At 49.3% G+C, this 144,179-nt stretch overlaps 2 protein-coding genes and 1 pseudogene across 3 annotated transcripts; 1 reads left to right on the forward strand and 2 right to left on the reverse strand.

The window, feature by feature from the left end:
- Window positions 1-11,408: 11,408 nt before the first annotated feature.
- On the reverse strand, window positions 11,409-64,572 carry LOC147119269 (uncharacterized; annotated as a pseudogene).
- Window positions 64,573-85,876: 21,304 nt separating this feature from the next.
- On the reverse strand, window positions 85,877-128,311 carry LOC147119270 (uncharacterized). Its single transcript, XM_085984061.1, has 3 exons — window positions 125,716-128,311; window positions 124,354-124,357; window positions 85,877-90,802 (listed from the first exon to the last, which is right to left on the reverse strand). The coding sequence occupies exons 1-3, from the start codon at window positions 126,429-126,431 to the stop codon at window positions 90,023-90,025; spliced, it is 1,500 nt and encodes a 499-aa protein (XP_085840187.1). The 5' UTR covers window positions 126,432-128,311; the 3' UTR covers window positions 85,877-90,022.
- Window positions 128,312-128,488: 177 nt separating this feature from the next.
- On the forward strand, window positions 128,489-136,707 carry LOC147119271 (uncharacterized). 2 transcript variants are annotated; one of them, XM_085984934.1, is made up of 2 exons: window positions 128,489-128,700; window positions 131,691-136,707. In XM_085984934.1, exon 2 carries the CDS (start codon window positions 134,942-134,944, stop codon window positions 136,490-136,492), a length of 1,551 nt encoding a protein of 516 aa, XP_085841060.1. In that variant the 5' UTR covers window positions 128,489-128,700; window positions 131,691-134,941; the 3' UTR covers window positions 136,493-136,707. The 2 variants fall into 2 exon arrangements, with proteins under 2 accessions (XP_085841060.1, XP_085841058.1); XM_085984932.1 differs by having other exon boundaries at window positions 128,491-129,013.
- The last annotated feature ends 7,472 nt before the right edge of the window (window positions 136,708-144,179 follow it).

Raw genomic sequence — 144,179 nt, forward strand, 5'->3', positions numbered from 1 at the left:
TTACCTGGTTCCCCTCCAAGGAGGACACTCGCCCTCTTTACCTGGTTCCCCTCCAAGGAGGACACTCGCCCTCTTTATCTGGTTCCTCTCCAAGGACGACACTCGCCCTCTTTACCTGGTTCCCCTCCAAGGAGGACACTTGCCCTCTTTACCTGGTTCCCCTCCAAGGAGGACACTCGCCCTCTTTACCTGGTTCCCCTCCAAGGAGGACACTCACCCTCTTTACCTGGTTCCCCTCCAAGGAGGACACTCGCCCTCTTTACCTGGATCCCCTCCAAGGAGGACACTCGCCCTCTTTACCTGGTTCCCCTCCAAGGAGGACGCTCACCCTCTTTACCTGGTTCCCCTCCAAGGAGGACACTCGCCCACTTTACCTGGTTCCCCTCCAAGGAGGACACTCGCCCTCTTTACCTGGTTCCCCTCCAAGGAGGACACTCGCCCTCTTTACCTGGTTCCCCTCCAAGGAGGACACTCACCCTCTTTACCTGGTTCCCCTCCAAGGAGGACACTCGCCCTCTTTACCTGGATCCCCTCCAAGGAGGACACTCGCCCTCTTTACCTGGTTCCCCTCCAAGGAGGACACTCACCCTCTTTACCTGGTTCCCCTCCAAGGAGGACACTCGCCCACTTTACCTGGTTCCCCTCCAAGGAGGACACTCGCCGTCTTTACCTGGTTCCCCTCCAAGGAGGACAGTCGCCCTCTTTACCTGGTTCCCCTCCAAGGAGGACACTCGCCCACTTTACCTGGTTCCCCTCCAAGGAGGACACTCGCCCACTTTACCTGGTTCCCCTCCAAGGAGGACACTCGCCCTCTTTACCTGGTTCCCCTCCAAGGAGGACACTCGCCCTCTTTACCTGGTTCCCCTCCAAGGAGGACACTCGCCCTCTTTGCCTGGTTCCCCTCCAAGGAGGACACTCGCCCTCTTTGCCTGGTTCCCCTCCAAGGAGGACACTCGCCCTCTTTGCCTGGTTCCCCTCCATGGAGGACACTCGCCGTCTTTACCTGGTTCCCCTCCAAGGACACTCGCCCTCTTTACCTGGTTCCCCTCCAAGGAGGACACTCGCCCTCTTTGCCTGGTTCCCCTCCAAGGAGGACACTCGCCCTCTTTGCCTGGTTCCCCTCCATGGAGGACACTCGCCCTCTTTACCTGGTTCCTCTCCAAGGAGGACACTCGCCCTCTTTGCCTGGTTCCCCTCCAAGGAGGACACTCGCCCTCTTTACTGGTTCCCCTCCAAGGAGGACACTCGCCCTCTTTACCTGTTTGCCCTCCAAGGAGGACACTCGCCCTCTTTACCTGGTTCCCCTCCAAGGAGGACACTCGACCTCTTTGCATGGTTCCCCTCCAAGGAGGACACACGTCTTCTTTGCCTGGTTCCCCTCCAAGGAGGACACTCGCCCTCTTTGCATGGTTCCCGTCCAAGGAGGACACTCTCCCTCTTTACCTGGTTCCCCTCCAAGGAGGACACTCGCCCTCTTTACTGGTTCCCCTCCAAGGAGGACACTCGCCCTTTTTACCTGGCTCCCCTCCATGGAGGACACTCGCCCTCTTTACTGGTTCCCCTCCAAGGAGGACACACGTCTTCTTTGCCTGGTTCACCTCCAAGGAGGACAGTCGCCCACTTTACCTGGTTCCCATCCAAGGAGGACACTCACCCTGTTTACCTGGTTGCCCTCCATGGAGCACACTCGCCCTCTTTACTGGTTCCCCTCCAAGGAGGACACTCGCCCTCTTTACCTGGTTCCCCTCCAAGGAGGACACTCTCCCTCTTTACCTGGTTCCTCTCCAAGGAGGACACTCGCGCTCTTTACCTGGTTCCCCTCCAAGGAGGACACTCACCCTGTTTACCTGGTTCCCCTCCATGGAGCACACTCGCCCTCTTTACCTGGTTCCCCTCCAAGGAGGACACTCTCCCTCTTTACCTGGTTCCCCTCCAAGGAGGACACACGCCCTCTTTGCCTGGTTCCCCTCCAAGGAGGACACTCGCCCTCTTTGCCTGGTTCCCCTCCAAGGAGGACACTCGCCCTCTTTACCTGGTTCCTCTCCAAGGAGGACACTCGCCCTCTTTACCTGGTTCCCCTCCAAGGAGGACACTCTCCCTCTTTACCTGGTTCCCCTCCAAGGAGAACACACGCCCTCTTTGCCTGGTTCCCCTCCAAGGAGGACACTCGCCCTCTTTGCCTGGTTCCCCTCCAAGGAGGACACTCGCCCTCTTTACCTGGTTCCTCTCCAAGGAGGACACTCGCCCTCTTTACCTGGTTCCCCTCCAAGGAGGACACTCTCCCTCTTTCCCTGGTTCCCCTCCAAGGAGGACACTCGCCCTCTTTGCCTGTTTCCCCTCCAAGGAGGACACTCGCCCTCTTTACCTGGTTCCTCTCCAAGGAGGACACTCTCCCTCTTTACCTGGTTCCCCTCCAAGGAGGACACACGCCCTCTTTACCTCGTTCCCTTCTAAGGAGGACACTCGCCCTCTTTACCTGGTTCCCCTCCAAGGAGGACACTCGCCCTCTTTACCTGGTTCCTCTCCAAGGAGGACACTTGCGCTCTTTACCTGGTTCCCCTCCAAGGAGGACACTCACCCTGTTTACCTGGTTCCCCTCCATGGAGCACACTCGCCCTCTTTACCTGGTTCCCCTCCAAGGAGGACACTCTCCCTCTTTACCTGGTTCCCCTCCAAGGAGGACACACGCCCTCTTTGCCTGGTTCCCCTCCAAGGAGGACACTCGCCCTCTTTACCTGGTTCCCCTCCCAGGAGGACACTCGCCCTTTTTACCGGTTCCCCTCCAAGGAGGACACTCGCCCTCTTTACCTGGTTCCCCTCCAAGGAGGACACTCGCCCTCTTTGCCTGGTTCCCCTCCAAGGAGGACACTCGCCCTCTTTGCCTGGTTCCCCTCCATGGAGGACACTCGCCCTCTTTACCTGGTTCCTCTCCAAGGAGGACACTCGCCCTCTTTGCCTGGTTCCCCTCCAAGGAGGACACTCGCCCTCTTTACTGGTTCCCCTCCAAGGAGGACACTCACCCTCTTTACCTGGTTGCCCTCCAAGGAGGACACTCGCCCTCTTTACCTGGTTCCCCTCCAAGGAGGACACTCGACCTCTTTGCATGGTTCCCCTCCAAGGAGGACACACGTCTTCTTTGCCTGGTTCCCCTCCAAGGAGGACACTCGCCCTCTTTGCATGGTTCCCGTCCAAGGAGGACACTCTCCCTCTTTACCTGGTTCCCCTCCAAGGAGGACACTCGCCCTCTTTACTGGTTCCCCTCCAAGGAGGACACTCGCCCTTTTTACCTGGCTCCCCTCCATGGAGGACACTCGCCCTCTTTACTGGTTCCCCTCCAAGGAGGACACACGTCTTCTTTGCCTGGTTCACCTCCAAGGAGGACAGTCGCCCACTTTACCTGGTTCCCATCCAAGGAGGACACTCACCCTGTTTACCTGGTTGCCCTCCATGGAGCACACTCGCCCTCTTTACTGGTTCCCCTCCAAGGAGGACACTCGCCCTCTTTACCTGGTTCCCCTCCAAGGAGGACACTCTCCCTCTTTACCTGGTTCCTCTCCAAGGAGGACACTCTCGCTCTTTACCTGGTTCCCCTCCAAGGAGGACACTCACCCTGTTTACCTGGTTCCCCTCCATGGAGCACACTCGCCCTCTTTACCTGGTTCCCCTCCAAGGAGGACACTCTCCCTCTTTACCTGGTTCCCCTCCAAGGAGGACACACGCCCTCTTTGCCTGGTTCCCCTCCAAGGAGGACACTCGCCCTCTTTGCCTGGTTCCCCTCCAAGGAGGACACTCGCCCTCTTTACCTGGTTCCTCTCCAAGGAGGACACTCGCCCTCTTTACCTGGTTCCCCTCCAAGGAGGACACTCTCCCTCTTTACCTGGTTCCCCTCCAAGGAGGACACACGCCCTCTTTGCCTGGTTCCCCTCCAAGGAGGACACTCGCCCTCTTTGCCTGGTTCCCCTCCAAGGAGGACACTCGCCCTCTTTACCTGGTTCCTCTCCAAGGAGGACACTCGCCCTCTTTACCTGGTTCCCCTCCAAGGAGGACACTCTCCCTCTTTACCTGGTTCCCCTCCAAGGAGGACACTCACCCTCTTTGCCTGTTTCCCCTCCAAGGAGGACACTCGCCCTCTTTACCTGGTTCCTCTCCAAGGAGGACACTCTCCCTCTTTACCTGGTTCCCCTCCAAGGAGGACACACGCCCTCTTTACCTCGTTCCCTTCTAAGGAGGACACTCGCCCTCTTTACCTGGTTCCCCTCCAAGGAGGACACTCGCCCTCTTTACCTGGTTCCTCTCCAAGGAGCACACTCGCCCTCTTTACCTGGTTCCCCTCCAAGGAGGACACTCTCCCTCTTTACCTGGTTCCCCTCCAAGGAGGACACACGCCCTCTTTGCCTGGTTCCCCTCCAAGGAGGACACTCGCCCTCTTTACCTGGTTCCCCTCCCAGGAGGACACTCGCCCTTTTTACCGGTTCCCCTCCAAGGAGGGCACTCGCTCTCTTTACCTGGTTCCCCTCCAAGGAGGACACTCGCCTTTTTTACCTGGTTCCCCTCCCAGGAGGACACTCGCCCTTTTTGCCTGGTTCCCCTCCAAGGAGGACTCTCACCTCAGTCCGTCTCCACCACTCACACTGCACATGCTCAGAGCACAGTCCAGTGATGAGCCGGCGCACTAGGATCGGGTTGTCATTGATGGGGCCCATTCTGCCGCGTCACAAATTCCGGGTAAAGAATTGAAACCCTGAATTGGTGAAGAGAAAATTAATTTATTTGTTAGCCGATTAAGATTGGGCCATTTCTCACCACCTGTACGAGTGACTCTAAGTTGCCCCAGTGACAGCAGACGGGAGCAAAACCCATTAAGGCAAGTGCCCCAGTGCCCCACAGATATTAAACAAACAATAACCGGTTACTTGGGTTTATAAACAGAGGAATAGAATGTAAAAACAAAGAGATGATGCTGGAACTTCATAAATCACAGGTTAGGCCTCAGCTGTAGTGTTGTGGACAATTCTGGGCCCCACACTTGAGGAAAGGTGTAAAGGCCTTAGAAAGGGCCCAGAGGAGGTTTACCAGGATGTTACCCGGGATGAGGGACTTCAGTTATGAGGAGAGGTTGGAAAAGTTCAGACTGTCCTCCTTGGAACAGAGAAGGTTCAGAGGTGACTTAATAGAGGTTTTCAAGATGGTGAGAGATTTAGACAGAATAAATAGGGAAAGAAACATTCCCTCTGGTGAGTGGGAATGGTAGCGTAGTGGTAATGTCACTGGGCTAGTAATCCAGTAGGCCTGGACTAATGATCCAATGAAACGTGAGTTCAAATCCCACCACGGCAGCTGGGGAATTTAAATTCAGTTAATTAAATAAATCTGGAATAAAAAGTTATTATCAATAATGTTAACCATGAAACTATCGGATTGTTGTAAAAATCCATCTGGTTCATTAATGTCCTTTAGAGAAGGAAATCTGCTGTCCTCACCTATATGTGGTTGACTCTTAACTACACTCTGAAATGACCTAGCAAGTCACTCAGTTGTAACTAACCGCTATGAAACAAAATAACAAGAATAAAACCGGACGGACCACCCAGCATCGACCTTGGCACCGGCTATGGACATGGCAACGGCACGCCCAACCCAGTCAACCCTGCCAAGTCCTCCTCACCAACATCTGGGGACTTGTGCCAAAATTGGGAGAGCTGTCCCACAGACTAGTCGAGCAACAACCTGACATAATCAGAATCAACCTATCAGCCAAACTCCTCCATCACCACCCCTGGGTATGTGCACTGGCAGGTGGTGGTATACAGGCGGGAAGGAGTGGCCTTGGGAGTTGTCAACATTGACTCTGGACCCCATGAAGTCTCATGGTTTCAGGCCAAGCATGGGCAAGGAAACCTACCGCCCTCCCTCAGCTGATGAACCATGTTGAACACCACTTGGAAGAATGTACTCTGGGTGTGGGACTTCAATGTCCATCACCAAGAGTGGCTCGGTAGTACCACTACTGGCCTAGTCCTGAAGGACATAACTGCCAGTCTGGTGTTCCATGCCGCGGCAGGTGATGAGTGAACCAACACGAGGGGAAAAACCTACTTGACGTCGTCCTCACCAATCTGCCATTGGTAGCAGTGACTACCGCACAGTCACTGTGGAGATGAAGTCCTGTCTTCTCACTGAGGACACCCTCCTGCATGTTGTGTGGCACTACCACCGTGCTAAATGGGATAGATCTAGCAGCTCAAAACTGGGCATCCATGAGGTGCTGTGGGCCATCAGCAGCAGCAGAATTGTATTCCGCCACAATCTGTAACCTCATGGCCTGGCATAACCATCACCACCAACCCTGGTTCAACAATGAGTGTACAGGAGCAGCACCAGGCGTACCTAAAAATGAGGTGCCAAACTGGGGAAGCTGCAACACAGGACGACATGCATGCTTAAAAAGCGGAAGCAGCATGCTATAGACAGAGCTAAGCAATCCCACAATTAACAGATCAGATCAAAGCTCTGCAATCCTGCCACATCCAGTCGTGAATGGTGGTGGACCATTAAACAACTAACGGGAGGAGGAGGCTCCATGAATATCCCCATCCTCAATGATGGTGGAGCCCAGCACGTGAGTGCAAAAGACAAGGCTGAAGCGTTTGCAACCAACTTCAGCCAGAAGTGCCGAGTGGATGATCCATATCAGCCTACTCCTGTGGTCCCCACCATCACAGAAGCCAGTCTTCAGCCAATTCGATTCACTCCACGTGATACCAAGAAACGGCTGAGCGCACTGGATACAGCAAAGGCTATGGGCCCCGACAACATCCCGGCTATCGTGCTGAAGACTTGTGCTCCAGAACTAGCCCCACCTCTAGCTAAACTGTTCCAGTACAGCTACAACACTGGCATCTATCCGACAATGTGGAAAACTGCCCAGGTATGTCCTGTCCACAAAAAGCAGAACAAATCCAATCCGGCCAATCAGTCTACTCTCAATCATCAGCAAAGTGATGGAAAGTGTCATCGACAGTGCTATCAAGCGGCACTTACCAATAACCTGCTCACTGATGCCCAGTTTGAGTTCCGCCAAGACCACTCGGCTCCCGACCTCATTAGAGCCTTGGTCCAAACATGGACAAAGGAGTTGAATTCCAGAGGTGAGGTGAGAGGGACTGCCCTTGACATCAAGGCAGCATTTGACCGAGTGTGGCATCAAGGAGCCCCAGCAAATCTGAAGTCAATGGGAATCAGGGGGAAACCGCTCCACTGGCTGGAGTCATACCTAGCACAAAGCAAGATGGTTGTGGTGGTTGAAGGTCAATCATCACAGCTCCAGGACATCATTTCAGGAGTTCCTCGGGGCAGTGTCCTGGGCCCAACCATCTTCAGCTGCTTCATCAATGGCCTTCCCTTCAACATAAGGTCAGAAATGGGGATGTTCGCTGATGACTGCACAGTGTTCAGTGCCATTCACAACTCCTCAGATAATAAAGCAGTCCAGACCCGCATGCAACAAGGCCTGGACGATGTTCAGGCTTGGGCTGATAAGTGGCAGGTAATATTCGCGCCACAGAAGTGCCAGGCAATGATTATCTCCAACAAGCGAGAGTCTAACCACCTCCCCTTGACATTCAATGGCATTACCATCGCCAAATCCTCCACCATCAACATCCTGGGGGTCATCATTGACCAGAAACTTAACTGGATTAGCCACATAAATACTGTGGCAACAAGAGCAGGTCAGAGGCTTGGTATTCTGCGGCGAGTGTCTCACCTCCTGACTCCCCAAAGCCTTTCCATCATCTACAAGGCACAAGTAAGGAGTGTGATGGAATACTCTCCACTTGCCTGGATGAGTGCAGCTCTAACAACAGTCAAGAAGCTTGACACCATCAGGACAAAGCAGCCCGCTTGATTGGCACCCCATCCACCACCTTAAACATTCACTCCCTCCACCACCGGCGTACTGTGGCTGCAGTGTGTACCATCTACAAGATGCACTGCAGCAACTCGCCAAGGCTTCTTCGGCAGCACCTCCCAAACCCGCGACCTCTTCCACCTAGATGGACAAGGGCAGCAGGTGCATGAGAACACCACCACCTCCAAGTCACACACCATCCTGACTTAGAAGTATATCGCTGATCCTTCATCGTCGCTGGGTCAAAATCCTGGAACTCCCTAACAGCACTGTGGGAGCACCTTCACCACACGGACTGCTGCGGTTCAAGAAGGCGGCTCACCACCACCTTCTCAAGGGCAACTAGGGATGGGCAATAAATGCTGGCCTTGCCAGCAATGCCCACATCCCATGAACGAATTAAAAAAAACAAAAAAAACTAGAGGTCATACATTCAAAAATATTGTCAGAAGATCTAGAGGGGAGATGAGGAGAAATGTTTCCACTCAGAGAGTTGTGGGGATCGGGAACGCTCAACCTGAAAAGATGGTGGAAGCTGATTCCGTTAATAATTGTAAAGCAGAGTTGGACGGGAACTGGAGCAACTGACAGAGTTACGGACAAAACGTGAGGATGTGGGACTAAACACGACGACTCTTTCAAAGAGCCGGCACAGGCACGACGGGCCGAATGGCCTCCTTCTGTGCTGTAAGTTTCTATGAGTCTATTCTATGAATAATAACTGTTACAATACAGCGACACTCACAAATAATAATTCAATCATAATGTGATTGTGAGGATCGATTATCGTCCCTTTAACCTGAGGTACCCACCGGTCGAGGAAGGTATCAAGTGAACCGGTGGACACCGCCTGCTCCCTCTCCAGGGCCACCTGGGCAGGGACAAGACCACAGGAGAGAGGCAGGCAGCTAGAGTGACCCCCCCAGGGGCCCCGCCTATCCTGGGCCTACAAATTGTTGTTTTCGCCAGGCCCAAGAGCAGGTCCAGGAGAAGATCCCCCGACTTACCCACCCCCCTCCGCACCGGGCGGCCAAAGATTAGGAGCGTGGGGCTAAAGTGTAACCAAGAGTTGAGGAGCAGCCCCTTCAGGTAACTATACAGGGGCTGCAACCTCTCACACTGAATATATACACGGCCCATGGACTCCTCTCGGCCGCAAACATCTTGCAGTCCAGAAAGGTGCTTAAACTGTTGCACACGACAGCTCCTTGTAACAGTCTCCACCCCAGAACCAACGGTGCAGGGAAGGACCCCCGCGTAGAGAGCCCTCCATTGGGGAACCTCGCCTCCGCCAGACAGCAAGATGACCCGCCTGTCCAATTGAGATTGGGCAATTAACAAAATTAATCAATAAATGATACAGAAACCCGAGTCCCTGGGTCCTCAGCCCTGGTGTGAAGTACGCTGGCCACCAATTTTCCGTTACTAACTCACACCTCAGGCCCCGCCCAGTCTGGTTTAATTACTAAATGTTTTCTAACTGTGATTTCTAACTCGAGTTCAGGCCTGTGATTTTGATGGAAACTTATGAGGCCTAATTTTTTTGTGTGACCTACCCGAGCGGCTGTTAATGGCTTTAATAAACTGGCAATAATATTTTTATTTTAAAAGCAGGAAAGAGGTGAAAAACGCCACGAGCGATGCCTCAAAACTCACGGACAGAGAAATCCACTTCATCAGCGCCCCTGCCACAGGACTCAATATCCACCCCCTCCACCACTGGTGCACTGTGTCTGCAGTATGTACGGTCTACAAGATGACCACGGTCAGGCCGTGTGGAGTCAAAGGTCAGGTAAGAGAATGGATGGAAAGATCGCAACAAACTTCCCTGAACTCCAACCCTCTGATTTCTGTTTTGTAGCCAGCTTTCCATCCATTCTGCTGCCTGGCCCTTCACTCCACACGGCCTGACCTGGGTCATCTTGTAGATCTTACAAACTGTTATGGATAGCAAGCTGGTTACAAAACAGAAAACAGAGAGTAGGGGTTGGGAGTAGCTACTCAGACTGGCAAAAGGTGGGAAGTGGTGTTCCACAGGGATCGGCGCTGGGATCACTGTTGTTCATAAACAATTTGGACTCGGGAATCAGAACAATTTCAAAATTTGTTGATGACACCAAATTGGGAGGTAGAGTTAATACTGAGGAAGACAAAATGCAAGAAGACATTAATAAATTTCAGAATGGGCGTGTAATTGGCAAATGAATGTCACTATAGATCAGTGTGAGGTGGTGTGTTTTGGTGGGAAGAATAAGGAGGACACACACTACTTGGACAACAAGGGGGTAAAATTGGGTTGCTTTGCACCTCCCGCGATATTCAGTGGGAGGTTAGCGGCTGCGGTAGCCGATAGTGCCCCGCGGCACTGCACCGCCGGCAATGACGTCACCGCCATGCGCAGCGCCCCGGCTGCAACCTTGGGTTGTGACCCCTGACCTATCGCCGAACGATATGTCCGACAGGGTCAGGGGTCGTTCCTGCAGCCGCGGCGACGCCACTTAAAGGGCCGGTGTCGGGCGGCAACTTTTTATTTTGGCCGACTGCCAGCACCTGCCCCCTTCCCCTTTCTTCTTCGGGGTATTGGCCGCGATCGCTCAGCCCGGCGCTCCTTTTGATCCGACATCCCGCTCCCCGGTGGTGCAGCAGGGCCCCGGTGTGCGCAGTGCTAGGCCTCTCCCCTTTAATAAGGGAGGGAGGTCTGCTATGACGCGGTGCTATGTGCCGATGGGCGTGGTGCTGTTACACAAAGTGCCGCGAAATTCACTGGTAGCGCCTCAAGAGGGAGGGGAGCGCTTCCAGTAGCACCCCGCCTCCTGCCTGGGGCGCTACCACTGAATTTAATGCGCGGGGCGATAACTTTTTTGGGGCGCTAAAATTAGCCCCGGCAACATTAGCGACCCAAAGGGGGCGCCACCGAATTTTCCCCCTAAGAGTCTAAATGGGCTGGAGGAGCAGAGGGATCCCGGGATACAGATACACAAATCACTAAAAGTAGCGACACAGGTTAATAAGGCCATTAAAACAAAAGCACTGGGGTACATTCCTAAAGGAGCCTTCTGTTCCATGCCTAGGAGCTCTGAACCATGGCAGAGAGTGGCTGGGACATGTTTCTTACATGCCTCGAGATTAACCCACACGGGGACTTTGCTGTTAGCGAAGAGAGAAGAGAAAGACCAAAGTGCCGTTTGCCCCTCTCAGTGTGGCCCTGAAGGACTGTGTCCAGGCTGAAATTCTGTTCCCGCCATACGATCCTCCCCCAGATTGTCCTTTCTGAGCTCCAGCCAGGTGATGCTAAACACTCAGGTGGGAAAGATAAAAATCTACAACAATGTGTTGAACACAAAGCTGATTTATTTGACATCTATCCAGAATATTAAATTCCAGCCCAGTTATAGGGGTTATTAACATCAGCAAAAACAAACCCCAACTGTCAGAATGAACATGGTTCAGTCCTGGATGTGATTAACAGCAGCAATAACAGCAGAATCCAACCCTGCAGTCACTTGTGAACTCGCTGGTGTCTCAGCAGGTGGGATGAACGAGTGAATCCCTCCCCACACACGGAGCAGGTGAACGGCCTCTCCCCGGTGTGAACTCGCTGGTGTGTCAGCAGGGTGGATGACTAAGTGAATCCCTTCCCACACACGGAGCAGGTGAACGGCCTCTCCCCAGTGTGAGTGCGCTGGTGTACAGTGAGGTCAGATGATCGCCTGAACCCAGTCCCACAGTGAGAGCACCTGAACGGTCTCTCGTCAGTGTGAACTCGCTGGTGTCTCAGCAGGTTGGATGACTGAGTGAATCCCTTCCCACACACGGAGCAGGTGAACGGCCTCTCCCCAGTGTGAGTGCGCTAGTGTACAGTGAGGTCAGATGACTGCCTAAACTCAGTCCTGCAGTGAAAGCACCTGAACGGTCTCTCGTCAGTGTGAACACGTTGATGGCATGTCAGTTCCCTGGAACTTTTAAAGCACTTCCCACAGTCCGAGCAGTTAAAAGGTCTCTCATCAGTGTGAACTCGCTGGTGATTCAGCAGGTTGGATGACTCAGTGAATCCCTTCCCACACACAGGGCAGGTGAACGGCCTCTCCCCAGTGTGAACTCGCTGGTGTCTCAGTAGGTGAGATGAATTAGTGAATCCCTTCCCACACTCAGAGCAGGTAAATGGCCTCTCCCCGGTGTGACTGCGCTTGTGTCTCGATAGCCAAAGGGTTGGCTGAAGCCTCGTCCACACACAGAACCCGTGTACGGTTTCTCCCCGCTGTGAACGGTGCTTTTTGCTTCCATGATCAGAGGCCGGTGATATTCAGATCCGATGAGTCGAGTGACTCTGTCAGATCTTGACGTGATGTTTGGTTTGAGCTTACCGTCGGTAAATCCTCCCCTTCTAATGCCCTGTAAAATGAATTTAAAACAGGGAGCGTGAGAGAGCACCCACACGAAAACAAAGGCAGGTTGTGAAATTGAGCTCGATGAATCTGGTCATTTGTGGGGCCGGCAGTAGAAAAAAGTGACCATGAAAGCTGCCGGATTGTCATAAAAACCCAACTGGTTCACTGATGTCCCTCAGGGAAGGGAATCCACCACCTGGTCTGGGCCTACACATGACTCTGGCCTCTATGGGAGGAGAGAGAGAAAGAAGTGGGAGTGGGAGGGGGCGAAGGAGAGGAACTTTATACATCTGCAACTCGACCAGAACTTTGACGGAACCTTCCAAACCTGCAACCTCCACCACCTAGAAGGACAAGGGCAGCTGTTGCATGGGAGCACCATCATCTCCAAGTTCCCCTCCAAGTCACACACCATCCTGACTTTGACATATTCATCGCTGCTGGGTCAAAATCCTGGAACTCCTTACCGAACAACATTGTGGGAGTACCTTCACCACACGGACTACAGCGGTTCAAGAAGAAGGCTCACCACCCCCTTCTCAACAGGCAACTGGGGATTGGCCATATTTGCTGCTCTTGTGAGCGACGCCCACATCCCAAGAATGAATTAAAACAAATCTGTAGATGTAAACTGAATTAAAAGCCTGTACAGAAATACTTGTTCCTAAAACAATACTCTTTTACATTGTAGGGACAGTGTCTGTTTAACAACCTAATCTCCCCCAGAATCCACCTCCCCTGACTGTCTCACATTGGAAATTGTTGGGTCCTCCTGGGCTCAGATGTACTGGGGGTTAAACCCAGCAGCTTCTCCTCCATCTCCACTCCAGCTCAAACTGAAGCAACAAAAAGACCTACACAGGCGGCCAGGGACCGACTTCCGTCAGCCTGCAATAAAACTCTTCCCGACAGCTGCTGACTAATGGTGGCCACAGCACCCACAATCCCCCGAGCCCCAGAAACCGCTCTAGCCAACACACTGATTTCCCCGCTGAGAGTGTGCATGCTCCCCGGGGCCGCAGGCCATTCTCGGAGCCTGGCTCCTGTCCTTTTTCCCGAGTCGAACTCGATGGAACAGGCTGAAGAATCCGGGAAGCAGCGGCTCGGATGGGGGAGGCGCTGCACCCTGGGTTTCCTGCTGCCGGGACCCTGGCCGCACATCCACCGGGCCCGGCCGCTCTGATTCTGATCGAGGTTTTTGATGAGGTAACAGAGAGGGTTGATGAGGGCAATGTGGTTGACGTGGTGTACATGGATTTCCAAAAGGCATTCGACAAGGGCCAAATAATAGGCTTGCCAGCAAAGTTGAAGCCCATGGAATAAAAGGGATAGTAGCAGCATAGAAACATAGAAGATAGGAGCAGGAGTAGGCCATTTGGCCCCTCAAGCCTGCTCCGCCATTCAATGAGATCATGGCTGATCATCCAAATTCAGTACCCTGTCCCTGCCTTCTCCCCATATCCCTTGATCCCTTTAGCCTTAAGAAATATATCTAACTCCTTCTTGAATATATTTAATGAATTGGCCTCAAGTGCCTTCTGTGGTAGAGAATTCCACAGGTTCACCACTCTCTGGGTGAAGAAATTCCTCCTCATCTCTGTCCGAAATGGCTTACCCCTTATCCTTAGACTGTGACCCCTGGTTCTGGACTCCCCGGCCATCGGGAACATCCTTCCTGCATCTAGTCTGTCTAGTCCTGTTAGAATTTTATAAGTTTCAATGAGATCCCCTCTCATTCTTCTAGACTCCAGCGAGTACAAGCCCAATCGACCCAATCTCTCCTCGTACATCATTCCTGCCATCCCAGGTATCAGTCTGGTGAATCTTCACTGCACTCCCCCCATGGCAAGAACATCCTCAGATAAGGCGACCAAAACTGCACACAATACTCAAGGTGCAGTCTCACCAAGGCCCTGTACAACTGCAGCAAGACATCCTTGCTCCTGTACTCGAATCCTCTCGCTATGAAGGCCAACATACCATTTGCCTTCTTAACTGCCTGCTGCACCTGCATGCTTACTTTCAGCGACTGGTGCACAAGGACACCCAGGTCTCGTTGCACTTCCCCTTCTCCCAATCTATTGCCATTCAGATAATAATCTGCCTTCCTGTTTTTGCCACCAAAGTGGATAACCTCGCATTTAGCAACATTATATTGCATCTGCCATGCTTCTGCTCAATCACCCAACCTGTCCAAATCATACTGGAGTTTCTCGGCATCTTCCTCACAGCACACACGTCCACCCAGCTTTGTGTCGTCTGCAAACTCATCTAGATCATTTATATATATTGTGAATAGCTGGGGTCCCAGGACTGATCCCTGCGGTACCCCACTAGTCACTGCCTGCCACTCGGAAAAAGACACGTTTATTCCAACTCTTTGCTTCCTGTCTGCCAACCAGTTCTCTACCCAAGTCAGTACCATGCCCCCAATCCCATGTGCCTTAACTTTACATGCTAATCTCTTATGCGGGACCTTATCGAAAGCCTTCTGAAAGTCCAAATACACCACATCCACTGGTTCTCCCTTATCTATTCTACCAGTTACACCCTCAAAAAATTCCAGTAGATTAGCCAAGCGCGATTTACCTTTTGTAAATCCATGTTGACTTTGGCCGATCCTGTCACTGTTTTCCAAGTGCTCTGCTATTACATCTTTTATAATGGACTCTAGCATTTTCCCCACTACCGATGTCAGGCTTACCGGTCTATAATTCCCCGTTTTCTCTCTACCACCTTTTTTGAATAGTGGCGTAACATTAGCTACCCTCCAATCCATGGGAACTGTTCCACAGTCTATAGAATTTTGGAAGATGACCAGCAATGCATCTACTATTTCTAGGGCCACTTCCTTAAGTACTCTAGGATGTAGATTATCAGGCCCTGGGGATTTATCGACCTTCAATCCCGTCAATTTCTCTTATACTATTTCCTTACAAATACTGATTTCTTTCAGTTCCTCCCTTTCATCAGACCCTATGTTCCCCGACATCTCTGGGAGGTTATTTGTGTCCTCCTTTGTGAAGACAGAGCCAAAGTATGGTCAGCCATTTCTTTGTTCCCCATTATAAATTCTCCTGATTCTGACTGCAAGGGACCTACGCTTGACTTCACCAATCATTTTCTCTTCACATATCTATAAAAGCTTTTACAGTCAGTTTTTATGTTCCCTGCAAGCTGACTCTCATACTCAGCATGGATACGAAATTGGCTAAGTGACAGAAAACAGAGAGTAGCGGTGAATGGTTGTTTTTCGGACTGGAGGAAGGTACACAGTGGTGTTCCCCAGGGGTCGGTACTAGGACCACTGCTTTTCTTGATATATATTAATGACTTAGACTTGGGTGTACAGAGCACAGTTTCAAAATATGCAGATGGCACAAAACTTGGAAGTATAGTGAACAGTGAGGAGGATAGGGATAGACTTCAAGAGGACATAGACAGGCTGGTGGAATGGGTGGACATGTGGGAGACGAAATTTAACGCAGAAAAGTGTGACGTGATACATTTGGGTAGGAAGAACGAGGAGAGGCAACATGAACTAAAAGGTACAATTCTAAAGTGGGTGCATGAACAGAGACCTGGGGGTATGTGTGCACAAATCGTTGAGAAAGCGGTTAAAAAAGCATACGGGATCCTGGGCTTTATAAATAGAGGCATAGAGTCAAAAAGCAAGGAAGTTATGATGAATATAATAGCAAAATACTGCGGATGCTGGAAATCTGAAATAACAACAGAAAATGCTGGTAATACTCAGCAGGCCAGGCAGCATCCGTGGAGAGAGAAACAGAGTTAACGTTTCAGGTCTGGGACCCTTCATCAGAACTGGGAAAAGCTGGAGATGTAACAGATATTAAGCAGGTGCAGAGACAGTGGGGGGGGGGGGGGCGGGTGGTTAGGAGGGGAGGAAGGAATTGAAAGAACACCCTGTACTTTTGTAAGAGGCAGGAAGGATAAAATGTTGCAAATGGGAATGGCAAAAATCATACTGCATGAAAAATGGGGGCAGGGATAATTATCTGAAATTGTTGAACTCAATGTTGAGTCCGGCAGACTGCAAAGTGCCCAATCGAAAGATGAGGTGCTGTTCCTCGAGCTTATGTTGAGCTTCATTGGAACAATGCAATAGATTCAGATTAGATTTATTTGCCATACGTAACAAAGTACAATGGAATGCTTGTTCCCCGTACGGACGCGTCAGCTATACATACAGCCCGAGGACAGAGAGATCAGAGTGGGAGTGAAGCGGTGAATTAAAATGACAGGCGACCGGAAGCTCAGGGTCACCCTTACGGACTGAACGGAGGTGTTCCGCAAAGCGGTCGCCCAATCTGCGTTTGGTCTCCCCAATGTAGAGGAGACCGTATATTAAATTGCAAGAAGTGCAAGTAAATCGCTGTTTCACCTGGAAGGGGTGTTTGGGGCCCTGGACAGTGGGAAGGGAGGAGGTAAAAGGGCATGTGTTGCATCTCCTGCGCTTGCATGGGAAGGTGTCGGGTGAAGGGGAAGAGGTGCTGGGGGTGATTGAGGAGTGGTCCAGGATGTCGCGGAGGGAGCGGTCCCTTCGGAATGCTGAAAGGGGAGGTGAGGGGAAGATGTGTTTGGTGGTGGGATCACGCTGGAGGTGGCGGAAATGGCGGAGGATGATCCGTTGAATGTGGAGGCTGGTGGGGTGAAAGGTGAGGACAAGGGGATCCCTATCGTGGTTCCGGGAGGGAGGGGCAGGGGTGAGAGCAGAAGTGCGGGAAATAGAACGGACACGGTCAAGGGCCGTGTCAACCACGGTAGAGGGGAATCCTCGGTTGAGGAAAAAGGAAGACATGTCGGAAGCACTGCGATGGAAGGTGGCATCGTCAGAACAGATGCGGCGGAGACGGAGAAACTGGGAGAATGGAATAGAGTCCTTACAGGAAGCGGGGTGGGAGGAAGTGTAGTCCAGGTAGCTGTGGGAGTCAGTGGGCTTATAGTGAATGTTTGTTGAAAGCCGATCGCCAGAAATGGAGACGGAGAAGTCAAGGAAGGGAAGGGAAGAGTCGGAGATGGACCATGTGAAGGTGAGGCAAGGGTGGAAATTGGAAGTAAAGTGAATGAACTTATCTAGTTCAGGGCGAGAGCAGGAAACGGCACCAATACAGTCATCGATATACCGGGAAAAGAGGTGAGGGAGGGGACCTGAGTAGAACTGGAACAAAGAATGTTCCACATATCCCATGAACAGGCAGGCATAGCTAGGGCCCATGCGGGTTCCCATAGCAACACCTTTGATTTGGAGGAAGTGAGTGGAGTCAAAGGAGAAGTTGTTCAATGTGAGAACAAGTTCAGCCAGGCAGAGGTTATGATTAACCTTTATAAAACACTGGTTCGGCCACAACTGGAGTATTGTGTCCAATTCTGGACACCGCACTTTAGGAAGGATATGTAGGCCTTAGAGTTGGTGCAGAAAAGATTTACAAGAATGGTACCAGGGATGAGGGACTTCAGTTACGTGGATAGACTGGAGAAGCTGGGGTTGTTCTCCTTAGAGCAGAGAAGGTTGAGAGGAGATTTGATAGAGGAGTTCAAAATCATGAGGGTTCTGCACAGAGTAGAGAGAGAGAAACTGTTCCCATTGGCGGAAGGGTCGAGAACCAGTGGACACAGATTTAAGGTGATTGGCAGAAGAACCAAAGGCGACATGAGGAAAAGCTTTTTTACACAGCGAGTGGTTAGGATCTGGAATGCACTGCCTGAAACGGTGGTGGAGGCAGATTCAATCACGGCTTTCAAAAGCGAATTGGATAAGTACCTGAAGGAAAGAAATTTGCACGGTTACGGGGACAGGGCGGGGGAGTGGGACTCGCTGAAGTGATCTTGCAGAGAGCCGGCACGGGCTCGACGGGCCGAATAGAAATGTAGAAACATAGAAGATAGGAGCAGGAGAAGGCCATTCGGCCCCTTGAGCCTGCTCCGCCATTCAACGAGATCATGGCTGATCATCCAAATTCAGTACCCTGTCCCTGCTTTCTCCCCATATCCCTTGATCTCTTTAGCCTTAAGAAATATATCTAACTCCTTCTTGAATATATTTAATGAATTGTCCTCCACTGCCTTCTGTGGTAGAGAATTCCACAGGTTCACCACTCTCTGGGTGAAGAAATTCCTCCTCATCTCTGTCCTAAATGGCTTACCCCTTATCCTTAGACTGTGACCCCTGGTTCTGGACTCCCCGGCCATCGGGAACATCCTTCCTGCATCTAGTCTGTCTAGTCCTGTTAGAATTTTATAAGTTTCAATGAGATCCCCTCTCATTCTTCTAAACTCCAGCGAGTATAAGCCCAATCGACCCAATCTCTCCTCGTACATCATTCCTGCCATCCCAGGTATCAGTCTGGTGAATCTTCACTGCACTCCCTCCATGGCAAGAACGTCCTTCCTCAGGTAAGGCGACCAAAACACACAATACTCAAGGCGCAGTCTCACCAAGGCCCTGTACAACTGCAGCAAGACATCCTTGCTCCTGTACTCGAATCCTCTCGCTATGAAGGCCAACATACCATTTGCCTTCTTAACTGCCTGCTGCACCTGCATGCTTACCTTCAGCGACTGGTGCACAAGAACACCCAGGTCTCGTTGCACTTCCCCTTCTCCCAATCTATTGCCGTTCAGATAATAATCTGCCTTCCTGTTTTTGCCACCAAAGTGGATAACCTCGCATTTAGCAACATTATATTGCATCTGCCATGCTTCTGCTCAATCACCCAACCTGTCCAAATCATACTGGAGTTTCTCGGCATCTTCCTCACAGCACACACATCCACCCAGCTTTGTGTCGTCTGCAAACTCATCTAGATCATTTATATATATTGTGAATAGCTGGGGTCCCAGGACTGATCCCTGCGGTACCCCACTAGTCACTGCCTGCCACTCGGAAAAAGACCCGTTTATTCCAACTCTTTGCTTCCTGTCTGCCAACCAGTTCTCTATCCAAGTCAGTACCATGCCCCCAATCCCATGTGCCTTAACTTTACATGCTAATCTCTTATGCGGGACCTTATCGAAAGCCTTCTGAAAGTCCAAATACACCACATCCACTGGTTCTCCCTTATCTATTCTACCAGTTACATCCTCAAAAAATTCCAGTAGATTTTTGGAAGATGACCAGCAATGCATCTACTATTTCTAGGGCCACTTCCTTAAGTACTCTAGGATGTAGATTATCAGGCCCTGGGGATTTATCGACCTTCAATCCCGTCAATTTCCCTTATACTATTTCCTTACAAATACTGATTTCTTTCAGTTCCTCCCTTTCATCAGACCCTATGTTCCCCGACATCTCTGGGAGGTTATTTGTGTCCTCCTTTGTGAAGACAGAGCCAAAGTATGGTCTGCCATTTCTTTGTTCCCCATTATAAATTCTCCTGATTCTGACTGCAAGGGACCTACGCTTGACTTCACCAATCATTTTCTCTTCACATATCTATAAAAGCTTTTACAGTCAGTTTTTATGTTCCCTGCAAGCTGACTCTCATACTCAGCATGGATACGAAATTGGCTAAGTGACAGAAAACAGAGAGTAGCGGTGAATGGTTGTTTTTCGGACTGGAGGAAGGTACACTGTGGTGTTCCCCAGGGGTCGGTACTAGGACCACTGCTTTTCTTGATATATATTAATGACTTAGACTTGGGTGTACAGAGCACAGTTTCAAAATATGCAGATGGCACAAAACTTGGAAGTATAGTGAACAGTGAGGAGGATAGGGATAGACTTCAAGAGGACATAGACAGGCTGGTGGAATGGGTGGACATGTGGGAGACGAAATTTAACGCAGAAAAGTGTGACGTGATACATTTGGGTAGGAAGAACGAGGAGAGGCAACATGAACTAAAAGGTACAATTCTAAAGTGGGTGCATGAACAGAGACCTGGGGGTATGTGTGCACAAATCGTTGAGAAAGCGGTTAAAAAAGCATACGGGATCCTGGGCTTTATAAATAGAGGCATAGAGTCAAAAAGCAAGGAAGTTATGATGAATATAATAGCAAAATACTGCGGATGCTGGAAATCTGAAATAACAACAGAAAATGCTGGAAATACTCAGCAGGCCAGGCAGCATCCGTGGAGAGAGAAACAGAGTTAACGTTTCAGGTCTGGGACCCTTCATCAGAACTGGGAAAAGCTGGAGATGTAACAGATATTAAGCAGGTGCAGAGACAGTGGGGGGGGGGGGGGCGGGTGGTTAGGAGGGGAGGAAGGAATTGAAAGAACACCCTGTACTTTTGTAAGAGGCAGGAAGGATAAAATGTTACAAATGGGAATGGCAAAAATCATACTGCATGAAAAATGGGGGCAGGGATAATTATCTGAAATTGTTGAACTCAATGTTGAGTCCGGCAGGCTGCAAAGTGCCCAATCGAAAGATGAGGTGCTGTTCCTCGAGCTTATGTTGAGCTTCATTGGAACAATGCAATAGATTCAGATTAGATTTATTTGCCATACGTAACAAAGTACAATGGAATGCTTGTTCCCCGTACGGACGCGTCAGCTATACATACAGCCCGAGGACAGAGAGATCAGAGTGGGAGTGAAGCGGTGAATTAAAATGACAGGCGACCGGAAGCTCAGGGTCACCCTTACGGACTGAACGGAGGTGTTCCGCAAAGCGGTCGCCCAATCTGCGTTTGGTCTCCCCAATGTAGAGGAGACCGTATATTAAATTGCAAGAAGTGCAAGTAAATCGCTGTTTCACCTGGAAGGGGTGTTTGGGGCCCTGGACAGTGGGAAGGGAGGAGGTAAAAGGGCATGTGTTGCATCTCCTGCGCTTGCATGGGAAGGTGTCGGGTGAAGGGGAAGAGGTGCTGGGGGTGATTGAGGAGTGGTCCAGGATGTCGCGGAGGGAGCGGTCCCTTCGGAATGCTGAAAGGGGAGGTGAGGGGAAGATGTGTTTGGTGGTGGGATCACGCTGGAGGTGGCGGAAATGGCGGAGGATGATCCGTTGAATGTGGAGGCTGGTGGGGTGAAAGGTGAGGACAAGGGGATCCCTATCGTGGTTCCGGGAGGGAGGGGCAGGGGTGAGAGCAGAAGTGCGGGAAATAGAACGGACACGGTCAAGGGCCGTGTCAACCACGGTAGAGGGGAATCCTCGGTTGAGGAAAAAGGAAGACATGTCGGAAGCACTGCGATGGAAGGTGGCATCGTCAGAACAGATGCGGCGGAGACGGAGAAACTGGGAGAATGGAATAGAGTCCTTACAGGAAGCGGGGTGGGAGGAAGTGTAGTCCAGGTAGCTGTGGGAGTCAGTGGGCTTATAGTGAATGTTTGTTGAAAGCCGATCGCCAGAAATGGAGACGGAGAAGTCAAGGAAGGGAAGGGAAGAGTCGGAGATGGACCATGTGAAGGTGAGGCAAGGGTGGAAATTGGAAGTAAAGTGAATGAACTTATCTAGTTCAGGGCGAGAGCAGGAAACGGCACCAATACAGTCATCGATATACCGGGAAAAGAGGTGAGGGAGGGGACCTGAGTAGAACTGGAACAAAGAATGTTCCACATATCCCATGAACAGGCAGGCATAGCTAGGGCCCATGCGGGTTCCCATAGCAACACCTTTGATTTGGAGGAAGTGAGTGGAGTCAAAGGAGAAGTTGTTCAATGTGAGAACAAGTTCAGCCAGGCAGAGGTTATGATTAACCTTTATAAAACACTGGTTCGGCCACAACTGGAGTATTGTGTCCAATTCTGGACACCGCACTTTAGGAAGGATATGTAGGCCTTAGAGTTGGTGCAGAAAAGATTTACAAGAATGGTACCAGGGATGAGGGACTTCAGTTACGTGGATAGACTGGAGAAGCTGGGGTTGTTCTCCTTAGAGCAGAGAAGGTTGAGAGGAGATTTGATAGAGGAGTTCAAAATCATGAGGGTTCTGCACAGAGTAGAGAGAGAGAAACTGTTCCCATTGGCGGAAGGGTCGAGAACCAGTGGACACAGATTTAAGGTGATTGGCAGAAGAACCAAAGGCGACATGAGGAAAAGCTTTTTTACACAGCGAGTGGTTAGGATCTGGAATGCACTGCCTGAAACGGTGGTGGAGGCAGATTCAATCACGGCTTTCAAAAGCGAATTGGATAAGTACCTGAAGGAAAGAAATTTGCACGGTTACGGGGACAGGGCGGGGGAGTGGGACTCGCTGAAGTGATCTTGCAGAGAGCCGGCACGGGCTCGACGGGCCGAATAGAAATGTAGAAACATAGAAGATAGGAGCAGGAGAAGGCCATTCGGCCCCTTGAGCCTGCTCCGCCATTCAACGAGATCATGGCTGATCATCCAAATTCAGTACCCTGTCCCTGCTTTCTCCCCATATCCCTTGATCTCTTTAGCCTTAAGAAATATATCTAACTCCTTCTTGAATATATTTAATGAATTGTCCTCCACTGCCTTCTGTGGTAGAGAATTCCACAGGTTCACCACTCTCTGGGTGAAGAAATTCCTCCTCATCTCTGTCCTAAATGGCTTACCCCTTATCCTTAGACTGTGACCCCTGGTTCTGGACTCCCCGGCCATCGGGAACATCCTTCCTGCATCTAGTCTGTCTAGTCCTGTTAGAATTTTATAAGTTTCAATGAGATCCCCTCTCATTCTTCTAAACTCCAGCGAGTATAAGCCCAATCGACCCAATCTCTCCTCGTACATCATTCCTGCCATCCCAGGTATCAGTCTGGTGAATCTTCACTGCACTCCCTCCATGGCAAGAACGTCCTTCCTCAGGTAAGGCGACCAAAACACACAATACTCAAGGCGCAGTCTCACCAAGGCCCTGTACAACTGCAGCAAGACATCCTTGCTCCTGTACTCGAATCCTCTCGCTATGAAGGCCAACATACCATTTGCCTTCTTAACTGCCTGCTGCACCTGCATGCTTACCTTCAGCGACTGGTGCACAAGAACACCCAGGTCTCGTTGCACTTCCCCTTCTCCCAATCTATTGCCGTTCAGATAATAATCTGCCTTCCTGTTTTTGCCACCAAAGTGGATAACCTCGCATTTAGCAACATTATATTGCATCTGCCATGCTTCTGCTCAATCACCCAACCTGTCCAAATCATACTGGAGTTTCTCGGCATCTTCCTCACAGCACACACATCCACCCAGCTTTGTGTCGTCTGCAAACTCATCTAGATCATTTATATATATTGTGAATAGCTGGGGTCCCAGGACTGATCCCTGCGGTACCCCACTAGTCACTGCCTGCCACTCGGAAAAAGACCCGTTTATTCCAACTCTTTGCTTCCTGTCTGCCAACCAGTTCTCTATCCAAGTCAGTACCATGCCCCCAATCCCATGTGCCTTAACTTTACATGCTAATCTCTTATGCGGGACCTTATCGAAAGCCTTCTGAAAGTCCAAATACACCACATCCACTGGTTCTCCCTTATCTATTCTACCAGTTACATCCTCAAAAAATTCCAGTAGATTTTTGGAAGATGACCAGCAATGCATCTACTATTTCTAGGGCCACTTCCTTAAGTACTCTAGGATGTAGATTATCAGGCCCTGGGGATTTATCGACCTTCAATCCCGTCAATTTCCCTTATACTATTTCCTTACAAATACTGATTTCTTTCAGTTCCTCCCTTTCATCAGACCCTATGTTCCCCGACATCTCTGGGAGGTTATTTGTGTCCTCCTTTGTGAAGACAGAGCCAAAGTATGGTCTGCCATTTCTTTGTTCCCCATTATAAATTCTCCTGATTCTGACTGCAAGGGACCTACGCTTGACTTCACCAATCATTTTCTCTTCACATATCTATAAAAGCTTTTACAGTCAGTTTTTATGTTCCCTGCAAGCTGACTCTCATACTCAGCATGGATACGAAATTGGCTAAGTGACAGAAAACAGAGAGTAGCGGTGAATGGTTGTTTTTCGGACTGGAGGAAGGTACACTGTGGTGTTCCCCAGGGGTCGGTACTAGGACCACTGCTTTTCTTGATATATATTAATGACTTAGACTTGGGTGTACAGAGCACAGTTTCAAAATATGCAGATGGCACAAAACTTGGAAGTATAGTGAACAGTGAGGAGGATAGGGATAGACTTCAAGAGGACATAGACAGGCTGGTGGAATGGGTGGACATGTGGGAGACGAAATTTAACGCAGAAAAGTGTGACGTGATACATTTGGGTAGGAAGAACGAGGAGAGGCAACATGAACTAAAAGGTACAATTCTAAAGTGGGTGCATGAACAGAGACCTGGGGGTATGTGTGCACAAATCGTTGAGAAAGCGGTTAAAAAAGCATACGGGATCCTGGGCTTTATAAATAGAGGCATAGAGTCAAAAAGCAAGGAAGTTATGATGAATATAATAGCAAAATACTGCGGATGCTGGAAATCTGAAATAACAACAGAAAATGCTGGAAATACTCAGCAGGCCAGGCAGCATCCGTGGAGAGAGAAACAGAGTTAACGTTTCAGGTCTGGGACCCTTCATCAGAACTGGGAAAAGCTGGAGATGTAACAGATATTAAGCAGGTGCAGAGACAGTGGGGGGGGGGGGGGCGGGTGGTTAGGAGGGGAGGAAGGAATTGAAAGAACACCCTGTACTTTTGTAAGAGGCAGGAAGGATAAAATGTTACAAATGGGAATGGCAAAAATCATACTGCATGAAAAATGGGGGCAGGGATAATTATCTGAAATTGTTGAACTCAATGTTGAGTCCGGCAGGCTGCAAAGTGCCCAATCGAAAGATGAGGTGCTGTTCCTCGAGCTTATGTTGAGCTTCATTGGAACAATGCAATAGATTCAGATTAGATTTATTTGCCATACGTAACAAAGTACAATGGAATGCTTGTTCCCCGTACGGACGCGTCAGCTATACATACAGCCCGAGGACAGAGAGATCAGAGTGGGAGTGAAGCGGTGAATTAAAATGACAGGCGACCGGAAGCTCAGGGTCACCCTTACGGACTGAACGGAGGTGTTCCGCAAAGCGGTCGCCCAATCTGCGTTTGGTCTCCCCAATGTAGAGGAGACCGTATATTAAATTGCAAGAAGTGCAAGTAAATCGCTGTTTCACCTGGAAGGGGTGTTTGGGGCCCTGGACAGTGGGAAGGGAGGAGGTAAAAGGGCATGTGTTGCATCTCCTGCGCTTGCATGGGAAGGTGTCGGGTGAAGGGGAAGAGGTGCTGGGGGTGATTGAGGAGTGGTCCAGGATGTCGCGGAGGGAGCGGTCCCTTCGGAATGCTGAAAGGGGAGGTGAGGGGAAGATGTGTTTGGTGGTGGGATCACGCTGGAGGTGGCGGAAATGGCGGAGGATGATCCGTTGAATGTGGAGGCTGGTGGGGTGAAAGGTGAGGACAAGGGGATCCCTATCGTGGTTCCGGGAGGGAGGGGCAGGGGTGAGAGCAGAAGTGCGGGAAATAGAACGGACACGGTCAAGGGCCGTGTCAACCACGGTAGAGGGGAATCCTCGGTTGAGGAAAAAGGAAGACATGTCGGAAGCACTGCGATGGAAGGTGGCATCGTCAGAACAGATGCGGCGGAGACGGAGAAACTGGGAGAATGGAATAGAGTCCTTACAGGAAGCGGGGTGGGAGGAAGTGTAGTCCAGGTAGCTGTGGGAGTCAGTGGGCTTATAGTGAATGTTTGTTGAAAGCCGATCGCCAGAAATGGAGACGGAGAAGTCAAGGAAGGGAAGGGAAGAGTCGGAGATGGACCATGTGAAGGTGAGGCAAGGGTGGAAATTGGAAGTAAAGTGAATGAACTTATCTAGTTCAGGGCGAGAGCAGGAAACGGCACCAATACAGCCATCGATATACCGGGAAAAGAGGTGAGGGAGGGGACCTGAGTAGAACTGGAACAAAGAATGTTCCACATATCCCATGAACAGGCAGGCATAGCTAGGGCCCATGCGGGTTCCCATAGCAACACCTTTGATTTGGAGGAAGTGAGTGGAGTCAAAGGAGAAGTTGTTCAATGTGAGAACAAGTTCAGCCAGGCAGAGGTTATGATTAACCTTTATAAAACACTGGTTCGGCCACAACTGGAGTATTGTGTCCAATTCTGGACACCGCACTTTAGGAAGGATATGTAGGCCTTAGAGTTGGTGCAGAAAAGATTTACAAGAATGGTACCAGGGATGAGGGACTTCAGTTACGTGGATAGACTGGAGAAGCTGGGGTTGTTCTCCTTAGAGCAGAGAAGGTTGAGAGGAGATTTGATAGAGGAGTTCAAAATCATGAGGGTTCTGCACAGAGTAGAGAGAGAGAAACTGTTCCCATTGGCGGAAGGGTCGAGAACCAGTGGTCACAGATTTAAGGTGATTGGCAGAAGAACCAAAGGCGACATGAGGAAAAGCTTTTTTACACAGCGAGTGGTTAGGATCTGGAATGCACTGCCTGAAACGGTGGTGGAGGCAGATTCAATCACGGCTTTCAAAAGCGAATTGGATAAGTACCTGAAGGAAAGAAATTTGCACGGTTACGGGGACAGGGCGGGGGAGTGGGACTCGCTGAAGTGATCTTGCAGAGAGCCGGCACGGGCTCGACGGGCCGAATAGAAATGTAGAAACATAGAAGATAGGAGCAGGAGAAGGCCATTCGGCCCCTCGAGCCTGCTCCGCCATTCAACGAGATCATGGCTGATCATCCAAATTCAGTACCCTGTCCCTGCTTTCTCCCCATATCCCTTGATCTCTTTAGCCTTAAGAAATATATCTAACTCCTTCTTGAATATATTTAATGAATTGTCCTCCACTGCCTTCTGTGGTAGAGAATTCCACAGGTTCACCACTCTCTGGGTGAAGAAATTCCTCCTCATCTCTGTCCTAAATGGCTTACCCCTTATCCTTAGACTGTGACCCCTGGTTCTGGACTCCCCGGCCATCGGGAACATCCTTCCTGCATCTAGTTTGTCTCGTCCTGTTAGAATTTTATAAGTTTCAATGAGATCCCCTCTCATTCTTCTAAACTCCAGCGAGTATAAGCCCAATCGACCCAATCTCTCCTCATGCGTCATTCCTGCCATCCCAGGTATCGGTCTGGTGAATCTTTGCTGCACTCCCTCCATGGCAAGAACATCCTTCCTCAGATAAGGCGACCAAAACTGCACACAATACTCAAGGTGTGGTCTCACCAAGGCCCTGTACAACTGCAGCAAGACATCCTTGTTCCTGTACTCAAACCCTCTCGCTACGAAGGCCAACATACCATTTGCCTTCTTAACCACCTGCTGCACCTGCATGCTTACTTTCAGCGACTGGTGCACAAGGACACCCAGGTCTCGTTGCACTTCCCCTTCTCCCAATCTATTGCCATTCAGATAATAATCTGCCTTCCTGTTTTTGCCACCAAAGTGGATAACCTCGCATTTAGCAACATTATATTGCATCTGCCATGCTTCTGCTCAATCACCCAACCTGTCCAAAACATACTGGAGTTTCTCGGCATCCTCATCACAGCACACACGCCCACCCAGCTTTGTGTCATCTGGAAACTTGGAGATATTACATCTAGTTCCCTCGTCTAGATCATTTATATATATTGTGAATAGCTGGGGTCCAAGGACCGATCCCTGCAGTACCCCACTAGTCACTGCCTGCCACTCGGAAAAAGACCCGTTTATTCCAACTCTTTGCTTCCTGTCTGCCAACCAGTTCTCTATCCAAGTCAGTACCATGCCCCCAATCCCATGTGCCTTAACTTTACATGCTAATCTCTTATGCGGGACCTTATCGAAAGCCTTCTGAAAGTCCAAATACACCACATCCACTGGTTCTCCCTTATCTATTTTACCAGTTACATCCTCAAAAAATTCCAGTAGATTAGTCAAGCACAATTTACCACTAATGGCCTCCTTCGATAAAATATTAGAAAGTTTGTTCTACAGAAGCACGAGGTTTATCTGCTTTTATTGATGAATTTAAAAAGTCTGTATTAAAACCTGAGCCAGTGTGTTGTGAGACAAAGAGCCTTGTGTCCAATAAGGGGAATAAAGGCCCACAGCCTCCCCTGGCCCCGGGCCCTGAACAAGGGACTGGAGAAACTCGCTGCCCTGCAGATCAGACAATCAGCTGGCGCTAGTCCCGCCCCTCGGGCTCTCCGATTGGTTGGAGGACTCGCCGCCAGCTCGCTCCTTCAGCCCCGCTCGCTCCCTATTGGTCGGAAGCTCCCGTCAATCAGGCCGTGGGCTCGGGTCACGTGTCCCCAAAGAGATCACGTGACCGTCTACCTGACGCCGCTCGGTCCGGGGCCTCGCGGACTCTCAGGTTTTTCTATTTCACTTTATTCTCTCCCGATCCACCCCTCCCCCGGACCCTGCGCGATTCTCCACTCAATCGGAGCGGAGAAAACTCACTTTGTGTCACCGATCGCGACTCTGGAACCGACACCAAGGCCTTTCCTGGAATGTCCCACGCCGACTCCGTCCAACAGGATCCGAGTGCACAGGCGCAGCTCCGAGTGGAGGAGGGGATTGGTGTCCTCTGGGCATGCGTGGTTATTACCCTAGGTGACCGGGAGAGGTCGCTGTGCCGGACTCGGCCTAAATCGTCGTCCCGTGTGCGCATGCGCAGACTCTTGGCTGTCGATCAGCCAGAAGAGGTCGCTGGTGAGACCAGTGAAGGAAGAAAGACTTGCATTTCTATAACGCCTTTCACCACCACCGGACGACCCAAAGCCCTTTACAGCCAATGAAGTACTTTTGAAGTGTAGTCACTGTTGTAATGTAGGAAACGCAGCAGCCAATTAGCACACAGCAAGCTCCCACGAACAGCAATGTGATAATGACCAGATAATCTATCATTTTGTTACATTGATTGAGGGATAAACATTGACCACGACACCGGGGATAACTGCCCTGCTCTTTCCCACATTACAACAGTGAGCACACTCCAAAAGTACGTCATTGGCTGTAAAGCACTTCAAGACATCTGGTGATCATGAAAGGCACTATATAAATGCAAGCTTATCTTTCTTGAAATTGTGCCATGGGATCTTTTACATCCACCTGAGAGAGCAGACAGGGCCTCAGTTTAACGTCTCATCCGAAAGACACCACGTCTGTCAATGCTGCACTCCCTCAGCACTGCACTGGAGTGCCAGCCTAAATTTTTGTGCTCAAGTCTCTGGAGTGGAACTTGAACCCACAACTTTCTGACTCAGAGGCGAGAGTGCTACCAACTGAGCCACTGGCTGACACTAAAGAACAAGCAGTTCTGACGAAAGGCCATCGACCTGAAACGTTTACTCTGTTTCTGTCTCCACAGATGCTGCCTGACCTGATGAGTATTTCCAGCATTTTCTGTTTTTATTAAAGAAACGAGGGAGTGATTGCTGACAGGAAGAATGTTGGGTCGTCCTGCGCATGCACACCTCCCTGGCGGCTGAGGCGAAACACCGACTCGCCCCCACCTGAGCCGTGCACGCGTACCAGATGTTCCGGCTCCGCATGCGCGCCCGGTATTCCAACCGTGCGATTTTGTGCGCTGAGCATGCGCGTTGCGGACCGATCAAGACGGCGATTGTGGAGCAGGAGGGAGAGCGCGGGGGCCACGAGGCGCATGCGCAGGACTCAGCGTCAACAGAGCGGTTTCTGGAGCGCCGGGGCTTGTGGGTATTGCAGCCGCCATTACTGCTGATCCTTTCAACCAACCTGTGCAGCAGCTGGGGCCTGAAAATCAGCTTCACTGCCCCTAGGTTCAGAAAGAGGAAAATTAAACAACAGTTTGTCTCTGATCCTTTGCTGATCTCATTTTACAGGGTTATAGAAGTGGAGCAGTTACAGGCGGGAAGCTCAGACCAAACATCACGTCAAGATCTGACAGAGTCGCTCGATTCATCAGGACCTGAATATCATCGGCGTTTGCACATGGAAGGAGAAAGCAGTGATTGCAGCGATGACAAACCGCACATGTGTTCGGTGTGTGGACGCGGATTCAGCCGATCGCCTGACCTGGCGAGACACGTGCACCGTCACACCGGGGAGAAACCGGGTAAAGGTGGGGACGGCGGGAAGGGCTTCAGTTCCCCGTCTGCATTTGAAGTTCAACGGCGCAGTCGCACCAGGGACAGTCCGTTCACCTGCTCCGTGTGTGGAAAGGGATTTGTTTGTTCATCCCACCTGCAAACACACCAGAGAGTTCACACTGACGAGAGACCATTTCAGTGTTCTGACTGTGGGAAGAGCTTTAAAAGCCCCGGGGAGTTGAAGGGACACCAGCTTGTTCACACTGTGGAAAGGCTGTTCACCTGCTCCGTGTGTGGGAAGGGATTCTTGCAGTCATCCACCCTGCTGAGACACCAGCTTGTTCACACTGATGAGAGACCATTTCAGTGTTCTGACTGTGGGAAGAGCTTTAAAAGCCCCGGGGAGCTGAAGGGACACCAGCGAGTTCACACTGACGAGCGACCCTTTAAATGTTCTGACTGTGGGAAGAGCTTTAAAAGCCCTGGGGAGCTGAAGTTACACCAGCGAGTTCACACTAACGAAAGACCCTTTAAATGTTCTGAGTGTGGGAAGAGTTTTAAAATCCCCCGGGAGCTCAAGCGACACCAACACCTCCACACTGGGGAGAGGCCATTCACCTGCTCCGTGTGTGGGAAGGGATTCGCTCGGCCCTCCACCCTGCTGGCACATCAGCTTGTTCACACTGACGAGAGACCCTTTAAATGTTCTGACTGTGGGAAGAGCTTTAAAAGCTCCGGGGAGCTGAAGCGACACCAACACCTACACACTGGAGAGAGACCGTTCACCTGCTGTGTGTGTGGGAAGGGATTCGCTCGGCCCTCCAACCTGCTGGTACATCAGCGAGTTCATACTGGAGAGAACCCCTTTAAATGTTCTGACTGTGGAAAGAGCTTTAAACGCTCCGGGGATCTGAAGAGACACCAGCTCCTCCACACTGGTGAGAGGCTGTTCACCTGCTCCGTGTGTGGGAAGGGATTCACTCATTCATCCACCCTCCTGTCACACCAGCTTGTTCACACTGACGAGAGACCCTTTCAATGTTCTGACTGTGGGAAGAGCTTTAAAAGCTCTAAGAGTCTTAAGGGACACCAGCGTGTTCACACTGATCATTGAATCTAACAGCACAGAAGGAGGTGATTCAGCCCATCGTGTCTGTGCCGGCTCTTTGAAAGAGCTGTCCAATTTAGCCCCAAACCCCAGCTTTATCCCCAGAACTCTGCAAACTAGTCCTCTTCAAGTACACGTCCAATTACCGTTTGAAAGTTCCTGTGGAACCTGATTCCAGCATCCTTTCAGATGGTGTGTTCCAGATCTTAACAACCCTCTGTGTGAAAACAATTCTCCTCATTTCCCTCTAGTTCTTTTAGCAACTATTTTAAATCTGTGACCTTTGGTTACCGACCCACTTGCCAGAGTGAACAGTTTCTTCCTACTTGCTCGATCAAAACCCCTCATCATTTTGAATACCTCTATTAGGTCTCCTCTTAACCTTCTCTGCTCTAAGGGGAACAATCCCAGCTTCTCCAATCTCTCCACATAACTGAAGTCCCTTGTTAGATCCGTGTGTTAATGGAGACACGGAATGCAGGAGTTGATTTAACAAGTGTTTACTGAACAAAGTCTGGAGGTGAACTAACTACACAAGACGCTACACAGGCTTATATACCCGAGTGGTCACTACTGGTACTACAGTATACAAGGGCTTCAAAAACATAGTTCCTCTTAAAGGTACATACACTACAATTCCTCCCCTTTTAGATAAATAGTACATAACATTTTAAGTAATCATTAAATAACATTTTTACGAGAACAATAATATACACATTTGCTGAAGTTAATCAATTACAAATTCAGTCTCTCTGGAGGCTTCCTGACTCGGTCCAGATAATGCCTCGGTGGTGTAGTAGGTTCTTTTGGCAAGGTCGATTCGGCTTCAATGCTAGTGTCGGGTTCATCTGGTTCCAGTATCACCGGATCAGAGGTAGATACTATGGGTATCTCTGCTTCATCACTAGGCGTATAGAGTTGTGGTGTAGGTTGTCCTTTTTCGGATGACTCTATGACCTGGTCAGCATGGCGCCTTATTATGCTTTCTCCAATGTCCACGGTATACATCAGCGGTCCTAGTCGTGTGCAAATAGTTCCAGGCTGCCATTTCTCGGTACGGTAGTCCCGGGCCAAAACTGGTTGACCTATCTGGAAGGTTCTAGTTGGCCTTTCATTCATGCTTTGAAATTGCCGGTTCTCTACGTCCCTTCTGACGTTTGGCTTGACCAAATCCAGCCGGCATCTTAGTCTTCTATTGAAAAACATCATGGCGGGGGTTTGGTTTGTAACCACATGTGTTGCATTCCTGTACGCAAACAAGAAGTTATCTACCTTATGTTGTAGATTTATGTCTTCATTACCCATGGCCTTTTTGGCCTTCTTGAAGGTCTGGACAAACCTTTCAGCCAATCCATTGGTGGCGGGATGGTATGGGGCGGACGTGTAGTGCTTAACCCCATTGTTTTTTAAGAACTTCCTGAATTCTTCGGATACAAATTGCGGTCCATTATCAGAACAGATCTGTTCAGGCAGCCCATTCCTGGCGAATATGGTCCTTAATACTGTGATGGTTTTTTCCGTGGTGGTGGAGGACATCTTTATTACCTCCGGCCACTTGGAGTGTGCATCCACCGCGATTAAGAACATTGAGTCCATAAATGGACCAGCAAAGTCGATATGTACCCTTTGCCATGGAGATGAGGGCCACTCCCATGGATGTAGAGGGACTTGTGGTGGGGCGTTTTGGACCTTCTGGAATCCTAGACAGCTCTTGGTCATTTCTTCGATGTCTCCATCGATACCTGGCCACCACACAAACGCTCTGGCTAAGTTATTCATTTTCACTCCACCCAGATGCCCCTCGTGAAGCTCCTTTAGCACTTTATCCTTGAGTTTGGGTGGAATCACCACTCTGGATCCACACATCAAGGTTCCTCGGCACACTGACAGCTGTTCTCTTCTTTGCGAGAATGCTGGCAACAGTGGTTCGCCATGTGCTGGCCATCCCTTCACCGTTAAATCGTAGACTCGTGAGAGAGTCGGGTCATTTCGCGTTTCCTTTTCAATGGTAGAATTTGTCACCGGTAGACATTCCACTATGGTCGAGTGGAATATCTCCACTGGGTCCACTGTAGGCGCCTCTTCCACCGTTGGCAACGGTAGGCGCGATAACCCGTCAGCATTCCCATGCTGTTTTGTTCCTTTGTACTCTATGTCATATTGGTGTGCCCCTAGGAAAAGAGACCACCTCTGTAGCCTTTGCGCTGTCATAATGGGAACACCCTTTTTAGGGTTGAATATGGAGACGAGGGGTTGATGGTCAGTCAACAAGGTAAACTTTTGTCCGTGTCGGCAATGGTTGAATTTCTTCACCCCCCACACCAGGCTGAGTGCCTCCCTGTCGATCTGGGCATAGTTACGCTCAGCTGAGTTCAATGAGCGTGACGCAAAAGCTACCGGCCGCTCCGAGCCATCAGGGAATCTATGCGATAATACCGCTCCCACGCCGTAAGGGGATGCATCGCACGCCAGTCTGATTGGCAGTGATGGGTTGTAATGAGCCAACACTTCCCTGGACGTGATCAAGCCTTTGCATTTATGGAAGGCACGTTTACAGTCTTCGCTCCATTTCCAAACTACTCCCGTTTGTAGCAGTGCGTTAAGCGGGTGCAGAACCGTCGACAAGTTTGGTAAAAATTTATGATAGTAATTTACTAATCCCAGGAAAGACCTTAATTGTGAAACATTTTCAGCCGCTGGGGCCTTTACGACCGCTTCAATTTTTTCAGGTGACTTATGCAACCCTTCTTCGTTAATGACATGGCCACAATATGATATTTGTTTCTGGAAAAATTCGCATTTGGGGCGATTTGCTCGTAGGCCCCGTTCTCTCAGCCTCGTGAACACCTGCTCCAAGTTGGCAAGGTGCTCGTTGTCGTTTTCTCCTGTTACAAGGATGTCGTCTAGGTAGCATTGAGTCCCCGGAATCCCTTGCAGGACTTGCTCCATAGCTCTTTGCCAGATAGCCGGAGCTGATGCCACTCCGAAAACCAGTCGATTGTACTGGTACAGGCCTTTGTGTGTGTTTATCGTGAGATACTTTTTAGAGGCCTCCTCAACCTCCATCTGTAGATATGCCTGTGCTAAGTCAATTTTGGTGAAACGTTTCCCTCCGGATAGTGAGGCGAAAATATCTTCTATCCTCGGAAGAGGATACTGTACCATGTGAAGAACCGGGTTTACAGTCACCTTGAAGTCCCCACAGATGCGAACTTTTCTCTGTTCTTCAGATTTATCATTATTCAACGTTTTCTTCATGACCGGGACGATGGGTGTTGCCCACTCGCTCCAATCTACCTTGGATAACACGCCTGTTTTTTCCAAATTTTCCAGCTCTGCCTCGACGGCTGGACGAATTGCGTATGGCACCGGCCTTGCCTTAAAAAACTTGGGAATTGCCGCATCTTCCACTTTTATTGAGGCGGTGGTGCCTTTCAGGGTTCCTAGTTCCTGTTGAAACACTTCTTTGGCGTTAGCCAAGATTTCTTTTAATCGTCCAGGTATGACGTCATCATCGTTTTTTTTCTTACTGGTCACCGTCAGTGCGCGAATGGAGTGCCAGTCTAAACGTATCTTTCTGATCCATTCACGTCCCAACAACGGCGGACCACCATCTTGCAGAACGTATAAATACAACTTCTGTATTTCTTTGCCGTTGTATACAACAGGCACCCTTATTTTCCCTCTGGGGTATACTTTCTGCCCCGTATATGTCTTCAAGATAATGGATGTGTCTTTCAAAGGTATATGCGAAAATAGCCGCTCGTAATCCCGTCGAGTGATGACGGTCAGAGCTGATCCTGTATCTAGCTCCATTTTGACTGGGGACCCCGCTATCGTGAGGGTAACCCAAATGGTCTGGTAATCTTCTTTGGCAATTACATTATGTAATTTGAGACAGCTTAGTCTCTTGTTTCCGGAGTCGCTATCGCTCTTCTGGTCTTCGGAGCTACTGTCCGTCATCATTTGTACCTTTCTGTACTTTTCCTTATTGACCTTTTTACTGTCAGCGGATTTCTTTCCAGATCTGCATACACGTGCAATGTGTCCCATCTTTCCGCATTGCCTGCATGCTTTGTCCTTGAACCAGCAGTCCTTCTGGTCATGGGTGGATCTGCCGCAGCGATAACATCTCTCGAAACCCCGTGTCATTTCATGGGTGCCGAAGTCCTGTGGCTTTTGCTGTATCTCTGCAGCTCCTCTTGCTGCTGCTTCATATGATACAGCCACACTGAAAGCCTTGTCCAGTGTCAAATCTTTCTCAGAAAGTAGTCTTTTCTGTGTTCCTTCGCTTAGGAGACCGCAGACGAATTTGTCTCATAGAGAATCTGCCAGTCCTGCCCCGAATTGGCAGTGCTTTGACAGCTTTCGTAATTCGGTGAGGTAATCAGCGTTACTTTCATTCTTGTGCTGATTCCTCCTGAAGAATTTGAATCGTTCCGCTATCAGCAGCGGTGTTGGGTTTAAGTGCTCCTGTAAGGTATCAACAGTCTCCTTAAAATTCTTGTCCATCGGTTTGGCTGGAGTGATCAAGTTTCATAACAGCCCGTATGTCCTTGCGCCCATCAGATTTAGAAGTACCGATGCCTTTTTATCATCTGCTGCTTCATTCGCCTTGCAATATACCTCCACTCTTTCCACATATGTGGTCCAATCTTCTATATCACTATCGAAAGCAGTAATATTGCCAGTCTTCGGCGTCTTGAAAATCTAAAATGGCGCTTCCCGCGCTTTTCTTTCTTCCCCGCCGAGTTAAGATGGCGCCTCCCGCGCTTTCCCGCCGCTGCTGCCAACGCTGTTCTCCGCGGTTCCCGTTGCGACCTGCAGCTTTTTGCGGTATTTCTATTTTTTTTATATATCGCTTCAATAGTTTCTCCATTACTTGGAGAACCGTTCCCGTCGTGGAGCGGACCCTCTGGGACTTTCCCCTCCCTCTGCTCGGTCCGAATGCCGACCTGCTTTGCAGCACCGGCCGCGCCCTGAGTGCTCCACCTTCTCTTTGCTTCTGCTCTTCTGCTTCCCGACTCGCTGCCCGGCCCCATTGCAGAGCAACCCGATCGAGTTCTAGCCCGCCGCAGCCCAGGAAGGATCAGTGCACTACCTGCCACCAGCCCGTTTAGCTGGGGAAACCACAGACTGGAGACCAAGCCTGGCCCTCGTTTTCGAGTTTCTTCGAGTTATTTTTTTTTTCTTGCTTCTGGCTTCGACCTTCGTCTGAGGAATCGATCCCCTTGAGGTGCTGCCGAATTGCAGGTAAGTTCGTTTCTAACTCGTCGCCACTGTTAGATCCGTGTGTTAATGGAGACACGGAATGCAGGAGTTGATTTAACAAGTGTTTACTGAACAAAGTCTGGAGGTGAACTAACAACACAAGACGCTACACAGGCTTATATACCCGAGTGGTCACTACTGGTGCTACAGTATACAGGGGCTTCAAAAACATAGTTCCTCTTAAAGGTACATACATTACATCCCTCATCCCTGGTACCATCCTGGTCAACCTCCTCTGCACCCTCTCCAATGCCTTGACATCTTTCCTAAAGTGTGGTGCCCAGAACTGTACACAAGACTCCAGCTGAGGCCAAAACCCTGCAGCTGTACAAAACCCTGGTTAGACCACACCTGGAGTACTGTGAGCAGTTCTGGGCACCACACCTTAGGAAGGATATATTGGCCTTGGAGGGAGTGCAGCGTAGGTTTACCAGAATGATACCCGGACTTCAAGGGTTAAGTTACGGGGAGAGATTACACAAATTAGGGGTGTATTCCCTAGAATTTAGAAGATTAAGGGCTAATCTGATCGAAGTTCTCAGGATATCAAGGGGAACAGATAGGGTAGATAGAGTGAAACTATTTCCGCTGGTTGGGGATTCTAGGACTGGGGGCATAGTCTAAAAATTAGAGCCAGACCTTTCAGGAGTGAAATTAGGAAACACTTCTACACACAAAGGGTGGTAGAAGTTTGGAACTCTCTTCTGCAAATGGCAATTGATGCGAGATCAATTGTTAATTTTAAATCTGAGATTGATAGGTTTTTGTTACCCAAAGGTATTAAGGGATATGGGCCAAAGGCGGGTGTATGGAGTTAGGTCGCAGATCAGCCATGATCTCATTGAATGGCGGAACAGGCTCGAGGGGCTGAATGGCCTCCTCCTGTCCTATGTTCCTAACTAGTGATTTGTAAAGGTTTAGTGTAACTTCCTTGTTTTTGTATTCAATGGCCCTATTTACAAAGCCAAGTATCCCATACGCTTTCTGAACCGCCTCACCAACTTGCCGTGGCACTTTCAAAGATTTGTGAATATGGACCCCAGGTCCCTCTGCTCTTGCACCCCCTCAAAATAGTCCCATTTAGATTATACGGCCTCTCCCTGTTGTTTCTCCCAAAGTGCATCACTTCACACTTATCCTCATTTAATTTCATCTGCCTTGTGTCTGCTCATTTCACAGTCTGTCTCTGTCCTTCTGAAGTCTGCTACTACTATGCTCACTATTTACTACGTTGCCAAGTTTTGTATCATCCATAAACTTTGAAATTGTACACCTATACCCAAGTCCAGGTCAGTTATATATAACAAGAAAAGCAATGGTCCTAATCCCAACCCCTGGGGGAACCCACTGCATACTTCCCTCCAGTCAGAAAAACATCCCTCAGCACTGCTCACTGCCTCCTCTCCCTTAGCCAATTGTACCCAAATTACCATCAGCCCTTTAATTCCCTGTGCTTCTATTTTCCGAGTAAGTCTCTCATGTGGTACTTTATCTACTGCACTACCTTCATCAACACTCTGTTACTTCATCAAAGAACTCAATCAGGTTAGTCAGACACGATTTACCTTTAACAAATCCATACTGGCTGCCCCTTATTAACCCATGCTTCTCCAAGTGAGAATTAATTTTGTCCTTGGCAATGGTCTCTAGTCGTTCACCCATCACTGACATTAGACTGATTGGCCTGTAGTTACCAGGTTTATCCCTCTCCCCTTTTTTGAACAGGGGTGTAACATTTGCAATCCTCCAGTCCTCTGGCACCACTCCCATATATCTGAGGGAGATTGAAAGATTGTGGTCAGAGCTTCTGCTATCTCCACCCTAGCTTCCCTCAGCAACCTAGGATGCATCGCCTCTGGACCGGGTGACTTGTTAACTTTGAGTGATGACAACATATTTAGGACCTCCTTTCTATCCATTTTTATCCAATTTCTCTACTCCCCCCTCCCCTACTGCGACATTAACTTCATCCTCTTCTTTTGTGAAGACAGATGCTAAGTACTCATTCAGTACCTCAGCCACGCCCTCTGCCTCCGTATGATGAGCTCCAATTTGGTCCCTAATCCGCCCCACCATTCCTTTAACTATCCTTTTACTTTTGATATGTTTATAAAAGATTTTTGGGTTCCCTTTTACGTTACCCACTAATCTTTTCTCGTATTCTCTCCCTTGTGTCAGCTGTGTCTCAGTGGGTAGCACACTCGCCTCTGAGTCAGAAAGTTGTGGGTTCTAGTCCCACTCCAGGGACTTGAGCACATAAAGCTAGGCTAACACTGCAGTGCAGTGCTGAGGGAATGCTGCACTGTCGGAGGTGCTGTCTTTCTGATGAGACTTTAAACTGAGGTCCCGTCTGCTCTCTCAGGTGGATGTAAAAGATCCAATGGCACTATTTTGAAGAAGAGTAGGGGAGTTATCCCCGGTGTCCTGGCCAATATTTATCCCTCAACCAACATAACAAAAACAGATTATCTGGTTATTGTCACAATGCTGTTTGTGGGAGCTTGCTGAGCACAAATTGGCTGCCGTGTTTCCCACATTACAACAGTGACTCCACTTCAAAAGTACTTCTTTGGCTGTAAAGAGCTTTGAGATGTCCGGTGGTCGTGAAAGGTGCTATATAAATGCAAGTCTTTCTTTCATATATCCTTTTTCAATTTCCCCCACACTCTCTGTATTCTCCTGGTTTTTGACTGTATTCTGTACCTGACATTTGTTGTAAACCTCCTTTCTCTGTTTTATTCTAACCTCTACATCCTTTGTCATCCAGGGAGCTCGAGTTTTGGACGCCCCAACTTTCCTCCTTATGGGAATATGCTTGGTTTGTACCCGGTGTCAAATTTTGTTTATAACGTGAAGCGCGTTGGGACATTTTACTACATTAAAGATGTTATCTAAATAGAAGTTGTTGTTATTGTCTGAAACTAACAAATGCCACAGGGAAAAATAACAGTATTTTTACTCCCAAATATTAAATATTTTGTTCCACGAGGTTTATCTGCTCTTATTGATGAATTTAAAAAGTCTCTATTAAAACCTGAGCCAGTGTGTTGTGAGACAAAGAGCCTTGTGTCCAATAAGGGGAATAAAGGCCCACAGCCTCCCCTGGCCCCGGGCCCTGAACAAGGGACTGGAGAAACTCGCTGCCCTGCGGATCAGACAATCAGCCGGCGCTAGTCCCGCCCTTCGGGCTCCCCGATTGGTTGGAGGACTCGCCGCCAGCTCGCTCCTTCAGCCCCGCTCGCTCCCTATTGGTCGGAAGCTCCCGTCATTCAGGCCGTGGGCCAGGATCACGTGTCCCCGAGGCGATCACGTGCTCCGTCTAACTGACAGGGCTGGGGCTGGAATCTGGGAGAGGGACCGCAGTAAGTGCGCCTCACCTGGGGACAGCGCGTCACAATCGGCCCCACCTGGGGACAGCGTGTCACAATCGGCCCCACCTGGGGACAGCGCGTCACAAGCGGCCCCAGCGCACTTGAGCTGCTCACCAGGTCCCGCCGCCTGCTGGGTCCGCTAGCCCCGCCCTACTCGCTCCCTATTGGTGCGAGCTCCCGTCAATCACCCGGGCAGTGTGAGCTGAGCATGCGCGGACCTTGGCAGCAGCCGCTGACACATCAGGTGAGAGAGCTCAGGGAGCGGGTTCATGAACCCCGGGGGGACGCGGGCTGCTCACACCCCGCGCTCAGGGAGCGGGTTCATGAACCCCGGGGGGACGCGGGCTGCTCACACCCCGAGTGCGGCCCCAGGCCTCATTATTAAAACACTCAACATTATCAGCTTCACAAACACCCGGGGTGGGCCTCAGGCCCCGAACAAGAGCCTCCGGGCCGGTCGTTTGCCCCGAGCGGGGCGGCAGCTACGGGGCTTTCTCCTGGTGACAGGCCCGGGGTAACGGCCGCCATCTTGAGAGCCTCAATTCAATTCAATTCAATTTTATTTGCCATATGTAACTAGTACAATGGAATGCTTACTCCCCGTAGGGACATGTCAGCTATTCTTACAGCGCCGTATTCAGAAAATCAATTCTTTGGCATCCAGTGGCAGTGGGAGCACGATGTTCCTCAGCTGCTCCGTCCTCCTCGTCAGCGCGGCCTCCTCCTCACTGTTGCCGGCTCGGCTCCACGTGTGGTGGCCTGCTTCTCCCGCTCACCCTCTGGCCACCATTCCCGGCTCCCCTCCTCCCAGTCGGACTGCGAGTCATCGTGGCTGCTGCTCGATGCGCTGCGCTGCCTCCGCCCGACTCGTCGAACACATAATCCGGTCGCCGCGGCCTTCACCTCACTGTCGCCGGCTCCACGGTCCGACGGCCCGGGGCCTGCTTCTCCCGCTTCCAGTCTGGCCGCTGGCCGCCATGCTCGGCTCCCTTCCTCCCAGTCGGAATGCCTTCCCGCTGAGGAGCTGTCGGCTGACGTGCTCTAGCGGGTCGACGTGGCTGCTGCTCGATGCGCTGCACTGCCTCTGCCCGACTCACCGAACACCTCGCTCCGGTTGTGGGAGCGAGCGGCGAGAGCGGGCCGCCCGAAGCAGGGAGAACGCGCTAGCACCGGACCGTCTCGGTCGCCATCTTGACTTCCAACTTCAGGGGAAGCATGCGAGGCCCCCTTGGCCAGGAACCAGGAGGAGAGAATCTTGTCAATTTCTATCCTGGACTCACAGTGATGGCTTTTGTAAACTCCTTTTACAGGCTGTGAGAAGGGGGGTTTAAACTAAAATGGCAGGGGGTTGGGAACCTGAGCAGGGAGACAGAGGAAAGGAAAACAGGGATAAAAGCAAAAGATAGGGAGGAGAAAAACAAAAGTGGCAGTCAGAGAAATCAACGGTTTAAATCAAACGTGGCCACAGTAAATAATAATTCTAATAGGTCGAAGAGCGTTAAAAAAACAAGTCTGAAGGCTTTGTGTCTTAATGCGAGGAGCATTTGTAATAAGGTGGATGAATTGGCTGCACAAATAGAGGTAAACGAATAAGATTTGGTTGGGATTACGGAAACGTGGCTCAAGGATGGCCAAGGCTGGGAACTCAACATCCAGGGGTATTCGATATTCAGGAAAGATAGGCAAAAAGGAAAGGGAGGTGGGGTAGCATTGCTGGTTAAAGAAGGGATTAAAACAATTGTAAGGAAGGATATTTGCTCTGATGATGTGGAATCTGTATGGGTAGAACTGAGAAATATCAAGGGGCAGAAAATGTTAGTGGGAGTGGTATATAGACCTCCAAACAGTAATGTGGAGGTTGGGGATGACATTAAAAGGGAAATTAAAGAAGCGTGCAATAAGGGCATAGCAGTCATCGTGGGTGACTTTAATCTACATATAGATTGGGCCAGCCAAATTAGTAACAATACTGCGGAGGAGGAATTCCTGGAGTGTTTACGGGATGGTTTCCTGAACCAATATGTCGAGGAACCAACCAGAGATCAGGCCATCTTAGGCTGGGTATTATGTAACGAGAAAGGATTAATTAGCAATCTTGTTGTACGAGGCCCCTTGGGTCGGAGCGATCATAATATGATCGAATTCTTCATTAAGATGGAGAATGAAGTAGTTGACTCAGAGACAAGGGTCCTCAATTTAAATAAAGGAAACTACGATGGTCTGAGGAGCAAGTTGGGTAGGATTGATTGGGGAATGTCACTCAAAGGGTTGACGGTTGATGGGCAATGGCAAACATTCAAAGACCGAATGGATGAGCTACAGAATTTGTTCATCCCAGTTTGGCATAAAAATAAAACAAAAAAGGTGACTCAACCGTGGCTAACAAGGGAAATTAGGGATAGCATAAGATCCAAGGAGAGGACATATAAATTGGCTAGAAAAAGCAATAATCCTGAGGATTGGGAGCAGTTTAGGATTCAACAAAGGAGGACAAAGGGATTAATTAAGAAAGGGAAAATAGAATATGAGAGTAAGCTAGCAAGGAACATAAAAACTGACTGTAAAAGCTTTTATAGATATGTGAAGAGAAAAAGATTGGTGAAGTCCCTTACAGTCAGAATCAGGGGAATTTATAATGGGAAACAAGGAAATGGCAGACCAACTAAATACATACTTTGTTTCTGTCTTCACAAAGGAGGACATAAATAACCTCCTAGAGATGCCGGGGAACATAGGGTCTGATGAAAGTGAGGAACTGAAAGAAATCAGTATTTGTAGGAAAATGGTGTTAGGAAAATTGATGGGACTGAAGGCCGATAAATCTCCAGGGCCTGATGGTCTACATCCCAGGGTACTTAAGGAAGTGGCCCTAGAGGTAGTAGATGCATTACTGGTCATCTTCCAGAACTCGATAGACTCTGGAACGGTACCCATGGATTGGAGGGTAGCTAATGTTACCCCACTATTCAAAAAAGGTGGTAGGGAAAAAGCGGGGAATTATAGACCGGTAAGCCTGACATCGGTAGTGGGGAAAATGCTGGAGTCTATTATAAAAGATGTAATAGCAGAGCACTTAGAAAGCAGTGACAGGATCGGACAAAGTCAACATGGATTTACAAAAGGTAAATCATGCTTGACTAATCTACTGGAATTTTTTGAGGATGTAACTGGTAAAATAGGTAAGGGAGAACCAGTGGATGTGGTGTATTTGGACTTTCAGAAGGCTTTCGATAAGGTCCCACATAAGAGATTAGCGTGCAAAATTAAGGCACATGGGATTGGGGGCAAGGTATTGACTTGGATAGAGAACTGGTTGGCGGACAGAAAGCAAAGAGTTGGAATAAACAGGTCGTTTTCTGAGTGGCAGGCAGTGACTAGTGGGGTACCGCAAGGATCGGTCCTAGGACCCCAGCTGTTCACAATATATATTAATGATCTGGACGAGGGAATTGGATGTAATATCTCCAAATTTGCAGACGACACAAAGCTGGGCGGGAGGGTAAGCTGCGAGGAGGATGTCGGGAAACTCCAGTATGATTTGGACAGGTTGGGTGATTGGGCAGAAACATGGCAAATGCACTATAATGTGGATAAATGTGAGGTTATCCACTTTGGTGGCAAAAACAGGAAGGCAGATTATTATTTGAATGGCAATAGATTGGGAGAAGGGGAAGTGCTAAGAGACCTGGGTGTCCTTGTGCACCAGTCGCTGAAGGTAAGCATGCAGGTGCAGCAGGCGGTTAAGAAGGCAACTGGTATGTTGGCCGTCGTAGCAAGAGGGTTTGAGTACAGGAACAAGGATGTCTTGCTACAGTTGTACAGGGCCTTGGTGAGACCGCACCTTGAGTATTGTGTGCAGTTTTGGTCACCTTACCTGAGGAAGGACGTTCTTGCCATGGAGGGAGTGCAGCGAAGATTCACCAGGCTGATACCTGGGATGGCAGGAATGACATGAGGAGAGATTGTGTCGATTGGGCTTATACTCGCTGGAGTTTAGAAGATTGAGAGGGGATCTCATCGAAACCTATAAAATTCTGTCAGGTCTGGACAGACTAGATGCAGGAAGGATGTTTCTGATGGCCGGGGAGTCCAGAACCAGGGGTCATAGTCTAAGGATAAGGGGTAAGCCATTTAGGACTGAAATGAGGAGGAATTTCTTCACCCAGAGAGTGGTGAACCTGTGGAATTCTCTGCCAAAGAGGGCGGTGGAGGCCAGTTCATTAAATATATTCAAGAAAGAGTTGGATATATTTCTTGAGGCTAAAGGGATCAAGGGATATGGGGAGAAGGCAGGGAAAGTGTACTGAATTTGGATGATCAGCCATGATCACATTGAATGGCAGAATAGGCTCAAAGGGCCGAATGGCCTACTCCTGCTCCTATCTTCTATGTAAACCGCAAACTCAAACCAAACATCACATCAAGATCTTACAGAGTCACTCCATTCATCAGGACCCTAATATCATCGGCCTTTGAATGTGGAAGGAGAAATGTTTGTCTGTTCTGTCTGTGGGAAAAGATTTCAAACATCAGTTTGACTGAAAAAGCACCGAGACACACACACCCGAGTGAGAGTGTTCCAGTGCACTGACTGTGGAAAGAGCTTTAACCAGTTACGCAGCCTGAAAAAACATCGCACCGTTCACAGCGGGGAGAAACCGTACACGTGTTCTGTGTGTGGACGAAGCTTCAACTGATCGTCCAACCTGGAGAGACACAAGGACACCCGCACCACGGAGAAACCGTAGAAATGTGGGGACTGTGGTAAGCGATTCAATTACCCTTCCCAACTGGAAATTCATCAACGCAGTCACACCGGGGAGAGGCCGTTCACTTGCTCCGTATGTGGGAAGAGATTCACTCGCTCGTCCATTCCCCAGACACATCAGCGAGTTCACAATGACGAGAGACCATTCAGCTGCCCTCACTGTGGGAAGAGATTCAAGCAGTCATCCAACCTCATTCTACACCAGCGAGTTCACACTGGGGAGAGGCCATTCATCTGTACCGTGTGTGGGGAGGGCTTCAGTCGGCCATCCCACTTGCTGACACACCAGCAAGTTCACACCAGAGAGAGGTCTTTCACCTGCTCCGTGTGTGAGAAGGGATTCGCTCATTCTTCTGAGCTTCTGACACACCAGCGAGTTCACACTGGGGAGAGGGCGTTCACCTGCTCTGTGTGTGGGAAGGGATTCACTTGGTCATCCTAACTGCTGACACACCAGCGAATTCACACTGGGGAGAGGCCGTTCACCTGCTCCGTGTGTGAGAAGGGATTTAATCGTTCATCCAACTTGCTGACACACGAGCGAGTTCACACCTGGGAGAGGCCGTTCACCTGCTCCGTGTGTGAGAAGGGATTCAGTCTATCATGCAACCTGCTGAAACATCAGCGAGTTCACAAGTGACTGCAAGGGTTGGATTCTGCTGTTATTGGTGCTGTTAATCACATCCAGGACTGAACCATGTTCATTCTGACAGTTGGGGTTTGTTTCTGCTGATGTTAATAACCCCTATAAATGGGATGGAGTTTCATATTATGGATATATAGCTGATTGACTTGTCGGGGCTGCAGTGTTTTTTTAAGAACCGCTGTCTGATCTTTCCCCTTAATTTATAATGAGAGTCCTTGAATTGAGTTGAGGAGCAAAAAGAATATGATCATGTTATTGGGGGTATTGTATAGCCCTCCAAATAGTGAGAGGGAGGTAGAGGAGCAAATCTGCAGGGAAATTGCAAGGATATGCAAGAGCTATAGAGTGGTGATATTGGGGGACATTAATTACCCAAATATCGATTGGGATAATGCTGGGGTAAAGGGAAAGGAGGGAGAGGAATTTCTGAATTGTGTTCAGGAGAATTTTTTTCACCAGTATGTCCTTGGCCCAACTAGGAAGGAGGCATTGCTGGGGAATGAGGTGGGCCAGGTCGCCCAAGTGTCTGTGGGAGAACACTTGGGTATGAGTGATCATCGTATCATAAGATTTAGATTAGCAATGGAGAGGAGCAAGGAACAATCTAGAGTGGAACTTCTAAACTGGAATAGGGCTAACTTCAATGGGATGCGAAAGGATCTAGCCAGGGTAAAATGGAACCAAAGACTGACAGGAAAAACTGTAACGGAATAATGGGTGATCTTTAAGGAGGAGATGCTCCAAGTACAGGCTAGGTACATTCCAACAAGAGGGAAGGGTAAGGGAACCAAAGCAAGGGCTCCTTGGATGACGAGGGAGATAGAGAAGATGATGAAACAAAAAAAGAGGGTGTATGATGCATGTCAGGTGAATTTTTCAAGGAAGAACCAGACCAAATACAATAAGTTAAGGGGAAGTGAAGATGAAAATAAGATTGACAAAGAGAGAATATGAGAGTAGAATGGTGGTTAACATAAAAGCAAATTCAAAAATCTTCTACTGGCATTTAAACAGTAAGCAGGTAGTAAGAGGCGGGGTGGGGCCTATTAGGGACAAAGAAGGTGATATATGCTTAGAGGCGCAGGGCAAGGCTAGAATACTTAATGAGTACTTTGTATCAGTGTTTACTAAGGAGGTGGATGCTGACAAAATATCGGTGGAAGTGGAAAAGGTAGAAGCAATGGAAGGGGTGAAAATTGATAGACAGGATGTACTAGAAAGGCTTAGAGTGGACAAGTCGCCTGGTCCAGATAGTTTGCCTCCCAGGTTGCTAAGGGAATTGGGGGAGGAGATAGTGGAAGTGCTTGCCATAATTTTCCAATCTTCCCTAGATGCGGGGTAGGTGCCTGAGGATTGGAAAGTGGCAAATGTGACACCATTGTTCAAGAAAGGGTGCAAGGACAATCCTAGTAACTACAGGTCGGTCAGTTTAACATCAGTGGTGGGTAAAGTTTTAGCAACAATAATCAATGAAAAAGTTAACGGGCATTTGGAGAGGTTTAAGCTAATTAAGGAGAGCCAACACGGATTTGTAAAAGGAAGATCGTGTTTGACTAATCTAATTAAATTTTTTGATGAAGTAACAGGGAGGATTGATGAAGGGAATGCAATGGATGTTGCCTACCTGGATTTTTGGAAGGCATTTGACAAAGTACCACATAGAAGGCTGGTTAACAAAATTGAGGCTCATGGAATAGGTGGGTCAGTGGCAGCTTGGATAAGGAATTGGCTTAAGGACAGAAAACAGCGAGTTGTGGTAAATGGCTGTTTTGCAGACTGGAGGATCTTCCGTTACTAACTCACACCTCAGGCCCCGCCCAGTCTGGTTTAATTACTAAATGTTTTCTAATTCTGGTTCAGGCCTGTCATTCTAAGGGAAACTGGTGTAGCGGGGACTGTTGGTAAACCAGTTAACTGTAGTGTAATAGTGGGATTGATTGATTTAATTTAAATTCAATTAATTAAAGGGTAAGTCATGGCAGGACAGCCGGGCCACGTGATATGCTCCTCCTGCAATATGTGGGAAATCAGGGACACTTCCTGTGTCCCTGACAACTACATGTGCAGGAAGTGCTCCAGCTGCAGCTACTGACAGACCGCATTGCGGTGCTGGAGCTGCGATTGCATGCATACTGGAGCGTTCACGATGCTCAGGACATTGTGAATAGCACGTTTACGGAGTTGGACACACCACAGGTAGAGGTTGGACAGGAAGAAAGGGATCGGGTGACCAACAGGCAGAGTACTAGGCGCAGGCAGGTAGTGCAGGAGTCCCCTGTGGCCATCCCCCTCTCCAACAGATACACCACTTTGGGTACTGTTGGGGGGGATGGCTTATCAGAGGAAGGCAGCAGCAGCCAACTACCTGGCACCAGGGGTGGCTCTGCTGCACAGAATGGGAGGAAAAAGAGGGGTAGAGCTATAGTAATATGGGATTCAATTGTAAGGGGAATAGATAGGCGTTTCTGCGGCCGCAAATGAGACTCCAGGATGGTGTGTTGCCTCCCTGGTGCAAGGGTCAAGGATGTCTCCGAGCGGCTGCAGAACATCTTGGAAGGGGAGGGTGAACAGCCAGTTGTCGTGGTGCATATAGGCACCAACGATATAGGTAAAAAGCGGGATGAGGTCCTAAAAGCGGAATATAGGGAGTTAGGAGATAAATTTAAAAACAGGACCTCAAAGGTAGTAATCTCAGGATTGCTACCAGTGCCACGTGCTAGTCAGAGTAGAAATAGAAGGATATTTCAGATGAATACGTGGCTAGAGGAATGGTGCCAGGGGGAGGGATTCAAGTTCCTGGGACATTGGAACCGGTTCTGGTGGGAGTTGGGACCAGTTCAAACTGGACGGTTTGCACCTGGGCAGGGCTGGAACCGATGTCCTAGGGGGAGTGTTTGCTAGTGCTGTGGGGGAGGGTTTAAACTAAAATGGCAGGGGGTTGGGGACATGAGCAGGGAGACAGAGGAAAGGGAAACAAGGATAAAAGCAAAAGATAGGAAGGAGAAAAACAAAAGTGGCAGTCAGAGAAATCAACGGTTTAAATCAAACGTGCCCACAGTAAATAATAATTCTAATAGGTCTAAGAGCGTTAAAAAAACAAGCCTGAAGGCTTTGTGTCTTAATGCGAGGAGCATTTGTAATAAGGTGGATGAATTGGCTGCGCAAATAGAGGTAAACGAATACGATTTGGTTGGGATTACGGAAACGTGGCTCAAGGATGGCCAAGACTGGGAACTCAACATCCAGGGGTATTCGATATTCAGGAAAGATAGGCAAAAAGGAAAGTGAGGTGGGGTAGCATTACTGGTTAAAGAAGGGATTAACACAATTGTAATGAAGGATATTAGCTCTGATGAGGTGGAATCTGTATGGGTAGAATTGAGAAATACTAAGGGGAAAAAAACGTTAGTGGGAGTGGTATATAGACCTCCAAACAGTAAGGTGGAGGTTGGGGATGGCATTAAAAGGGAAATTAAAGAAGCGTGCAATAAGGGCACAGCAGTCATCATGGGTGACTTTAATCTACATATAGATTGTCCCAACCAAATTAGTAACAATACTGCGGAGGAGGAATTCCTGGAGTGATTACGGGATGGTTTCCTGGACCAATATGTCGAGGAACCAACCAGAGATCAGGCCATCTTAGGCTGGGTATTATGTAACGAGAAAGGATTAATTAGCAATCTTGTTGTACGAGGCCCCTTGGGTCGGAGCGATCATAATATGATTGAATTCTTCATTAAGATGGAGAATGAAGTAGTTGAATCAGAGACTAGGGTCCTCAATTTAAATAAAGGAAACTACGATGGTCTGAGGAGCGAGTTGGGTAGGATTGATTGGGGAATGGCACTCAAAGGGTTGACGGTGGATAGGCAATGGCAAACATTCAAAGACCGAATGGATGAGCTACAGAATTTGTTCATCCCAGTTTGGCATAAAAATAAAACAAAAAAGGTGACTCAACCATGGCTAACAAGGGAAATTAGGGATAGCATAAGATCCAAGGAGAGGACATATAAATTGGCCAGAAAAAGCAATAATCCTGAGGATTGGGAGCAGTTTAGGATTCAACAAAGGAGGACAAAGGGATTAATTAAGAAAGGGAAAATAGAATATGAGAGTAAGCTTGCAGGGAACATAAAAACTGACCATAAAAGCTTTTATACATATGTGAAGAGAAAAGATTGTTGAAGTCAAGCGTAGGTCCCTTCCAGTCAGAATCAGGGGAATTTATAATGGGGAACAAAAAATGGCAGACCAGCTAAATACATATTTTGGTTCTGTCTTCACAAAGGAGGACACAAATAACCTCCCAGAGAAGCCGGGGAACATAGGGTCTGATGAAAGGGTGGAACTGAAAGAAATCAGTATTTGTAGGGAAATGGTGTCAGGAAAATTGATGGGACTGAAGGCCGATAAATCTCCAGGGCCTGATGGTCTACATCCCAGGGTACTTAAGGAAGTGGCCCTAGAAATAGTAGATGCATTGCTGGTCATCTTCCAGAACTCGATAGACTGTGGAACAGTACCCATGGATTGGAGGGTAGCTAATGTTACCCCACTATTCAAAAAAGGTGGTAGAGAAAAAGCGGGGAATTATAGATCGGTAAGCCTGACATCGGTAGTGGGGAAAATGCTAGAGTCCATTATAAAAGATGTAATAGCAGAGCACTTGGAAAGCAGTGACTGGATCGGACAAAGTCAACATGGATTTACAAAAGGTAAATCATGCTTGACTAATCTACTGGAATTTTTTGAGGATGTAACTGGTAAAATAGATAAGGGAGAACCAGTGGATGTGGTGTATTTGGACTTTCAGAAGGCTTTCGATAAGGTCCCGCATAAGAGATTAGCGTGCAAAATTAAGGCACATGCGATTGGGGGCAAGGTGTTGGCGGACAGAAAGCAAAGAGTTGGAATAAACAGGTCATTTTCCGAGTGGCAGGCAGTGACTAGTGGGGTACCGCAAGGATCGGTCCTAGGACCCCAGCTGTTCACAATATATATTAATGATCTGGACGAGGGAATTGGATGTAATATCTCCAAATTTGCAGATGACACAAAGCTGGATGGGAGGGTATGCTGTGAGGAGGGTGTCGTGAAACTCCAGTACGATTTGGACAGGTTGGGTGACTGGGCAGAAACATTGCAAATGCACTATAATATGGATAAATGTGAGGTTATCCACTTTGGTGGCAAAAACAGGAAGGCAGATTATTATTTGAATGGCAATAGATTGGGAGAAGGGGAAGTGCAAAGAGACCTGGGTGTTCTTGTGCACCAGTCGCTGAAGGTAAGCATGGAGGTGCAGCAGGCGGTTAAGAAGGCAAATGGTATGTTGGCCTTCGTAGCAAGAGGGTTTGAGTACAGAAACAAGGATGTTTTGCTACAGTTGTACAGGGCCTTGGTGAGACCGCACCTTGAGTATTGTCTGCAGTTTTGGTCGCCTTACCTGAGGAAGGACGTTCTTGCCATGGAAGGAGTGCAGCGAAGATTTACCAGGCTGATACCTGGGATGGCAGGAATGACGTATGAGGAGAGATTGTGTCGATTGGGCTTATACTCACTGGAGTTTAGAAGATTGAGAGGGGATCTCATTGAAACCTATAAAATTCTGTCAGGCCTGGACAGACTAGATGCAGGAAGGATGTTTCTGATGGCCGGGGAGTCCAGAACCAGGGGTCATAGTCTAAGGATAAGGGGTGAGCCATTTAGGACTGAAATGAGGAGGAATTTCTTCACCCAGAGAGTGGTGAACCTGTGGAATTCTCTACCACAGAAGGCAGTGGAGGCCAGTTCATTAAATATATTCAAGAAAGAGTTGGATATATTTCTTAAGGCTAAAGGGATCAAGGGATATGGGGAGAAGGCAGGGACAGGGTACTGAATTTGGATGATCAGCCATGATCTAATTGAATGGCGGAGCAGGCTCGAACGGCCGAATGGCCTACTCCTGCTCCTATCTTCTGTGTTTCTATGTTTAAGGCCTCATTTATTGGTATGTCCCACCCGAGCGGCTGTTAATGGCTTTAATAAACTGGCAGCAAGGTTTTTTTAAAGGTGGAAAGTGGTGAAAAACGCCACTAGCGATGCCTCAGAACTCACAGACAGAGAAATCCACTTCATCAGCACCCCTGCCACAGGACTCAATATCCACCCCCTCCACCACTGGTGCACTGTGTCTGCAGTATGTACGGTCTACAAGATGACCACGGTCAGTCTGTGTGGAGTCAAAGGTCAGGCAGCAGAATGGATGGAAATATTGCAACAAACTTCCCTTAACTCCAACCCTCTGATTTCTGTTTTGTAGCCAGCTTTCCATCCATTCTGCTGCCTGGCCCTTCACTCCACATGGCCTGACCTGGGTCATCTTGTTGATCTTACAAACTGTTATGGATAGCAAGCTGGTTACAAAACAGAAAACAGAGAGTAGGGGTTGGGAGTAGCTACTCAGACTGGCAAAAGGAGGGACGTGGTGTTCCACAGGGATCGGTGCTGGGACCACTGTTGTTCACCATTTACAGAAACAATTTGGACTCAGGAATTGGAAGTCCAATTTCAAAATTTATCGATGACACCAAATTGGGAGGTAGAGTTAATACTGAGGAAGACTGCGACAACATGCAGGAAGATATTAATAAACTTCCAGAATGGGAAGATAATTAGCAAATGAATTTTAAGAAAAGTGGTGCATTTTGGTAGGAATAATAAGAAGGCCACATACTACTTGGAAAATAAGAATCTAAATGGGGTAGAGGAGCAAAGGGATCTCGGGGTCCAGATACACAAATCACTAAAAGGAGCGACGCAGGTTAATGAGGCCATAACAGGAGCAAACAATGGACTGGGGTTCATTTCTAGAGGGATAGAATTAAAAAGCAGAAAAGTTATGTTAAACTTGTATCGAACCTTGGTTAGACCACACTTGGCGTACAGTGAACAGTTCTGGTCTCCATATTATAAAAAGGATATAGAGACACTGGAGAAGGTGGAAAAAGGCTTTGCAAGGATGATCCTAGAACTGAGAGGATATACTTATCAGGAAAGGCTGAACAGGCTGGGGCGCTTTTCTCTAGAATAAAGAGAAGGCCGATGGGTGACCTGATCGAGGTCTTTAAGATTATGAAAAGGTTATAGAGGGTGGACATGGAGAAAATGTTTCCACTTGTGGGGAGTCTAAAACTACAGGTCATAAATATAACACAGTCTCTAATAAATCCAATGGGGAATTCAGGGGAAACTTCTTTACCCAAAGAGAGATAAGAATGTGGAACGTGCTACCACAAGGAGTAGTTGAGGTGAATAGCACAGATACATTCATGGGGAAGGTAGATAAGCCCATGAGGGAGAAAGGAATAGAAGGATATGCTAATAGGGTTAGATGAAGAGTGGTGGGAGGAGACTCGTGTGGAGCAGAAACACCGGCATTGACCAGTTGGCCGAATGGCCTGTTCCTGTGCTGTAGACTCTGTAATTCTATGTAACTCTGTGTAACTCTGGCTTCTGACTCCTGACGGAGCTGGAAAAGCTTTTACTATTATTACCACAATTGTACATCATCTTCCAAAAGATCTCTGAGCTTCTCTAATGGCTGCTTTTGACTCCCTCAATTGTGGGTGATATTTGTCTCTATTCTTCTATAAACTGAAGTCACCTTGATCTGAACTGGGTTCAATGTAAGACAGTTCGGGGAGTCAGGAATCATTCACCCCTAGACCTACACTGGCCGGTAAAACCCCAGACGGTTCCTCAGTAAGGATTCCTCTGGTTCCTCGCCATATATTTGTCAGGATACCGAAGCCCAGCTTTCTTACCGTCCACTCCTGGAGGCCCCACTCCCTGAGCCTACAACCTTCAGCAGGGTCAGTGGTGGAGTTCCACAGCGGGAGTGATCCCAGAGTAACTGTCGGGATCGCACCCCCGTGGATGTTCCGGGTCGTGTATTTTTAGTTATCCTGGTGTCTAACACACACACATCAATAAAACAGGGAATTCCTGGAAACACGCTGCAGGTCCTTCTTTATCTGGAGATCAAATGTCTGTTGTATAATTGTACCAGCACAGGCTCCTGTGAACTCCTCCATCTGCTATTTTAATGCAGACTTTAACTAACTTACTTTAATCGAGTTAACACCTACCTTAAAATGGTAGACTCAGGACTGTCCCACAAACACGTTAAATCTTCATAGAATAATTGCCAGTCATTTTTAGACTGGAAACTTAAACCTGCCGTTTCGCTTTCAGTCAGGAACAGATCGCAGTTTGACACCAATCTCTGATTTGATAGCACATTTCCAGCATTCACCGTTGTTCTTCCTGACTCTTAACACAGCTGTAAAGGAGCCTTCTGTTCTGTGCCTTGGAGCTCTGAACCATGGAAGAGAGCGGCTGGGACACATTTCTTACAGGCCTCAAGATTAACCCGCACGGAGACTTTGCTGTCAGTGAAGAGAGACGATAGAGACCAAAGTGCCGTTTGCCCCTCTCAGTGTGGCCCTGAAGGACTGTGTCCAGGCTGAAGTTCTGTTCCCGCCGTACGATCCTCCCCCAGATTGTCCTTTCTCATAGAGTCATAGAGTTATACAGCACAGAAAGAAACCCTTCGGCCCATCGTGTCTGCACTGGCCATCAAGCCCTATCTATTCTAATTCCATTTTCCTGCACTTGGCCCGTAGCCTTGTATGCTATGGCATTTCAAGTGCTCATCTAAATGCTTCTTGAATGTTGTGAGGGTTCCTGCCTCTACCACCCTTTCAGGCAGTGAATTCCAGATTTCAACCAGCCTCTGGCTGAAAGTTTTTCCTCAAATCCCCTCTAAACCTCCTGCCCCTTAGCTTGAAACTATGCCCCCTGGTTATTGACCCCTCTACTAAGGGGAAAAGTTCCTTTCTATCTATCCTGTCTATGCCCCTCATAATTTTGTACACCTCAATCAGGTCCCCCCTCAGGAAAACAACCCCAGCCTGTCCAGTCTCTCTTCATAACTGAAATGCTCCAGCCCAGGTAACATCCTGGTGAATCTCCTCTGCACCCTCTCCAATGCAATCACATCCTTCCTATAGAGTGGTGACCAGAACTGCACACAGTATTCCAGCTGTCGCCTAACTAGCGTTTTGTACAGCTCCATCATAACCTCCCTGCTCTTATATTCTATGCCTCAGCTAATGAAGGCAAGTATCCCATACCCCATGGGGATGTTACACTTTTTCAAGGAGGATCAGAAAAAGTGTAACATCCCCACTGTCACCTGGGAATCACTGGCCCAAGACCGCACAAAGTGGAGGTGAAGCATCCGGAAAGGTGCCGAACACCTCAAGTCTCTTCGCCGGGAGCAAGCGGAAGCCAAGCGCAGGCAGCGCAAGGAGTGCACGTCAACCCAAGCACCCCACCCACCCACCCCTTCAACCACCATCTGCCCCACCTGTGACAGAGTCTGTAGGTCCCGCATTGGACTCATTAGTCACCTGCGAACTCATTTTTAATGTGGAAGCAAGACATCCTCGGTTCCAAGGGACTGCCTAAGAAGAAGAAGAAGATTCCCTTGCCTTGTTAGTCCTCCCAAAATGCATCACCTTACACTTTTCAGGGTTAAATTCCATTTGCCACTTCTGCCCATCTGACCAACCTGTCTATATCGTCCTGTAGCCTAAGGCTTCCCTCCTCGCTATTTACTACTCCACCAATTTTCGTGTGATCTGCGAACTTACTGATCATACCTCCTACATTCATATCTAAGTCATTAATATACACTACAAACAGCAAAGGACCCAGCACTGATCCCTGCGGTAACCACTGGACACAGGCTTCCAGTCATAAAAACAACCTTCGACCATCACCCTCTGCCTCCTGCCACTAAGCCAATTTTGGATCCAATGTGTCAAATTGCCCTGGATACCATGGGCTCTTACCTTCTTGACCAGTCTCCCATGCTGGACTTTGTCAAAAGCCTTACTGAAGTCCATGTAGACTACATCAACTGCACTACCCTCATCCACAAACTTAGTCACCCCCTCAAAAAATACAATCAAATTGGTTAGACATGATCGCCCCCGACAAAGCTATGCTGACTATCCTTGATTAATCCTTGCTTCTCCAAGTGGAGACTGTTAGATCCGTGTGTTAATGGAGACACGGAATGCAGGAGTTGATTTAACAAGTGTTTACTGAACAAAGTCTGGAGGTGAACTAACTACACAAGACGCTATACAGGCTTATATACCCGAGTGGTCACTCCTGGTACTACAGTACACAGGGGCTTCAAAAACATAGTTCCTCTTAAAGGTACATACACTACAATTCCTCCCCTTTTAGATAAATAGTACATAACATTTTTACAAGAACAATAATCTACACATTTGCTGAAGTTAATCAATTACAAATTCAGTCTCTCTGGAGGCTTCCTGACTCGGTCCGGATAACGCCTCGGTGGTGTAGTAGGTTTCGGTGGTGTAGCAGGTCCTTTTGGCAAGGTCGATTCGGCTTCAATGCCAGTGTCGGGTTCATCTGGTTCCAGTATCACCGGATCGGAGGTAGATACTATGGGTATCTCTGCTTCATCACTAGGCGTATAGAGTTGTGGTGTCCTTTTTCGGATGACTCTATGATCTGGTCAGCATGGCGCCTTATTATGCTTTCTCCAATGTCCACGGTATACATCAGCGGTCCTAGTCGTGTGCAAATAGTTCCAGGCTGCCATTTCTTGGTACGGTAGGCCCGGGCCAAAACTGATTGACCTATCTGGAAGGTTCTAGTTGGCCTTTCATTCATGCTTTGAAATTGCTGGTTCTCTACGTCCCTTCTGATGTTTGGCTTGACCAAATCCAGCCGGCATCTTAGTCTTCTATTGAAAAACATCATGGCGGGGGTTTGGTTTGTAACCACATGTGTTGCATTCCTGTACGCAAACAAGAAGTTATCTACCTTATGTTGTAGATTTATGTCTTTTTGGCCTTCTTGAAGGTCTGGACAAACCTTTCAGCTAATCCATTGGTGGCGGGATGGTATGGGGCGGACGTGTAGTGCTTAACCCCATTGTTTTTTAAGAACTTCCTGAATTCTTCGGATCCAAATTGCGGTCCATTATCAGAGCAGATCTGTTCAGGCAGCCCGTTCCTGGCGAATATGGTCCTTAATACTGTGATGGTTTTTTCCGTGGTGGTGGAGGACATCTTTATTACCTCCGGCCACTTGGAATGTGCATCTACCGCGATTAAGAACATTGAGTCCATAAATGGACCAGCAAAGTCGATATGTACCCTTTGCCATGGAGATGAGGGCCACTCCCATGGATGTAGAGGGGCTTGTGGTGGGGCGTTTTGGACCTTCTGACATCCTAGACAGCTCTTGGTCATTTCTTCGATGTCTCCATCGATACCTGGCCACCACACAAATGCTCTGGCTAAGTTCTTCATTTTCACTCCACCCAGATGCCCCTCGTGAAGCTCCTTTAGCACTTTATCCTTGAGTTTGGGTGGAATCACCACTCTGGCTCCACGCATCAAGGTTCCTCGGCACACTGACAGCTGTTCTCTTCTTTGCGAGAATGCTGGCAACAGTGGTTCGCCATGTGCTGGCCATCCCTTCACTGTTAAATCATAGACTCGTGAGAGAGTCGGGTCATTTCTCGTTTTCTTTTCAATGGTAGAATTTGTCACCGGTAGGCATTCCACTATGGTCGAGTGGAACATCTCCACTGGGTCAACTGTAGGCGCCTCTTCTACCGTTGGCAACGGTAGGCGCGATAACCCGTCAGCATTCCCATGCTGTTTTGTTCCTTTGTATTCTATGTCATATTGGTGTGCCCCTAGGAAAAGGGACCACCTCTATAGCCTTTGTGCTGTCATAATGGGAACGCCCTTTTTAGGGTTGAATATGGAGACGAGGGGTTGATGGTCAGTCAACAAGGTAAATTTTTGTCCGTGTAGGTAATGGTTGAATTTCTTCACCACCCACACCAGGCTGAGTGCCTCCCTGTCGATCTGGGCATAGTTACGCTCAGCTGAGTTCAATGAGCGTGACGCAAAAGCTATCAGCCGCTCCGAGCCATCAGGGAATCTATGCGATAATACTGCTCCCACGCCGTAAGGGGATGCATCGCACGCCAGTCTGATTGGCAGTGATGGGTTGTAATGAGCCAACACTTCCCTGGACGTGATCAAGCCTTTGCATTTATGGAAGGCACGTTTACAGTCTTCGCTCCATTTCCAAACTACTCCCATTTGTAGCAGTGCGTTAAGAGGGTGCAGAACCATTGACAAGTTCGGTAAAAATTCATGAAAGTAATTTATTAATCCCAGGAACGACCTTAATTGTGAGACATTTTCAGGCGCGGGGGCTTTTACGACCGCTTCAATTTTTTCAGGTGACTTATGCATCCCTTCTTCGTTAATGACATGGCCACAATATGATATTTGTTTCTGGAAAAATTCACACTTGGGGTGATTTGCTCGTAGGCCCCGTTCTCTCAGCCTCGTGAGCACCTGCTCCAAGTTGGCAAGGTGCTCGTCGTTTTCTCCTGTTACAAGGATGTCGTCTAGGTAGCATTGAGTCCCCGGAATTCCTTGCAGGACTTGCTCCATAGCTCTTTGCCAGATAGCCAGAGCTGATGCCACTCCGAAAACCAGTCGATTGTACTGGTACAGGCCTTTGTGTGTGTTTATCGTGAGATACTTTTTAGAGGCCTCCTCAACCTCCATCTGTAGATATGTCTGTGCTAAGTCAATTTTGGTGAAACGTTTCCCTCTGGATAGTGAGGCGAAAATATCTTCTATCCTCGGAAGAGGATACTGTACCATGTAAAGAATCGGGTTTACAGTCACCTTGAACTCCTCACAGATGCGAACTTTTCTCTGTTCTTCAGATTTATCATTATTCAACATTTTCTTCATGACCCCGATGATGGGTGTTGCCCACTCGCTCCAATCTACCTTGGATAACACGCCTGCTTTTTCCAAATTTTCCAGCTCTGCCTCGACGGCTGGATGAATTGCGTATGGCACCGGCCTTGCCTTAGAAAACTTGGGAATTGCCGCATCTTCCACTTTTATTGAGGCGGTGGCGCCTTTCAGGGTTCCTAGTTCCTGTTGAAACACTTCTTTGGCGTTAGCCAAGATTTCTTTTAATCGTACAGGTATGACATCATCATCATTTTTTTTCTTACTGGTCACTGTCAGTGCCTGAATGGAGTGCCAGTTTCCTTCTGATCCATTCACGTCCCAACAACGGTGGACCGCCATCTTGCAGAACGTATAAATACAACTTCTGTATTTCCTTGCCGTTGTAGACAACAGGCACCCTTATTTTCTCTCTGGGGTATACTTTCTGCCCTGTATATGTCTTCAAGATAATGGATGTGTCTTTCAAAGGTATATGCGGAAATAGCCGCTCGTAATCCCGTTGACTCATGATGGTCAGAGCTGATCCTGTATCTAGCTCCATTTTGACTGGGGACCCCGCTATCGTGAGGGTAACCCAAATGGTCTGGTAATCTTCTTTGGCAATTACATTATGTAATTTGAGACAGCTTAGTCTCTTGTTTCCGGAGTCGCTATCACTTTTCTGGTCTTCGGAGCTACTGTCCGTCATCATTTGTACCTTTCTGTACTTTTCCTTATTGACCTTTTTACTGTCAGCGGATTTCTTTCCAGATCTGCATACACGTGCAATGTGTCCCATCTTTCCGCATTGCCTGCATGCTTTGTCCTTGAACCAGCAGTCCTTCTGGTCATGGGTGGATCTGCCGCAGCGATAACATCTCTCGAAACCCCGTGTCATTTCATGGGTGCCGAAGTCCTGTGGCTTTTGCTGTATCTCTGCAGCTCCTCTTGCTGCTGCTTCGTATGATACAGCCACACTGAAAGCCTTGTCCAGTGTCAAAATCTTTCTCAGAAAGTAGTCTTTTCTGTGTTCCTTCGCTTAGGAGACCGCAGACGAATTTGTCTCGTAGAGAATCTGCCAGTCCTGCCCCGAATTGGCAGTGCTTTGACAGTTTTCGTAATTCGGTGAGGTAATCAGCGTTACTTTCATTCTTGTGCTGATTCCTCCTGAAGAATTTGAATCGTTCCGCTATCAGCAGCGGTGTTGGGTTTAAGTGCTCCTGTAAGGTATCAACAATCTCCTTAAAATTCTTGTCCATCGGTTTGGTTGGAGTGATCAATTTCGTAACAGCCCGTATGTCCTTGCGCCCATCAGATTTAGAAGTACCGATGCCTTTTTATCATCTGCTACTTCATTCGCCTTGCAATATACCTCCACTCTTTCCACATATGTGGTCCAATCCTCTATATCACTATCGAAAGCAGTAATATTGCCAGTCTTCGGCATCCTGAAAATCCAAAATGGCGCCTCCCGCGCTTTTCCTTCTTCCCCGCCGAGTCAAGATGGCGCCTCCCGCGCTTTCCCGCTGCTGCCAACGCTGTTCTCCGCGGTTCCCGTTGCGACCTGCAGCTTTTCGCGGTATTTCTATTTTTTTTTTATATATATATCTTTTAAATAGTTTCTCCGTTACTTGAAGAACCGTTCCCGTCGTGGAGCGGACCCTCTGGGACTTTCCCCTCCCTCTGCTCGGTCCGAACGCCGACCTGCTTTGCAGCACCGGCTGCCTCCTGAGTGTTCCACCCTCTGTCTCTCTTTGCTTCTGCTTTCCGACTCGCTGCCTGGCCCCGCTGCAGAACCACCCGATCGAGCCCCAGCCCGCCGCAGCCCAGGAAGGATCAGTGCACTACCTGCCACCAGCCCGTTTAGCTGGTGAAACCATAGTTTTTTTTTTCTTGCTTCTGGCTTCGCCCTTCGTCTGAGGAATCGATCTCCTTGAGGTGCTGCCGAATTGCAGGTAGGTTCGTTTCTAACTCGTCGCCACTGTTAGATCCGTGTGTTAATGGAGACACGGAATGCAGGAGTTGATTTAACAAGTGTTTACTGAACAAAGTCTGGAGGTGAACTAACTACACAAGACGCTATACAGGCTTATATACCCGAGTGGTCACTGCTGGTACTAAAGTACACAGGGGCTTCAAAAACATAGTTCCTCTTAAAGGTACATACACTACAGAGACTAATTCTGTCCCTCAGAATTTTTTCCAATAATTTCCCTACCGCTGATGTTAGGCACACTGGTCTGTAATTCCCTGGTTTATCTCTACTACCCTTCTTGAATAATGGTACTATGTTAGCTGTCCTCCAGTCCTCTGGCACCTCCCCTGTGGCCAGAGAGGTTCTGAAAATTTGTGTCAGAGCCCCTGCAATCTCCTCCCTTGCCTCACACAGCAGCCTGGGATACATGTCTTCTGGGCCTGGGGATTTATCTACTTTTATGCATGCTAAAACTGCTAGTACCTCCTCCCTCTCAATGCTCATTTGTTCAAGTAAATCACAATCCCCTACCTGATTTCTATGCCTACATCGTCCTTCTCCATAGTGAACACAGATGCAAAATATTCATTTAAAACCTCACCTACATCTTCCGGCTCTACACACAGATTGCCACTTTGGTCCCTAATGGGCCCTACTCTTTCCCTGGTTATCCTCTTGCCCTTAATATACTTATAAAACACCTTGGGATTTTCCTTTATTTTGCCCACCAGTGTTTTTTCATGCCCCCTCTTCGCTCTCCTAATTTCTTTTTTAAGTACCCCCCTGCACTTTCTATACTCCTCTAAGGCTTCCACTGTTTTTAGACCTTTGTATCTGCCAAAAGCCTCCCTTTTTTTCATAATCCATTCTTGTATATCCCTTGACATCCAGGGTTCCCTGGACTTGTTGGTCCCACCCTTGACCTTTACAGGAACATGTTGCCATTGTACTCTCTCTATTTCCTTTCTGAATGACTCCCATTGCTCTGATGTGGATTTTCCTACAAGTAGCTGATCCCAGACCACTTTGGCCAGATCCTGCCTTATCATATTAAAATCAGCCTTCCCCCAATTTAGAACCTTTATTTCCGGTTCATCTTCATCCTTTTCCATGACTACCTTAAATCTCACCAAATTATGATCACTGTCACCAAAATGCTCTCCTACTGACACTTCTGAGTAGTAGTGAGCTCCAGCCAGGTGATGCTAAACACTCAGGTGAGAAGACAAAAATCTACAACAATGCATTGAAAACAAAGCTGATTTATTTGACGCATATCCAGAATATTAAACTCCAGCCCAGTTATAGGGGTCATTAACCTCAGCAGAAACAAAACCCAACTGTCAGAATGAACATGGTTCAGTCCTGGATGTGATTAACAGCAGCAATAACAGCAGAATCCAACCTCTGCAGTGACTTGTGAACTCGCTGGTGTCTCAGCAGGGTGGATGACTGAGTGAATCCTTTCCCACACATGGAGCAGGTGAACGGTCAATCCCCAGTGTGACTGCGTTCATGTTGCATCAGTTTCCTTTTGCTTTTAAAGCTCTTCTCACAGTCAGAACATTTAAAAGGTCTCTCATCAGTGTGAACAAGGTGAAGTGAGGTGGGATGAGCGAGTGAATCCCTTCCCACACGCGGAGCAGGTGAACTGTCTCTCTCCAGTGTGGGTGCGCTGGTGTACAGTGAGTTCAGATGACTGCCTGAACCCAGTCCCACAGTGAGAGCACCTGAATGGTCTCTCCCCAGTGTGAACACGTTGATGGCACATCAGTTCCCCGGAACTTTTATAGCACTTCCCGCAGTCCGAGCATTTAAAAGGTCTCTCCTCAGTGAACTTGCTGGTGTGACAGCAGGTTGGATGAATTAGTGAATCCCGTCCCACACACGGAGCAGGTGAACGGCCTTTCCCCGGTGTGAGTGCGTTGGTGTCTCAGCAGACCACTTGCACTTTTAAAGCTCAGCTCACACTTAGAACATTTAAAAGGTCTCTTATCAGAGTGAACAAGCTGGTGTTTCCGCAGGGTGGATGACTGAGTGAATCTCTTCCCACACACGGAGCAGGTGAATGGTCTCTTCCCAGTGTGAACTCGCTGGTGTTGCAGCAGGTTGGATGACCGAGTGAATCCATTTCCACACACGGAGCAGGAGAACGGTCTCTCTCCAGTGTGAACTCGCTGGTGTATCAGCAGGTGGGATGATTGAGTGAATGCCTTCCCACACACGGAGCAGGTGAATGGCCTCGCCCCGGTGTGACTGCGTCAATGAGTTTCCAGGTGGGACGGGGAATTGAATCCCTTCCCATAGTCCCCACATTTCCACGGTTTCTCCGTGGTGCGGGTGTCCTTGTGTCTCTCCAGGTTGGACAATCGGTTGAAGCCTCATCCACACAGAGAACACGTGTACGGTTTCTCCCCGCTGTGAATGGGACGATGATTTTTCAGGCTGTGTAACTGGTTAAAGCTCTTCCCACAGTCAGTGCACTGGAACACTCTCACTCGGGTGTGTGTGTCTCAGTGCTTTTCCAGTCACACTGATGTTTGAAATCTTTTCCCACAGACAGAACAGGGAAAAAGGCCGATGATATTCAGGTCCTGATGAATCAAGTGAGTCTGTCAGATCTTGTTGTGATGTTTGGTTTGAGTTTCCCATCTGTTAATCCTCCCCTTCTAATACCCTGTAAAAGGAGTTTACAAAAGTCATCACTGTAAGTACAGGATAGAAATTCAGAACAGACAATTCTAGTTTCTATGGAACATTCTTTCCTCTCTTGTTTCCCCAAAGCTGTAAATCCCTGTCCCACACACTCTCCCTCCTCCCTGTGCTGAAATCCAAACCCATCGCACCATCTCCAACATTTCTTTCCTCCACTCCCAGTTTTCCCCCTCCCTCTACTCTGGTTGGGTTCAGTTCTACACCCGCTGTGTGCAGAGTGAGAATAAAATCAATGAGTCAATCATTGTCTCTCCTGGTCTCTCCCGCATAAGAGATTAGCGTGTAAAGTTAAGGCACATGGGATTGGGGGCAAGGTACTGACTTGGATAGAGAACTGGTTGGCAGACAGAAAGCAAAGAGTTGGAATAAACGCGTCTTTTTCCGAGTGGCAGGCAGTGACTAGTGGGGTACCGCAGGGATCGGTCCTTGGACCCCAGCTATTCACAATATATATTAATGATCTAGACAAGAGAACTAAATGTAATATCTCCAAATTTGCAGATGACACAAAGCTGGGTGGGCATGTGTGCTGTGAGGAGGATGCCGAGAAACTCCAGTATGATTTGGACAGGTTGGGTGATTGGGCAGAAGCATGGCAGATGCAATATAACGTGGATAAATGTGAGGTTATCCACTTTGGTGGCAAAAACAGGAAGGCAGATTATTATCTGAATGGCAATAGATTGGGAGAAGGGGAAGTGCAATGAGACCTGGGTGTCCTTGTGCACCAGTCGCTGAAGGTAAGCATGCAGGTGCAGCAGGCAGTTAAGAAGGCAAATGGTATGTTGGCCTTCGTAACGAGAGTGTTTGGGTACAGGAACAAGGATGTCTTGCTGCAGTTGTACAGGGCCTTGGTGAAACCACATCTTGAGTATTGTGTGCAATTTTGGTCGCCTTATCTGAGGAAGGATGTTCTTGCCATGGAAGGAGTTCAGTGAAGATTGACCAGGCTGATACCTGGGATGGCAGGAATGACGTATGAGGAGAGATTGGATCGATTGGGCTTGTACTCGCTGGAGTTTAGAAGAATGATAGGGGATCTCATTGAAACTTATAAAATTCTGACAGGACTGGACAGACTAGATGCAGGAAGGATGTTCCCGATATCGGGGAGTCCAGAACCAGGGGTCACAGTCTAAGGATAAGGGGTAGGCCATTTAGGACAGAAATGAGGAGGAATTTCTTCACCCAGAGAGTGGTGAACCTGTGGAATTCTCTACGAAGAAGGCAGTTGATGCCAATTCATTAAATATATTCAAGAAAGAGTTGGATATATTTCTCAAGGCTAAAGGGATCAAGGGATATGGGGAGAAGGCACGGACAGGGTACTGAATTTGGATGATCAGCCATGATCGCATTGAATGGCGGAGCAGGCTCGAGGGGCTGAATGGCCTACTCCTGCTCCTATCTTCTATGTTTCAGTGGTCACTGTGATCCTGAAGCCCCGCCCACACCTGTTCCTGTACCAAGGTGGCCGCGCATGCGCCGTGCTGCAGGTGGAACCGGTCCGTCTTTCCTCCACCAAGATGGCAGCGCCTAACCCGGGCCTGCCACCAAGAAATAGCCTTACCACTGCCATCCGGCGGATCACAGACCAGGCCGCTGGATTTCATTCAGGCCTGAGGCCGTTCTCCAACTTTCTAAACCCTACGGCGCGGCCTACCCACAGTTTGTTAATCTCCCGACCCTGCTCCCGCCGACCTGCAGCTCCGCCTGGCCACCGCGCAAGGCTTTTTTTGTAAAGTCAGTGAGGGACACGTGACCCGGGCCTGCGGCCTGATTGACGGGAGCTTCGGACCAATAGGGAGCGAGCCGGGCTGGGCTGGAGGAGCGAGCCGGCGACGTGTCCTCCAACCAATCGGGGAGCCCGAGGGGCGGGACTAGCGCCGGCTGATTGTCTGATCCGCAGGGCAGCGAGTTTCTCCAGTCCCTTGTTCAGGGTCCGGGGCCAGGGGAGGCTGTGGGCCTTTATTCCCCTTATTGGACACAAGGCTCTTTGTCTCACAACACACTGGCTCAGATTTTAATAGAGACTTTTTAAATTCATGAATGAAAGCAGATAAACCCATGCTTCTGAAGAATAAACTTTTTAATATTTGGGAGTAAAAGAACAAGTTTTTTCCCTCTGGGGAATTTATTAGTTTCAGGAAACAACAACCACTTGTATTTATAAAGCGCCTTTAATGTAGTAAAACATCCCAAGGCTCTTCACAGGAGCGTTATAAAACAAAATTTGACACCGAGCCACATAAGGAGATATTCAGGCAGAAAGCTTGGTCAAAGAGTTAGGTTTTAAGGAGCACCTTAAAGAAGGAGAGAGAGGTAGAGAGATGGAGAGGTTTAGGGAAGGAATTCCAGAGCTTAGGGTCCAGGCAACTGAAGGCATGGCCGCCAATGGTGGAGCGATTAAAATCGGGGATGCTCAAGAGGCCGGAATTAGAAGAGCGCAGATATCTTGGGGGGTTGTAGGGGCTGGAAGAGATTAGAGAGACATGGAGGGGCAAGGCCACGGAGGGATTTGAAAACAAGAATGAGAATTTTAAGGATGAGACACTTGAGGAAAAGCAGGGAGTGGGGGAGGGTCGCTGATTCTGTTCTGCGACAGTTACTGGGACAGACTGTATCTCCCCCTCTCCGCCACACAGGGATTTGTGGTAGTTAAAGGGACAGTGATTCTCCTTGTTCTGTGAGATTGTAATTAAAGGGACACTACTCTGAGATGGCTGTGAACTTTTAGTGCCGCCAGCCTTTCTAAAACCTCTTCCTTTCTTTGAAGATCTGTGTGAACTCGCTGGTGACTCAGCAGGTTGGATGAACTCCAAAACCACTTTGCACAGTCAGAACATTTAAAGGGTCTCTCATCGGTTCTGGGGCAGGAGGGATCTGGTTAACAGTGATCACAATATCATTAGGTTTAAAGTAGTTATGGAAAGGGACAAAGAAAAATCAGTGGTGAAAATACCCAGCTGGAAGAAAACCAATTTCAGTGATTTGAGAAGGAATCGAGCACAGGTGGACTAGAAACAAAGATTGTCGAGGAAAACAGGGAATGACCAATGGCAGGCCTTCAAGGCTGAGATAGTTCGGGTAATACCCAAGCATATTCCCATAAGGAGGAAAGATGGGCCATCCAAAGCTAGAGCTCCCGATGACAAAGGATATAAAGGTTAAAATAAAACAGAAAAAGGAGGTTTACAACGAATGTCAGGTACAGAATACAGTCAAAAACCAGGCAGAATACAGAGAGTGCGGGGGAAATGAAATAGGATATAAAGAGGGCAAAGAGACAATATGAGAAAAGATTAGCGGGTAACATAAAAGAGAACCCAAAAATCTTCTATAAACATATGAAAAGTAAAAGGATAGTTAAAGGAATGGTGGGGCCGATTAGGGACCAAATAGGAGCTCATCATACGGAGGCAGAGGGCGTGGCTGAGGTACTGAATGAGTACTTAGCATCTGTCTTCACAAAAAGAAGAGGATGAAGTAAATGTCGCAGTAGAGGAGGGGGGAGTAGAGAAATTGGATAAAAATGGATAGAAAGGAGGTGCTAAATAGGTTGTCACCACTCAAAGTTAACAAGTCACCCGGTCCAGATGCGATGCATCCTAGGTTGCTGAGAGAAGCTAGGGTGGAGACAGCAGAAGCTCTGACCACAATCTTTCAATCTCCCTCAGATATATGGGAGTGGTGCCAGAGGACTGGAGGATTGCAAATGTTACACCCTGTTCAAAAAAGGGGAGAGGGATAAACCTGGTAGCTACAGGCCAATCAGTCTAATGTCAGTGGTGGGTGAATGACTAGAGACCATTGTCAAGGACAAAATTAATTCTCACTTGGAGAAGCATGGGTTAATAAGGGGCAGCCAGTATGGATTTGTTAAAGGTAAATCATGTGTGACTAAACTGATTGAGTTCTTTGATGAAGTAACAGAGGGTTGATGAAGGTAGTGCAGTAGATGTTGTCTTTTGAGTAATTGATAGCGCATCAATTTTATTAACAAGATTTTTTATAATGGAGAAGATCCTCACACCAGCATGCCTGGACTTAGACCATCGGGAGGCGGACGCATCCACCAAGTTTGCTCACTGGCTTAAGTGCTTTGAAAGATTCCTGATCGCCTCCGCTGCAACGGTCAAATCGGATGAGGACAAACTGGATGTCCTGACCTCCAAAGTGAACCACCGAGCGTACTCGGTCATCCAGGACGCGACCTCGTACACGGCTGCTCTCAAGCTCCTCAAGGACCAGTACACGCGCCCAGTGAATGAGGCACACCTTCATTCTCTTGTTAATAAAAGCTTGTTAGTTACTTGCTTAACCTCAGTCTTTTGAGTAATTGATAGCGCATCAGTAACTCACCAAACTTTCGGTGGAGTCGGATCTGAGAGCGGTCTCAGAAGGTTCTCCCTAGGCCTGTGAATAAAGATCGTTTTGAACCTCCGATCGAAGTTTGTCATCTGTACTATAGCTCAGCGTTGACCTTGGATATCACTTGGTCCGCCTGTAGCTTACATCATTAACCCTTGGAGTCCAGGTAACATTCTGGTAAACCTACGCTGCACTCCCTCCAAGGCCAATATATCCTTCCTAAGGTGTGGTGCCCAGAACTGCTCACAGTACTCCAGGTGTGGTCTAACCAGGGTTTTGTACAGCTGCAGGGTTTTGGCCTCAGCTGGAGTCTTGTGTACAGTTCTGGGCACCACACTTTAGGAAGGATGTCAAGGCCTTGGAGAGGGTGCAGAGGAGGTTGACCAGGATGGTACCAGGGATGAGGGACTTCAGTTATGTGGAGAGATTGGAGAAGCTGGGATTGTTCCCCTTAGAGCAGAGAAGGTTAAGAGGAGACCGAATGGAGGTGTTCAAAATGATGAGGGGTTTTGATCGAGCAAGTAGGGAGAAACTGTTCACTCTGGCAAGTGGGTCGGTAACCAAAGGTCACAGATTTAAAATAGTTTCTAAAAGAACTAGAGGTGAATGAGGAGAATTGTTTTCACACAGAGGGTTGTTAAGATCTGGAACACACCATCTGAAAGGATGCTGGAATCAGGTTCCACAGGAACTTTCAAACGGTAATTGGACATGTACTTGAAGATGACTAGTTTGCAGAGTTCTGGAGATAAAGCTGGGGTTTGGGAGTAAATTGGACAGCTCTTTCAAAGAGCAGGCACAGACACGATGGGCCGAATCACCTCCTTCTGTGCTGTTAGATTCTATGATCAGTGTGAAGTCGCTGGTGTCTCTTAAGGTTCTTTGAGCTTTTAAAGCTCTTCCCACAGTCAGAACATTTCACAGGTCTCTCGTCAGTGTGAACAAGCTGATGTGACAAGAGGGTGGATGATTGAATGAATCCCTTCCCACACAAGGAGCAGGTGAACGGTCTCTCCCCAGTGTGTAGGTTTTGGTGTCTCTTCAGCGCCCCGGAGCTTTTAAAGATCTTTCCACAGTCAGAACATTTAAACGGTCTCTCTCCTGTGTGAACAAGCTGGTGTGACAACAGGTGGGATGACTCAGTGAATCTCTTCCCACACACGAAGCAGGTGAACGTCTTCTCCAGTGTGAACTCGCTAGTGTCTCTTCAGCTCCCTGGAGCTTTTAAAGCTCTTCCCACAGTCAGAACATTTAAAGGGTCTCTCGTCAGTGTGAACAAGCTGATGTGTCTGCAGCTTGGATGATTCACTGAATCCCTTCCCACATTCAGAGCAGGTGAACGGCCTCTCCCCAGTGTGAACTTGCTGGTGTTGCTTGAGCTCCCCGGAGCTTTTGAAGCTCTTCACACAGTCAGGACATTTAAACGGCCTCTCATCAGTGTGAACTCACTGGTGTTCCTTCAGATCCCCGGCGCTTTTAAAGCTCTTCCCACAGTCAGAACATTGAAATGGTCTCTCCCCAGTGTGAACTCGCTGGTGTGCCTTCAGTTCCCCGGGGCTTTTAAAGCTCTTCCCACACTTAGAACATTGAAATGGTCTCTCCCCAGTGTGAACAAGCTGGTGTCGCTTCAGTTCCCCGGGGCTTTCAAAGCTCTTCCCACAGGGACTGAAGTGCAGCCAAAAATCGAGGAGCAGCCCCTACAAATAATGGAACAGGGGCTGCAACCTCTCACATTCAGTATAAATATGGAACACGGACTCCTCTGGGCCGCAAAAATGGCAAGCGGCCTGGGAGTCTGTGAACTTACTTAAAATTTTATTGCACGGAACTGCTCCATGCAACACCCTCCAGGCCAAGTCCCCAATGGATAAAGGGAGGACTCCTGAGTAGAGAGCCCCCCATTGGGGACCTCCACCTCCGCCAGATGGCAAGATGGCATGCCAAGGCGTGTCCGGATGGCAGGCGAAGATGGCAAAGTGGCGAGTGTGCAGGAGCAGCCCGTACATGAAACCCCTCCACGCAGAACTAAAAGGCACGGAGGGCATTTCCCCGAGACGGCTCAAGTTGAGGGGCGCCGGTTCCCGAGAAGGGTTTCGGGGCTGTGTGCCAATGAGGAATTCCATCCGAACAGGGGTCAGTTCTGACAGAATCGCCCCACGTGCCCGAGCCTCCTCGATACACCTAGTGGAGTCAGGGCCCAGTGCCGCTTTCAGCGTCTCGATGGCTTTGGCCGCGAGCTGGACGTTGGCCCAGGACAGGCGCTGCGCCAGCTCCTCCGGCACCATCCATCCAGCCCGCTCCTCCACCATCGAGCAGGTCCCCGACCCTGGTCACCTTGCCAGGCACAGCCCTGCCCTCCGCCAGCCGCCCGATCCAGCGGTCACGGAGGTGCGGATTCCTGAGCAGCGGCTCCTGAAGGAGAGCCGCCACTCCTGACGGGGGAGAACTCCGCCTGGAGGCGATGCTGTTCCAGACCCATAGCAGTTCCTGGTAGAAGACAGGCAGCTCCCACAGGTAGGCACGCGTACGGCCCAATTCCACAAACAGGAGCTGCGTGTCATAGTTGAGGCCGTGCAGCTGGCAGAAGAAATACGTCACCAGCGCACGCCATCGAGGAGGATTCTCGACGTACAGGTATCTCTGCAGGGTCCGAAGACGGAAAGTCGCCGTCCAGGTGCGAAGGCACACCAGCGCCTGACCGCCCTCCCTAAGCGGGAGACTCAGAACCACGGCAGAGACCCAGTGCTTCTCTTTGTCCCAGAAGAAGTCAATGAGTTCCTTCTGCATCTTGGCGACAAACGCAGGGGGCGGGATCAAAGTCACCAACTAGTACCACAACATGGCGGCCACCAGCTGGTTTATGACCAGCGCTTGACCCCTGTAGGACAACACTCGGAGCAGTCCTGTCCAGCGTCCTAGGCGAGCGGTGACTTTGGCCTCCAGCTCTTGCCAGTTCGCTGGCCAGGCGTCCTCGGCAGGGCTGAGGTAGACTCCCAAGTAGAGGAGGGGCATGGTGCTCCAGGCGAAGGGCCTGAACTCCTCCGGCAGGGAGTCCACCTGCCACTGGCCCACCAGGAGTCAAGAACATTTCTCCCAGTTGATCCTGGCGGAGGATGCGTCCGAGTAAATCTGCTGGCATTCTCGCATCCTCCGCAAGTCAGTGGGATCCGTGACCATGAGGAGCATGTCATCGGCGTAAGCCGAGAGGATGACTTCCACGCCCAGCCCTTGCAGAGCCAGTCCCGTCAACCTCTTCCGCAAGAGGCGCAGGAAAGGCTCCACGCAGACGGCATATAACTGACCGGACATTGGGCATCCCTGATGCACCCCCCTCCCGAAGCGAAGGGGCACCGTCAAAGACCCGTTAACTTTTATCAGACACTCCGCAGCGGCATACAGAAGTCAGATCCGGGCGACGAAATGCGTCCCGAACCCAAATGCGCGCAGAGTTCTGAAGAGATACTCGTGATCCACCCTGTCGAACGCCTTCTCCTGATCCAGGGAAAGGAAGGCGACTGACAGACCAGCCCTCTGGGAACGGTGGACCAGGTCCCGGACCAGATGGATGTTATCGTGGATAGTCCGGCCCGGGACCGTGTAGGACTGGTCGGGGTGGATCATGTGGGCCAGCACAGTGCCAAGGTGGGCAGACATGGCCCTGGCAAAAATTTTATAATCCGTGCTAAGGAGGGAGACTGGGCGCCAATTTATTAAAAGGCGGAGATCGCCCCTCTTAGGCAGCAGGTCAATGACTGCCCTGCGCCATGAGAGGGGCATCTTCCCGGTCGCCAGACTTTCCCCCAGGATGTCCCAGAATGCCCTGTGAAACTCCACGGTCAGCCCATCCAGCCCCGGGTACTTTCCCCTCGAGAGCTGGCTGATGGCACCGGTCAGCTCCGCCAAGCTTAGCGGAGCGTCCAATTTTTCGGCACCCTCCGGGCCGACCTTCAGCACATCCTCCCACAAAACTGCACGCACCCTCGCTGGACGAATCCGGAGAGAACAGAGCCCCGTAATAGGCCCGGGTCTCCGCGCTGATCCCCTCCGGATCAGAGACAAGAGATCCGTCGTCGGCCAGCAGCCCCAAAAGCTGCTTACGGACCCCTCATCATTTTCCAGCGAGTAGAAGAAGGGGGAGCCACGGTTCAGGTCCCGGAGGATGTGGATCCGTGACCTCACGTACGCGCCTTGGGACCCGACGAGCTGCAGGTCCTTCAGTGCGCCCTTCTTCTCTTCATACACCTTCCGCAGGGCCGGGCCATCGACGACTTGACCGAGACAGGACCACAGATCGAGCACCTCCCTCTCCAACCGCCCGACCCGGGCCTCCCGCCTCTTGGTCGACCCCCTCGCGTACTCCTGACAGAAGAGACAGATGTGAGCCTTGCCTATGTCCCACCATAGCCTCAAGGAGGGGAAGCCCCCCCGCTTCCTTCTCCAGTCGGCACAGAACCGACAAAACGAATCCCGGAACCGCTCATCCTCCAGCAGCAGGTTGTTAAAATGCCAGTATGCAGACCCCCCCACCATGCGCGTAACGGAATGAGCTCCGCCCACATCAGGTGGTGGTCCGTGCACGGCACCGGCCGCATGGAAGCCGCCAGAACGCAGGAGACGTACGCCCGGGAAATGTAAAGGCGGTCGATTCTGGACCTTCCTCCTCCAGACCTCACGTAAGTGAAGGTGCTGGAGTCGGGATGGAGATTTCGCCAGACGTCCACCAAGTCGAAGGACCCGACCAGGTCCCTCAACTTCTCCACCGACGCCAGGCTATACGGGGGACCCGAACGGTCCCTCGCCTCGAGGGTACAATTAAAATCCCCCCCCCCGAGGATGACGCACTCGCCGATGTCGATGGAGCCCAGAAGAGCGGACACTTCTTCAAAGAAGCGCACTTGCGGCGCACTGGCCGCGGGGGCATACACGTTCACTAGATGGAGCGGCACACCCCCCAGGTGAACAGTGACCTGGAGCAAGCGGCCCGGCACGTGCTCCTTAACCCCCAAGATCTCCAGCTGAAAATGCGGGGCCAGCAAGATAGCCACCCCGCTGGAATAGTTGGAGAGGTGACACATGCTGACCCCTCCTTGCCACTCCAGGAGCCACATGGCCCGTCCTCTGGAACGGTGTGGGTTTCTTGCAGGAAGCACACCGCATACCTCCCGTCCCGGAGGACCGAGAAGTTATTAAATCTACGGCGTGCGCCTCTGCTGCCGTTGATGTTGAGGCTGGCTATGGTTATCTTCATGACAAGAGCATAGCGCAACCTCAACCTAACCTAACGGGAGGAGGGAGTGCAGCCGCTAGTCGACCGCCACTCCCTTTTCAGCTCAGTGAGGAACTTGTTGATCCGACACGGCTCGGCTGGGCTCACGCCCCTGTCCATGCCCAAGGTTTTCAGTGCGGCACGGGCGGAGCCGACGAGCAGCGCCAGATCCGACCATCTTTCGAGGGCCTGCCGAACCTGGCTACGGCGACCCTGGCACGTGGCCGCAAAGTCCCGGAGTTCCTCAATGGGGATGAGGGAGGACCTGGCGAGGGGCGCGAGGATATCCGCCGCCTCACTGGTGATGGACTCTAACTCATCCTCAGTATCCCCCGCCGGGTCTCTGCCCTCCTCCGGGGGGTCGACATCGGCCGCCCCCGCCCCGGCCTCACCCCCAAGATCGGCGGCAGAGGTGTCCCCACCGGGCTCCTCCGGTGGCGCCGGGTCGGGAGAAAGCAGCGGCCTGGGGTCCCCCCCTCCGCCCCAGGCACCGGGGTGTACAGGGAAACCGGGGAGAACATTATTCCCAGCGCCCCTGGCACCAGCATCAGAGACGGGGTCAGGGGGTCCTCCTCCTCACCGCTATCAACCACCGACCCAGCGGGCTGGGAATTTTTTTCCAGGTCCTGGACCAAGTCGAGCAGATCCCGGGGGATGGCCTGAATGTCCCCGGCGGGCTCAGCCTCGATGGCCTCGCCCGCCCCGATCTCCAGGGTGCTCGACATGGCAGGAGTTGTCGATTCCGGATTTATGAGTTCCACGGCCCCACCCCCCACGAGCAGGGTCTCGTCCCCAACCCCAGGAGGCACAGCCGGGAAAGATTCTACTGTCGCGCCCTCCCGGCGGACAGGCAGCTCCTGCCGAATGTTACTGGCGGTGGGAGGGGGCGCAACATCCGCGGCAAGTGATGACTTCACTTGCGAGGAGGGTCCTCGCTCCTCCTGGTCCTTCTCCTCTTCCTCCTCCCCCTCAGACACACGCCTCCTTTTCCCCCCGAAGGGAACTGGAGGCTGGGAGACCCCCTTGTCTTCCGAGGCCTCCCCCTCTGCCCCCACCCCCCTATGCTGAACAGGGTTTTCTTTGGGTTCCTCGGGCCCGAGGCCGACCGCAGGTCCTGGTTGTTCCACCTCAGCGGTTGTGATCACGGCCCCGGGCATGAGGCCACCCCCCCTTTCGAATTCCGCGGCTATTTCTGCCAGGCACGTGGAGGTGAGCTCCTGAAGCTTGTCACTGTCTCGCTCCATGAGGGGACCCGCCCTAAGGTGTTTTGTCTTTTTCTTTGACTTTCTCCTGGCCCGATGTCCTCCCTCCCCCCCTGCCGGAGGCCGTGATGGTATTGGACCCCGGCACCACCCGCACATCGGGAGCCGTGGACACGCGGCCAGTATCAGAGGGAGGAGCGGCGGCGGTGCCAGCCTCGGCCGCCTCAGATGTTCCGGCAGCCTTGGAGGCAGGGCAGTTCCTCCTTATGTGCCCCACCCCCTTACAGGCGTGGCACCGCACCTCGTCCAACAGACGCGGTAGGCGGTCCCCTCGTGGCAGACAATAAACACGCTTTCGGTTTCTTCCTCCCGTGCCAGCTGAAGGAAAAGCTGGCGCCGGAAGGAGAAGACGTGCTGGAGGCTGGCCTCCCTGCATCCGAGCGGGGTCGGCGTGATCCCCGATCTCTCCTCCCCCAGTTGACGCAGGTGGGGGAGGAGGAGCTCACCTGAAACAAAGGGCGGGACGTTGGAGAGGACGATCCTCTGCGCGGCGGTCTCAAGACGGTCCACCAGCAGGAAAGTCCCGCCCACGGTGAGCCCCCTTGATACCACCAGGGCCACCGCCCGCTCTGACCGCAGGAAGAACACAGCCTTGCCGTACATCTTCGAGGTTGCTAGGATGGCCGAGGGGCCGACAACCCCAGCCATGGCTTTCACACAGACCTCGACAGACATATTGGGGTGAGTGTAGGCCTTCACCCTGAGCTTTTTTGTCAGGAGACGGAACAGCGACAGGGCAGCAGAAGCAGTGGGATTAGCCGTGAATATCACGCCCGCGTACGACCTTGCTGGCCCCATCGCCGGCGAAGATGGGGTCGTCATTTCAGGGTTAATTTTTGAAAGGCGACACCCACCCCCAGGCCTATTGGTGTTAATGGCCTAGGTATGTGTGCTCTATGAGCAGAGGGTGCAGTATTATGCAGCGCACCCCTCTCCTAGTTGTCTTGATTGGAGAGGGGCCTTCTCCCCTCTGCTGAAACGAGCAATAGATAATTGGAGAGGTGATGTGGCTTTTCAAGAGGCAAGAGGAGAAACCGGGGTGGGGGAGGCCACAGCAGCGGGGTCACTACCCTCCGGTGGGTGATGGCAGGGAGTCCACTCTTCTGGTGGAAAAAATACAAAGTCTCTGAAGATGGTCTCCTCTTCAAGTGGGGGGCAGAGATGTCTTCACCTGGGGATAGCTGGAGACACCCAGGCACAGTCCCCCACCAGGTCTTAAGGATGTGTTTAATTGAGGACTTCACCTGGGCAGCTCCAGCTAGCCCAGGCCAGGCACTGATGGGGCTCCCAGGAGTGGTATGTGCAGCTCCAGCTATCCCGGGCCAGGCAATGAGGGGGCTCCCAGGAGTGGTGTGTGCAGCTCCAGCTATCCCGGGCCAGGCAATGAGGGGGCTCCCAGGAGTGGTGTGTGCAGCTCCAGCTATCCTGGGCCAGGCAATGAGGGGGCTCCCAGGAGTGGTGTGTGCAACTCCAGCTATCCCGGGCCAGGCAATGAGGGGGCTCCCAGGAGTGGTGTGTGCAGCTCCAGCTATCCCGGGCCAGGCAATGAGGGGGCTCCCAGGAGTGGTGTGTGCAGCTCCAGCTATCCCGGGCCAGGCAATGAGGGGGCTCCCAGGAGTGGTGTGTGCAGCTCCAGCTATCCCGGGCCAGGCAATGAGGGGGCTCCCAGGAGTGGTGTGTGCAGCTCCAGCTATCCTGGGCCAGGCAATGAGGGGGCTCCCAGGAGTGGTGTGTGCAGCTCCAGCTATCCCGGGCCAGGCAATGAGGGGGCTCCCAGGAGTGGTGTGTGCAGCTCCAGCTATCCTGGGCCAGGCAATGAGGGGGCTCCCAGGAGTGGTGTGTGCAGCTCCAGCTATCCCAGGCCAGGCAATGAGGGGGCTCCCAGGAGTGGTGTGTGCAGCTCCAGCTATCCCAGGCCAGGCATTAAGGGGTGGGGGCTCCCAGGAGTGGTGTGTGCAGCTCCAGCTATCCCGGGCCAGGCAATGAGGGGAGGGGGCTCCCAGGCATAGTGTGTGAAGCTCCAGCTATCCCGGGCCAGGCAATGAGTTGGGCGGGGGAGGGGCGGGCTCCTAGGAGTGGTGTGTGCAGCTCCAGCTATCCCAGGCCAGGCACTGGGGGGGCTCCCAGGAGTGGTGTGTGCAGCTCCAGCTATCCCGGGCCAGGCAATGACAGGGCTCGCAGGTGTGGTGTGTGCAGCTCCAGCTATCCCGGGCCAGGCAATGAGTTGGGCGGGGGGGGGGGCGGGGGCGGGCTCCCAGGAATGGTACGTGCAGCTCCAGCTATCCCAGGCCAGGCACTGGGGGGGCTCCCAGGAGTGGTGTGTGCAGCTCCAGCTATCCCAGGCCAGGCAATGACAGGGCTCGCAGGTGTGGTGTGTGCAGCTCCAGCTATCCCAGGCCAGGCACTGGGGGGGCTCCCAGGAGTGGTGTGTGCAGCTCCAGCTATCCCGGGCCAGGCAATGACAGGGCTCGCAGGTGTGGTGTGTGCAGCTCCAGCTATCCCGGGCCAGGCAATGACGGGGCTCCCAGGAGTGGTGTGTGCAGCTCCAGCTATCCCGGGCCAGGCAATGACGGGGCTCCCAGGAGTGGTGTGTGCAGCTCCAGCTATCCCGGGCCAGGCAATGACAGGGCTCCCAGGAGTGGTGTGTGCAGCTCCAGCTATCCCGGGCCAGGCAATGAGGGGGCTCCCAGGAGTGGTGTGTGCAGCTCCAGCTATCCCGGGCCAGGCAATGGCAGGGGCTCGCAGGTGTGGTGTGTGCAGCTCCAGCTATCCCGGGCCAGGCAATGAGGGAGGGGGCTCCCAGGAGTGGGGTGTGCAGCTCCGGCTATCCCGGGCCAGGCAATGATGGGGCTCCCCGGAGTGGTGTGTGCAGCCCAGTTGTTGACAAGGCCGCACACACTCACACAAACCCCGCACGGTGTTCCGGCCTTTTCTTCTTTTCTCCCCCCACCTCCAAAAACATGAGAGTCTCTTATGGAGAGAGCACCAGAACCATCCACCTGATGATTTTCCAATAGCTCTCCCTCCTTCCAAGCAGATGGATTTGCTGCTGTTTTCCTCCTCTCCTCCGTCCCTCCCCCAGGACGGAGAATAATAACTGGTAGGGGAGGCAGTTGGTGAAACTCCCCTCAGGTGTTCTCTCTCTCTCTCTCCGTCCTCTCTCCAGGCAGCTCGGTGGCCCCTGCAGGCGCAGACACCTCCTTCTCTCCGAGAGACTCACTGCTCACTCTCACTCCTCTCTGCAGCAGCACGGTGGGGTTTATTTTTTTTTAAGTCAAACATATTTATTTAAATATGGTAGTACTTGTTACAACTCATCAATTACATAATAAATCCATTACATTCATTAGCCACCATAAAACAAAGCCTTAAAAACAGCTTTAGGATTAACTGTACAAATGCAGCGGTAAATTTTACAGACAAATCAACAATATTAACAGTACAGGTACCCATAGTGAAAAACAATTTTATACCAGTCCTATTGGCAATCTAGTAACTCTTCGTTTTTGCTTGGTATTACCTGTTGTCTTTTTTAAACATTCAAGTAGAACAGTACTTATACAACTCATCAATTACACAGTAAATCCATTACATTCATTGACTACAATAAAAAGGATAAAGCCTCAAAAACAGCTTTGTCAACAGTATGAATACAATAATAAATTTTACAGGTAAATCAATAATGTTTACAGTACAAACTGTCACTATTTAATAAACCAAGAAAAGAACCCGTACATGCCAGTCCTACTGGCATCGCTCAATCATTCATTCATTCCTCCGTTCGTTCGCTCAAGCGTGTCTGCGTGCGTGCGCGTCATTTGTCTACCTGCGTGCATGCATGCGTTCATTCATCCGTCCAGACAGGCCTCACGCTCACCAAGCCGGCCTTCATCCTGGGGAGCGAAGGCCCTTCATTCGGTCGAACGCAAGTTCTATTGTGTATGCGTGTGTGTGCGCGTATTATTTGTGTCCGCATGCGTGCGTTCACTTGAGCGTTCGTTCGATCGTTCGCACATTGAAGAAGGCTTTAACACGAAATAACACAATATACAAAGTCCCATAACCATATCAGAAATCAATTAAAACTTCAAGTAGACTACTTTTAACCAGAAACCCGAAACTTCAACAAAACACGGACTCGTAAAAATCAACATTTCATTGTGCAGTGCACACGTCTGCTGCATATATGACAAATAAAAATTGAATTGAATTGAATAGTAAATACCAGTTCTACGCCAGTCCTATTGGCACTCTAATAACTCGTCTTCACTTGATGTTATCTAACCATATAATGTCATGATCCTTGTCCACAGTCTTCAACCTTTCCACAGAAAAGAAGTCGACCACTTTCTCGTATTCCATAAAAGAAAACGACTACTCAAATTTCCTTCTTCTTGCTGTTATCACTCACAGGACCCAGCCATCAAGACATTCATTATTCCTTGCCGATATTAATTTGTTTTGCTTTTTATCTTCATTTTATTTTCCTTTTTCACTATTATTCTGTTCTCTTTTCCCATCTTATGGCTGTTCAAGCACCATACTATAGATGGAAACAGTCTGTCTTTCCTCCACCAAAATGGCAGCGCACAAACCGGCCCCCGGCACCGAGAAAAAGCCTCACAGCTGCCACCAGATGGAGCCGCTGGAACTCATTCGGGCCGGAGACCGTTTTTCAACTTTAGAAACCGTGCAGCATGCTCACCCACAGCATCTCCCGACTCCGCTTCTGTCGACCAGCCGCTCCGCCCTAGGCCCCCCGCCTGGGGTCCTCTGTGCTGGGCCTCCCGCCTAGGACACTCTCCTCTGGGTCTTCCACCCTGGGCCTTCTGCACTGGGCCCTCCGCACTGGCATTCCCCGTGAGCAGCCGGGGTGTGAAGCAGCCCGTTCACACAGCACCGAGCAGAGCTGAGCTGCTGAGAATCTCGCAGCCTCCCCCGGGGTTCATTAACTCGCTCCCTGAGCTCTCTCACCTGATGTGTCAGCGGCTGCTGCCAAGGTCCGCGCATGCTCAGCTCACACTGCCCGGGTGATTGACGGGAGCTTCCAACCAATAAGGAACGAGCAGGGCGGGGCTGGAGGAGCGAGCCGGCAGCAGGTCCTCCAACCAATCGGGTAGCCCGAGGGGCGGGACTAGCACCGGCTGATTGTCTGATCCGCAGGGCAGCGAGTTTCTCCAGTCCCTTGTTCAGGGCCCGGGGCCAGGGGAGGCTGTGGGCCTTTATTCCCCTTATGGGACACAAGGCTCTTTGTCTCACAACACACTGGCTCAGGTTTTAGTATAGGCTTTTAAAATTCATGAATAAAAGCAGATCAACCTCGTGGAACAAAATATTTAATATTTGAGAGTAAAAATACTGTTATTTTTCCTCTGTGGAATTTGTTAGTTTCAGACACTAACAACAACTTGTATTTATATAACATCTTTAATGTAGTAAAATATCCCAATGCGCTTCACGTTATAAAAAATTTGACGCCAGGTACAAACCAAGCATATTCCCATAAAGAGGAAAGATGGGGCGTCCAAAGCTCGAGCTTCCGATGACAAAGGAAGTAGAGGTTAGAATAAATCAGAAAAAGGTTTACGACAAATGTCATGTACAGAATACAGTCAAAAACCAGGAGAATAGAGTGTGCGGGGAAATTGAAAAAGGATATATGAAAGACTTGCATTTATATAGCGTCATTCACGACCACCGGACATCTCAAAGCTCTTTACAGCCAATGAAGTACTTTTTGAAGTGGAATCACTGTTGTAATGGGGGAAACACAGCAGCCAATTTGCACACAGCAAGCTCCCACAAACAGCACTGTGATAATAACCAGATAATCTGTTTTTGTTATGTTGATTGAGGGATAAATATTGGCCAGGACACCGGGGATAACTCCCCTACTCTTCTTCAAAATAGTGCCATGGGATCTTTTACATCCACCTGAGAGAGCAGACAGGGCCTCAGTTTAAAGTCTCATGAGAACATAATATAAGAAGTAGGAGCAGGAGTAGGCCATACGGCCCCTCGGGCCTGCTCCGCCATTCAATAGGATCATGGCTGATCCGAACCAAGACTCACGTCCACTTCCCTGCCCTCTCCCCGTAACCCCTAATTCCCTTATCAGCTAGGAAACTGTCGATCTCCGTTTTAAATCTATTTAATGTTGCAGCTTCCACAGCTCTCTGAGGTAGCAAATTCCATAGATTTACTACCCTCAGTGAAGAAGTTTCTCATCTCAGTTTTGAAAGGGCAGCCCCTTATTCTAAGATTATGCCCCCCAGTTCTAGTCTCACCCATCAGTGGAAACATCCTCACCGCATCCACCCGATCAAGCCCCCTCACAATCTTATATGTTTCGATAAGATCGCCTCTCATTCTTCTGAATTCCAATGAGTAGAGGCCCAACCTACTCAACCCTTCCTCATAAGTCAACCCCCTCATCTCCGGAATCAACCGAGTGAACCTTCTCTGAACTGTCTCGAGAGCAAGTATATCTTATCTTAAATATGGAAACCAAAACTGTACGCAGTATTCCAGGTGTGGCCTGGGCATTCGCACCCGAACGACCAGATTTAGGAACAGCTTCTTTCCCAGGGCTGTCATCCTACTGAACTCCACAAATAAACTCTAAAGCCTGCACATCTGACAATGCACTTTATTATGGTTATGTTTATGTTAATGTATTACAAGCCAAATGAATGTTGAATGTTTAAATGTCTTAATCTAAATGTACACTCTCGGGAGCCACAAGCCTACATTTCGTTGTACTGCACTTGTGCACTAACAATGACAATAAAGTTGATTATTATTATATTATTATATACCAATACCCTGTATAACTGCAGCAAGACTTCCCTGTTTTTATACTCCATCCCTCTCGCAATAAAAGCCAAGATTCCATTGGCCTTCCTGATCACCTGCTGCACCTGCATACTAACTTTTTGTGTTTCATGCACCAGGACCCCCAGATCCCTTTGTACTGTAGCACTTTGCAGTTTCTCTCCATTTAGATAATAACTTGCTCTTTGATTTTTTCTGCCAAAGTGCATAACCTCACACTTTCCAACATTATATTCCATCTGCCAAATTTTTGCCCACTCACTTAGCCTGTCTATGTCCTTTTGCAGGTTTTTTATGTCCTCCTCACTCACTGCTTTCCCTCCCATCTTTGTATCGTCGGCAAACTTGGATACATTGCACTTGGTCCCCTCCTCCAAATCGTTAATATAGATTGTAAAGAGTTGGGGTCCCAGCACTGACCCCTGCGGAACACCACTAGTTACTGATTGCCAACCCGAGAATGAACCATTTATCCCAACTCTCTGTTTTCTGTTAGATAGCCAATCTTCCACCCATGCCAGTATATTGCCCCCAATCCCGTGATTTTTTTATCTTGTGCAGTAATCTTTTGTGTGGCACCTTGTCAAATGCCTTTTGGAAGTCCAAATACACCACGTCCACTGGTTCCCCTTTATCCACCCTGTTTGTTACGTCCTCAAAGAATTCGAGCAAATTTGTCAAACATGACATCGCCTTCGTAAAACCATGCTGACTCTGTCCTATTAAATTATACTTATGCAAATGTCCTGTCACTGCTTCCTTAATAATGGACTCATCAGAAAGACAGCACCTCTGACAGGGCAGTACTCCCTCAGCACTGCACTGGAGTGTCAGCCTAGCTTTATGTGTTCAAGTCCCTGAAGTGGGACTAGAACCCACAACCTTCTGATTCAGAGGCAAGTGTGCTACCCACTGAGACACAGCTGACACAAGGGAGAGAATACGAGAAAAGATTAGTGGGTAACGTAAAAGGGAACCCAAAAATCTTTTATAAACGTATGAAAAGTAAAAGGATAGTTAAAGGAATGGTGGGGCCGATTAGGGACCAAATAGGAGCTTATCATACGGAGGCAGAGGGCGTGGCTGAGGTACTGAATGAGTACTTAGCATCTGTCTTCACAAAAGAAAAGGATGAAGTTAATGTCATAGATACATAGATACATAGAAGATAGGAGCAGGAGTAGGCCATTCGGCCCTTTGTGCCTGCTCCGCCATTCGATGAGATCATGGCTGATCCTTTAATTCAGTATCCCGTCCCCGCCTTCTCTCCGTAACCCTTAACCCCTTTTGCCCGTAGAAATATATCTAATTCCCTCTTAAATATATTTAATGAGCTGGCGTACACTGCCCTCTGTGGCAATGAGTTCCACAGGTTCACCACTCTCTGAGTGAAGAAATTCCCCCTCATCTCTGTCCTAAATGGTTTAGCCCTTATCCTTAAATTATGTCCTCTAGTTCTGTTCTCACCCGCCAAGGGAAACATTCCTTCTGCATCCAGTCTGTCTAGACCTGTCAGAATTTTATACACTTCTATGAGGTCCCCTCTCAATCTTCTAAACTCCAGTGTGTACATCCCTAAACTACATAGTCTCTCCTCATAGGTCATTCCCGCCATTCCTGGTATCAGCCTGGTGAATCGCCGCTGCACCCCCTCCATGGCAAGAACATCCTTCCTCAGATGAGGCGACCAAAACTGTACACAGTACTCGAGGTGTGGTCTCACCAGTGCCCTGTACAGCTGCAGCAAGGTATCCCTGTTCCTGTATTCTAACCCTTTTGCTATGAAGGCCAGCATACCGTTTGCCTTCTTGACCGCCTGTTGCACCTGCATGCTCGCCTTCAGTGACTGGTGTACAAGAACACCCAGGTCTCTCTGTACTTCCCCCTCTCCCAATCTATTGCCATTTAAATAATAATTTGCCCTCCCGTTCCTGCACCCAAGGTGGATAACTTCGCACTTGTCCACATTATAGTGCATCTGCCATTTATCCGCCCAATCGCCCAGTCTGTCCAAATCGCTCTGGAGCTTCCTGGTCTCTTCCTCTGAGCCCACCCCCCCTCCTAGTTTAGTGTCGTCTGCAAATTTGGAAATGCTGCATCCGACTCCCTGATCCAGGTCATTAATGTAAATTGTGAACAGCTGGGGGCCCAGGACAGATCCCTGTGGTACCCCACTTGTTACTGCCTGCCATTCAGAAAATGAGCCGTTTATTCCAACTCTCTGTTTTCTATCTGACAGCCAGTTCCCTATCCACGCCAAAACTTTCCCCTTTATCCCATGAGCCTCAATTTTCCATGCTAATCTTTTATGTGGGACCTTATCGAAGGCCTTTTGGAAGTCCAGGTACACCACATCTACTGGCTCTCCCCCATCTATTCTACCAGTTACTCCCTCAAAAAATTCCAATAGATTAGTCAAGCACGATTTACCCTTTGTAAATCCATGTTGACTCTGTCCTATCCTGTCCCCATTTGCTAAGTGCTCCGCTATTTCATCCTTAATGATGGACTCCAGCATTTTGCCCACAACTGATGTAAGGCTTACAGGTCTGTAATTACCTGCTTTTTCCCTACCCCCCTTTTTGAATAGTGGGGTAACGTTAGCTACCCTCCAATCCATCGGCACTGTTCCCGAGTCTAATGAATTCTGAAAAATCATCCTTAGTGCATCCGCTATCTCTAGGGCCACCTCCTTCAGTACCCTAGGATGCATGTTATCAGGCCCTGGGGATTTGTCCACCTTCAATCCCTTTAGCTTCCTTAACACCATATCCTTAGAGATATTGATTTGCGTCAGTTCCTCCTTTGCCAATGTCCCTATTTTTCCCGATATCCCAGGGAGGTTTTTTGTGTCTTCCTTCGTAAAGACTGACCCAAAGTATGCATTTAGTTGATCTGCCATTTCCTTATTTCCCATTATATATTCCCCCGTATCTGACTGCAATGGACCAACTTTGGTTTTCACCAGTCTTTTCCTTTTGATATATTTATAAAAGCTTTTGGAGTTAGTTTTTATATTTTCCGCCAGCTTGTTTTCGTAAGCTATTTTGCCCCTCTTGATCATGCCCTTTGCCCTCCTTTGCTCTATCTTAAACTGTTCCCAATCTTCCGCTCTGGCGCTTTTTTTGGCTATTTTATACGCCCTATCTTTGGATTTTATGCTGTCTCTAATTTCCCCTGTTATCCACGGTTGAGTCACCTTTTTAGATTTCCTTTTATGCCAGATTGGTATAAACAATTTTTGCAATTTTGTCATTCTATCTTTAAATGTTTGCCATTGTTTATCTACCTCCAGTCCTCCCAGGAACGTTGTCCAATCAGACCTACTCAGTTCCCGTCTCATGGCATCATAATTCCCCTTGTTTAAATTCAGGACCTTAGTCTCTGAGTCAATTTCTTCGCTCTCCATTTCGAGTGAGAAATCGATCATGTTATGATCGCTCTGACCCAAGGGTCCCCGTACAACAAGATTACTGATTAGTCCCTTCTCATTGCACAGTACCCAGTCCAATATAGCCTGTTCCCGAGTTGGTTCCTCGACATATTGATCCAGATAGAGGAGGGGGAGTAGAGAAATTGGATAGGATAAAAATGGATAGAAAGGAGGTGTTAAATAGGTTGTCATCACTCAAACTTAACAAGTCGCCCGGTCCAGATGCGATGTATCCTAGATTGCTGAGGGAAGCTAGGGTGGAGATAGCAGAAGCTCTGACCACAATCTTTCAATCTCCCTCAGATATATGGGAGTGGTGCCAGAAGACTGGAGGATTGCAAGTGTTACACCCCTGTTTAAAAAAGGGGAGAGGGATAAACCTGGTAACTACAGGCCAATCAGTCTGTCAGTGATGGGTGAACGACTAGAGACCATTGTCAAGGACAAAATTAATTCTCACTTGGAGAAGCATGGGTTAATAAGGGGCAGCCAGTATGGATTTGTTAAAGGTAAATCGTGTCTGACTAAGCTGATTGAGTTCTTTGATGAAGTAACAGAGGGTTGATGAAGGTAGTGCAGTAGATGTTGTATATATGGACTTTCAAAAGGCATTTGATAAAGTACCTCATAAGAGCCTTACTTGGAAAATAGAAGCACAGGGAATTAAAGGGCTGATGGTAATTTGGGTATATAATTGGCTAAGGGAGAGGAGACAGTGAGCAGTGCTGGGAGATGTTTTTCTGACTGGAGGGAAGTATGCAGTGGGTTCCCCAGGGGTAGGGATTAGGACCATTGCTTTTCTTGTTATATATAACTGACCTGGACTTGGGTATAGGTGTACAAGTTTGAAGTTTACAGATAATACAAAACTTGGCAACGTAGTAAATAGTGAGCATAGTAGTAGCAGACTTCAGGAGGACAGAGACAGACTGTGAAATGAGCAGACACAAGGCAGATGAAATTAAATGAGGTTAAGTGTGAAGTGATGCACTTTGGGAGAAACAACAGGGAGAGGCCGTATAATCTAAATGGGACTATTTTGAGGGGGTGCAAAAGCAGAGGGACCTGGGGGTCAATATTCACAAATCTTTGAAAGTGCCACACAAGTTGGTGAGGCGGTTCAGAAAGCGTATGGGATACTTGGCTTTGTAAATAGGGCCATTGAATACAAAAACAAGGAAGTTACAGTAAACCTTTACAAATCACTAGTTAGGAACATAGGACAGGAGGAGGCCATTCAGCCCCTCGAGCCTGTTCCGCCATTCAATGAGATCATGGCTGATCGGTGACCTAACTCCATACACCAGCCTTTGGCCCATATCCCTTAATACCTTTGGGTAACAAAAACCTATCAATCTCAGATTTAAAATTAACAATTGATCTCGCATCAATTGCCATTTGCGGAAGAGAGTTCCAAACTTCTACCACCCTTTGTGTGTAGAAGTGTTTCCTAATTTCACTCCTGAAAGGTCTGGCTCTAATTTTTAGACTGTGCCCCCAGTCCTAGAATCCCCAACCAGCGGAAATAGTTTCTCTCTATCTACCCTATCTGTTCCCCTTAATATCCTGAAAACTTCGATCAGATCACACCTTAACCTTCTAAATTCCAGGGAATACAACCCTAATTTGTGTAATCTCTCCTCGTAACTTAACCCTTGAAGTCCAGGTATCATTCTGGTAAACCTACGCTGCACTCCCTCCAAGGCCAATATATCCTTCCTAAGGTGTGGTGCCCAGAACTGCTCACAGTACTCCAGGTGTGGTCTAACCAGGGTTTTGTACAGCTGCAGGGTTTTGGCCTCAGCTGGAGTCTTGTGTACAGTTCTGGGCACCACACTTTAGGAAGGATGTCAAGGCCTTGGAGAGGGTACAGAGGAGGTTGACCAGGATGGTACCAGGGATGAGGGACTACAGTTATGTGGAGAGATTGGAGAAGCTGGGATTGTTCCCCTTAGAGCAGAGAAAGTTAAGAGGAGACCTAATACAGGTGTTCAAAATGATGAGGGGTTTTGATCGAGCAAGTAGGGAGAAACTGTTCACTCTGGCAAGTGGGTCGGTAACCAAAGGTCACAGATTTAAAAAATAGTTGCTAAAAGAACTAGAGGTGAATGCGGAGAATTGTTTTCACACAGAGGGTTGTTAAGATCTGGAACGCACCATCTGAAAGGATGCTGGAATCAGGTTCCACAGGAACTTTCAAACGGTAATTGGACATGTACTTGAAGAGGACTAGTTTGCAGAGTTCTGGGGATAAAGCTGGGGTTTGGGTCTAAATTGGACAGCTCTTTCAAAGAGCCGGCACAGACACGATGGGCCGAATCACCTCCTCCTGTGCTGTTAGATTCTATGATCAGTGTGAAGATGCTGGTGTCTCTTAAGGCTCTTTGAGCTTTTAAAGCTCTTCCCACAGTCAGAACATTTAAAGGGTCTCTCGTCAGTGTGAACAAGCTGGTGTGACAGGAGGGTGGATGACACAGTGAATCCCTTCCCACACACGGAGCAGGTGAACGGTCTCTCTCCAGTGTGAACTCGCTGAAGTGACAGCGGGTTGGAGGACCGAGCGAATCCCTTCCCACACACGGAGCAGGTGAATTGCCTCTCCCCAGTGTGTAGGTGTTGGTGTCGCTTCAACTCCCCGGAGCTTTTCTTCTTCTTCTTAGGCAGTCCCTCGGAACCGAGGATGACCTGCTTCCACAGTAAAAATGAGTTCTCAGGTGACTGATGAGTCCAATGTGAGACCTACAGTCTCTGTCACAGGTGGGGCAGACGGTGGTTGACGTGCGCTCCTTGCGCTTGGTTTCCGCTTGCTTCTGGCGAACAGACTCGAGGTGTTCGGCGCCTTCCCGGATGCTTCTCCTCCACTTTGTGTGGTCTTGGGCCAGGGATTCCCAGGTGTCGGTGGGGATGTTACACTTTTTCAAGGAGGCTTTGAGGGTGTCCTTGAAGCGTTTCCTCTGCCCACCTGGGGCTCTCTGCCGTGCCGGAGCTCCGAGTAGAGCGCTTGTTTTGGGAATCTCGTATCGGGCATGCTGACAATGTGACCCATCCATCGGAGCTGATTGAACGTGGTCAAAGCTTCAATGCTGCAGATGTTGGACTGAGCGAGAACACTGACGTTGGTGCGCCTATCCTGCCAATGGATTTGCAGGATCTTGCGGAGGCAGCATTGGTGGTACCTCTCCAGTGCTTTGAGGTGCCTGCTGTACATGGTCCATGTCTCTGAGGCATACAACAGGGCGGGTATCACTACTGCCCTGTAGACCATGAGCTTGGTGCTGGGTTTGAGGTCCTGGTCTTCAAACACTCTCTTTCTCAAGCGACCGAAGGCTGCACTGGCACACTGAAGACGGTGTTGGACTTCGTCATCAACGTCTGCCCTTGTTGACAGTAGGCTCCCGAGGTATGGAAAGTGGTCCACATTGTTCAAGGCCTTGTCGTGGATTTTGATAATCAGGGGGCAGTACTGTGTGGCGGGGGCAGGTTGGTAGAGGACCTTTGTCTTAGGGATGTTTACTGTAAGGCCTATGCTCTCGTATGCTTCGGTGAAGGTGTTGATGATGGTTTGGAGTTCGACCTCCGAGTGAGCGCAGACGCAATCATCGTCTGCATACTGTAATTCGACGACAGAGGATGGGATGACCTTGGATCTGGGCTGGAGGCGCCGGAGGTCCCCCGTTTGTTCTGTAGATTAGCTCCACTCCAGTGGGGAGCTTACTGAGGGTGAGATGGAGCATTGCAGCAAGGAAGATCGAGAAGAGCATTGGTGCGATGACACAGCCTTTCTTGACCCCGGTTCGTACGTGAATTGGGTCTGTGGTGGAACCGTTGGTCAGGATCAGGCGGAGGATGGTGACAAACTTTTGAGGGCAGCCGAATTTGAGGAGGACACTCCATAATCCCGCACGGTTGACAGTGTCGAAGACCTTTGAGAGGTCAAAGAAGGCCATGTACAGCGGCTGGTGCTGTTCCCTGCATTTCTCTTGTAATTGACGTGCGGTGAAGATCATTTCCATTGTGCCCCTTAGTGGGCGGAATCCGCATTGCAACTCTGGGAGGAGCTCTTCGGCCACTGGGAGAAGGCGATTGAGGAGGATTCTTGCAATGACTTTCCCTGTGGCAGACGGCAGGGAAACTCCTCTGTAATTACCGCAATCGGACTTGTCACCTTCCTTGAAGATGGTCACAATTACGGCATCTGCGATCCCCTGGCATGCTCTCCTCCTTCCAGATAAGAGAAATGAGTTCATGAATTCGCGCCAGTAGTGCTTCTCTGCCATGCTTTAGTGCCTCGGTGGGGATTCCATCTGCTCCTGAGGCCTTGTTGTTTTTCAGTTGTCAGATGGCCTTTTCAACCTCATGCCGGACTGGGGTTGTACTGAGAAGGTGGTGGGTAGCATGCTGCGGGATGGAGTTGAGGACACTCGCATTGAAGACAGAGTCGCGGTTAAGGAGATCTTCGAAGTGCTCCTTCCAGCGGGCACTGACTGCCTCACTGTCCTTGATGAGTACCTCTCCGTTCTTGGCCCGCAGTGGGGATGGGCCTTGGGTGCTTGGGCTGTAGATGATCCTGACTGCACTAAAGAATCCACACACGTCGTGGTTGTCGGCTAGCTGCTGGATCTCCTACACTTTCTCCACCACCACCTGTTCTTTAGGTCACGAGTTTTTTGTTGGATCTCGGCCTTCAGGCGTCTGTAGAGCTGCTTTCTTACTCTCGAGTTATGTTACTGTTTCCAGATCAGGAATGCCTTGCGCTTGCGGCTTATTAGCTCCTGGATCTCCTGGTCATTCTCGTCGAACCAGTCTTGGTGTTTCCTGGTCGAGTGACCGAGCGTCTCTTCACAGGTGCTGATTTTGGAGGCCTTGAGTGCAGACAAGGCGCTGTGGACACTCTGTGTTTCTGCATCACTGGGAGTCGACAGGTTGTTTGTGAGGCGCAGGCTGAATAGGGCTTTCTTGGCAGGGTCTTTGAGAGCTCCAGCATTGATTTTCTTGCGGCATTGTTTCTGTTGCCGCCGCTGTTTTGGGGCTACGCTGATGGAGATGACAGTGGTCTGTCCAGCAGTCATTGGCTCCTGTCATGGCACGGGTGATGCGGATGTCCTTGCGGTCCCTTGCTCGGATGGTGACGTAGTCCAGCAGATGCCAGTGCTTGGAGCGAGGGTGCTGCCATGAAGCCTTGTACTTGTCTCTCTGCCGGAACAAGGTTTTGGTTATGACAAGGCCATGTTCTAAGCATTTCGACAGGAGGAGGGTACCGTTGGAGTTGGCTTTCCCTACACCCTCTCTGCCGATCACACCTCCCCGTGTGGTAGCTGGTGTGCAACGGCCACCCCACGTTAAAAGAATTCACGCACAGGCATCTCCCACCCTTTAAAATGAAGTTAGGGACCTGGAACGTCAGGAGCCTCATGGACAACCCCAACAGTGACAGATCGGAACACCGTACTGCTATCGTTGCCCGGGAGCTCAGACGTTTCGACATTGACATCGCCGCCATAAGTGAGACCCAGCGGGCAGGGGAAGGCCAGCTCAAGGAGCAAGGTGGTGGCTACACCTTCTTCTGGAAAGGCAAACCTGAAGAAGAACGCCGCCTCCATGGGGTAGGCTTTGCCATAAAAAATGAACTGGTTGGGCGTCTCAGAGACTCTCCTAGCGGTATAAACGAGCGCCTCATGACCCTTCGGCTCACCCTAGCCCAGAACAAGTGTGCTTCGGTCATCAGCGCGTACACCCCAACACTGACACCCTAGCCCAGAACAAGTGTGCTACGGTCATCAGTGCGTACGCCCCAACACTGGAAGCCCCAGCTGAGACAAAAGAGGAATTCTACTCCAGCCTCTAACAATCCCTGTCCCGAGTCCCAACGGGCGACAAGCTGATCCTCCTTGGCGACTTTAACGCTCGGAGTTTTTAAAGCTTTTCCCACAGTCAGAACATTTAAAGGATCTCTCATCAGTGTAAACTCGCTGGTGTGTCTGCAGGGTGGATGAAACAGTGAATCCCTTCCCACATTCGGGGCAGATGAATATCCTCTCCCCAGTGTGGAGGCGCTGGTGTCTCTGCAGGTTGGATGACTGAGTGAATCCCTTCCCACACACGGAGCAGGTGAACGGCCTCTCCCCAGTGTGAACTCGCTGGTGTCGCTTGAGCTCCTGGGGGATATTAAAGCTCTTCCCACAGTCAGAACAGCTAAATGGTCTCTCCCCAGTGTGAACTTGCTGGTGTCGCTTCAGCTCCCAGAAGCTTTTAAAGCTCTTCCCACAGTTAGAACACTGAAATGCTCTCTCGTCAGTGTGAACAAGCTGGTGTCGCGTCAGATCCCCGGGGCTTTTAAAGCTCTTCCCACAGTCAGAACACTGAAATGGTCTCTCGTCAGTGTGAACTCGTTGGTGTGTTTGCAGGTTGAATGAACGAACAAATCCCTTTCCACACACTGAGCAGGTGAACGGACTGTCCCTGGTCTGACTGTGCCGTTGAACTTCTATTGCAGACGGGGAACTGAATCCCTTCCCGCCGTCCCCACCTTTACCCGGTTTCTCCCCAGTGTGACGGCGCACGTGTCTCGCCAGGTCAGGCAATCGGCTGAATCCACGTCCACACACCGAACACGTGTGCGGTTTGTCATCGCTGCGATTGCTGCTTTCTCCTTCCATGTGCAAAGGCCGATGATATTCAGGTCCTGATGAATCAGCAGGTCAGGCAGCATCTGTGGAGAGAGAAACAGAGTTAACGTTTCAGGTCAATGACCTTTCGTCAGAACTGCTTGTTCTTTAGTGTCAGTCAGTGGCTCAGTGGGTAGCACTCTCGTCTCTGAGTCAGAAAGTTGTGGGTTCAAGTCCCACTCCAGAGGATTGAGCACAAAAATCCAGACTGGCACTCCAGTGCAGTGCTGAGGGAGTGCGGCACTGTCGGAGGTGCCGTCTTTCGGATGAGACGTTAAACTGAGGCCCCGTCTGCTCTCTCAGGTGGATATAAAAGATCCCATGACACTATTTCGAGAAAGAAAGACTTGCATTTATATAGTGCCTTTCATGACCACTTAAAGTGCTTTACAGCCAATGAAGTACTTTTGAGGTGTAGTCACAGTTGTAATGTGGGAAAAAGCAGGGGAATTATCCCCGGTGTCCTAGCCAATGTTTATCCCTCAAGTAACATAACAAAAAGATAGATTATCTGGTCAATATCACATTGCTGTTTGTGGGAGCTTGCTGTGCGCTAATTGACTGCCACGTTTCCTACATTACAACAGTGACTACACTTCAAAAAGTACTTCATTGCCTGTAAAGTACTTTGGGTCGTGCGGTGGTGGTGAAAGGCGCTATAGAAATGCAAGTCTTTCTTTCTTCACTAGTCTCACCAGCGACCTCTTCTGGATGGTTGATTGACAGCCGAGAGTCCGCGCATGCGGGACGGCGGTTTGCGCAGAGTCTGCCACAGCGCCCCCTCCCGGTCACCAAGGGTAACAACCGTGCATGCCCAGAGGAGACCAACCCCCTCCCCCACTTGGAGCTGCGCCTGCGCACTCGGACCCTGTCGGGACGGAGTCGGCGCGGGGCATTCCGGGGAAAGGCCTTGGTGTCGGTTACAGAGTCGCGATCGGTGACGCAAAGTGAGTTTTCTCCGCTCCGATTGGGTGGAGAATCGCGCGGGGTGGGGTGGATCGGGAGAGAATAAAGAGAAATAGAAAAACCTGAGAGTCCGCGAGGCCCCGGACTGAGCGGCGTCAGTTGGACGGAGTACGTGATCGCCTCGGGGACACGTGACCCGGGCACGCAGCCTGATTGATGGGAGCTTCCGACCAATAGGGAGCGAGCGGGTCGGGGCTGGAGGAGCGAGCCGGCGGCGGGTCCTCCAACCAATCGGGGAGCCCGAGGGGCGGGACTAGCGCCGGCTGATTGTCTGATCCGCAGGGCAGCGAGTTTCTCCAGTCCCTTGTTCAGGGCCCGGGGCCAGGGGAGGCTGTGGGCCTTTATTCCCCTTATTGGACACAAGGCTCTTTGTCTCACAACACACTGGCTCAGATTTTAATAGAGACTTTTAAAATTCATCAATAAAAGCAGATAAACCCAGTGCTTCTGTGGCACAAACTTTCTAATATTTTATAGAATCTTAGAATGGTTACAGCACAGAAGGAGGCCATTCGGCCCGTCGAGCCCGTGTCGGCTCTCTGCAAGAGCACTTCAGCGAGTTCCACTCCCCGCCCTTTCCCTGTAACCCTGCAAATTTCTTTACTTCAGATACTTATCCAATTCCCTTTTGAAAGCTGTGATTGAATCTGCCTCCACCACCCTTTCAGGCAGTGCATTCCAGATCCTAACCACTCGCTGCGTAAAAAAGTTTTTCCTCATGTCGCCTTTGGTTCTTCTGCCAATCCCCTTAAATCTGTGTCCTCTGGTTCTCGACACTTCCGCCAATGGGAACAGTTTCTCTCTATCTACCCTGTCCAGAACCCTCATGATTTTGAACATCTCTATCAAATCTCCTCTCAACCTTCTCTGCTCTAAGGAGAACGACCCCAGCTTCTCCAGTCTAGCCACATAACTGAAGTCCCTCATCCCTTATCCCTGGAACCATTCTTGTAAATCTTTTCTGCACATCTTTCATAAAGTGCGGTGCCCAGAATTGGACACAATACTCCAGTTGAGGCCGAACCAGTGTTTTATAAAGGTTCACCATAACTTCCTTGCTTTTGGACTCTATGCCTCTATTTATAAAGCCCAGGATCCCGTATGCTTTTTTAACCACTTTCTCAACCTGCCCTGCCACCTTCAACGATTTGTGCACACATACCCCCAGGTCTCTCTGTTCATGCACCCACTTTAGGATTGTACCCTTTAGTTTATATTGCCTCTCCTCGTTCTTCCTACCAAAATGTACCACATCGCACTTTTCTGCGTTAAATTTTATCTGCCACGTGTCCGCCCATTCCACCAGCCTGTCTATGTCCTCCTGAAGTCTATCACTATCCTCCTCACTGTTCACTATACTTCCAAGTTTTGTGTCATCTGCAAATTTTGAAATTGTGTCCTGTACACTCAAGTCTAAGTCATCATTAATATATATCAAGTAAAGCAGTGGTCCTAGTACCGACCCCTGGGGAACACCACTGTGTACCTTCCTCCAGTCCGAAAAACAACCATTCACCATTATTCTCTGTTTTCTGTCACTTAGCCAATTTCGTATCCATGCTGCCACTGTCCCTTTTATTCCATGGGCTTCAACTTTGCTGGCAAGCCTATTATGTGGCACTTTGTCAAACGCCTTTTGGAAATCCATGTACACCACATTAAGCGCATTGCCCTCATCAACCCTCTGTTACCTCATCAAAAAACTCAATCAGAATCAGAGCGGTTTCTGGGGCGTGGGGAATTGTGGGTGCTGCGGCCGCCATTAGTCAGAGGCTGTCGGGAAGAGTTTTATTGCAGGCTGATGGAAGTCGGTTCCTGGCCGCCTGTGTAGGTCTTTTTGTTGCTTCAGTTTGAGCTGGAGTGGAGATGGAGGAGAAGCTGCTGGGTTTAATCCCAGTACTTCTGAGCCCAGGAGGACCCAACAATTTCCAATGTGGGACTGTCAAGGGAGGTGGATTCTGGGGGAGATTAGATTGCTAAGCAGACACTGTTCGCACAGCGTAAAAGAGTATTGTTTTAGGAACAATTATTTCTGTAAAGGCTTTTAATCCATTTTACATACAGATTTTAAAAATTAATTCTTGGGATATGGGCATCGCTAGCAAGGCCAGCATATATTGCCAATCCCCAGTGTCCCGTTGAGAAGGTGATGGTGGGCCTTCTTCTTGAACCGCTGCAGTCCGTGTGGTGAAGGTACTCCCACAATGCCAGGTGTTACCAGATTTTGACTCAGCAACGAATGGTGATATTTGTCCAAGTCAGGATGGCGAGTGACTTGGAGGGGAACTTGGTGGTGATTGTGTTCCCATGTACCTGCTTCCCATGTGCCTGCTTCGAGCTGGAGGTTGCGGGTTTAGGAGTTTTTGTCAAAGTTGTTGTCGAGCTGCAGATGTATAAAGTCTCTCTCCTTTGACCCCTCCCACTCCCAGCTCTCTCTCTCTCTACCCATAGAGGCCAGAGTCGTGTGTAGGCCCAGACCAGGTGGCAGGTTCCCTTCCCTGAAGGACATCAGTGAACCAGCTGGGATTTTACGACAATCCGGCAGCTTTCATGGTCACTTTTTTCTGGTGCCGACCCCACAAATGACCAGATTCATTGAGCTCAATTTCACAACCTGCCTTTGTGTTTTTGTGTGTTCTCTCTCATGCTCCCTTTTTCCTGTTTTAAATTCATTTTACAGGGTATTAGAAGGGGAGGATTTGAAGACAGGAAACTCAAACAAAACATCACATCAAGATCTGACAGAGTCACTTGATTCATTGGGACCTGAATATCATCAGATTTGAGCATGGAAGCAAAAAGCACCGTTCACAGCGGGGAGAAACCGTACACGTGTTCTCAATGTGGACGAGGCTTCAGTCGATCATCTGGCCTGTCGAGACACAAGCGCAGTCACACTGGGGAGAAACTGTGTAAATGTGGAGACTGTGGGAAAGGATTCAGTTACCCGTTTGAGCTGGAAATTCATCGACACAGTCACACCGGGGAGACATTGTTCATCTGCCCCGAGTGTGGGAAGGGATGCACTCATTCCTCTGCCCTGCTGAAACACCGGCGAGTTCACACTGACAAGAGACCTTTTAAATGCCCGGACTGTGCGAAGTGCTATAAAAGTTCCAGGGAACTGACGTGTCATCAACGTGTTCACACTGACGAGAGACCGTTCAGGTGCTCTCACTGTGGGACTGGGTTCAGGCGATCATCTGACCTCACTGTACACCAGCGCACCCATACTGGGGAGAGGGCGTTCACCTGCTCCGTGTGTGGGAAGGGTTTCACTCAGTCATCCCAGCTTACTAAACACCAGCTTGTTCACACTGATGAGAGACCTTTTAAATGTTCTGACTGCGAGAAGTGCTTTAAAGGCAAAAAGGATCTGCTGACACACCAGCGAGTTCACACTGGGGAGAGGCCGTTCACCTGCTCCATGTGTGGGAAAGGATTCGCCCATTCATCCCAACTACTGAAACACCAGCATGTTCACACTGGGGAGAGGCAGTTCACTTGCTCTGTGTGTGGGAAGAGATTCACTGATTCATCCAACCTGCTGAGACACCAGCGAGTTCACATGTGACTGCAGAGGTTGGATTCTGCTGTTATTGCTGCTGTTAATCACATCCAGGACTGAACCGTGTTCATTCTGACAGTTGGGGTTTCTGCTGATTTTAATAACCCCTATAACTGGGCTGGAATTGAATATTCCAGAGATGTTAAACTGAGGCCCCGTCTGCGCTCTCAGGTGGATGTAAAATATCCCATGGCACTATTTCGAAGAAGAGCAGGGGAGTTATCCCCGGTGTCCTGGTCAATATTTATCCTTCAATCAACATAACAAAAAAAATAAGTTTACCTGGTCATTATCATGTTGCTGTTTGTGGGAGCTTGTTGTATGCAAATTGGCTGCCACATTACAACAGTGACTCCACTTCAAAAGTACTTCATTGCCTGTAAGTGCTTTGGGATGTCCTGAGGCCGTGAAAGGCGCTATAGAAATGCAAGTCTTTCTTTTATAAATGTCAAATAATCAGCTTTGTTTAAAACACATTGTTGTAGATTTTCTTCTTTCCCACCTGTGTGTTTAGTATCACCTGGCTGGAGCTCAGAAAGGACAATCTGGGGGAGGATCGTACGGCGGGAACAGAACTTCAGCCTGGACACAGTCCTTCAGGGCCACACTGAGAGGGGCAAACGGCACTTTGGCCTTTCTTGTCTCTCTTCACTGACAGCAAAGTCCCCATGTGAGTTAATCGCGAGGCGTGTAAGAAATGTGTCCCAGCCGCTCCCTTCCATGGTTCAGAGCTCCTAGGCATAGAACAGAAGGCCCCTTTACAAGAGTCAGGAAGAACAACGGTGAATGCTGGAAACGTGCTGTCAAATCAGAGATTGGTGTAAAACTGCGATCTGCTCCTGACTGAAAGTGACACGGCAGGTTTAAGTTTCTAGTTTAACAATCACAGGTAATTATTCCACGAAGATTTAACATGATTGTGTGACAGTCCTGAGTCTACCATTTTAAGGCACGCATTAACCCATTTAATATAAACCCGTTTAAAATAAATTGGTTAAAGCCAACATTAAAATAGCAGAGGGAGGAGTTCACAGGAGCTTGTTAACTGCTGGTACAATTATACAACAGACATTTGATCTCCAGATAAAGAAGGACCTGCAGCGTGTTTCCAGGAATTCCCTGTTTTATTGACGTGTGTGTGTTAGTCACCAGGATAACTAAAAATACACGACCCAGAACATCCACGGGGGTGCGATCCCGACAGTTACTCTGGGATCACTCCCGCTGTGGAACTCCACCACTGACCCTGCTGAAGGTTGTAGGCTCAGGGAGTGGGGCCTCCAGGAGTGGACGCTAAGAAAGCTGGGTTTTATTAGAAGATCAGATTTAAAATGAAACAGTCATAAAAGTAAAGTCTTGCCTTGTTTTATATACATGTATGTTTAATATTAGTGGACTTTGTATTAAAGACCCGTGTCTAGTGATCTATTAGCTTGTAATCACCTCAGACACAACAGGCTCTAATTATCCCTTTTAAGCTGAAACAGACCTCGTGTGAACAGAACCAGCAGAGCTGAGAACTCTGCCTGTGTGGACTGAGCCGAACTGTGAAGGCCATTTGTTTCTGGAAATGCCCCAGTAAAAGCAAACTCTGACATTGTTCTGACTCGCAGATTCCTCGTAGCTCCAATGAACAGGAAGCGGTTACTCGATGAACCCTAAACAGCCATCCAATGGAATGCTTTGTTTGATAAATGTCTTTCAGCTCAATGGTTTGATTGGCCGCGGTAACCAGGGTCACATGGGCTGTACCTGATTGGGCTTTAAATACAGGAACAGTTTGCAGCTCAGGTCAGAGAGCACCCTGGGAAGAAGAAAGCTGACAGCTACAGCCAAGGTGGAACATCCTTCGGGCTGTCCCTGGAGAGGGAGCACGCAGTGTCCGCCGGGACACTGGAGGCCTTCCGTGACTGGTGGGCACCGGAGGGACTGGAGTCAATTGTCAACATCAGCAACAGTATTCGGATCGGATTTAATTATAATTTGGAGTTGATTGTTTGTGCCCCTTTAAAAAGGGGGCTCTCTCGGTAATGTGACATCGATTGATGACAATGTCATTCTAATTGGCATTTTAAAAGAGTCGAACATCCTTTCGTATCTCCCAGACTTGGCAATGATCAAAGTCTGAGGTTCATGGATACAGCTTGTTAGATTTTGAGTCTTACTATATAACTATAATATTGTAAATATTACAATAAATATTCCTTTGTAGAATCTCCCATGTAAATATTTTGCATTTATTTAGTATAGTTGTATTACTGTAGAATCTACATATTAAAAATAAATCCTGTGCTATGGGGGATTAAGGTGTGTGGAATGTTTCATTTGAGATCTCGAACTCAACTAGGAATAACGTAAAAGCTCATGAGGATTGTAAACAACTTCAGTCTGACATACACTGGAGATTGGTGTCAGTGACTGTGGGGCTGGTTTATATCAGACAGGAGGAGATTGGTGTCAGTGACTGTGGGGTTGGTTTATATCAGACAGGAGGAGATTGGTGTCAGTGACTGTGGGGTTGGTTTATATCAGACAGGAGGAGATTGGTGTCAGTGACTGTGGGGTTAAGAACATAAGAAATAGGAGCAGGAGTGGGTCATTGGGCCCCTCAAGCCTTCAATAAGATCATGGCTGATCATCGACCTCAACTCGTGCTTGACGAATCTGGAATTTTTTGAGGATGTAACTGGTAGAATAGATAAGGGAGAACCAGTGGATGTGGTGTATTTGGACTTTCAGAAAGCTGTCAGTAAGGTCCCGCATGTAAAGTTAAGGCACATGGGATTGGGGGCATGGTACTGACTTGGATAGAGAACTGGTTAGCAGACAGGAAGCAAAGAGTTGGAATAAATGGGTCTTTTTCTGAGTGGCAGGCAGTGACTAGTGGGGTACCGCAGGGATTGGTCCTAGGACCCCAGCTAGTCACAATATATATTAATGATCTAGACGAGGGAACTAGATGTAATATCTCCAAGTTTGCAGACAACACAAAGCTGGGTGGGCATGTGTGCTGTGAGGAGGATGCCGAGAAACTCCAGTATGATTTGGATAGGTTAGGTGATTATATTGCATCTGCCATGCATCTGCCCAATGTGGATAAATGCGAGGTTATCCACTTTGGTGACAAAAACAGGAAGGCAGATTATTATCTGAACAGCAATAGATTGGGAGAAGGGAAAGTGCAATGAGACCTGGGTGTCCTTGTGCACCAGTCGTTGAAGGTAAACATGCAGGTGCAGCAGGCGGTTAAGAAGGCAAATGGTATGTTGGCCTTCGCAGCGAGAGGGTTTGAGTACAGGAACAAGGATGTCTTGCTGCAGTTGTACAGGGCCTTGGTGAGACGACACCTTGAGTATTGTGTGCAGTTTTGGTCGCCTTATCTGAGGAAGGATGTTCTTGCCATGGAGGGAGTGCAGCGAATATTCACCAGGCTGATACCTGGGATGGCAGGAATGAAGTATGAGGAGAGATTGGGCTTATACTCGCTGGAGTTTAGAAGAATGAGAGGGGATCTCATTGAAACTTATAAAATTCTAACAGGACTAGACAGACTAGATGCAGGAAGGATGTTCCCGATGGCGGGGGAGTCCAGAACCAGGGGTCACAGTCTAAAGATAAGGGGTAAACCATTTAGGACAGAGATGAGGAGGAATTTCTTCACCCAGAGAGTGGTGAACCTGTGGAATTCTCTACCACAGAAGCCAATTCATTAAATATATTCAAGAAGGAGTTCGATATATTGCTTAAGGCTAAAGGGATCAAGGGATATGGGGAGAAGGCAGGGACAGGGTACTGAGTTTGGATGATCAGCCATGATCTCATTGAATGGTGGAGCAGGCTCGAGGAGCCGAATAGCCTACTCCTGCTCCTATCTTCTTTGTTTCTAACTCCACTTTCCCACCCAATCTCCATATCCCTTGATTCCCCTAGAGTCCAACAATCTATCTATCTCAGCCTTGAATATACTCAAAGACTCAGCATTCACAGCCCTCTGGGGCAGAGAATTCCAAAGATTCATAACCCTCTGAGTGAAGAAATTCCTCCACATCTCAGTCTTAAATGGCCTACCCTTTATACTGAGACTATGACTCCTAGTTCTAGACAGTCCAGCCAGGGGAAACAACCTCTCAGCATCTACCCTGTCAATCCCCATCAGAATCTTGTATGTTTCAATGAGATCACCTCTCATTCTTCTAAACTCCAGCGAGTATATCACACAGGAGATTAGTGTCAATGCAGTGAAGTCTCTTGCAGGGTTTATCCCGGTGAAAATTCTGCTGGATAATCAGGAATGTGGGTACTGGGGATCTCCTGTGTAAATAATTGCAGAATCACAGCGGGATCTTTACTCGGACTGTAACCCGTGCTGTACCTGCCCTGGGAGTGTTGGATGGGACAGTGTAGAGGGAGCTTTACTCGGTATCTAACCCGTGCTGTACCTGCCCTGGGAGTGTTTGAACCTGCAAGTTAATAAGACGAGGCATTAGCTAGAATCTTACACCCCAAGGCCTAGAAATTCAGTATAGCCACTTTTGGGGCGATAAAGTCGGGCGGCCACTAAAGTTTGCGCCCGGCGCAAAGTCGCGCCACCTTCGCCGATATTCAGTCGCATCGCCCCAAGAGGTTGCTGCTGCGCTAAAACAGGCGATGCACGACTATCTTTAGGCGCTAAGCCGGCGGTGCTGAGCGATACCCCGAGGCCGGGCGCAGCGCAGGTGCGGCGAGTTGTTGATTGACGGCAGACACTCTGGCGCCGGTCAGCTCTTAAAGGGGGAGGGTGGATTTGTTTGCCTGCCACGCCCTGCACACTGCAGCCCTCAACCTAGGCCTGACCACTTCAGCTTCATCTGCACAACGCCCAGGGCTATGGAGAAGGCCAGGGAGAGAGCGCAGCGCTTCAGCGACGGTGACCTGATGGTGCTGGTTGGCGGAGTGGAGCGCAGGCGCCATGTTCTGTTCCCAGAAGGTGGCAAGAGGCCGCTGCCCAGCGCCTACCGGAAAGCCTGGAGGGAGGTCTCAAACAGGGTGTCTTCCAACAGCGTGGTTGCCAGGACTCCTGTGCAATGCCGGAAAAAATTCAACGACCTCACTCGGGTTGTCAGGGTGAGTACCCTTTCCAGTGTCCTCCTCATCCCTGCATGTGCACCTCACTTTATGGGCAAAGGGACCTGAAAGCCCTAATGGCCAGCCCTCATCCAGCAGCTATGGGACTGGCATGAAAATCACTTGCACATTCAGCACTTTACACACTGTACAAGCTATTCGACCATGGGAGGCATTGCAGACAAGATCAGGGCTTCACACTGTACTTAGAGGCCGTCCTTTCTCTTGCAGGCCAAGGTGGCGCACAACCGGCGGAAACAAATTGAGACCGGGGGAGGCCGTCCTGACGTCAAAGAGCTCTCCGACCTCGACCAGCGTGTGGAGCGCATTATGGCAGGCCGGCTGATTGGCCCCGTCGCCAGTGGAGATGCCGACCCTGTTCTGGCCACCAATGGTAAGGGCATCACCTTTTTGACCTCTCTCGTTCCACTTGCGCCTCAGATCAGCATCCTTTGCCACTGTCCGACCAATGCAGCGATTGGCAGCACTCATGCCTCCCTCGCTGCCGCCCTGTCCTCACTCTAAAGCTACTCTTGTGCCTTCCTGCTTTCAGATGGTGAATCGCCAGGTGAGGAGGCGGGCCCTCAAGCTGCCACTGTAAGCGCTTCCGAATTAGAGGAGGAGGAAGAAGAGGAAGCCGGCCCATCAGTGCCACCCTCAGCCGCGCCAGCCCATGGCGATGAAGGGGACACGTCTTCCCTGGAGGGGAGCCGGGGGGAAGGGTCGGAGGAGAGTGAAGCTCCGGGGCCCAGCGGCCTGCAGCAACACGGGAGGGGTGGGGAATCTCGGCGGACTTCTCCCCAGAGGGTGAGTGCGGCCTCCAGTCCTGCGACGGTGAGTGCAGAGGAGGTGCGGCTCCTGGAGGAAATGGCCGTCCAGGCTGAGCGCAGGCACAATGAGCTCATGGCTGCAGTGGCAAGGATGCCTGACTCCATTGAGTCTTTGTCAAGGAGTGTGCAGCAATTTGGAGCAGCACAGGCCAGGAGTCTGGATCAATTCAGTGCAGCACAGGCCAGGAGTCTGCAGGACTTCGCGGCAGCACAGGCGGCTTCGAGCCAAGTGCTCAGTCGTGCCGTCCATTCACTGGCTGTTGTCATGCGGACACAGACCAGGGCCACACGGGCACTAACTGCTGCCACCCTCGCTGGATCAGCCAGGCATCGCCAGGGAACTCGCCGCGCAGCAGCAGCCCAGCAGTCTGTTCTTCAGCTGTTTGCTGCGCATGCTGCAGTGCTGGCCCGTGCGAGTGCCACTGTATCAGGCGACCAGCGAGCACCTGCGATCTGTCAGGTTGGCACCATTCCTGCAGCCGACACTGCCACTCCGCCATTGCAGCTGCCACGAGCCACTGGACAGACTGCTGCCGCCCAAGCAGAGTTGCAGCAGTCAGCAGCCGGCCCCTTGAGGGCCAAAGCTGGTGCAGGCCGACCCCCAAGGGCATCTGCCGTCTCGCCATCTGACCCTCAGCAGCCTTCCCCCAGCCTTGCTGCAGCCACTGGGCTCCCATTGAGGAGCTGCTGCAGGGCAGGCAGGGGCCAGGCAAGGATGCGAAAGGCATCGCCCTCGCAGGACAAAAAGTAGAAGGTCTGCACAAATGGTTTGTGGTTTTTGGAAGGCCGAGACTGGTGTCTTTTTTAGTTTTTGTAAGGCCGAGACTGTTAGTTTTGTGTTTTTGGAGGGGGCTTCTCCACATGAGGTTGTAATGTGGGAAGGGCAGAGGTTTTCAATAAATTAATGTTCGTAAATTGCACTGTGCATGGTTTTTTTGTCAAGTCCTGGTTGCCCTGCTCGGCTGAGGGCTTGTGGAGCGGCTACATTCATCTGCTGACATTGGCACAAGCCATTCCCTGAGAGGGGGCCTAGAACCGACGTTCAATAAGCCGGCGACGGGCGGCCCTTGCACTTCCTGCCTCCCTCCTATGCTGGTCCTCCTCCTCCTCCTCCTGTGGTCCTCCAATCTCTGGTGGCAGTGGCTGAGTCCTGCGGATAGCCAGGTTGTGCAGCATGCAAACGACCACGAAATGGGAGACTCGCTCCGGCGAATATTGTAGGGCTCCACCGGAACGATCCAGACAGCGGAACCGTTGCTTCAGGACGCCGATTGTTTGCTCTATGATGTTCCTGGTCGCTTAATGGCTATCGTTGTATCCCTCTTCAGCAGGGGTGCTGGGCGCACGGAGCGGGGTCATCAGCCAGGTACACAAAGGATAGCCTTTGTCCCCGATAAGCCATCCTCGTGGGTGAGGCTGGGCCTGGAACATGTCTGCCACAGAAGTCTGGCGCAGGATGAAGGCATCGTGGCTGCTGCCTGGAAAGCGGGCATTGACAGCTAGGATGAGCTGCCTGTGGTCACACACCAGCTGGACGTTGAGCGAATGGTAGCCCTTCCGGTTGCGGTAATCCTCGGAATTCTCCAGAGGTGCCCGCAAAGCCACATGCGTGCAGTCAATGGCGCCCTGCACCATGGGGAAGCCCGCGAATGCTGCAAAGCCCATTGCACGCTGTTGCTGCTTGGCAAGGGCCATGGAGAAGGAGATGAACTGACGTCTCCTTTTGAAAAGGGCATTGGTCACCTGGCGGATGCAGCAATGCACGACGAACTGGGAGATGTTGGAAATGTCCCCAGTAGCGGATTGGAAGGAGCCACCGTCACCTTCACTGCCACCGACAGAGACGTCCTGCTCCTCAGCTGTGGCTGCAGATCACCGCCAAGCAGGTGGCAGATCTCTGTGACCACCTCCCTTCGGAATCGCAGCCTCCGAACACACTGCTCGTCAGGCATGTTGAGATAGGAGAACTGCTGGCGGTATACCCTGGGTGGGTAAGCCCTCCTTTCCTGACGCCTGTTGCCCCCTCTCCGTCTAGCCAGGGCTGCCACTCTCTCACGGCGTCTGTGAGCCCTTTGGATGCAATGGAGAAAGCCAGCGTTTGCACCCATTGCAGCCCCCATAATATGTTAGCAAACAATGATATGTCAATGAAGGCAAAGATAAGTGGAAAGCTGTGGCCTGAAGCCACAAGTACCTGTCCGAGTGTTGAGCCAAAGCAGAAAGCTCTCTACCTTGGTCTCTCTGCAAAGATCCGTCTCTCAAGAAGGAGTGCTGCGAAATGGCAGCCTTTTCTAGTGCAGGAGGAGTGCCCTTTAATTTGCGCCCCCCGCGCCCCGCATCGACTCAGCACCGTTCCACTCTACCAGTCGCTAGGGGCGCCAGGCGCACAATGGGGCGTCGCGACTGAATTTCCGGTTTGGGGCGCACAAAGGGCGTTGCACGAGGAAATGACGTCAGGATCTGCGCGCGCAGCTGAGCGCGCGCAAAGACTTTGCGCCGGCGCTAAATCGTGAGTGAAGTTGGGGAGAGGCGCAGATCGCGCTGCGCCCGGCCGCTAGCCGCCTAGCGCCCGACATCTACTCCTCCTAAGGCGCTACCGGCTGGCGCAACCAACTGAATTTCTAGGCCTAAGTCTCTCTGCTCCTCCACTCCTTTCAAAGTTTTACCATTTCATGTACATTTCCTATGTTTTTCTTCCTCCTAAATCTATCACCTCACACATCTCCAGTCTGAAGAACATCCATTAACCACTACTCTCTGTTTTCTGCCCTTTACCCAACTTCCTATCCACGCTGCCCCACTCCCTTTAACACCGTGAGCCTTAATTTGATCAACAAGCCTCCCGTCCGTCACCTTATCAACACCTTTTGATAATCCATCTCCACAACACCCACTGCATTTCCTCCCTCACTGCACCGAGTGCAGCCCCAGGCCCGATTATAAAAACAGTGAACATTATCCACCCGCCTGAGCCCTCAGCAAAGGGGCCCCGCCCAAACTCCGGGACAGACAGGGAGTCAGGGAGCATCTGTAAATGGAGGAGAAATGGAGACTGGTCAGGGAGCATCTGTAAATGGAGGAGAAATGGAGACTGGTCAGGGAGTGTCTGTAAATGGAGGAGAAATGGAGACTGGTCAGGGAGTGTCTGTAAATGGAGGAGAAATGGAGACTGGTCAGGGAGCGTCTGTAAATGGAGGAGAAATGGAGACTGGTCAGGGAGTGTCTGTAAATGGAGGAGAAATGGAGACTGGTCAGGGAGCATCTGTAAATGGAGGAGAAATGGAGACTGGTCAGGGAGCGTGTGTAAATGGAGGAGAAATGGTGACTGGTCAGGGGCCTTTATTCCCCTTATTGGACACAAGGCTCTTTGTCTCACAACACACTGGCTCAGGTTTTAACAATCGCTTTACAGGGAATAGTGAATTGAAAATTGCAAAACTGAGATTGTTAGAATTACACAGGATATACGGCACAGAAACAGGCCATTCGGCCCAACCAGTCCATGCCAGTGTTTATGCTCCACTCGAGCCTCCTCCTGTCTTTCCTCATCTAAATCTATCAGCATAACCCTCTATTCCCTTCTCCCTCATCTGCTTGTCCAGCCTCCCCTTAAATGCATCGATACTGTTCGCTTCAACCACTCCCTGTGGTAGTGAGTTCCACATTCTCACCACTCTCTGGGTAAAGAAGTTTCTTCTGAATTCCCTATTGGATTTCTTGGTGTCTGTCTTATATTGATGGCCTCTAGTTATGCTCTTCCCCACAAGTGGAATCATTCTCTCTGTATCCACTCTACCTTCCATTCCACTAGGGCCTTTCCAGAATCTAGTGAATTTTGGAAGATCACAACCAATGCATCCACTATCTCCGCAGCCATCTCTTTTAGAACCCTCGGATGTAGGCCGTCAGGTCCAGGGGATTTGTCGGCTTTTAGTCCCATTACTTTCTCAAGTACTTTTTCGTGACTGATATTAATTACTTTAAGTTTCTCACTCTCATTAAGCCCCTTGGTTCCCCACTATTTTTGGTTTCTCAACTTAGTGAAGCCCTTCTCACATACGGAGCAGGTGAGCGGCCTCTCCCCAGTGTGACTGCGCCGATGAGTTTCCAGCTCAGATGGGTAATTGAATCTCTTCCCAGTCCCCACATTTCCACGGTTTCTCCGTGGTGCGGGTGTCCTTGTGTCTCTCCAGGTTGGACGATCAGTTGAAGCCTCGTCCACACACAGAACACATGTACGGTTTCACCCCACTGTGACTGGTGCAATGTTTTTTCAGGCTGTGTAACTGGTTAAAGCTCTTTCCACAGTCACACTGATGTTTGAAATCTTATCCCACAGACAGAACTGGCAAATATTTCTCCTTCCACATTCAAAGGCCGATGATATTCAGGTGCAGATGAATCGCGTGACTGTCAGATTTTGACCTGATGATTGGTTTGAGCTTCCCGTCTGCAAATCCTCCCCTTCCAATACCCTGTAAAAGGAATTTGCTAAAATCATAGCTGTAAGTATAGGTTAGAAATTCAGAACAGACAATTCTAGTTTCTATGGAACATTCTTTCTTCTCTTGTTCCCCCAAAGCTGTAAATCCCCGTCCCACACACTCTCCCTCCTCCCTGTGCTGAAATCCAAACCCATCGCAACATCTCCAACATTTCTTTCCTCCACTCCCAGTTTTCCTCCTCCCTCTACTCTGGTTGGGTTCAGTTCTACACTCACTGGTTCTCCTCCCCTGAAGGTGCTGACTCTGGCTGGGTTCAGTTCTACACTCACTGGTTCCCCTCTCTCTCCTCCCCTGAAGGTGCTGACTCTGGCTGGGTTCAGTTCTACACTCACTGGTTCCCCTCTCTCTCCTCCCCTGAAGGTGCTGACTCTGGCTGGGTTCAGTTCTACACTCACTGGTTCCCTTCTCTCTCCCTCCCCTGACGGTGCTGACTCTGGCTGGGTTCAGTTCTACACTCACTGGTTCCGCACCTTTTGAATTGCTTTGGCCACTTTGTTAAACACACACACAGCAGATGCTCATTAATCTGATGGGAGATCACTGACATACGAGCAGCCAGTGGTGTGGAGCCTCCTCAGAGTCTGGCCCCTTTCCAGCCAGTATTTACAGGAGTTGGGGCACAGAGAAGTCTAATTCAAATTAGTGATATATTTATTCACACAAACCAAGCCCCAAAATAATGAATAATTTCTCCTTTATTTACAGACGCTCCCTGACCAGTCACCATTTCTCCTCCATTTCCAGACGTTCCCTGACCAGTCACCATTTCTCCTCCATTTACAGACGTTCCCTGACCAGTCACCATTTCTCCTCCATTTACAGATGCTCCCTGACTTCCTGTCTGTCCCGGAATTTGGCGCGGGGCCCCTTTGCTGAGCAAATCGGGAAGCCGCGGGCGGATAACATTGAGTGTTTTAATAACAGGGCCAGGGGCCGCACTCGGGGTGTGAGCGGCCCGCGCCCCTCCGGGGTTCATGAACCCGCTCCCTGAGCTCGGGGTGCGAGCAGCCCGCTCCCTGAGCGCGGGGTGTGAGCGTCCCGCGTCCCCCCGGGGTTCATGAACCCGCTCCCTGAGCTCGGGGTGTGAGCGGCCCGCGTCCCCCCGGGGTTCATGAACCCGCTCCCTGAGCTCGGGGTGTGAGCGGCCCGCGTCCCCCCGGGGTTCGTGAACCCGCTCCCTGAGCTCGGGGTGTGAGCGGCCCGCGCCCCCCCGGGGTTCATGAACCCGCTCCCTGAGCTCGGGGTGTGAGCGGCCCGCGCCCCCCCGGGGTTCATGAACCCGCTCCCTGAGCTCGGGGTGTGAGCGGCCCGCGTCCCCCCGGGGTTCATGAACCCGCTCCCTGAGCGCTCTCACCTGATGTGTCAGCGGCTGCTGCCAAGGTCCGCGCATGCTCAGCTCACACTGCCCGGGGGATTGACGGGAGCTCCAGACCAACAGGAAGAGCGGGGCGGAGCTGGAGGACCAAGCGGGCGGCGGGTCCTCCAACCAATCGGAGTGTATGAGGGCCGGGGATTGACCATTAAACCTGAACAACAGTAGGTGAGCTGAGCATGCGCAGACCTTGGCAGTCTGCAAATGGAGGAGAAATGGATACTGGTCAGGGAGCGTGTGTAAATGGAGAAGTGGTGATTGGTCAGGGAGCGTGTGTAAATGGAGAAGAATTGGTGATAGGTCAGGGGTCGTCTGTAAATAAAGGAGAAATTATTCATTATTTTGGGGCTTGGTTTGTGTGAATAAATATATCACTATTTTCAATTCGACTCTTTTCCGTGCTCCAGCTCCTGTAAATACTGTCTGGAAAGGGGCCGGACTCTCGGGAGGCTCCACACCGCTGGCTGCTCGTCTGTCCGTGATCTCCCATCAGATTAATGTGCGTCTGCTATGTGTGTGTTTAACAAAGTGCCCAAAGCAATTCGAAAGGTGGGGAACCAATGAGTGTAGAACTGAATCCATTCAGAGGAGGAGAGGGAGGGGAACCAGTGAGTGTAGAACTGAACCCAGCCAGAGTCAGCACCTTCAGGGGAGGAAGAAAACTGGAAGCTGAGGAAAAAATTTGGAGATCGTGCGATGGGTTTGGATTTTAGCACAGGGAGGAGGGAGTGCGTGTGGGACGGGGATTTATAGCTTTCGGGGAACAAGAGGGGAAAGAATGTTCCATAGAAACTAGAATTGTCTGTTCTGAATTTCTATCCTGTACTTACAGTGATGACTTTTGTAAACTCCTTTTACAGGGTATTAGAAGGGGAGGATTTACAGATGGGAAACTCAAACCAAACATCACATCAAGATCTGACAAAGTCACTCAATTCATCAGGACCTGAATATCATCGGCCTTTGAATGTGGAAGGAGAAATGTTTGTCTGTTCTGTCTGAGGGGAAAGATTTCAAACATGAATGTGACTGGAAAAGCACCGAGACACCCAGACCCGAGTGAGAGTGTTCCAGTGCACTGACTGTGGGAAGAGCTTTAACCAGTTACACAGCCTGAAAAAACATCGCACCATTCACAGCGGGGAGAAACCGTATACGTGTTGTGTGTGTGGATGAGGCTTCAACTGATCGTCCAACCTGGAGAGACACAAGGACACCCGCACCACGGAGAAACCGTGGAAATGTGGGGACTGTGGGAAGGGATTCAATTACCCATCTGAGCTGGAAACTCATCGACGCAGTCACACCGGCGAGAGGCCGTTCACCTGCTCCATGTGTGGGAAGGGATTCATTAAATTATGCCACCTTTTGACACACCAGCATATTCACACCGGGGAGAGGCCATTGACCTGCTCCGCGTGGGGGAAGGGATTCACTAACTCCTCCAGTCTCACTGCACACCAACTTGTTCACTCTAGTAAGAGATCGATTAAATGTGCTGACTGTGAGAAGAGCTTTAAAAGCAGAAAGTATCTGATGCAACACCAACGCACTCACACTGGGGCGAGGCCGTTCACCTGCTCTGTGTGTGGGAAGGGATTCGCTCAGTCATCCACACTCGCTGCACATCACCTTGTTCACACTGATAAGAGACCATTTAAATGTGCTGACTGTGAGCAGAGCTTTAAAAGCAGAAGGGATCTGCTGAAACACCAACGCACTCACACTGGGGAGAGACTGTTCACCTGCTCCACATGTGGGAAGGGATTCACTTGTTCATCCCACCTTCTGACACACCGGCATATTCACACTGGGGAGAGGCCATTTCCCTGCTCTGTGTGTGGGAAGGGATTCACTCAGTCATCTAACTTGCTGAAACACCAGCGAGTTCACAAGTGACTGCAGGGGTTGGATTCTGCTGTTATTGCTGCTGTTAATCACATCTAGGACTGAACCATGTTCATTCTGACAGTTGGGGTTTGTTTCTGCTGATGTTAATAAACCCTATAACTGGGCTGGAGTTTAATATTTTGATTACTGTCAAATAAATCATCTTTGTTTCAAATACACCGTGTCAAATATTTGATTTCTCCAAGATAAGAGACTAATTGATGTCCTGTTACCGACTGCTCCATTTTTTGGGCCTTTTCACCTTTCTAACTCTAGATTATTTCAGTTCTCATACCTTCGATTACTCTCATGGACAACTCCCAGCTCCCCAAACATTTCAGAGTGCCTCTCCTAGCCTTGGTATCCAGGGAAGGTATCGGTAACACGCCCGGGATCACTAAACACAAACCCAGTCTGTTAATCACTTTCAGCTACTGGGCTTAGTGTGTGACCCACAGCATCTCTCTCACCTTCGATGTGTGAATAGAGCATCACGCCTCAGAACCTGGTTTTAAATTTAAATGCACACAGCAAATGTATTGAACAAGAGATGAACAAGTAAACAGATCACGGCCCAATCCTCCAGCTCTATAGTGTAGGCCGGTGAGACCCTGTTAAGGTGCCATGTGCTGCAGGACCGCTCTGCATTGTGCCTGTAATGAAAATAACTGAAGATTAGTCCCAGTGTAACCTTTGCTGTCATGAAATGAGTGTGTCTTTTAATGAGCCTCACGTCCTTGCTCATGTCGGCTGCAATTGTGTAGAAAGGGGATGTGTAAAGAGATGGTCTGTGTATGGAGATGTGAAAGAAGGAAACGGTGTGTGTGTGTGATAGTGACACAGCCTTGTGGTCACAGTCAGAACAATGACAGATATCCTTGTGGTTATGGTTTGGGCAGGGCCAGGTCAATAATGTAGTAAACAAGTTAAATATAAATATCACCAGTGTAGTCACAGCTTGTTAGAACAGACCTGGGGAGAAGAGAGCTCTGAATCCACTGTATTATCCCGGTTCTCCGGATCGGGTAACTATACTCTGTCTGTATCTTTGCAGTGCTGTTAATAAAGTCAGTGAAAGACAATCTGTTGCTGTGAGCTTAATTATCCGGTGTCTGAAACCACAAGACTCAATTTTTAGAGTCAACAAGATGAACAAGTAAACATATCATGGCCCAATACTCCAGCTCTATATTCACAGGAGAAAGTCTGTTATCACACTCCTCGAGTGGACAGAATAAAGAAAGATACCAACGCAAAGAGCCTCTGGAATCATTTGTGAAAGAGGAGTTGGGGTGAGGGGGGTTTGGAGAGTAGGGGTGAATGAGGAGTTGGGGTGAGGGGGGGTTGGAGAGTAGGGGTGAAAGAGGAGTTGGGGTGAGGGGGGTTGGAGAGTAGGGGTGAATGAGGAGTTGGGGTGAGGGGGGGTTGGAGAGTAGGGGTGAAAGAGGAGTTGGGGTGAGGGGGGTTGGAGAGTAGGGGTGAATGAGGAGTTGGGGTGAGGGGGGGTTGGAGAGTAGGGGTGAAAGAGGAGTTGGGGTGAGGGGGGTTGGAGAGTAGGGGTGAATGAGGAGTTGGGGTGAGGGGGGGTTGGAGAGTAGGGGTGAAAGAGGAGTTGGGGTGAGGGGGGTTGGAGAGTAGGGGCGAAAGAGGAGTTGGGGTGAGGGGGGGTTGGAGAGTAGGGGCGAAAGAGGAGTTGGGGTGAGGGGGGGGTTGGAGAGTAGGGGCGAAAGAGGAGTTGGGGTGAGGGGGGGGTTGGAGAGTAGGGGTGAAAGAGGAGTTGGGGTGAGGAGGGTTGGAGAGTAGGGGTGAAAGAGGAGTTGGGGTGAGCACTGAGTTCTACCTCTCCCGCACATGCTCGCTGATGCTCCTTTCACAGCCTGACTTTTTCGCGCTCTCTTTCCCCGGGGTGTTTGAGCGCTCAGCCAGTGCCCGTCTTTCAGTCCCCTTCACTCACTCTGCACTAACCCCAATGCTAACCAATAACCACTAACCATAATCCTAACCAAGAACCACTAACCATAATCCTAACCAAGAACCACTAGCCACAACCACGAACCCCTAAGCCTACACCCTATCCCCAGCCCCTAACCAAGGATTGAGAGAGATCAATGAAGGAACTAAAGACCTGATAAAGGAAGTATTTGAAACAATTATCTCAATTAAAGAAATAGTGCAAGATATGTTAGTAACAAGAGATTAAATCAAAGAGACCATCAAAATCAGCAATGACAGTTACAAAGATCAGAACATTTCAAAGATTGTCATATGCAGTATGTGTGGAGGAGTTTTACTAAATCGGAACCAAAAAAGTGATAAATGATACAGAAAATAACTGATTTTGGTTTCAACAGAGTGCTGCGAGTTGGGTGAGTCAGGGTTAGGTAAGGAGTGGAAGGAGGAGCTCCCTTTGCTTCGCCTTTGTTTTTCCTAACTTTTCACCCTATAGGAAGAGGCCGGTGTTGGGAGCAGCAGGAGAGTAGTGAGTATTTAAACTCACTTTCGTGGGTTTTTTCTTAAATGCCGGTCAATCTCACAAACCGGCGGTGGCGTTCCAGAGCCACGCCACGATTCAAAAAGTGACTTGGGCAAGAGGACGCAGCTGATTGGGTGAGTACGGCCAGGTGAGTATTTATACTACTCCATAGTTTGACAGTTAAGGTTAATAGTTTATAAAGTTTAGAAGGTCTTAATTTTTGTGGTTATAGTTTCTGAGATCTCTATTGTGTATCGGGGAGTGCTAGTAACCAAGGGCCCTTGAGTATATCATTTAATTGTAGTGTAATTGGTGGGATTGATTTGATTTAAATTAATTGAAGGCTAAGTCATGACAGCACAGCTCGGCCCCGTGGCATGCTCCTCCTGCACTATGTGGGAAATCAGGGACACTTCCTGTGTCCCTGACGACCATGTGTGCGGGAAGTGTGTCCAGCTGCAGCTACGGGCAGCCCGCATTGCGGCGCTGGAGCTGCGAATGGATACATACTGGAGCATTCGCGATGCTGAGGATGTCGTGGATATCACGTTTAATCAGTTGGTCACACTGCAGGTAAAGGCTGCACAAGCAGGAAGAGAATGGTGACCACCAGGCAGAGTAGTAGGCGCAGGCAGGTAGTGCAGGGGTCCCATGTGGCCACCCCCCTCTCAAACAGATATACCATAAGGCAGCAGCAGCCAACTTCCTGGCACCGTGGGTGGTTCTGCTGCACAGGACGGGAGGAAAAAGAGTGGGAGAGCTATAGTAATAGGGGATTCTATTGTAAGGGGAATAGATAGGCGTTTCTGCGGCCGTAAACGAGACTCCAGGATGGTATGTTGCCTCCCTGGTGCAAGGGTCAAGGATGTCTCGGAGCGGCTGCAGGGCATTCTGGAGGGGGAGGGTGAACTGTCAGTTGTCGTGGTGCATATAGGTACCAACGATATAGGTAAAAACTGGGATGAGGTCCTTAAAGTTGAATATAGGGAGTTAGGAGGTAAATTAAAAACTAGGACCTCAAAAGGTAGTAATCTCAGGATTGCTACCAGTGCCACGTGCTAGTAGAGTAGAAATAGAAGGATATTTCGGATGAATACCTGGCGAGAGGAATGGTGTGAGGGGGAGGGATTCAAATTCCTGGGACATTGGAACCGGTTCTAGGGGAGGTGGAACCAGTACAAACTGGACAGTTTGCACCTGGGCAGGACCGGGACCGATGTCCTAGGGGGAGTGTTTGCTAGTGCTGTTGGGGAGGGTTTAAACTAAAATGGCAGGGGGTTGGGAACCTGTGCAGGGAGACAGAGGAAAGGGAAGCAAGGATAGAAGCAAAAGACAGGAAGGAGAAAAGCAAAAGTGACAGTCAGAGAAATCAAGGGTTTAAATCAAACATGGCTACAGTAAATAATAATTCTTAAAGGTCTAAGAGTGTTAAAAAACAAGCCTGAAAGCTTTGTGTCTTAATGTGAGGAGCATTTGTAATAAGGTGGATGAATTAGCTGCACAAATAGATGTAAACGGATGTGATATAATTGGGATTACGGAGACATGGCTCCAGGGTGACCAAGGCTGGGAATTCAACATCCAGGGATATTCAATATTCAGGAAAGACAGGCAAAAAGGAAAAGGAGGTGGGGTAGCATTGCTGGTTAAAGAGGAGATTAACACAATAGTAAGGAAGGATATTAGCTCTGATGATGTGGAATCCGTATGGGTAGAACTGAAAAATACCAAGGGGCAGAAAACGCTAGTGGGAGTTATATACAGACCCCCAAACAGTAATGCTGAGGTTGGGGATGGCATTAAACGGGAAATTAGAGACACGTGCAATAAGGGCACCGCAGTTATCATGGGTGACTTTAATCCTGGAGTGTATACGGGATGGTTTCCTGGACCATTATGTTGAGGAACCAACTAGAGATCAGGCCATCTTAGACTGGGTATTATGTAATGAGAAAGGATTAATTAACAATGTTGTTGTGCGAGGCCCTTTGGGGCGAAGCAATCATAATATGATCGAATTCTTCATTAAGATGGAGAGTGAAACTACGATGGTATGAGGCGCGAGTTGGCTAGGATGGATTGGGGAACGTTACGTAAAGGGTTGACGGTGGATAGGCAATGGCAAACATTTAAAGATTGCATGGATGAACTACAGAATTTGTTCATCCCTGTTTGGCATAAAAATAAAACAAAAAAGGTGACCCAACCGTGGCTAACAAGGGAAATTGGGGATAGCATAAGATCCAAGGAGAGGACATATAAATTGGCCAGAAAAAGCAGCAAACTTGAGGATTGGGAGCAGTTTAGGATTCAGCAAAGGAGGACAAAGGGATTAATTAAGAGGGGGAAAATAGAGTATGAGAGTAAGCTTGCAGGGAACATAAAAACTGACTGTAAAAGCTTCTATAGATATGTGAAGAGAAAAAGATTGGTGAAGTCAAGCGTCGGTCCCTTGCCGTCAGAATCAGGGGAATTTATAATGGGGAACAAAGAAATGGCAGACCAATTAAATACATACTTAGGTTCTGTCTTCACAAAGGAGGACACAAATAACCTCCCAGAGATGTCGGGGAACATAGGGTCTAATGAGAGGGAGGAACTGAATGAAATTAGTATTTGTAGGGAAATGGTGTTAGGGAAATTGACGGGATTGAAGGCCGATAAATCCCCAGGGCCTGATAATCTACATCCGAGGGTACTTAAAGAAGTGGCCCTAGAAATAGTAGATGCATTGCTGGTCATCTTCCAAAATTCCATAGACTCTGGAACAGTTCCCATGGATTGGAGAGTAGCTCATGTAACTCCACTATTCAAAAAAGGTGGTAGAGAGAAAATGGGGAATTATAGATCGGTAAGCCTGACATTGGTAGTGGGGAAAATGCTACAGTCCATTATAAAAGATGTAATAGCAGAGCACTTGAAAAACAGTGACAGGATCGGACAAAGTCAACATGGATTTACAAAAGGTAAATCATGCTTGACTAATCTACTGGAATTTTTTGAGGATGTAACTGGTAGAGTAGATAAGGGAGAACCAGTGGATGTGGTGTATTTGGACTTTCAGAAGGCCTTCGATAAGGTTCTGCATAAGAGATTAGCGTGTAAAGTTAAATAACATGGGATTGGGGGTAAGGCACTGGCTTGGATAGAGAACTGGTTGGCAGACAGGAAGCAAAGAGTTGGAATAAATGGGTCTTTTTCTGAGTGGCAGGCAGTGACTAGTGGGGTACCGCAGGGATCGGTGCTAGGACCCCAGCTATTCACAATATATATTAATTATCTAGACAAGGGAACTAGATGTAATATCTCCAAGTTTGCAGATGACACAAAGCTGGGTGGGCGTGTGTGCTGTGAGGAGGATGCAGAGAAACTCCAGTATGATTTGGACAGGTTGGGTGATTGGGCAGATGCATGGCAGATGCAGTAAAATGTGGATAAATGCGAGGTTATACATTTTGGTGGCAAAAACAGGAAGGCAGATTATTATCTGAACGGCAATAGATTGGGAGCAGGGGAAGTGCAACGAGACCTGGGTGTCCTTGTGCACCAGTCGCTGAAGGTAAGCATGCAGGTGAAGCAGGCGGTTAAGAAGGCAAATGGTATGTTGGCCTTCGTAGCGAGAGGATTCGCGTATAGGAGCAAGGATGGCTTGCTGCAGTTGTACAGGGCCTTGGTGAGACCACACCTTGAGTATTGTGTGCAGTTTTGGTCGCCTTATCTGAGGAAGGATGTTCTTGCCATGGAGGGAGTGCAGCGAAGATTCACCAGACTGATACCTGGGATGGCAGGAATGACATATGAGGAGCGATTGGGTCGATTGGGCTTATATTCGTTGGAGTTTGGAAGAATGAGAGGGGATCTCATTGAAACTTATAAAATTCTGACAGGACTTGACAGACTAGATGCAGGAAGGATGTTCCCGATGGCAGGGGAGTCCAGAACCAGGGGTCACAGTCTAAGGATAAGGGGTAAGCCATTTAGGACAGAGATGAGGAGGAATTTCTTCACCCAGAGAGTGGTGAACCTGTGGAATTCTCTACCACAAAAGGCAGTTGAGGCCAATTCATTAAATATATTCAAGAAGGAGTTAGATATATTTCTTAAGGCTAAAGGGAACAAGGGATATGGGGAGAAAGCAGGGACTGAATTTGGATGATCAGCCATGATCTCATTAAATAGCGGAGCAGGCTCGAGGGGCCGAATGGCTTACTCCTGCTCCTATCTTCTATGTTTCTATTTCGAATCTTATGCAAGATAGTTCTGTAAAGGGGTGGTTCAAAGAAATTTCAGATGAGTGTAAGTGAGACACTACAGTTCAGTCCATGACACCCACAAGCCATGTACTCAAACAGAACAAGCTTGGGGTTTGATGTAGTAGAAGGCAAAAGAGATGAGAAGTGAAATAATAGAGTAAGAAAAGGCCGAAAAATGTAAGTCGGTAACAGAACATTAAATTAGTCTCTTATCATGGAGAAATCAAATATTCGAAACACTCCGTTTCAAACAAATATTTCTTTTAAATATTTATAAAGAATATTAATCTCCAGCCAATTATAGGGGTTAGTAAGATTATCAGAAACGAACCATAACTGCTAGAATTAACATGGTTCAGTCCTCAATACAATCGCAGTAAATCATGTTCTATTCAATAACCTGGTCTTTTACCCAGCATTCCCCGCGGTGGGGAATGTGCCGCACCCAGTCTACAGGAGCCCAGTGCGCAGGCGCGGTGCCGGGCTTGTGTTTAGCGCATGTGCAGTGCGGTATACGGGCAGAGGCTGCAGGGGGGCTGATGTTGGGAGCGCGATTTTGCAGTGGGTGCGAGGCGCGGGGCATTAATTGAGCTGGCGGGTGGAGGGGAAAGGTTTCATCAACAGCTGGCGTAAGTCGCAAGCCCCGAATAATAACCTACAGCTCCCGCGTTTGGAGCTACCGGGCTTTTTCCTGAAAACAGGCCCAGGTTAACGGCCGCCATCTTTGTAAGGGAATGCGGGAGGGTTTGTGCGCCGCCATCATGATTCAAGTGGCGGCGCGATCTTAGTAAAGGAACAAAGAGTGAAAGGGACTTCAGGGTCCCAGTGACCAGGAGAAACAATCATTGACTCATTGATTTTATTCTCACTCTGCCCACAGGGGGTTTCCCCACCGTCTCTCCTGAAGGCGCTGGTAAGTGCCGGGGTTACGGTTTACATCCCACAAAATTGTAACAGAAGGGCCCCAGATTTAAGCCCCATCCACTCACAGACTTGAGAACAAAAATCCAGGCTGGCACTCCAGTGCAGTGCTGAGGGAGTGCTGTACTGTCGGAGGTGCCGTCTTTCGGATGAGGCGTTAAACCGAGACCTTGTCTGCCCTCTCGGGTAGATGTAAAAGATCCCACGGCACTATTTTGAAGACAAGCAGGGGCGTTGCCTCGGTGTCCTGACCAATATATATCCCCCAATCAACATCACTAAAATAGATTATCTGGTCATTATCACATTGTTGTTTGTGGGAGCTTGCTGTGCGCAAATTGGCTGCCGCATTTCCCACGTTACAATAGGAGATGCAGCACCTGCCCTTTCGCCTCTTCCCTTCTCACTGTCCAGTGCCCCAAACACTCCTTCCAGGTGAAACAGCGATTTCCTTGTACTCCTTTGAATTTAGTATCCTGTATTCACTGCTCATGGTGCGGTCTCCTCTACATTGGAGAGACCAAACACAGATTGGGTGACCCTGAGTTTCCAGTCTCTTGCCATTTTAATTCTCCAGACCACTCCCAATCTGACCTCGGCCTCCTCCACTGTTCTAATGAAGCTCAATGGAAGCTTGAGGAACAGCACCTCATCTTTCGATGAGGCACTTTACACCCTTCCGGACACAACCTTGAGTTCAACAATTTCAGATCACAGCCACTGCTCCCATTGTTTAGTACAGCAGCTGTTGGTAATGATTCTGCTATTCCCATTTACACCTCCTCTGGACCCATCTTTTGTTTCTTGTCCCAAAACCATCTCCTTTTCTCTTGCAACATCATCCCATTCAATCACTCCTGCCTTCCACCCTTTGTTCTTTCCTCCCCCCTCTCCTTGCCTCTGCACCTGTATAAAACCTGTTACATTTCTAACTTTTTCCAGTTCTGATGAAACGTCATTGACCTGAAATGTTAACTCTGCTTCTCTCTCCGCAGGTGCTGCCTGAGTATTTCCAGTATTTTCTGTTTTATTTTAGGTTTCCAGCAGCCTCAGTATTTTATTGTTGTACTCATGTAGAACTGAACCCAACCACAATCAGCACCTTCAGGGGAGGGGAGGCAGGGGAACCAGTGAGTGTAGAACTGAACCCAGCCAGAGTCAGCACCTTCAGGGGAGGAGAGGGAGGGGAACCAGTGAGTGTAGAACTGAACCCAGCCAGAGTCAGCACCTTCAGGGGAGGAGAGGGAGGGGAACCAGTGAGTGTAGAACTGAACCCAGCCAGAGTCAGCACCTTCAAGGGAGGAGAGAGAGGGGAACCAGTGAGTGTAGAACTGAACCCAGCCAGAGTCAGCACCTTCAGGGGAGGAGAGGGAGGGGAACCAGTGAGTGTAGAACTGAACCCAGCCAGAGTCAGCACCTTCAGGGGAGGAGAGGGAGGGGAGCCAGTGAGTGTAGAACTGAACCCAGCCAGAGTCAGCACCTTCAAGGGAGGAGAGAGAGGGGAACCAGTGAGTGTAGAACTGAACCCAGCCAGAGTCAGCACCTTCAGGGGAGGAGAGGGAGGGGAACCAGTGAGTGTAGAACTGAACCCAGCCAGAGTCAGCACCTTCAGGGGAGGAGAGAGAGGGGAACCAGTGAGTGTAGAACTGAATCCAGCCAGAGTCAGCACCTTCAGGGGAGGAGAACCAGTGAGTGTAGAACTGAACCCAGCCAGAGTCAGCACCTTCAGGGAGGAGAGGGAGGGGAACCAGTGAGTGTAGAACTGAACCCAGCCAGAGTCAGCACCTTCAGGGGAGGAGAGGGAGGGGAACCAGTGAGTGTAGAACTGAACCCAGCCAGAGTCAGCACCTTCAGGGGAGGAGAGGGAGGGGAACCAGTGAGTGTAGAACTGAACCCAGCCAGAGTCAGCACCTTCAGGGGAGGAGAGGGAGGGGAACCAGTGAGTGTAGAACTGAACCCAGCCAGAGTCAGCACCTTCAGGGGAGGAGAGGGAGGGGAACCAGTGAGTGTAGAACTGAACCCAGCCAGAGTCAGCACCTTCAGGGGAGGAGAGGGAGGGGAACCAGTGAGTGTAGAACTGAACCCAGCCAGAGTCAGCACCTTCAGGGGAGGAGAGGGGGGGGAAACCAGTGAGTGTAGAACTGAACCCAGCCAGAGTCAGCACCTTCAGGGGAGGAGAGGGAGGGGAACCAGTGAGTGTAGAAACATAGAAGATAGGAGTAGGCCATTCGGCCCCTCGAGCCTGCTCTGCCATTCAATGAGATCATGGCTGATCATCCAATTTCAGTACCCTGTCCCTGCCTTCTCCCCATATCCCTTGATCCTCAAGAAATATATCCAACTCTTTCTTGAATATATTTAATGAACTGGCCTCCACCGCCCTCTGTGGCAGAGAATTCCACAGGTTCACCACTCTGAGTGAAGAAATTCCTCCTCATTTCAGTCCTAAATGGCTTACCCCTTATCCTTAGACTGTGACCCCTGGTTCTGGACTCCCCGGCCATCAGAAACATCCTTCCTGCATCTAGTCTGTCCAGTCCTGTCAGAATTTTATAGGTTTCGATGAGATCCCCTCTCAATCTTCTAAACTCCAGTGAGTATAAGCCCAATCGACACAATCTCTCCTCATACGTCATTCCTGCCATCCCAGGTATCAGCCTGGTGAATCTTCGCTGCACTCCCTCCATGGCAAGAACATCCTTCCTCAGATAAGGCGACCAAAGCTGCACACAATACTCAAGGTGCGGCCTCACCAAGGCCCTGTACAACTGCAGCAAGACATCCTTGTTCCTGTACTCAAACCCTCTCGCTACGAAGGCCAACATACCATTTGCCTTCTTAACCACCTGCTGCACCTGCATGCGACTGGTGCACAAGGACGCCCAGGTCTCGTTGCACTTCCCCTTCTCCCAATCTATTGCCATTTAGATAATAATCTGCCTTCCTGTTTTTGCCACCAAAGTGGATAACCTCACATTTATCCACATTATACTGCATCTGCCATGCTTCTGTCCAATCACCCAACCTGTCCAAATCATCCTGGAGTTTCTCATCATCCTCCTCACAGCACACACACCCACCCAGCTTTGTGTCATCTGCAAATTTGGAGATATTACATCTAGTTCCCTTGTCTAGATCATTAATATGTATTGTGAATAGCTGGGGTCCTAGGACCGATCCTTGCGGTACCCCACTAGTCACTGCCTGCCACTCGGAAAAAGACCCGATTATTCCAACTCTTTGCTTTCTGTCCGCCAACCAGTTCTCTATCCAAGTCAATACCTTGCCCCCAATCCCATGTGCCTTAACTTCACACGCTAATCTCTTATGCGGGACCTTATCGAAGGCCTTCTGAAAGTCTAGATACACCACATCCACTGGCTCTCCCTTATCTATTTTACCAGTTAGATCCTCAAAAAATTCCAGATGAGTCAAGCATGATTTACCTTTTGTGAATCCATGTTGACTTTGTCCGATCCTGTCACCGTTTTCCAAGTGCTCTGCTATTACATCTTTTATAATGGACTCTAGCATTTTCCCCACTACCGATGTCAGGCTTACCGGTCTGTAATTCCCCGTTTTCTCTCTACCACCTTTTTTGAATAGTGGGGTAACATTAGCTACCCTCCAATCCATGGGTACTGTTCCAGATTCCATCGAATGTTGGAAGATCAGCAATGCATCTACTATTTCTAGGGCCACTTCATTAAGTACCCTAGGATGTAGATTATCAGGCCCTGGGGATTTATCGGCCTTCAGTCCCATCAATTTTCCGAACACCATTTCCCTACAAATACTGATTTCTTTCAGTTCCACCCTTTCATCAGACCTTATGTTGCCCGGCATCTCTGAGGGGTTATTTGTCCTCCTTTGTGAAGACAGAACCAAAATATGTATTTAGTTGGTCTGCCATTTCTTTGTTCCCCCATTATAAATTCCCCTGATTCTGACTGCAAGGGACCTACGCTTGATTTCACCAATCTTTTTCTCTTCACATATCTACAAAAGCTTTTACAGTCAGTTTTTATGTTCCCTGAAAGCTTACTCTCATATTCTATTTCCCCCTTCTTAATTAATCCCTTTGTCCTCCTTTGTTGAATCCTAAACTGCTCCCAATCCTAAGTATTGCTTTTTCTGGCCAATTTATATGTCGTCTCCTTGGATCTTATGCTATCCCTAATTTCCCTTGTTAGCCACGGTTGAGTCACCATTTTTGTTTTATTTTTATGCCAAACTGGGATGAACAAATTCTGTAATTCATCCATGCGGTCTTTGAATGTTTGCCATTGCCTATCCACCGTCAACCCTTTGAGTGCCATTCCCCAATCAATCCTACCCAACTCGCGCCTCAGACCATCGTAGTTTCCTTTATTTAAATTTAGGGCCCCAGTCTCTGAGTCCACTACTTCATTCTCCATCTTAATGAAGAATTCGATCATATTAGGATCGCTCCGACCCAAGGGGCCTCGTACAACAAGGTTGCTAATTAATCCTTTCTCGTTACATAATACCCAATCTAAGATGGCCTGATCTCTGATTGGTTCCTCGACATATTGGTCCAGGAAACCATCCCGTAAACACTCCAGGAATTCCTCCTCCACAGTATTGTTACTAATTTGGTTAGCCCAATCTATGTGTAGATTAAAGTCACCCATGATGACTGCTCTGCCCTTATTGCACGCTTCTTTAATTTCCCTTTTAATGCCATCCCCAACCTCCGCCTTACTGTTTGGAGGTCTATATACCACTCCCACTAACGCTTTTTCCCCCCTTAGTATTTCTCAATTCTACCCATACAGATTCCACATCATCAGAGCTAATATCCTTCCTTACAATTGTGTTAATCCCTTCTTTAACCAGTAATGCTACCCCACCTCCCTTTCCTTTTTGCCTATCTTTCCTGAATATCGAATACCCCTGGATGTTGAGTTCCCAGTCTTGGCCATCCTTGAGCCACGTCTCCGTAATCCCAACCAAATCATATTCGTTTACCTCTATTTGCGCAGCCAATTCGTCCACCTTATTACGAATGCTCCTCGCATTAAGACACAAAGCCTTCAGGCTTGTTTTTTTAATGCTCTTAGACCGATTAGAATTATTATTTATTACTGTGACCACGTTTGATTTAAACTGTTGATTTCTCTGACTGCCACTTTAGTTTTTCTCCTTCCTATCTTTTGCTTTTATCCTTGTTTCCCTTTCCTCTGTCTCCCTGCTCAGGTTCCCAACCCCCTGCCATTTTAGTTTAAACCCTCCCCCAGAGCACTGGCAAACACTCCCCCGAGGACATCGGTTCCAGCCCTGCCCAGGTGCAAACCGTCCGGTTTGAACTGGTCCCACCTACCCCAGAACCAGTTCCAATGTCCCAGGAACTTCAATCCCAGCCCATTGCACCATTCCTCTAGCCACGTATTCATCTGAAATATCCTTCTATTTCTACTCTGACTAGCACGCGGCACTGGTAGTAATCCTGAGATTACTACCTTTGAGGTCCTATTTTTTAATTTACAGTACCTCCTAACTCCCTATATTCCCCTTTTAGGACCTCATCCCACTTTTTACCTATATCATTGGTGCCTATATGCACCACAACAACTGGCTGTTCACCCTCCCCTTCCAAGATGTTCTGCAGCCGCTCTGAGACATCCTTGACCCTTGCACCAGGGAGGCAACACACCATCCTGGAGTCTCGTTTGCGGACGCAGAAACGCCTATCTATTCCCCTTACAATAGATTCCCCTATTAGTATAGCTCTACCCCTCTTTTTCCTCCCGTCCTGTGCAGCAGAGCCACCCCTGGTGCCAGGAAGTTGGCTGCTGCGGCTTTCCTCCGATAAGCCATCCCCAACAGTACTCAAAGTGGTGTATCTGTTTGCGAGGGGGGGGGGGGGATGTCCACAGGGAACCCCTGCACTACCTGCCTGTGCCTAGTACTCTGCCTGTTGGTTACCCATTCCCTTTCTGCCTGTCCAACCTCTACCTGCGGTGTGTCCAACTCCGTAAACGTGCTATTCACGACGTCCCGAACGCTCCAGTATGCATCCAATGGCAGCTCCAGTGCCGCAATGCGGTCTGTCCGTAGCTGCAGCTGGATGCACTTCCTGCAGACGTAGTTGTCAGGGACACAGGAAGTGTCCGAGTTCCCACATATCGCAGGAGGAGCATACCACATGGCCGGGCTGTCCTGCCATGACTTACCCTTTAATTAATTGAATTTAAATTAAATCAATCAATCCCACTAATTACACTACAGTTAAATGGTTTACCAACAGTCCCCGCTACACCAGAGAGACCTTAGTAACTATAAACCACAGAGTTTAAGTTTAAAAAGAGAGAAATACTCATCAACCACTTACCTGCTTTCTGGTGACGTCACACTTTGATTATTTTTTAGCTCGCTCTCCTGCTGCTGAATTGGTAAGCCTCACCTCGCCGCCGCTTTTATGCTCCGCCTCGCATCGTTGCTCGCTCCACACCCAGGTCCGCTCCGCCGCTCAGGTCTTGAAACTTGTAACACTGAGGCTGAAATTCCACTGCCGTGCGCTGGGGGTGCAGGCAGTGCTGGGCACAGAGGGAGCAGCAAACTGGGTTCAGAGTGGGCACGCTGGGTTTGCCCTTGGCCTGGACTTTCCATTGAGCATGTGCTGGGGCCCAGTGGGATTTCACTGCTCCGGGGCATTTCTGAGTCTGTCACAGGAACATTAGGAACAGGAGGAGGCCATTCAGCCCCTCGAGCCTGCTCCACCATTCAATTAGATCAGGGCTGACCCGTATCGTAACTCCATTTACCCGCCTTTATTCCACATCCCTTGGAACAATTACCTCACAAAAATCGATCATCTCAGTATTGAAAGCTCCAATCGACCCCCAGCATCCACAGCCTTTTGGGGGAAAGAGTTCCACATTTCTACTACCCTGTGTGTGAAAAAGCGCTGCCTGATTTCACCCCTGAATGGCCGAGCTCTAATTTTAAGATTAAGGCCTCTTGTTCTTGATTCCAGCACCAGAGGAATCCTCCATGGCCTCCCCTCTCCTTATCTCTATAAACTCCTCCAGCCCCACAACCTCTGAGATCTCTGCCCTCCTCCAATTCTGGCCTCTTGCACATCCCCGATTTTAATCGCTCCACCATTGGCGGCCGTGCCTTCAGCTGTCGAGGCTCCAAGCTCTGGAATTCCCTCCCTAAACCTCTCCACCTCTCGTTCCTCCTTTAAGACATTCCTTAAAACCTACCTACCTCTCACCCCATCTCCTCTTTCACCCCTACTCTCCAACCCCCCACCCCAACTCCTCTTTCACCCCTACTCTCCAAACCCCCTTAACCCAACCCCTCTTTCACCCCAACTCTCCAACCCCCCTCACCCCATCTCCTCTTTCACCCCTACTCTCCAGCCCCTCTCTCATCAGCCATTGACTTCAATGGAACATAGACTGACAATTGATATCAGTCCGGATTTGAAAAGGTGTTTACAAATGATTTTAGAGGCTCTTTGAGTTGGGATCTTTCTTCATTCTGTCTACTCGATGTGTGATAACAGACTTTCTCATGTGAATATAGAGCTGGAGTATTGGGCCATGATGTGTTTGGTGTTCATCTTGTTGACTCTAAAATTTGAGTCTTGTGGTTTCAGACACCAGCTAATCAAGCTCACAACAACAGATTGTCTTTCACTGACTATTAACAGCACTGCAAAGATACAAACAGAGTATAGTTACCTGATCCAGAGAACAGAGATAATACCAGTGGATTCAGAGCTCTCTTTTCCCCAGGTCTGTTCTAACAAGCTGTGACTACACTGGCGATATTTATGTTTAACTTGTTTACTACATTATTGATCTGGCCCTGCCCAAACTATAACCACAAGGATATCTGTCATTGTTCTGACTGTGACCACAAGGCTGTGTCACTATCACACACACACACCGTTTCCTTCTTTCACATCTCCATACACAGACCATCTCTTTACACACCCCCTTTCTACACAATTGCAGCGGACATGAGCAAGGACATGAGGCTCATTAAAAGGCACACACATTTCATGACAGCAAAGGTTACACTGGGACTAATCTTCAGTTATTTTCATTACAGGCTCAATGCAGAGTAAAGATGAGACTTGCATTTATACAGCCTCTTTCATGACCTCAGGACGTCCCAAAACACTTTACAGCCAATGAAGTACTTTTGAAGCGTAGTCACTGTTGTAATGTAGAAAACGCAGCAGCCAAAATGCGCACAGCAAGCTCCCACAAACAGCAATGTGATAATGACCAGATAATCTGTTTTATTTTAGTGATAAATATTGGCCAGGACACCAGAGATCACTCCCATGCTCTTCTTCTCAATAGTGCCATGGGATCTTTTCCACCCGAGAGCAGACGGGGCCTCGGTTTAATGTTTCATCTGAAAGACTGCACTTCTGACAGTGCAGCACTCCCTCAGCACTGCACAGGAGTGTCAGCCTAGGTTCTTGTGCTCAAGTCGCTGGGGTGGGACTTGAACCCACAACCTTCTGACTCAGAAGCGAGAGTGCTACCAACTGAGCCACTGGCTGATACAGCAGCACCTCAACACTGCCTCATCACCCTGCAAGCTTCTGTTAAATATATTTGCTGAATAAATTTAAAACCAGGTTTGCAGGCGTGATGCTCTATTCACACATCGAAGGTGAGAGAGATGCTGTGGGACACACACTAAGTCCAGTAGCTGAAAGTGAGTAAAAGACTGGGTTTTGTGTTTAGTGATCCCGGGCGTGTTACCGATACCTTCCCTGGATACCAAGGCTAGGAGAGGCACTCTGGAATGTATGGGGAGCTGGGACTTGTCCATGAAAACAACTGAAGGTATGAGAACTGAACTAATCTAGAGTTCAAAAGGAGAAAAGGACCTAAAATGGACATCAATTAGTCCCTTATCTTGGAGAAATAACGAACATAACACAGCCCAGTTATAGGGGTTAATAACATTGGTAGAAACAAACATAGGATGTGATTAACAGCAGAATCCTACCCCTACAGTCACTATGAACTTGCTGGTGTCTCACTAGCTAAGAGGATCGAGTGAATCCCTTCCCACACACGGAGGTGAACAGCCTCTCCCCGCTGTGTGTGTGTTGGTGGGCCTTGAGACTGGATGAAGTAGTGAATCCTTTCCCACACACGGAGCAGGTGAATGGCCTCTCCCCGGTGTGAACCCGTTGGTGTGTCAGCAGATCCTTTGCGCTTTTAAAGCTCTTCTCACAGTCAGCACATTTAAAAGCTCTATCAAGGTGAACAGGTTGGTGTGTCAGCAGGTGGGATGATTTAGTGAATCCCTTCCCACACACGGAGCAGGTGAACGGCCTCTCCCCAGTGTGAACCCTCTGGTGTGTTCGAAGATTGGATGCATGAGTGAATCCCTTCCCACATACAGAATAGGTAAACGGCCTCTCCCCAGTGTGAACTCGCTGGTGTTGAATGAGGTGAGATGACTGCCTGAAACTCTTCTCGCAGTGAGTACAACTGAATGGTCTCTCGTCGGTGTGAACAAGCTGATGTTTAATAAAATCTGCAGAGAGTTTAAAGCAGTTCCCACAGTCAGAGCATTTAAAAGGTCTATCAGTGTGAACTCGTTGTAAATGGAGGCTGGACGACAGAGTGAATACCTTCCCACACATGGAGCAGGTGAACGGCCTCTCCCCAGTGTGACTGAGTCGATGAGTTTTCAGCTCAGATGGGTAATTGAATTGCTTCCCACAGTCCCCACATTTCCGCGGTTTCTCCATGGTGCGGGTGTCCTTGTGTCTCTCCAGGTTGGACGATCAGTTGAAGCCTTGTCCTCATACAGAACACGTGTACGGTTTCTCCCTGCTGTGAATGGTGCGATGTTTTTTCAGGCTGTGTAACTGGTTAAAGCTCTTTCCACAGTCAGTGCACTGGAACACTCTCACTCGGGTATGTGTGTCTCAGTGCTTTTCCAATCACACTGATGTTTGAAATCTTTTCCCACAGACAGAACAGGCAAACATTTCTCCTTCCACATTCACAGGCCGATGATATTCGGGTCCTGATGAATGGAGTGACTCGGTCAGATCTTGATGTGATGTTTGGTTTGAGTTTGCGGTCTGTAAATGCTGCCTTTCTCACAGCCTGTAAAAGGAGTTTACAAAAGCCATCACTGTGAGTCCAGGATAGAAATTGACAAGATTCTCTCCTCCTGGTTCCTGGCCAAGGGGGCCACGCATGCGCCCTGCTGCCCCGAGCCTCTCAAGATGGCGGCCGTTACCCCGGGCCGGTCACCGGGAGAAAGTCCCGCAGCTGCCGCCCCGCTCGGGGCAAACGCCCGGCCCGGAGGCTCTTGTTCGGGGCCTGAGGCCCACCCCTGGTGTTTGTGAAGCGGATAATGTTGAGTGTTTTAATAATGGGGCCTGGGGCCGCACTCGGGGTGTGTGCAGCCCTCGTCACCCCGGAGTTCATTTTTTTTTTTTTTTTAATGTTTACAGTACAAACTGCAACTATTTAATAAACCAAGAATCCATACACACCAGTCCAACTGGCATTGTTCATTCAGTCATTCATTCGTTCGTTCACTCAAGCGTAAGTTCCATGTGCATGACTGCGTACATGTGTGCCGTTTCTATCTGCGTGCATGCTTATGTATTCGTTCATCTGTCCGGCAGGCTTCACGCTCACCAAGCCGACTTTCACCTGGGGAGCGAGGGCCCTTCATTCGGTCGACCGTAAGTTCCATTGTGTAAGCGTGCGTATCATTTGTCTACCTGTGTGCATGCGTGCGTTCGTTCATCCGTCCGGCAGGCCTCATGCTCACCGAGTGACCCCCATCCTGGGGAGCGGGCCCTTCATTCGGTCGAACGTAAGTTCCATTGTGCATGCTTGCGTGCGTGCATATATTTGTATCCGCATGCGTGCGTTCACTAGAGCGTTTGTTCGTTCGATTAAGGAAGGCTTTAACACTAAATAACACCACAATATAGAAAATCCCACAACCATATCAAAAAATCACTTAAGACTTCAAGTAAACTACTTTTAACCAGAACCCGAAACTTCTTCAAAAACAAGTAATACCAGTTCAACGCCAGTCCTATTGGCACTCTAATAACTCCTCGTCTTCACTTGATATCATCCAACCATATAATGTCATGATCCTTATCCACAGTCTTCAACCTTTCCACAGAAAAGAAGCCGACCACTTACTCAAATCCCGTAAAAGAAGAAAACGACTACTCAAATTCCCTTCTTCTTGCTGTTATCACTCACAGGACCCAGCCATCAAGACATTCGCTATTCCTTGCCGATATACCTTGTTTTGTCTTTTATTTTCCTTTTTTTCTTTTATCCTGTTCTCTTTTCCCATCTTATGGCTGTTCAAGCACCGTACTATAGATAGGAACAGTCTGTCTTTCCTCCACCAAATGGCGGCACACAAACCCGATCCCGTCACTGAAACAAAGCCTCACAGCTGCCACCAAACAGAGCACAGACGGGGCCGCTGGAACTCAATCGGGCCGGAGACCGTGCTTCAACTTTAGAAACCGTGCAGCATGCTCACCCACAGCATCTGACGACTCCGCCCCCCGCCTGGGGTCCTCCGTGCTGGGCCTCCCGCCTAGGACACTCTCCTCTGGGTCTTCCACCCTAGGCCTTCCGCACTGTTGTTCAGGTTCAAAGGTCAAGCCCCGCCCCTCACACACGCCGATTGGTTGGAGGACCCGTCGCCCACTCGGTCCTCCAGCCCCGCCCCGCTCTTCCTATTGGTCTGGAGCTCCCGTCAATCATCCGTTCAGTGTGAGCTGAGCATGCGCGGACTTTGGCAGCAGCCGCTGACACATCAGGTGAGAGGGCTCAGGGAGCGGGTTCATGAACCCCGGGGGGACGCGGGCCGCTCACACCCCGAGCTCAGGGAGCGGGTTCATGAACCCCGGGGGGACGCGGGCCGCTCACACCCCGAGCTCAGGGAGCGGGTTAAATTATTACACCAAGAAAGCAGTGTGAGTGTCGGAGCGCACTGTGGACAGGCTCTGCCCAGTACTCATGGTAAAATAGTGAAATCTTTGCTATTCCGATCTTCTACTTGATCGGCCCTTCCCTCAGACTGCTCAAGCAGGGCAGAGAGAAACAGAAATCTCCTGACAGAAGCAGCACCTGAAGTTACATTGAGTGAAACACAGTCTGCCCACAAGGTCCACACACAGGCTTCGTTGCTATAGAAACGATCACAACATTTATATCGGACCCAATGAAAGGTCTAATCAGAAACTGCCCTCGGGCTCCTTTTACCAAGCTGCCGCCAATGACCTTCTCACAGACAGGCAGCAAATTCAACTGAAACTATTGTATTGGCAAACAGGTGACTGAATGCTCGTGTATTTCAACTGCTATAGTCCAGGATATGTGAAATATATCTTGAGTTTATATGAAGGTTTATACAGGGATCTTAATCTTCTCGCAAGTCAAATTATTTTCCCAATGCAATCGAGGGTAATCTTCAGGTAACTAATGTATCTCTCATGGGGTTGCTCAGGGTGAATACAATCTGGTGTGGGGGTCAATGATTACTGTGATTGAAAAATGTTAAATGGTGATTTTATTATACACCATTATAGGAGTGTTAATATTATAGGGCTCAAATTCTATGAGCATGTACAGATTTGCATAGAAGCTGTAATCAGTGGCCTTGATTATAATTAAAAGTGTGGATGAGGGTAGTGCAGTTGATGTGTTCTACATGGACTGCAGTAAGGCTTTTGACAAAATCCCACATGGGAGACTGATCAAGAAGGTAAGAGCCCATGGGATCCAGGGTAATTTGGCACATTGGATCCAAAATTGTCTTAGTGGCAGGAGGCAGAGGGTGGTGGTCGAAGGTTGTTTTTGTGACTGGAAGCCTGCGTCCAGTGGTGTATCACAGGGATCGGTGCTGGGACCTTTGCTGTTTGTAGAGTACATTAATGATTTAGATATGAATGTAGGAGGTATGATCAGTAAGTTCGCAGATGACACGAAAATTGGTGGAGTGGTAAATAGCGAGGAGGGAAGCCTCAGGCTACAGGACGATATAGACGGGATGATTAGATGGGCAGAACACTGGCAAATGGAATGTAACCCTGAAAAGTGTGAGGTGATGCATTTTGGGAGGACTAACAAGGCAAGGGAATACACAATGAATGGTAGGATCCTCGGAAGGACAGAGGATCAGAGGGACCTTGGTGTGCATATACATAGGTCCCTTAAGGCAGCAGGACAGGTAGATAAGGTGGTTAAAAAGGCATAGAATATAAGAGCAGGGAGGTTATGATGGAGCTGTACAAAACGCTAGTTAGGCCACAGCTGGAATACTGTGTGCAGTTCTGGTAGCCACACTATCGGAAGGATGTGAGTGCTTTGGAGAGGGTGCAGAGGAGATTCACCAGGATGTTACTTGGGCTGGAGCGCTTCAGCTATGAAGAGAGACTGGACAGGCTGGGGTTGTTTTCTTTAGAGCAGAGAAGGCTGAGGGGGGACCTGATTGAGGTGTACAAAATTATGAGGGGCATAGATAGGGTAGATAGAAAGGAACTTTTCCCCTTAGTAGAGGGGTCAATAACCAGGGGGCATAGTTTCAAGGTAAGGGGCAGGCGGTTTAGAGGGGATTTGAGGGAAAACTTTTTCACCCAGAGGGTGGTTGGAATCTGGAACTCACTGCCTGAAAGGGTGGTAGAGGCAGGAACCCTCACAACATTCAAGAAGCATTTAGATGAGCACTTGAAATGTCATAACATACAAGGCTACGGACCAAGTGCTGGAAAATGGGATTAGAATAGACAGGGCTTGATGGCCGGCGCGGACACGATGGGCCGAAGGGCCTCTTTCTGTGCTGTATAACTCTGAGAAATGGGGACTGGTCAGGGAGCGTCTGTAAATAAAGGAGAAATGGAGACGGGTCAGGGTGCATCTGTAAATGGAGGAGAAATGGTGACTGGTCAGGGAGCGTCTGTAAATGGAGGAGAAATGGTGACTGGTCAGGGAGCATCTGTAAATGAAGGGGAAAGGGAGATTGGTCAGGGAGCGTCTTTAAATGAAGGAGAAATGTAGACTGGTCAAGAAGCATCTGTAAATGGAGCAGAAATGGGGACTGGTCAGGGAGCATCTGCAAATGGAGCAGAAATGGTGACTGGTCAGGGAGCGTCTGGAAATGGAGGAGAAATGGTGACTGGTCAGGGAGCGTCTGCAAATGGAGGAGAAATGGAGACTGGTCAGGGAGTGTCTGTAAATGAAGGAGAAATGGTGACAGGTCAAGGAGTGCCCCTCACCAAAATTGTGAGATATTACAGAAGATAAGCTTATAAGGAAGGACAGTGTATTGGAAAGAAGGTTAGAGTCAGAGTCAGCACCTTCAGGGGAGGAGAGGGAGGGGAACCAGTGAGTGTAGAACTGAACCCAGCCAGAGTCAACACCTTCAGGGAAGGAGAGGGAGGGGAACCAGTGAGTGTAGATCTGAACCCAGCCAGAGTCAGCGCCTTCTGGGAAGGAGAGGGAGGGGAACCAGTGAGTGTAGAACTGAACCCAGCCAGAGTCAGCACCTTCAGGGGAGGAGAGGGAGGGGAACCAGTGAATGCAGAACTGAACCCAGCCAGAGTCAGCACCTTCAGGGGAGGAGAGGGAGGGGAACCAGTGTGTAGAACTGAACCCAGCCAGAGTCAGCGCCTTCTGGGAAGGAGAGAGAGGGGAACCAGTGAGTGTAGAACTGAACCCAGCCAGAGTCAGCACCTTCAGGGGAGGAGAGAGGGGAAACAGTGAGTGTAGAACTGAACCCAGCCAGAGTCAGCACCTTCAGGGGAGGGAGAAAAGTCGACCGAAAGGAAAAATGTTGGAGATGGTGCGATGGGTTTGAATTTCAGCACAGGGAGGAGGGACAGTGTGTGGGACGGGGATTTACAGCTTTCGGGGAACAAGAGAGGAAAGAATGTTCCATAGAAACTAGAATTGTCTGTTCTGAATTTCTATCCTGTACTTACAGTGATGACTTTTGTAAACTCCTTTTACAGGGTATTAGAAGGGGAGGATTTGCAGACGGGAAACTCAAACCATACATCACGTCAAGATCCGACAGAGTCACTCGATTCATCAGGACCTGAATATCATTGGATTTTGAATGTGGAAGGAGAAATGTTTGTCTGTTCTGTCTGTGGGAAAAGATTTCAAACACCAGTGTGACCGGAAAAGCACCGAGACACACACACCCGAGTGAGAGTGTTCCAGTGCACTGACTGTGGAAAGAGCTTTCACCAGGTACACAGCCTGAAAAAACATCGCACCGTTCACAGCAGGAAGAAACCGGACACGTGTTCCGTGTGTTGCCGAAGCTTCGACTGATCGTCCAACCTGGAGAGACACAAGGACACCCGCACCACGGAGAAACCGTGAAAATGTGGGGACTGTGGGAAGAAATTCAATTACCCCTGTGAGCTGGAAATTCATCGACACCTTCACACCGGGGAGAGGCCATTCACCTGCTTCGTGTGTGGTAAGGGATTCATTGATTCATCCAACCTGCTGACACACCAGTGAATTCACACTGGGGAGAGGCCGTTCATCTGCTCCGTGTGTGGGCAAAGTTTTGCTGATTCATCCAACCTGCTGACACACCAACGAGTTCACACTGATAAGAAACCGTATAAATGTTCTGACTGAGAAGAGCTTTAAAAGCACAAAGGATCTGCTGACACACCAACGCACTCACACTGGGGGGAGGCATTCACTTGCTCTATGTGGAGAGGGATTCACTCGTTCATCCAACCTGCTGACACACCAGCGAGTTCACAGTGGGGAGAGGCCGTTCACCTGCTCCGTGTGTGGGAAAGGATTTTCTCATTCATCCAACCTGTTGAGACACCAGATTGTTCACACTGATAAGAGACCTTTTAAATGTTCTGACTGACTGTGAGAAGAGCTTTAAAAGCACAAAAGATCTGCTGACACACCAACGCACTCACACTGGGGAGAGGCCGGTCCCCTGCTCCGTGTGTGGGAAGGGATTCACTCGTTCATCCAACCTGCGGACACACCAACGCGTGCACGTGACTGCGGGGGTTGGATTCTGCTGTTAATCACATCCAGGACTGAACCATGTTCATTCTGACAGTTGGGGTTTGTTTCAGCTGATGTTAGTAACGCCTATAACTGGGCTGCAGTTTAATCTGTATCAATGTCAAATAAATGAGCTCTGTTTCCCACACAGGCAGTGTGTCGAGTCCTTCATGTCTCGACAATAAGACGAGCTGATTGAGGACTTGTTACAAACTGAGTGGAATCCACCCGAGAACTGAGATCCCACAACTTGTTAAAAGATGGATCTACAAGATGTCCAAGTCTGACAGGACAGAAAATTCTATTATATCACAGGGTCCACTTCAACCATCCAGAGCAGTGAGCCCCTGTAATATTGGATTTTAACCTATGGGAAATATTCTGATAATCTGTTATTGTCACGGGGCAAAGCAGCCTTGTTACTTTAACATCAGTTTAATCAAACTCAATGGGCAATCCGATCTCCAAAGGGAAACGTCTCCTTAAAGCTGACGATGTCGGCAGTTCTGCAGCTCATTTCTCAGTGTGAGCGTGTCAGAATGAAAAGCTTTAACAACAGCCGATGTTTCACAAAGGTAGACCTCACCAGACCAAAGGCCATTGGTGGAGTTTAATGGGCTGTTTGTGTCACTGGGCTACAGGAGGCCATTTTTAACTGAAGGAAAACTGGTCACAGCAAACAGAAAGTTTAACAGACTGTCCCTGGTCCACTCGAACCCCCACCTCTCTCTCACTATTTATGGGCACTGCTGCAGTAATTGCTCCTCTGACCTTTCCTCTCTTGTCCCTCCTGTACCCCTAATACACGGCCCGACACAATCTCCTTCCCCCTACATCCTCACTGTGCTGGAATCCACACCAGTCTCCCCATCTGCTCCTTGTTCTCTCCCTGGATCCTAAAACTACTGAACTCACTCTTCCCCTCCTGAAGTCTACAGGCTCTAAAACTGAAGCTTGGTGTCCCTCAGTCCCGACTCCTTGATTTACCTCCCCTTCTCTCCTCCTCTTTCGCCCTTGGTTGTGTTCCACACTCTGGGCCTTGGGCCTTCCCCGGGGATTCTCAGTATGAACAGGTGGGATGTGTTTGGAGACAGGGTGTCCCGGCTCTCCACCTTTAAAGGGACAAGGAGACGACCAGCTGGGCTGAATGGCCCTGCTTTATGACATCACTGCCGTGCCTAGCAACCAGCCTCCCTGAGCCCTGCTCATTATGGGCTGGGTTTAGCTCAGTGCTGTTACAGGAAGGGAAACAGGAGCAGGATTCACCCCGTGTGGAGCCCAGGATTAATGCGGAGAGGTACAGGATCAATTTATACCTTATTGAGTGAGAAATGTCATTGTCCAGACACTCCCTGTCCCTCGGTATCTGTGTCGGGGAGTGGCTGATGGATTTACTCTTTATCTAACCCGTGCTGTACCCGACTGGAGAGTGTTTGATGCTGACACTAGGGGCTCAGCTCCACGAGCACAACATTTAACCCAAAGATGATCTGATAAACCCATCAGCTTCTCCCCTGGACACAGGTCCTGAAGGACGGAGTGTCTCTGATATTTTGGTCGGTGTCGTTTGTAGTGTATGTACCTTTAAGAGCCCCTGTGTACTGTAATCCCAGTAGTGACCACTCCGGTATATAAGCCTGTATAGCGTCTTGTATCTTTTAGTTCACCTCTAGACTTTGTTCAGTAAACACCTGTTAAACCAACTCCTGCATTCCGTGTCTCCATTAACACACGGATACAACAGTGGCGACGAATTGGAAACGGACTTACCTGCAATTCGGCAGCACCTCAAGGAGATCGATTCCTCAGACGAAGGTCGAAGAAAAAAACAAAAAAACTGTGGTTTCACCAGCTAGCTGGGCTGGTGGCAGGTACTGCACTAATCCTTCCTGGGCGGCGGGCTGGGGCTCGATCGTGTGGCTCTGCAGCGGGGCCGAGCAGCGAGTCGGAAGGCAGAGGCAAACAGACACGGAGGGTGGAGCACTCGGGAGACGGCCGGCGCTGCAAAGCAGGTCGGCATTCGGACCAAGCAGAGGGAGGGAAAAGTCCCAGAGGGTCCGGCGGGAACGAGTCTCCAACTATTAAAAATATCGGTGTAAATAAAAACTGCGGAAAACAGCGTTGTCAGCAGCGGCAGCGGCGGGAGGCGCCATTTTTTCTCGGCAGGGAAGAAAGGAAAGCGCGGGAGGTGCCATTTTTGATTTTCAGGATGCCTAAGACTGGCAATATTACTGCTTTTGATAGTGATATAGAGGATTGGACCACATATGTGGAAAGAGTGGAGGTATATTGCACAGCGAATGAAGTAGAGGATGATAAAAAGGCATCGGTACTTCTAAATCTGATGGGCGCAAGGACATACGGGCTGTTACGAAACTTAATCACTCCAGCCAAACCGATGGACAAGAATTTTAAGGAGATTGTTGATACCCTGCAGGAGCACTTAAACCCAACACCGCTGCTGATAGCGGAACGATTCAAATTCTTCAGGAGGAATCAGCACAAGAATGAAAGTAACGCTGATTACCTCACCGAATTAAGAAAGCTGTCAAAGCACTGCCAATTCAGGGCAGGACTGGCAGATTCTCTACGAGACAAATTCGTCTGCGGTCTCCTAAGTGAAGGAACACAGAAAAGGCTACTTTCTGAGAATGATTTGACACTGGATAAGGCTTTCAGTGTGGCTGTATCATACGAAGCAGCAGCACGAGGAGCTGCAGAGATACAGCAAAAGCCACAGGACTTCGGCACCCATGAAATGACACGGGGTGTCGAGAGATGTTATCGCTGCGGCAGATCCACCCATGACCAGAGGGACTGCTGGTTCAAGGACAAAGCATGCAGGCAATGCGGAAAGATGGGACACATTGCACGTGTATGCCGATCTGGAAACAAAAAATCCACTGACAGAAAAAAAATCAATAAGGAGAAGTACAGAAAGGTACAAATGATGACGGACAGTAGCTCCAAAGACCAAAAGAGCGATAGCGACTCCAGAAACAAGAGACTAAGCTGTCTCAAATTACATAATATAATTGCCAAAGAAGATTACCAGACCATTTGGGTTACCCTCACGATAGCGGGGTCCCCAGTTAAAATGGAGCTTGATACAGGATCAGCTCTGACCGTCATAAGTCGACGGGATTACGAGCGGCTATTTCCGCATATACCTTTGAAAGACACATCCATTATCTTGAAGACATATACGGTGCAGAAAGTATACCCCAGAGGGAAAATAAAGGTGCCTGTTGTATACAACGGCAAGGAAATACAGAAGTTGTATTTATACGTTCTGCAAGATGGTGGTCCACCGTTGTTGGGACGTGAATGGATCAGGAAGATACGTTTAGACTGGCACTCCATTCAGGCACTGATGGTGACCAGTAAGAAAAAAAATGATGATGACGTCATACCTGAACGATTAAAAGACATCTTGGCTAACGCCAAAGAAGTGTTTCAACAGGAACTAGGAACCTTGAAAGGCGTCACCGCCTCAATAAAAGTGGAAGATGCGGTAATTCCCAAGTTTTTTAAGGCAAGGCCGGTGCCATACACAATTCGTCCAGCAGTTGAGGCAGAGCTGGAGAATTTGGAAAAAGCAGGCGTGTTATCCAAGGTAGATTGGAGCGAGTGGGCAACAGCCATCGTCCCGGTCATGAAGAAAACGTTGAATAATGATAAATCTGAAGAACAGAGAAAAATTCGCATCTGTGGGGACTTCAAGGTGACTGTAAACCCGGTCCTTCACATGATAGCATAGTGGTTAGCAATGTTGCCTCACAGCGCCAGGGACCCGGGTTCAAATCCGGCCTCGGGCGACTGTCTGTGTGGAGTTTGCACATTCTCTCCCTGTGTCTGCATGGGTTTCCTCCGGGTGCTCCGGTTTCCTCCCACAGTCCAAAGATGTGCGGGTTAGGTTGATTTGGCTATGATAAATTGACCCTTAGTGTTAGGGGATTAAATATGTGGGGTTACGGGGATAGGGTGGGATATGGGTTGTAGGGGGTTTCTCTTGCTTGCTCTGGTCTCCTGCCAGGCTTCTTGCAATAATTACCCATGAGTGGTTCGACCCACTCACCCCTACGGTTCTAGACCTTGGACTTAGGTGCAGGGAGCTGTAGTGCAGAGAAAACTCAATAGACCAGGTCGAATAGCACGAAATGGATGCCTTTATTGAACATTTTTCAGCATTATAAAATACATGTCATATGCACAGATTAAAGCAACTACAAGCATGCACACATCTATAAACTTAACTCTATAGAAATGGGGAACACACGGCACATCGTGAAAAGGGTAACACATTACAATTACCCTTAACCCCCTCCCCTACACCTAACTAAGTTTCGATTTGAGGGACTCGGGATCATGCTCACCACTTTAAGAATTGCGAAAAAGGCTTTGCAGCCTTTCGACACAGCTTTCCGTCGTCACGTGGGTTTGGAAGCTTCTGGCGCAGCTTGTTTTCCTCTTGGTTCTCCTGCGATGGAGGCAGCCGATACAGCCTTGGTGAGCGCTCGCCGATGTGATTTTTAAGAACTGGATGCACACTCCGGGCCCTGAGTGTCTTCTTCTCCGGCCTGGGTCGTCGATGATCTCCCGACAAAAGTACCCGGGCCTCCCTCGTCGTCTTCCCGTCGTGGCCGGGCCTTGCCTGGCCGAGCTGGCTTCCAAGCCGAATTCTTCTCGTCGTCTTCTCGTCGTGGCCGGGCCTTGCCTGGCCGAACCTCCCAAAGTCACGGAACACACGGCTGAACACCCCGCTGGACACCGTTTACCGAACCACGAACCGAACACGTTCCGAACCGAAGAAGTAGCAGCAGAAGAAGTAGCGATGGACTTTACTCAATCCACAGTTATACTTTTTTGGAACATTCTTATCTCCCGCCAAATCATAGTCCTGTCTTTGTAATAATTTTGGCGGGCAGAACTCTCTGCAGGGGTGTTTTGTCTTCATAACGGGAGTCGGTGATAGCTTAACTGGCCTTCCTGGGCCGATAATGTCTTTGCTTTGTTACCGTAACTTGGTTTGTATATTGATCGGTCTGGAGATTGCCCTGGATGGCTGTTAAACGGCTTCTCTTTGTACAGTGTAATGGGTTAAAGCGTTCGTTCAATTGTCCGCCCATTTCTTGATGGGTCTCATCCTGCCACCCAAATCTGTCCTGTACTTATAATCTAATCAATATGTATGCTCAGTTCCATGAGTTTCGGCTTCCCGAAACTGGTTTTCGCGGGCTTTTAATGCCCTCAATCCACAAGCCTGTCTGGCTTACAGTAACAGAAATTCAAATTGTCCCAGAAGCTGGTCACGAGGTCTGGCGGCCATTTTGTGTGCCCTTTTATCAAAGGTTTCTCTGTATAAGCTTCTTTTGGCCAATAAAGCTGTTTTATTAACCCTATTTTCCTGCGTGATTATTTAATGAAAATTTCGCGAATCTTACAGGGTGGCTCGATGGGCCGAAATGGCCTCTATCTGCACTGTGGAGATTCTGTGATTCTGTGATACAGTATCCTCTTCCAAGGATAGAAGATATTTTCGCCTCACTATCTGGAGGGAAACGTTTCACCAAAATTGACTTGGCACAGGCATATCTACAGATGGAGGTTGAGGAGGCCTCTAAAAGTATCTCACGATAAACACACACAAAGGCCTGTACCAGTACAATCGACTGGTTTTTGGAGTAGGATCAGCTCCAGCTATCTGGCAAAGAGCTATGGAGCAAGTCCTGCAAGGGATTCCGGGAACTCAATGCTACCTAGACGACATCCTTGTAACAGGAGAAAACGACAACGAGCACCTTGCCAATTTGGAACAGGTGCTCACTAGGCTGAGAGAACGGGGCTTACAAGCAAATCGCCCCAAGTGCGAATTTTACCAGAAACAAATATCATATTGTGGCCAAATAATTAACAAAGAAGGGTTGCATAAGTCACCTGAAAAAATTGAAGCGGTCATAAAAGCCCCAGCACCTGAAAATGTCTCACAATTAAGGTCGTTCCTGGGATTGATAAATTACTATCATAAATTTTTACCGAACTTGTCAACTGTTCTGCACCCTCTTAACGCACTGCTACAAACGGGAGTAATTTGGAAATGGAGCGAAGACTGTAAACGTGCCTTCCATAAATGCAAAGGCTTGATCACGTCCAAGGAAGTGTTGGCTCATTACAACCCATCACTGCCAATCAGACTGGCGTGCGATGCATCCCCTTACGGCGTAGGAACGGTATTATCGCATAGATTCCCTGATGGCTCGGAGCGGCCGATAGCTTTTGCGTCATGCTCATTGAACTCAGCTGAGCGTAACTATGCCCAGATCGACAGGGAAGCACTCAGCCTGGTGTGGGGAGAGAAGAAATTCAACCATTACCTACACGGACAAAAATTTACCTTGTTGACTGACCATCAACCCCTCGTCTCCATATTCAACCCTAAAAAGGGCGTTCCCATTATGACAGCGCAAAGGCTACAGAGGTGGTCCCTTTTCCTAGGGGCACACCAATATGACATAGAATACAAAGGATCAAAACAGCATGGGAATGCTGACGGTTTATCGCGCCTACCGTTGCCAACAGTAGAAGAGGCACCTACAGTGGACCCAGTGGAGATGCTCCACTCAACCATAGTAGAATGTCTACCAGTAACAAATTCTACCATTGAAAAGGAAACGAGAAATGACCCGACTCTCTCACGAGTCTACGATTTAATGGTGAAGGGATGGCCAGCACATGGCGAACCACTGTTGCCAGCATTCTCGCAAAGAAGAGAACAGCTGTCAGTGTGCCGAGGAACCTTGATGTGTGGATCCAGAGTGGTGATTCCACCCAAACTCAAGGATAAAGTGCTAAAGGAGCTTCACGAGGGGCATCTGGGTGGAGTGAAAATGAAGAACCTAGCCAGAGCGTTTGTGTGGTGGCCAGGTATCGATGGAGACATCGAAGAAATGACCAAGAGCTGTCTAGGATGCCAGAAGGTCCAAAACGCCCCACCACAAGCCCCTCTACATCCATGGGAGTGGCCCTCATCTCCATGGCAAAGGGTACATATCGACTTTGCTGGTCCATTTATGGACTCAATGTTCTTAATCGCGGTTGATGCACACTCCAAGTGGCCGGAGGTAATAAAGATGTCCTCCACCACCACGGAAAAAACCATCACAGTATTAAGGACCATATTTGCCAGGAATGGGCTGCCTGAACAGATCTGTTTTGATAATGGACCGCAATTTGTGTCCGAAGAATTCAGGAAGTTCTTAAAAAACAACGCCCGCCCCATACCATCCGCCATACTACACGTCCGCCCCATACCATCCCGCCACCAATGGATTAGCTGAAAGGTTTGTCCAGACCTTCAAGAAGGCCATAAAGGCCATGGGTAATGAAGACATAAATCTACAACATAAGGTAGATAACTTCTTGTTTGCATACAGGAATGCAACACATGTGGTTACAAACCAAACTCCCGCCATGATGTTTTTCAATAGAAGACTAAGATGCCGGCTGGATTTGATCAAGTCATACATCAGAAGGGATGTAGAGAACCGGCAATTTCAAGGCATGAATGAAAGGCCAACTAGAACCTTCCAGATAGGTCAACAAGTTTTGGCCCGGGACTACCGTACCGAGAAATGGCAGCCTGGAACGATTTGCACACGACTAGGACCGCTGATGTATACCGTGGACATTGGTGAAAGCATAATAAGGCGCCATGCTGACCAGATCATAGAGTCATCCGAAAAGGGACAACCTACACCACAACTCTATACGCCTAATGATGAAGCAGAGATACCCATAGTATCTACCTCCGATCCGGTGATACTGGAACCAGATGAACCCGACACTGGCATTCAAGCTGAATCGACCTTGCCAAAAGAACCTACTATACCACCGAAAACTACTACACCACCGAGGCGTTATCCGGACCGAGTCAGGAAGCCTCCAGAGAGACTGACTTATAATTGATTAACTGCAGCAAATGTGTAGATTATTGTTCTTGTAAACATGTTAATTAATGATTACTTAAAATGTTATGTACTAATTATCTAAAAGGGGAGGAATTGTAGTGTATGTACCTTTAAGAGCCCCTGTGTACTGTAATACCGGTTGTGACCACTCGGGTATATAAGCCTGTATAGCGTCTTGTATCTTTTAGTTCACCTCCAGACTTTGTTCAGTAAACACCTGTTAAACCAACTCCTGCATTCCGTGTCTCCATTAACACACGGATACAACATCGTTGATCAAGTTTAAACACCTCGCTCACATCTCCTCTCACCCTGCTTTGTTCTAATGAGAAGTGCCTCAGTTTCTCTTGTCTCTCCTCCTGGGAAAGAGAAGTTCGCCTCAGTTAGAAACTCAAACAGGCGCTTCACTGCAGACAGGTCATCATGAGGAAACATTTCTTTACCCAGCGAGTTATTATGATCTGAAATGCAGTACCTGAAAGGGTGGAGGAAGCAGATTCAAGAGTAACTTTCAAAAGAGAATTGGATAAATATTTGAAGGGAAAACATTTACCGGGATATGGGGAAAGAGCAAGGGAGTGGGACTAATTGGATAGCTCTCCCAAAGAGCTGGCACAAGCATGATGGACCAAATGGCTGCCTTTTGTGCTGCATCATTCTATGATCCTCTGATAACTAAAGCCTCTCATCTGTGGTATAACCTCAGTGAATTTATTCTGCAGCCTCTCTGTGGCCCCGACATCCTTCCCAGTGTAAGATGCCCAAAACTTATTCTAACTGCAGCCGAACCGTTGATTTTGTTTTCTACGCCCCATTTATAAAAAACCTCGGCTAACATTTTTAAACCACTTTATAAACTTGTCCTCCCACTTTTAAAGATTTGTGTATCTGATCTCCCTGTAGATTTTAGAGATATTAACATAACATGGCTGAAATACATTGACATCAAATGTCTGATATAATGTGTATTATGGGAAAGAGAAGTTTAGTCTGAGTTAGAAACTCAAACAGGCATTTCACTGCAGACAGGTTGCCATGGCAACACTGATAAAACATTCCATTCACTGAATCGACTGGTTGGAATCTGTAATCAGATCAGGGGAAAGAACAGAGTTTGTCTGTTATTAACCACAATATAAGCTTAGAATCATAGAATGGTTACAGCACAGAAGGAGGCCATTCAGCCCGTCGAGCCTGTGCCGGCTCTCTGCAAGAGCACTTCAGCTAGTCCCACTCCCCGCCCTTTCCCCGTAACCCTGCAAATGTTTTTCTTTCAGATACTTATCCAATTCCCTTTTCAAAGCCGTGATTGAGTCTGCATCCACCACCCTTTCAGGCAGTGCATTCCAGATCCTAACCACTTGCTGCGTAAAAAAGATTTCCTCATATCGCCTTTGGTTCTTTTGGCAATCACTTTAAATCTGTGTCCTTTGTTTCTCGCCCTACAGACCCATCTCCCTTATCCTGTAACAGACCAGGGTTCCTGGGGACAGACCCCACAGACCCATCTCCCTTATCCTGTAGCAGACCAGGGTTCCTGGGGACAGACCCCACAGACCCACCTCCCTTATCCTGTAACAGACCAGGGTTCCTGGGGACAGACCCCTACAAACCCATCTCCCTTATCCTGTAACAGACCAGGGTTCCTGGGGACGGACCCCACAGACCCATCTCCCTTATCCTGTAACAGACCAGGGTTCCTGGGGACAGACCCCACAGACCCACCTCCCTTATCCTGTAACAGACATGGGTTCCTGGGGACAGACCCCTACAAACCCATCTCCCTTATCCTGTAACAGACCAGGGTTCCTGGGGACGGACCCCACAGACCCATCTCCCTTATCCTGTAACAGACCAGGGTTCCTGGGGACAGACCCATTTCCCTTCTCAATGGTGACTCAAAGATATTGTGTAAACCTTCACCTGAATGGGTCTGATTCACCGATCCCCACCCGATCAGACAGGCTCTTTCTGAAGGAGACTCTCAGGTAAAGTCCGATCTTTTTCTTCTTTCGTATGATAGTAACAAAGCAAATCAAATGTCAATATCTAAGTCAGATATCCAGGCCAAAGCTTCCTGTGTAACAGTGTGGATATCTTGTCGGCTGCCTGTGAATTTCCTCTGAGGGCAGTGCTCAATGATGGGCTCCAGGGTCTGATCAGGAGCTCCACAGTCACATGATGGGGATGCTTTAATCTTCCATCTATGGAGAAGGTGGCAGCATCTACCATGACTGTTTCTGAGGCGGTTGATGGTTGTCCACTGTTTGCGAGGAAGGTTTGATCCGATGACTATTAAACGCTCCCCAGGCTGCAGGTTCTGTGGCAGATCCCAGCCCTTGCCCTCTCCGTTCGTTCTCAGAAGACTTTGTCCCGAGTTGAGAGTCTCTCTGGAGATGGTGCTGAAGTCGATGGGGTTTGAAACATTCACTCAGTGGGTCTCCTCACTGTGCTCTCACCCTCCACCTTTAATGATCACCAATGGGATTGGGTCTGTCCCTTTTCAACCATTCAGGGTTCTGGGCAGGGTGTCCATTGCCCCCCTTGTGTTTCCATTGACTGTCGAACCTTTAGCTGTGAGTCTGTACACTTCCCCAGATACCTGAGGGATTCGAGTGGTGGGAGAGAACACAAGGAGTCTCGTTATACAGAGGGTGTCCTTCTTTCACCCGATTGGTCTTCAAGGGGTGGAGGAGGTGAACCCGGGGCGGGGGACTGATGCTGATCTGGACTTGTGTGGAGGGAGTGAGATATCGGGGCTGAAACTCCACTCCTAGTCCATCGCTGCCACTGGTACATTTCGCCCGGTGAATACGGCGGACTCCCCGGGTTTACACTCTCCCCTCATTTAAACATAGATGGTGCAGTGTGGGAGGTGAGGGAGGAGTCTGCTCATTCCCGGGGGCAGATCAGACAGAGTGCTTTGAGTGGCGGGTCCAGCAGTGAAACTGAAACCAAACCAAAGGGAACAAATAAAGATCCAATCCAAGGGAACAAGCAATGGGACAATGGGAAGAAACCACAACCAGCCCAAAAGTGGGATAATCTCCCCAAAAGGTCGGTCCGGACAGTTAGAAACTCCTCCTGGTGACTGTGTGTCTGCAGGACTCGTCTTCACTCCAGTGTTTAAAAGCACAGAGCGCTGGCCTCACACCTGTAATGATATCAGCAAATAGAGATGGTATTTGCCTGTTTGATTATGATGCCTTACCAGCATGTTTGTATGTATTGATTGCTTGTGCCTGACCAGCAGAGGGCATGTGACCGAGACAAGCAAGGCAGTTTAGTTTGGTTTCAGTTTCGTTCTAGATGGATCACTAGCATCGTGTCTCCTGTAAAGCTGTATAAAGAGTTGAACAGACTTTAGATTAAAAGACATTCTCTTTCATAAATGTCTCGTCATTGAACCCACAAAGAAATCAATACAACACCCAGGGGGCAATGTGTGGGAATTCCAGGGGCAGCGAGGACATGCCCGGA

Source organism: Somniosus microcephalus, chromosome 4 (genome assembly GCF_052327205.1).
Source record: "Somniosus microcephalus isolate GS21.2 chromosome 4, FLI_Smic_1.0, whole genome shotgun sequence".
NCBI lineage: Eukaryota > Metazoa > Chordata > Chondrichthyes > Squaliformes > Somniosidae > Somniosus > Somniosus microcephalus.

What these genes read in the sequence shown, in the direction of transcription:
- LOC147119270 (XM_085984061.1), bottom strand. Translation starts at nt 126,431, where the DNA reads ATGGAGAAACCGCGGAAATGTGGGGACTGTGGGAAGCAATTCAATTAC.
- LOC147119271 (XM_085984934.1), top strand. Translation starts at nt 134,942, where the DNA reads ATGCCTAAGACTGGCAATATTACTGCTTTTGATAGTGATATAGAGGAT.